Source organism: Elgaria multicarinata, chromosome 3, assembly GCF_023053635.1.
Source record: "Elgaria multicarinata webbii isolate HBS135686 ecotype San Diego chromosome 3, rElgMul1.1.pri, whole genome shotgun sequence".
NCBI classification, from domain to species: Eukaryota; Metazoa; Chordata; class Lepidosauria; order Squamata; family Anguidae; genus Elgaria; species Elgaria multicarinata.
This window is the reverse complement of record NC_086173.1, coordinates 110,885,476-111,029,654: the sequence shown is the minus strand read 5'-3', so window position 1 is coordinate 111,029,654 and position 144,179 is coordinate 110,885,476. Positions and strand designations below refer to the sequence as shown.

Sequence of the window (144,179 nt, the reverse complement as noted above, 5' to 3'; positions counted from 1 at the left end):
ATTGAAAGCTAAAAAATTATACAACTTTTTTTCTGTTCAAGTTAGAAACCTCATGTTTGGCACCATGACACCTCATGGGGATATACACACGCACGCCAAGTTTCAAAGCAATCCCATCATCCCCTGATTTTTGGGGAATTTTTGAAAATCGGGCACCCCACACACAACATCCCTGCGAGGTGGGCAGGGGAGGAGGGAGGGAAGGCAGGCAGGCATGCAGCTGGCATTTCTGGGGGCATAAGGAAGTGAGCCAAGGATAAGCCAGTAATGCATATAAAATGGAATAAATCAATCAATAAACAAAGGAGGGGTGGAATTAAAAGCAGCAGTGTTGCTCAATAAACAGCAAGAAGAATTTTTTTAAAAAGGCTATATCTGTCTTTTACCAGCAATAGGGGGACGTGCCCGGGGGAGGGGGAAGTAGCTGCCAGTTCAAGACACTGACAGCCACCAACAGCTCTGAGAAGAAGTAAAACGCTCACTTCGACTCATAACAGGCATTGCTCCACCACTGAAAAGTGACCATTCACTTCAACTCATGATAGGCATTGCTCCACCGTTTTACTCTCTTTGGAAGGCTCTAATGGCCTTCCAGTGCAGGAGAGAGTGGGGGCACGTCCACGATGAGATGCCCTAGGGGAGCTCATCCCCTTGCACCACATCGATTCAGTTGTTCACCAAGGTTAGGGTGGGGAGCAGTGCTGTGTTTCTATCTCTTATTCTTGGCTTAATATATGATTTCAGGTTGTGTTTGTGCATTTGGTGGGGCTACTGTGTTAAAAAACACGGGGAAAAGCCCGTTCAGATGAAGAAAGAGAAGTTTCCCAGAATCCCAAGTTACCTGTTTTGCCTATGCCCTCCTCCAACTTTGGGATCATCATGACCGGGAGTTGACTCTGCCCCTCAGCCCTTTGAAAAAGGTATTTTTCCCGCCGATTTTTAAAAAACTTCTAGCCCGCGACCCGTACGATGCAGAGAGGTGAGAGTGGTCTCAAAATGACCCCCATCCACGACTCTCTGTGCACAAGAATTTTCAGAATGATAGCTTAACCCCCCCCCAGTTATCCCCGATTCTTTCCCTCAATGCAATCCTATGGGCGAAAAGCCGAAAACGCCGTTTGAGCCGCGCGGTTGACCCGATTTTCACAAAAATATAGCCCGCGACCCGTACGATGCAGAAAGTTGAGAGTGGTCTCAAAATGACCCCCATCCACGACTCTCTGTGCACAAGAATTTTCAGAATGATAGCTTCAAAAACAACGTAGTTATGCGCGATTATTTGCCGCAATGCAATCCTATGGCGAAATGTTTTCAAGATGGCGACCGGAGCGCTCCGCCTGAACTCGGAGCTCCGAAAAATGTCCGCGGTCTGCTCCTACTCCGCCTCTGGGTAAGGCGGAGCAGGCCAATCCGCTACTGCTTCTACGCTCCTAATCGGAGCGGAGCACATCCCTAATAATAATAATAATAATAATAATAATAATATTGTGCCTTTAACTTATCATGTCACACTAGCATGAATACAGGAATCAAATAGGATTTCCTTCTTCAGTGGAACACACTTACTTAGGAGTAAGCACCATTTTGTTATAGGAAAGGATAATGTATTTTAATTAAAAATTTAAAATTATCTGCCACCTGGTACAGAGTTTTCCTATGGAAAATCTGGCTGGGACTGAAGTAGAGGGGCACTAATTTTACTGTACTTATTGTCTTTAAATATGGTTAAATATCCCACAGTTACCTTGTTATTCTATTTCTACAATTCATTTTCTCCTATCTTTTCTTCACCCTCTCTTTGTTTTCAGGCTGAATCCTATGCACATTTACCTCAGAGTAAGTTCTATTGATCTCAGTAGAGCTTACTTCTGAGTAGACATACTTAGGATTGTGCTGCAGCTCTGTTTTTATGGTGACACAAGATACACACATGCCATGTTTACCAAAAGAACACTTGAAAAAAGGGGGTTGGACACCCTGAAATAAGCAAGGGCAGATAGGAATTGTTTCAGCAAGCATTCTGGGAAAAGCTGCTGCTGAATCTTCTTTAGCCAGGAAGGACCTGGGGAATTGCAATTCTCTCTCCCTCCCCCTTTTCTTTTCTCTCCCAATCCTGTTGTAGTTCAGATTTTTTGGGGGTGGGAGCACACACACAAATACACAGCATCTCTCTCTCTCTCTCTCTCCAACCCCTGTCCCTCCAAGCCCCCCCTCTCTCTCCAACCCCCCTCCCCACAAGCCTCACAATAGCTGCTGGGCTGATTACGACAGGAGGGCAGCAGCTCAGAGGGGAGATGGCCCCAATCTGCAACTCCCGACGGGGGAAGGGAGCCTGGTGATACCTTGCAGCAGCACAAGCAGTCTAGCTCCCCACCCAGCCTGCCGGCTGACTGCTGTTCTTGGCAGCTGCTCTGCCACCCGCCGTCCTCCACATGCTCCTTCCTCTCCGCCACATGGCTGCTGCTCCCGCCTTGTGCAACAACTATCGAGAGAGGTCTGCCGGGGCAGCTTGTAGGAGGGAGCAGCTCTGGCCGAGGGAGCGAGAGAGTGGCAGTGGCTCCAGCAGGAAAAAAGCCCTGGGCCCTTCTAGGCAGGAGAAGAGTGGGCAGAGCAGCTGAATTCACCGTTGTTTCCTGCTCTGCTGCTGCCTGTGGGCGCTTCCCCCACCCCCTACTTCTGGTGGGGCCGCTGTGGCCGCTGTGGGCTTGAGATAGGAGGAGAGAGTGGCTGCATGAGTGAGAAAGTCCTTCCTGAGCAGGAGCAGTTGAATTTGCCGCTCTTTCCTGCTCGGTCCCTGGGTTTTAGGACCTTCTGGAGAGACCACCTCGAGCGCCCCCCTGCCACCCCTGTGCCTGTTAGCACCCCCTGCCGTCCCTTTGCCTCTTAATGCCCCCCTATGCAATCCCACCGTCCCCAAGGGGGCAATACCGCCCACTTTGGGAACCACTGGTTTATATTGTACTTTATGGTGTATACTGTGAGCACGCCAGAAAGCTTTGGCTATTGGGTGGTATAGAAATGCAATGAATAAATCAATAACTTTTCAGTACAACGTGACAATAGACAGACAGAAGCAATGGAGCAAATGATAATTTTAGCATTCCCCTTGAATTTAAAATGTAGATTGGCATGATTGCTATTGCTTAGGCAACAAATTGATCACACAGTTTCCATGCACCAAATACAGCTCTCTGGCAGCTCTCATACGAAGATGCCCGTTATCACAGATTTTGAGGGGCTATGGCTAATGCTCTGTGCACATCCCTAGTCTGAAGGCAAGTTTTGTTGCTGCATGCTTTTTAAACACAAAGCATACTCCATACAAAGGTTTGGATCCAACATTGCGCAAGTGGAAATCTGTTTGTATAACAGGACATCTGCTCCTGCACTCACCTTCTTCCTGTAGCTCCTTCCCTCCCACGCACCCCCACATCTGCTCTGGAGGGTCCCGTAACCCTTTGCATTTGGTCCATCAGCAGTTTCTGTCAGCAGTTCCCTCCCGACTTGGGAAGAGTTCAGTAAATGTGTTTTCTATTTGAACAATTAAATTCTGAGTTTTTACGCACTTCACATACCTTTATGTCCCCTCAAAGCTTTGCACGTATAGTCAACTGAAGGCCGCCCAGATGCCATTTTATGCTCCAGTTTAGAGCGGTGGAGATAGTACTTTTTCCAGGTCTGCATTCCTGGGATCACGGAGATATTGCAGAAGGCCCACTGTCTTAGACACATATTTCTATAAATACAACAGTGATACTATTAACTTGAAATTTAAATGGCTTTCTTCATAGTTGTTTCATGGAATGATTAGTTGGAAACTCTTAACAAGTATTCTCTGCAGTGATGAAAAACAGATCACTGAATAGTCTGGAGCTGGGTAAAAACTGATTTTTTTTAAAAAAAAAAAGTTTCTAAATGATTAGAAACTCACTAGCAGCCAAGAAATCAATTTTATACAGCACTTTAGAAAATAGATTTATTGGCTGCTAGTGAGTAAAATACAAATAGTACATGGTTTGTTGTTGGGTTGAAACTCTGGGTTGTTTCTTTCTCAACAACCCAGAGTTTTAGGTTTGCATGTTACACTAAACAACTCAGGTACTAGGTTATTTTCCCAGTTTATTTTCTAAACTGGATGCAAAGTGGACATGACAAGCAGGTCTCAGGCACTGTGATGGCCTCATGAGGACTAGAAGCAACCAGGTGTCTTCTGCCAAAACATTTCACATCTCCTGCTCAGATCATATAATGCCCATCTTTGAACTCAATGATTTCACATTCCCTTCCATATCTAGCCTTTAACTTTCACTCCTCTATCACCCTCCACTGCCCAAAGGTCTTTAGCTCTCTAAAATGATTCCACCCAGTCCCTCTTTGCATGAAAATGTCCTCCAGAATTTGAAGAGATTGAAATGTTTGAGTCCTTGATGGAGGTTTATAGAATTATGCATGGTGTGGAGAAAGTGGAAAGGGAGATATTTTTCTTCCTCTCATATAATACTAAAACTCGGGGTCATCCAATAAAGCTGAATGGCTAGAATAGACAGAAGGAAGTACTTCTTCACTTAGTGTAAGTTAAACTATGGATTTGCTACAAAATGTGATGTTGTCCACCAAAGTATGGGATTAGGAAAATTCATGGAGAATAAGGCTGGCTGTCACAACTTTTAGTTCTCATGAGACATGCTTCTGAATCACAGTTCTTGAGAGGCAACAGCAGAAGAGGGATATTTATCTTCATAATCTGATTGTGGGCTTCCCATGGTCATCCTGTTGGCCAGTGGGAAGAAGTACGCTGGATGCCAGCTCTTGTGTCTTCCTCATAAATGCAATAGCTTTCTCCTGCTCACATTCACCAGCAGCTGGTATTCAGAGCTGGGAGGAGGAGGAGGAGTTGCAAATAGGGATGTTGGAGAAATCTGAAATGGGTTCAAATGTCTTCAGATTTCTATGAATCCTACCTTCAAATTCCACACAGAATGGCATTTTCCGAATCATGCGGATTCCACAGAGTTGTGGACAGGAATTTTATTTTATTTAGACATACAAAATACAAATGTTGCTGAGAAATACGCTAATATATATACCATTTTAAAACAAGATTTTATACCCCTCTGATCTCTCTTCAGACTCTGCAGTGTAGCAATCTTTGTTTTGTACACTCTACTCATTGGTTGTAGGCTGAGCTAAGAAAAATATGTAAAAGGCTACATGCCAACAAAAGTAACTCACATCAGTCCCATGCTAACCTGGTTTCTTTCCCCACCCCAGATCTCTGCTGTTTGCCCCACTGTCAATTGTAAGATCTCCAGGACCACCAGGGATCTCCCAATATTTTGCTTATCAATCCCTGTAAAGTGTTGCATTTTGAGTAATAATCTTAAAAGAGATTAAAAAATAAAAGGCACACACCTCCAAAGAGAAGTGGTCTCCGCTGCTTCATTCCATGTCTAGAAGGGAGAAAGAATGACAGTTTTAGGAACATTTCCTCAGGATTCACTGGACTGAGGCATCCAGTACTTGAAAATCTGCAAGAATTCCCTATGCATGTTCACTTAGAAATAGGTCCTATTTGTATTCAATGGAGCTTACTCCCAGGTAAGTGTGCATAGGACTGTTCATTTAGACAAATATTGTTACTTCAAAGTACTTAGCACCATACCACCTTCCTCCAACCTGGTGTCCTCCAGATGTTTTGGACTTCAGCTCCCATCAGCTCTCCAGCCAGCATGGTCAATAGTTAGGAATGCTGGGCATTGTAGTCCCAAACATCTGGAGAGTACTATGTTGGGGGAGGTTGCTCTGTATTCTATGTTTTCACAAAAAAGGCCAGGACTCTAAGGGCTTCTCTGAATGAGTGATTTATAGAACACTTGTGATTGGCCACTCACAGAAGTTTCCGGGTCCATTACACAATGTCATCAGCAGGCAGGACGTCTCCAGTGCTATTCCCTGGAAAATCGTGTATTTGAATAAAACACAGAGATAATGTAGTATTATCTGGAAATTACAGGATCTTTCTGTCATTACAGGGTGCTGTCTCATTAAAACACAAAGGGGTCTTTCCAAGAAGAGAACAAATCACATGGTTGCACGTCAAGGATGAAAGCCAGGGTACGTGTGGGATTTTTTCTTTATGTAGAGAAGCTGTAAGGCTTCAGGTTTAAACAGCCATTTGACTAACATCAATTCAACTTGTAAAGCTTTTCTGGGCATGCAGATACAGTGATGGGCAAAGCCTGACCACTTCATTTTTCCTTCCATAGAATGGTAAAGGGGGAGGTGTTGCAAGCAACCTTTGAGTCCCACCAGCACCTGCACCAATGGAAGCTTCAAGGTGTTCTCAGGGTCGTTGGAGCAGCTGCTTTGGTATCCCTCCATGAGAATCGGTACATTGCCTATACTCAGTGGTGCAGCTAGGGCTGAAGTCCACGGCCCCATAGCCTGGGCTGGGGGTGCAAATAACCACCCAGAGAGTAGCAGGAAATGGGACAGCATTCCTCCTCTTCTTTAAAATATAATAAAATAATTATAGCCGGGGGGCACTTGGCCACACATGTACTTGGTTACAGATACTCATTTTTTTCTTTTTCACTTTTCACCAACAAAATGGGGCGTATTCCTAAGTAAATATGTCTAGCATCAGAACAAAAGAAGCAAATTCCATTTTGTTCCTGAAGTCATGGTACAGGATTTAAGTGTGTTTAAAATATGAAACTGTACATGCCCAAAATCTATCTGTCTGGTTTTTGTTTTTTTTCTACCAGGGTAAGCAGATTGTTCATTGCTTGTTTTGCTCTAGTATGTCAGTAATGTAGAAGCAGTTGTAAAGCGTGGTATGGCAGTGCTGGTGGCAGGGGCGGGAAGAGACAAAAGTAATTTTAATCGTGTGTATCCGGCATACACGTGGCCATTTAATCTCGCCCCTCTCCAAGCCCACACACTCCGTAAGACCATTAAGTTCAGGATCCAAAATGCCTTAGTGGCACCACTGCCGGTGCTGCAGAAATGCCCAAGGTGCGGCCGGCATGAAAACAAAAGTCAAATCATGACGTCATAGTCAGAGGAGTCTCCCGGAAGCGGGCTGTGTTTGCCCTTTCCTAGACCAACAAAGCAGGTCGCCCTCTTGTCAGTTTCATGGTCTCTATGGAAAAGGATGTCTAGGGTCCGCTCCCCCCTTCCCTCCCTCCCTCCCTCCCCTAGTGACGATTGTGCCGTGAAGTTCGACGGAGGCTCGTTTCGAAAATGAAAACACTCAGCTGTCCCCCTCCACAGCTCTTCCCCTTTTCGGCTTTATTGTAGTGGGCAACCTTTACGCCGGTATCTTTGTGAGCTCTGAGGACTTGTTCCTCCCGCAACCCCAAACGCCAGATTTTCTCATAAAAGAAAAGGGTCGATCTTATGCAACGATCAATTACAAAAGAGAGGGGGGGAGAGGGAGAGATGGCTAAATACCGTGGTTTTCAGGGGGTTAGAAAGCGACACAACGTTATACGGCAGTTCACCCCGAAGATCTTGCCAATGGCACGCGAGTTTTAGGTAAACATTCCGCCCTCGCGGCACGTTTGATAGATCTCGGGAGTTCGGGAATCGCTTTCTAGCCCCCGCTGTCCGAATGGAAGACACATAGGCGGACTGGGGGCTCTTGCAACCGGTGCTGGGTACCTTATTCACTTGGGCTGCTCTGAGCAGATCCGGTACCTCCAGGTAGGAGAAGAGGTGGATGATGCAGTCTAAGGTAAGCGACTCGGCGCTCATCTTCCCTCCAAGATCGCCCACTCCGCACAAGCAAAGTAGTGGGACTTTTCCTTTTCATCCCCGCCCTGCCCGGGTGCAGCGGCTGGAGCAGCACTTGCCGAAGGCGGGGCGAACGCGTCACGTTCCTTTGCCGTACAGCTGTCTGTCAGGAAGAACAAAGCGGGCGGGGCTAGCGAAACGCTACTCCACTCCTTGTCCCATTGGGCGGCGGGAGAAAAGCTGTTCGTGAGCATCACCAGTGGAGGCTGGTGGCTCTGATGTCAGTGGGGCGGTGAATCCGCCCAGAGTTTCAGGCAGAATTCTAAAAGAGCCATCCAAGGTGCTGAACCTATTTTGAGCATAGGATTCAGCACTTTGGAAAGCTCCTTTAGAATTCTGACTGAAACCCAGAACGGATTCACTGCCCCATGACATCGGAGCCTCCAGCCTTGACTGAGCATCATTTACCCTAACAGCACCACTAAAAGAGAATCGCCCCTCCGTATCTAATGAAACCTAAGCACCCCAATCAAATCCAAGGAACTTGCTGTGTAATAAGCTAGGAATGTTAGTTTTCATAAGGCCTCAATCCTATAAACAAGCTTAGTTTCAAAAATTCAATGGGGCTTAGTTCTGTTGACAAGCATAGGATTATGTTGGAAGGATGTAATATCCTATACATAGTTAACTGGATGCAAGTCCCATTGAATACAGGCTGCAGGGGAGCGATAGGATTGGATTGATCCCTCAAGTATGAGATTTACAGCCATGTCTGTAAGATCCCACTTGCTTGGGATCTTTGTAAGTAAGGAGAAACTGAGCCGAGGTCCTAGGAAATCTTCTCTACTGCAGACAGACAGCAAGAAGAGCAGCGGATATAAGCTGTTAGGATTTGTGATATTGTACTGAACATTACAGAGCAAGTTTATGCGTGTCTATTCAGAAGTAAGACCTAAGTAAGTGTACAGAGCAGCCTCCTCCAACTTTGGTGCCCTCCAGACGTTGGGAGTTGAAGGCCAAAACATCTGGAGGGCACCAGGTTGGGGAAGGCTGGTATATAGGATTGCAGTCTGAGGGTTAGAATTTTAGGATTAGTGTTTTTATATTGTACTTCTGCGTTTTTATTGTAAGCCACGTTGAGTATTTAAATAGAAAATCGGGCTATACATTGAATGAACCTTGGAGTAAAGATTCATAGGATCACGCTGCAAAGAAGGGCTATTCACCCACTTACAGGCGTCCACCTCCTCATACAAAAACAGCACGTTTTCCTTTTGTGCTTTCAAATAACTTTTTATATACTTAACACAGGATTTCATATTGGGACACACTAAAGCAGATGACATCGACCAGCCAAGTCTACAAATGTTGAGAGATGTCGAAGAAACTCAGTGGAGGCTGGTAGCTCCTATTTCAGTGAGGCAATATATCTACTCCGGGTTTCAGTCAGAACACTAAATGAGCTATCCAAAGTGCTGAACCCTTCCCCCAAAACGGGTTCAGCACCATGGATAGTTCCTTTAGTGCTCTGACTGAAACCAAGAGCGGATTCACTGCCCCACTGAAATAGGAGCCACCAGCCTCAGAATTCCTTCTAATGCAATAGCACAATAAGGAAAAGCTTGAGCTACGACCGTAAGCTTATTCGACAGCTCAAATCAATCAGACATAATTATTAGTCACAGTATTGTTTTTTCGCACTGAATTTTCAACATTCTGTCTGCGTTATAGGAGCATCATTGCACTTTATCATTCTTCGCGCACGCGTGATGTGGGCAAGAGTGACATTTTCTCCTTTGCCGCGCCCACGCTAGCCCTGGAGATCGTCGCAGCAGCAAAAACTTGTATTTCTAACCCTTTTAATGTTTATGCTCAAGATTCCTTGCAAACTCTTAGGCCGTCGCTCACACGTGCTGTATATCCGTAATGGGGGAGGGGGGAGAGTGAACGGCATCCATTGACTTTCTGCGCACCGCCTTAAAAATCAAAGGAGTCCTCACAACCCTATATATATTTTGAGAGGAGATCATGGTGTTTTCACACCCCGCTCATCCTTCCGTGGAATTGCGGGCTTGCTTTTGGAACAGGGGCCCTGATTAGAAGGGGGGAATATTAACCCTGCAAAGAAAAACGTGACACCCGTGCCCACTTTGTGGGGATAGAAGACACTGCAAAGACGCACAGCCTCTATTTTTCAGCTTTCCTTGTTCATGATGATTCCTTTGTGCTTCCACCGCTCTTTCGCCGCGCATGTGAGAGAACTTATGAACTGCAACCGGGAAACGGAAATACCGCTGTATAAGCATCGAGACTGCACCTTTCTGATTCGTCTTTCTGCCTCGACTTCGGAAAGTCATCAGTGCCTCTTCCGCCTCCTTTCTCCCGAGGCTTGTTAGAATAGGCCAACAAGCATTATGGGAGCTGTAGTTCTTGTCTGGGCAGTGTACGATCTAATATTTGTCTTATATTTTTAACTATTCTATTACACTTAGTCTTTTAACAGTATATGTAATCTACCCAGAGAACATTAGTTATTGGGCAGATTAGAAATAAATAACGGAGCAATCCTATGACTCCCAGAGAGCATCTGAGGGGCCATAGGATAGTTTGTGGAGTCCCTCATCTGAGATAAGAGACAGTGCTCTGACCACAGAAGGGGGAGTCAGAGAGCTGACCTCCTCCCCCTAACAGCTGGCACAGAAAGAATTGTGCTGGCTGGCTTCTGTGGTCGGGAACTCAACTTGGAGACAGAAAAGGAGTCGTTTTGGTGGGCGAGTAGGGAAGAAGGGTGGAGAGGCAACGATACGACAGGCGGAGGGAGGATTAAAGCAAATTTTCCAACTGCACAAATGCCCTGTCAGACACCCCACACACACACCCGCCCAAGCCAAACACATTATTTCTCTTTCATGACTGGACAGATTATCATCAACACTACTAGCACCTTAAACTTAAAGACAGATTGACAGGGCCATATGGATATCCAGGAAGGACGACAAGCCAAGAGAAGTACACCACTGATTGTCACCTATAGCCCCCAATTGAAACCACTGCAACGGAACGTAAGAATATAAGAAGTGCCATGCTGGATCAGAACAAGGGTCCATGTAGTCCAGCACTCTGTTCACACAGTGGCCAACCAGTGAACTCCAATCCATCATCAGCACAGACACTTTGCTCTCACAACCCTTGGGAGGCAGACCAGTCCTGGGCCTACAGACAACCTCCCAACCTGAAGCAGATGCTAACCAGCAATAGTAACCAGGACAGAGACACTGACAGAAGGACCAGACCATGCAATAGACCCAAGTGCCAACTCTCTCTCCCCCCCCCCCCCACATCTATTCAGGCAACACTATCACAGGATCCAGCAACATCAGTCACACCATCAAGGGCTCTTTCACCTGCATCCTTATATAATTTGTGTTACATGCCATCCCTGACTTTCTATTGTTAAGTTCTTAATTAACACATACACATAACACATGTCTTATTTTTTTCACCACTTCTTTCAACTGCACATTATCAGATTTCCAACTGCACATTTTTCCCAACTGCACATTTTGTGTCCAACTGCACACTACAAAAAATCCTCTGCGATATGAGCTATCCTGAGCCTCTGTAGCCTCCTTCACTCCCCCTCCGAAACATCTTTGCTAGACCAGCAAAAAAGCCAATCTAGGGGAAAATGTGAGGCGGGAGGATGGGGACGCAAGGCTTGCCTCTGCCATTCCTCCTGCCCTGCATAGGATGATCATAAGTCTCCGAGTTTGGGGGCTTACAATTGTCAGGGGTGCAATCGATAGGATTGCACCCTAAAATATGATTTCCCCCAAATGGCAAACATCTACTAGCTCTGGCTACAAATTATTATTATTATTATTATTATTATTATTATTATTAATTTATTTATATAGCACCATCAATGTACATGGTGCTGTACAGAGTAAAACAGTGAATAGCAAGATCCTGCCGCATAGGCTTACAATCTAATAAAATCATAGTAAAACAATAAGGAGGGGAAGAGAATGCCAACAGGTACAGGGTAGGGTAAGCAGGCACAGGGTAGGGTAAAACTAACAGTAGAAAGTAACAGTAGAAGTCTGCACAACATCAAGTTTTAAAAGCTTTAGGAAAAAGAAAAGTTTTTAGTTGAGCTTTAAAAGCTGCGGTTGAACTTGTAGTTCTCAAATGTTCTGGAAGAGCGTTCCAGGCGTAAGGGGCAGCAGACGAAAATGGACGAAGCCGAGCAAGGGAAGTAGAGGAAAGTAATCTTCTAAAGGTTCTTTCCTATGCAGTTTGAATTGGGAAGGTGGGAATGGTTTGGGACAACCTATCTGTCCTGTTACTTGACTCCTCCCAGCAAAGGCAGAAAGGAGATTGCTACGTTTGTTAATGAGGGTTGAGTGTAGTTGAAAAACATCCATTTCTCAAACAGTACACCTGATTGTTGGTGTGCTAGCTACCAACTAGAATGTGTGTTTCTAAGGTGTGTTTAATTTAGTTAATTCATGGCAAATGGAAATTACCAGGACAGTGGAGTTTATGGAGGACAAGTCAGAGGAAATTTGAGGGGAGGGTGGGAAAAGCTGACAACAATGTGGCAATGTCTACCTTTCAGGGTGGATGATCACTGTTGGGGTGGCCCCTTCCACAGTTTCCCCCTTTGCCCCACCTCAAAAATAGCCTTGTTTGTCAGTCTGAACAATTTGATCAAAGAACAGTTTTAATATGTTACCAAAGTTTTGTACCGGTTGATGAAGGCTATACCAATTGATAGATACAAGCCCACTTTCTAGAGAGTACATTTGATTGAATTTAGTGCAACTATCCTCTGAGTAAACATGCACAGAATTGCGCTGTGAAATTTGCAACTGCATTTGACTTAGTATTGGTCCAGCATTAAAACCTGTGCTATTTTTCCCCTCCCCTTTCTCTGGTGATCTGTGATAGAAACAAGAACTGATTCCTGGTCCATTGGTTTTTATTGCACTCAATATTGCCTTTAGTTTTTCTCTTTGTTAGCGTATGGTTCATCTGAAGTATATTTTTCATAGTCTTGAAGGTGTGCCTCAGTTTAGGGAGGGGACCGTCCGCCCCCTGCCCCGAAAGTTCTTGGCATCTCTGTGTAATGTTTCTTTAAAGAACTGTAAGTACCTTAGTGCTTATTGTGCATTTCTAAGCCAATGCTAGACAATAATAAATGAGGCAAATTACATGCCAGGATGTGTTAGTGATAACTGTTTTCCACTAGAGACAGAAACAGTGAAATTTTCCAGCACAGCAGCAGTACTATTTTCCCCTCTCCTCCCTCAAATGAGACAACAGTAAACTCTGCCTCGCACAGACAATCGACTGTACCCCTGAGAATATTCACTGATCTGATAACATCCTATTAGTAGCACTTGAAATGACCTAAAAGTTGAAGTGGGGTAGGTTGACCTAGGAGGTCTAACCTTTAACTTAATCTCTTCTTGTCTCTGTGTCCAAAAGGAAATCACATGTGTGGCATGAGCCTGACCCAGAAATTATTGCAGGGTGTAGGATATTTTGTGCAAATAAGGAAGGGCAGGGTCTGTAAGATGAATCACCAAAACAACCATTATCCTGAGGAAAAACCTTTGTGGGTGGATTTACGGTGATAAGTGCCCTTACAAGGTAACAGCATGATTTGTCAACTCCCCAGAATGGTTGGAAAGCCAAAATCCATGTGCTACTGTAGATATTGATGGGCGAGTATTTAAAACCTAGATGGGTCAAACAACGCTTCGGGAGCCCTCATAATTCATATAAAGTCATGAGGTGATTGCAGCTTGGAATGCTACACAGTAAGCTAAAAACGTGTTTCTGAAACTATTTTTAGGCCCTTCCAGAGAGTGAAAATAAATAAAGAGAGAAGCACTTGCTATAATGGCAGGAAATAAGCTATTACAGCTATTTAACTTTTGGCAAAACTTTTGGCATTTGAGAATTCCTGAATGTGCATGATGGTCTTAGATAAGGTGAAATCCCAAGGATGACTTCTCTCCCTTCTGCCTGCACTGAAAGCATGCGTAGGGGAGTCCTAGTTGTGAAGTAACTTAACAACTAATCACTTGGGTTGCATTTCAGTGCCTCAAAGCCAAAACTGACCTTCAAAGTAGAAACCATCAAGGAGCAGGATGAAGGCTCACAAACTATGTATTTATTGCTTGAATTTCCAAACTACCTAATAACCGAAGTTCTCTGGATGGTGTACAAATTAAAAACATAAAATACAAAGTAACAATAAAGCAAGGACCTGGTTTGCATTGCCAAACAAACCATAGGTTGTGAGTGAGTGAGCATGCTGGTTCCCACATGCTTGTCACTTCTGCTTTCCTAAATAACCCAGGAACATTGTTATCATTATGTACCAATACAGAAACTCTGGGTTATTTAAGGGTTAACCCAGTTAATCTGTGGTTTGTTGTTGGGTTAACTCTGGGTTAACTCCTAAACAACTCAAAGTTTCTGGGTTTGGATGTAAATGATAACGCAAGAATTCCTGGATTCTTTAGGAAAGCAGAAGCAATGAGCACACAGAAGCAATGAGCTTGCTTGCTGCCGTGCAGCCACAACTAACTACCAATTAAACAACCAATAGTTAGGTGTTCCATGTGAGCTGGGCCATAGACAAAATAAGCTGAATACAAACTGCAACAGAACCAGCTAAAACCAAAAATAAAAATAGCAACAGGGGTAAAACAGTGCAAAGACTTAAAAGCACTAAAAACAGATGCCTAAAGTGCCTGAGAAAATATCTTTGCCTGGTGCTGGAAAGATCATAATGTAGGTTCTAGGTGAGCCTCTCTAGAGAGAGCATTCACAAACAGGGTGACACCACTGAAAAGGCCCTCCCTCTTGTACTCACATTCCTTGCCTCATTTGGCAGGAGGGCTTCTTATAGCATACCAAAATATGAAGCGCTTTAGCCTCTTGGGGGTTTTGCTTTTAAGGAAAGCATAGGGTTTTAAATGGTCCATCCAAGCCAGCCATCTGCTTTAGCTTCTCTGATGAAACCAGAGGCACTGCAGCTGAAGCAGAGTTCTGTGAAAGGTAAGCACTTGCAGCCCCTTCTGGTTCCAGGGGGAGAATTGTCCCCAGGACTAATAGAAGTTTCCCACTCTTGCTTTAAATGCAAAGCACTTATGGGGTGCAGGTGTATTTCTAGCCTTTAGGTAATTCATTCCCAAGATGTGTGCTGGGCTCACTAGTGTGCCACAAGAGAATGCCATGAGAAATTAAATACAAATGGTACCCAGGAACTTATGTAGAAGAGTGTCCTCAGCATGATACCCTGTTTTGGCCTTGGCTCCTTTCAGTCAGTTTCCCTAACATCATAGAATCATAGAATAGTAGAGTTAGAAGAGGCCTCTAAGGTCATCAAGTCCAACCCCCTGCTCAATGCAGGAATCCACCTTAAAGCTTGCCAGCCAGATGGCTGTCCAGCTGCCTCTTGAATGCCTCTAGGGTGGGAGAGCCCACAACCTCCATAGGTCATTGGTGCCATTGTCATACTGCTCTAACAGTCAGGAAGTTTTTTCTGATGTCCAGCTGGAATCTGGCCTCCTGCAACTTGAGCCCATTATTCTGTGTCCTGCTCTCTGGGATGATCGAGAAGAGATCCTGGCCCTCCTCTGTGTGACAACCTTTCAAGTATTTGGAGAGTGCTATCATGTCTCTCCTCAGTCTTCTCTTCTCAAGGAGTTCTTTCAGTCTCTCCTCATAGGGCTTTGTTCACAGACCCTTGATCATCCTTGTTGCCCTCCTCTGAACTCCTTCCAGCTTGTCTGCATCCTTCTTGAAGTGTGGTGCCCAGAACTGGACTCAATACTCAAGATGAGACTTAACCAGTGCCGAATACAGCAGAACTAGGACCTTGCATGATTTGGAAGCTATACTTCTATTAATGCAGCTCAAAATAGCTTTTGCGTTTTTGTTTAGCCACATCACACTGTTGGCTCATATTCAGCTTGTGATCTACAACAATTCCAACAATTCCAAGATTCCTGGACATCAGGAAAAACTTCCTGACTGTTAGAGCAGTACGACAATGGAACCAGTTACCTAGGGAGATTGTGGGCTCTCCCACGCTAGAGGCATTCAAGAGGCATCTGGAGAACCATCTGTCAGGGATGCTTTAAGGTGGATTCCTGCACTGAGCAGGGGGTTGGACTTATAGGCCTCTTCCAACTCTACTATTCTATGTTTCTATGACTACAAGCCTCATCTGGAAGCATCCATAGTTTCCATCCTAGGCAGAAAGAAGTGTGTTGTATTCGTCCAAATTTTTGAGGGCAACACAGATAGTTTGAATGCTGATGGTAAACAATACACTGACAGTTTAGAACTGCATCAACCAACAGGTCAATCAGGGGGCTACCTAGATGCCTTGAAGGCCCTGTGGTCACTGCACATTGGTGATGCATTGGTTATACGATGCAGCAGCCGCCTCGCAACCTTCACAAGGCTTTCCAGCAATGCTGCGATTTTAAAAAGTCAGGGACTTATGTCGACTTTTTCGCTGGTGCGAAGAGAGTATGGTATTCGCTGTCTAACCTCACTCCAGCGTCACAATGGAGGCATCCCTGGGGAAATGGCAACCCCTGATTGGTTGCTGTCCTCTCAGGCAGAGAGCAGGAGGTGGGCCCGGTGAGCCAAATGGCTGCCAGAAAGTCCACATCCTCCCTCTGCATCCAGATTAGCCACTGCTATCCCATAGCAGAGAAAGTGCAGGCTTTCCCTAAACGTGGAGGCAACCCAGCACCATCAAGACACCCCCCAGATAAGTTTCACTGATTTAAGTTACCTGCTGTCAGAGCAGGTTTTCAGTGAATAAAAGCAAAGAGTCTTGTGGCCCTTTAAAGATGAAGGGTATTATTGTGGCCTAAAAATTTTATAGGACAGAACCCACTTTGTCAGATGCATGAAGCGGAAACCTCAGTTATAAGCACATTGCTACAGATGAAAAGGGTTGGGTGGGGATGATATTACAAGGTGAGGCCAAAAGGCCCAGCAGCACAAGAGTTAGGTGTGTCCTATGATTATGCAGAGCACAAACGCAAAGGAGGCCCAGTAAAAAGAGTAAAATATTCAACTGCAGTGTGTATGACCCAGCAGTTAATGAATAGGCAAAGCAAGATGAACAGTGTGCAAAACCACCAAACGAGGGAAAATTGCATCTGAACAGAACTTCAGCCAGACGTAGAGATTTAAGAAGCTTAAATCAAAACCATCATAATGAAAAGCCGCTTCAGCAACTATAAAGACTCGTTCAACCTTAGACTGGAACCCTGACAGACAGATGCCAATTGCTGGAGATATAGAACAGCATGAGCTAATCTCCTATCTCTTCTGGGACTGCGTGGGTATATCGTCTTTCTGGAAAGTAGTAAAAATAAGTATTAATTTGAATTAATAATACAAACTCTATTATATTTAACTTCACCAGGCTATTACGTGCCACATACCTCATTAGTCAATCCTCTTAGCCAAATACCTCATTAGGTGCCACATACCTCATTAGGACATCCTCTTAGCTAAATGTATCATACTGCAAAAGTGAAAAGGTACCGAAACCCCAGATATATCTTTTATTCTTTCTCCCTCCCTAACCTGCCTTCATTTTCTCCAAATACTTCCAGAATATTTCCAAATCAGTAGATGTGTTAGCTACAATTGTACATTTTAATATGTTACTTTAAAGACACAGGGTAGTATCCAGTGTCAGTCCAATGTAGAGTAGACCCATTGAAATGAATGGGGCTTAGGTTAGAGCTTCATTCCATGTACCCATTTCCCTCGAATTATCCCCATAGCATAAAGCTGTCGTTGCTGTTGTTGTTAGCTAAATCACACCCTGGGCAGCGGCGCTCCTAAGATCCTTTGCATACCAGGAAAAGGGTTTAAATGGGAGAAATGTAAAAAATCATTAAAAATCAACAGATGACCCAATCCGATTCAAATTTGGTATGCTTAAAGCCCTCCTTTATATCTATTACTGTGCTAATTCTGATATCTTTATCTTTAAAACTTATGCAGATGTAAGCATTTGTTTAATTTGTACTTTAAACACATCAAATCATCCTCCTGCGCCCCCAGTGGCTGCTCGGAGAACAACAAAAGATTCACTCCTAAAGGGGTAGTAAAATACATCGGTTCTTTTGGCTAAGAAGCACAATTAAAGCAGGATGCATGGGAGTGCTTCTGTGGCCGTTGCTAGACCAGGTTTTAGCCTGGTGCGAGGCCTGGGCTCATCCCTGTGTGTCCAGATGACGCACAGGAGATCCCGGGCTCAGGCAGGGGTCAAACCTCCCTGGCCCCGGGTAACCAGCACCGCTTGTGGCCCATGTAGACCGGTCCGCCACTTTTCCCGGCTACCGCAATTACTCACGAGTAGCCGGGAAAAGCGGTGGACAGCGCACAGTGCTGCACAGGAGTTCTGCGGCCATCAGGGCAGGGTGGGGAGATCGGGGGGGGGGGAATCGGAGCCATGGGGGATGGGGGGAACCAGAGATCGCGGGGGATGGGGGGGAATTGGAAATCGCAGGGGATGGAGGGGAACTGGAGAGTGCGGGGGGGGGGGAGGGAATCACGGCCAGGGTGGGAAAATCGGGGAAGGGGGGCGGGGAACCCTGTTTTTAATTTTTAAAAATCCCTACCTTAATTTTTAAAAATCCCTACCGGGTGCACTCCTGTGCACCCGGCCCCTTTAAGATATTAAACAAAATGGCCGACGTGATGGGGCTTTCCTTTACCCCGTAGCATCAGACATGTGGATAGGAGCGACAGCCCGCACTACTTCTAGCGCGGGCTGGCCCCTCCACATGCCCAGATTTTAAGGTAGGTCTAGGAAGGCCCACAGTCAAAGCAGATTATAAACTGGAAACTTCAGAGTCCTTTGCACACAATTCGCAGTGATTGCACAGTATAACGCTGGTGTGATGAAGCTATTAGTTTCATTCCCTTAAGTCTCACTCATTTCAATGGGTCTATTCTATCTAGGAATAAAACTGGACCCTATCCACAGAATTTAACAAGTCAGTGACCTGAAGAGAGGGGCAGAAGGGGTGGGTGGGAAGAGGGAATCATGGGAAATGGGGTCTAATTTATAAATGTCTTGTATCGCCAATTGTATAATTGGGAAGGAGGATGGGGAGTGGTACTCTTCTATTGTCAAAACCTCAGAAACTTTTTTTAAAAAAAACCAAACAAAATTAACGAAGACGACACTGGCTTTTTCCAGGGACCCAGCTACTCCCTGTCTTAGATTCAGCCGGGCAATACTGAGCTAGATGGACCAATGTTCTGACTCAGTACCAGGCAGCTTCTACAGTTGGCAGATGGCGAACAAATACAGTTGTGGTCCTTAGTAGTTGAAAAGTCAATTTTTTCCTGGAAAAGAAGAGCTTTATTCTCAACGGATTAGGAATGAAAGAGGCATGTCTTTTTCTATACAGCTTCCATTGTTGCTTCTCTCACGGCTACTCCCTGTCCCAAGAACGTGCTGCTTGAGGCTGCTGCCTCCCTCTGCCTAATGGTAGGGCCTATTAGGAGTGGTCTGGGGGAGGGGCTGGAACTATCAGGCTTGTATCTTTTTAAAATTAAAAGCTATATGTATTTTTTAAATTATTCTACTGTTTAAAGTTGTTTAAACACTTATTATTTTATGTAATACTCAACTCCTCCAGACCAGTGGAGGCTGGTGGCTCCAATGTCAGTGGGGCTGTGAATCCCCTCCGGGTTTCAATCAGAAGCAGACAGAACTCTAAAGGAGCTATCCAAGGTGTGAATGAAACTCAGAAGGGATTCATACCCCCACTGACATTGGAGCCACTGGCCTCCACTGGTCATGTGTGGGATTTTTTTCCAGAAGAACAGCAACACAGAGATGACCAATTCCAATGTAATATGTTTCACAACTATGCTTTCTTAGGAATTATTGGTATGGAAGAAGAGATACATTAGCAAAATCTCTCCACCAGTGCTGAAGTCAGAGGATCTTTGTGAACCGCCCAGAGAGCTCCGGCTATTGGGCGGTATAGAAATGTAATAAATAAATAAATAAATAAATAAATAAATAAATAAATAATCTTTGCCACTATTTTGCTCTTTGACAGTCTTGACACAAGACATCCAAAGATGAGACCTCTTCATGCTGATAACTAGTTAACCTTTTCCTGCTTTCTCTGAACTTGAACATTCTCTGAACCACAAGAGGGACATGTCAGTACATGGTCTTTTTTTTCTCAATATGGCATTAGGTTGACAGCGTTCGCAATGATAGGTGTGATGCCTTCCTTTCATTTACTCCTAAATTATTGTTTGGAAAGATGTCTTTTGCAAACAGATGCAAACTCACTGTCTACACAAGTAACACTTGGCATAAACAAAAATTAGCTTCATCGTTTTGTCCAGAATTTCATGCTTTGATGACTCAGCAAGACTTGCCCCTATTAAAGCAAGATGCTCATTTACCTCACATCACAGTGTAAGTATTCAATTATACAAAAATACACAGTGCTCCTTTTATACCAGACCCTCTGAGGCAAACTTATGTTGGTTGTATTTGTTGGGTGGTAGAACCATTACTGCATGAACATGCAGGTAACCTGGTACCATATGCATAACAATTTTGAAGAGGACATTTATATCAAAGATGGTGGATCTTTGACCTGTGTCAACTATGTTTTATGGATGAATCTCAGCATAGTGTGAAAATTCTCCTTTCAAGTAAATCTGCAATAATTGTGTGTGTGTGTGTGTGTGTACACACACTCAAATTCTTTATACTGTATTGTTTTAAATACATTACTTCTCTTCCCCTTCTTCCATGGTCTTGTGGCAATGTCCTTGCCATGTTTCCTATTACTGTTAACAGCTAAGCTGTTATTCTGGACTCCACCAAACAATTTGGTTGCAAAATTAGAATTTAGAATTGACAGCTTTTAAATGACGCCTTTATTTGCACCCTGACTAATCTATGGAAAATATCAAACACAGAGCAGCAAGGGAACTTGGAGAAGGAAGCAAGCAAGGATAATTAAGCTAACTAAAAATGACTTGGGACCGGCATGGAGTCAATAGGCACTTAGTTCATGACTCTGCTGAGAACTATTGAGTGCCCTTGGGTCTTAGTTTGGTTATGAAATGGAAAAACCAGTGAGCCTCAACTCAGCAACCTTCACAAAAATGTTGTCGCACTGCAAGACATGGTCATTCCATAAATCCAAGAGGACAGGCCACTAAGTTCCCCAGTGCACAGGCTATGCACACAAGGCAAAAGTTCTGTCCTGTACTTCTTGTGACAAGCAACTGCACTCCCATAGGTGAACTATCCACTGTGGTGGATAGAACTTCGATGCCACAATGGGCGTTTCAGAGATGTGTGTGTGTATGTCTACGTAGTGTATAAGGTGAAGCTTTCATCTGGGTACAGAGTGTTGTGAGGGTCCTATTCAGGTATTCTCTGTGTGGTTAACTTTAATGGGGGAGAAGAGAAAGCACTCTAGCCCCACTCCCCTGGTTGTCCCATTCATTGCCCTGTACCTGCGGAGGGCAACTTTGTGAAGAGGAAAGCCTCCTGTAGCCATGGAGGCTCATCACAAAACTGACATCACTGGAAAATCAGTGTTCTCAATCACATGAAGAGCCTCTACAGGTACAGGAAGCTGTGTTATGCCCTTCATAAGTAGAGGGCTATGAATATGATAATGGGAGTGGGGGGCAGGGTACTCTCTCTCCTCAAAGTTAACCACTTAGAGAACATAGGCATGCACAGCACATTTTGCCTATTCTCCCTGGCTGCCCCGTTTGCTTGGAATGCTCTTCCAGAGCAACTACATACCACGAGTTCCATTGTAGATTTTAAAACGCGTTTGAAAACTCATTTGTTTTCAATAGCTTTTGGTATTTTAGCTTGATTTACTGTTCTTATTACTATGATTATTCTCTTATTTCTGTATTGTGAACCCTTTCCCCCTTCATATGTTTTAATGTGATTTTAGATTGTAAGCCTCTAGGCAGGGTATCACGGTTTTATTTGTATATTTTGTACAGCACCAAGTACATTGTTGGTGCTATATAAATAATAATAATAATAATAATAATAATAATAATAATAATAATAATAATAATAATAATTTCATTAGGGTGTGCACCCAGAGATTTTTTTTTCAAATTTATTGAATACGCAATCATAAAGGACATTTCATTTATTAAACACTGTAGATATTGATGCCCTACGCCGCCTTCGGCTTGCCTGACCACTGGAGGACTGTTGCAGGGACAGGAGGATGAGATCTTTCTCAAGCCCCAGCATTGGTGGGACTTTGTGGTGACATTGGCCAGAAGAGGGGCTTATGAAGTGATATTAGCCTTTGGGGGCCCTCCTTTTGGTCTCTTTGAAGGATGCTCCCAGCAAAGCGATTCCTTTTTGCTCCTGCTGCCAAGAGCAATGGTATTTTCTGAGAGGCAGCAGTTCTTCAGAATGGTGGTGGGGCAGCCAGAAGACTGTTCCCACTGTGTATGGATCCCCCTCTAGATCCCCACTCAATGCCCCCCTCAATTTGGCACTTATTGCTTGAGACATTAGGGTGTGCCTGGACACACCCAGCACACCCCTTGTGCACACCTATGTTAGAGAATGCCTGACTAAGGCTCTATCTGAGCTTTCAGTGCAACAAGGTAGTGCAAGCAAAGAGGAAAGTTTGCTTGCATTGGTGGAGAACGAAGAATAGTTAGTGCTAGGATTGTAAGCAGGAGAACTCCATGTCCAGAGAACCCTGTGACAATCATAGGTCAAAGCAGCAGATAGTTTGGTTGTGCAGGACCCCAAAATTACAGCTTGGACCAGTGTTGTCAATCTTAGGGTTTCCTATGAAGAATACAAATGGAATAAAAGCTTCTGGGTTGCCCTTGTACTGTTTAACCAAGACAACCAAAGCTTGCTTCCTGGAATGAATAGAAGCCTTCTTAGACTCCTGGCTACTTAACTGAGTTAAAACAAACTGACTCAGCATTACAAAAGCCATGCTTTGGAGAGACAATAAGCTAAAGGTACTTAGAACAAAAGGAATACCAGGAACAGGACCCAGGTGATACATTGACCTGCTGACTTATCACAAGGTGAGGATGCTTCAGGTCTTGGCCATGTCCTGCTAGACTTTAATTTAATGGTACCCTTGTGATTGCCTAACTCAGGGGGAACTTGATACAAGTTAGGAAGGCATTTGCATTACTCCAAGTTTCCGGTTCTTGCTTACTGCAGTAGGGCAATGCCCCTTTAATTCAATTAAGGTGTTGTTGTTGTTTTGCTAGAACTCTGAGATCCACCAACTGGAGCCAGATGCTTAAGTCGTTCATTTAGATCTAAAGAATTCTGATCACAGGAACTGAATTGAGTTCATAGTCCATCTGTACAAAAATTCACTCCTGATCCTAAGCTGTTTTTACTTCAGCTGTATAATTTAGGTGGGGTGGGGTGGGTGGGTGGGTAGAGAGAGTCATTTTGTTGCTGCTATTATTAAATGATTGAGAGTCAGCAATCCTTGATATATTGCACATCACCCAGAGACCTATCAGTAGATCTAGATCTACCTTCTGCCCACCTCTGAAGTAGAGGACATTCAGCTCAATGAACTACACCTTAAGCAAAAGTCGGGCCCTGCATTAAGGATCCTCTTGTGCCCAGCAGCTTTCATGATCCTCTTGCTCATGTAGCCATTCTTAAAGCAACAATACATATTAGACCAGGTGCCTAAGAATAGAAAATCCAAACTGCATGTGTGCGTGTGAAGCCATCATGGCTGAACTTCTTAGTAGCAAGCAATCATCTTCCCTCTTTCATGACCTCTAGAGTTTGTCTTATCCACTCTTTGATTATTGACCCTTGACAGTGTTCCCTTTCCTTCTCTCTCTCCCCCCCAACACCACTAGGAGAGGTTAGACATCTGATCCAGTCTCTTCAGAGCCAAGTTACACAGTCAAGTTACATCTCCCAGTATGGCCATGTCAAAAAGCCTCAGCTTGTCCCATCCTTCTGTAAACATCTGGCCCTTTTAGAAATATGGGCTCTGGAAATCTTTCCCTGTCTCCCCAGTCCACTCTACAGCTATGGTGGCATTGCTTCCTTGGACTTCAGGCATACCTTATTCCCTCATATCTTCTCTTCATCCCCATGCAGTTTTGGAATGCCTGCTCTTTCACGTCAACTTTTCTGGCAGTGTCTCCACTGCAGCCTTCCTCAACCTGGTGTCATCCAGATGTGTTGAGCTATAACTTCCAGCATGGCCAATGTCCTTCTCATTTTGACCTCCCCAATGGACATTCCCATTTTGGCCAAGCACAGCTCTTCCTTGTTTAACTCGTAGCTGTGTGGTGGGAGTAGATATTTAAAATTCATGGTCCTTGTAAAGCATAATCATCACCTAGCTCAAAAATTCTCATTAAAACTCAATCTGAATACCAAAAAGAAAGCAATGTGAATATTGTTATATTTTCAGTGTTTTATAAGTGTGTGTGTGTGATCAAAGGAATAATGGTCAACATTCTGAAAGTCATCAGTTAAAATCAAAAGGAGAAAAAGGGATTATTTTGTCTTTATTTACATCCGTTTACTATTTTGCTTTCCGCAGGAAGCTGAACATTTTCATTAAAATTAAAACCACAACTGAAAAGATGTGATATGAAGTTCTGAATTGAGTTTTACTTACAGCAAAACTGAATCATTTTTTTTAAAAAAAAAAATTAAAATAAGAGATTGCAAAACCTGTCTGAACCTAAGTGGAAATGGACAAACAGATGTAAACACATTTTTCATATTTCACAGTTAATCCAGATACAGCAGTCAGTTGCAGTCCTGTACATACTTACCTGGAAGCTTCTGAACATTCATTGGGTTGCACTGTAAGTCGAAGAGTGCATTTCTTCAAGCCAAATCCGTGAGCAAACTTTAAAAGTGAAAGCCAACACTTTCATCCAGATTTCCTCCCTGGCTTTTGGTCAGCAAAGCTGCCTGCCTCTCTCCCCACTAGGGAGTAACCTAACTCCCCCAAGGCTCAGAGCCTATCACTAGGCTGAGCAGCATGCAATTAGCTTGGTGCTGGAAGGTACCTACCTGAGATGACTCTGAACTCTGGCTGGGAATAACATTTGAATCTTCAGGCTGCTGTCCAGCTAAAGGCCTTCCGTTCCAGTCTTGCGTGAGAACAAATAGAACTGCAGGGGCCCATCCAGTGAGGAATGTAAGAAATCCATAGAGAATGCCACACGGTGCATTCTCTAGAGGCTGAGTCTCAGGCCTTGAGATTCTGGACAGATACATTAAAGGATTGGTAAGATTTATTCTTCTATTTTACATTTCAAAAATCTCAAGCCAGCCCAGGATTCTTCTGAATGTTTGCTGTGTAGCACTCCATGATCCAGCTTCTCTGAGTTTGGGTTCTAGATATGGAATCCAGTATGGAGATGAAGTGGTGTTGATTACCTGTATTTATTTGTTTTTAGATGGAAAAAGAAGATAGTTCAAACACTCAGCAACTTCTGTGATAGCCTCTCAAAGCCTGCTATTGAAAAGACTTTCAGTGTTAAGGAGCTGTTTTGACAACAAAATAGAGCAGCCATGATTAGCTTGATAAAAGGGAGGCTATTTATGGTATGCATGTCTAGGATCTAGTTACAAAATGGGCTTTTAGCAACATTCTCTCTTGAATTCAAACTGTGAGAGGCCAACGTCCCTGAAACTTTTTTTTTCTTGGTTGGCTGATTAGTGTTATTTCTATTGCTTGAGTAACTCTTTATTCGTATGAAAAATGAGACATTAATAACCCTGACCAGAGCCAGCCATTGTATGAGGAGTCATTGTGTACATTTCCTTGCTTAGTGAAGCCAGTGGATTTGGAATCTTGACACTGAAAGCAAAACTGAATCTAGGCTAAAGCGGAGTGGCAGACTCCTTTCCAGATTTCGAGATGGACTTTACTGAGACTGGAGATCCACTGTTGCATCTACCAACATAACTCATCTTTCAGTCTGAGCATTTGTGGCTGACCCATCAGTGTATTAAACTGCTGCCCAGCCTCACCCAAAGGCAACCCTGATAGACAATTAACAATAGGGATTCAAATATGGAAAAACATGATAAATGGTTTTTGGGTGTAGCTTTGGCCTGCTATCTTTGTTCAGAAGAAAATTGTCATTGCTAAATAAAGAAATGGAAAGGCAGTTTCAGGGTAGCATCTGGTGAGAATGAATGTGTATCATATTGGTAAGAAACTGCTTGTGTCCATGCAGCAATTCTGCATTTCCAGAAATAAATAAATATTGTATGGGTCAAACAAGTGAAGTACACCAGCATTTAACATTGCTGGCTCTACACATTATTTCTTTCTGAGGTCTTGGGCAAAGTATCCTCACTAGTAACCAGATCTGTGAAGACTCGTGCCAGCAAATGCCGCACTGCAATAAATAGGTACAATCCAGCCAAAATGAAATCCTTTTAAATCCTAGCGGTCTTAATGGGCAAAGCAGGTGATTCCATTTCCTCCAGTGGGTCTTAAAAGTGTTTTACTTTAAATGGGAAGATGCCCAATGAAATGAGCCACAGCGGAAGAGTCTGGAGACTGCTAAAGCACTGCTTCTCCTTCCTCTTCAACCTCTACATGTTCTGATGTTCAGAGCCTGGAACGTGCCTACTTACAATTCATGCTTAGGTTTCCGGATATTAGGGCTTTGTGCCCCATTGACAGGGAAGCTCGCCAGCAGAAGTCCTCTTGAAATGAGGATGCGTTGCTGGACTGCTGGAGCTCCATAGTGGAGCACATGTTTTGCCTGTGGAAGGTCCCAGATTCAATCCCTGGTATCTCCAGCTAGGGCGAAGAAAGAACCATGCCTGAAAACCTGGAGAGTCACCAAATGGCCTAACTCTGTATAAGGGTGTTTCCAGTGAGGGTGCCATTTTGATTTTGTGCCGCAGGCAACAAAACATTTTGGGGTTGTGTTCAATGTTAGTCTTACTTTGAGAAGACCCACTGAAATGAATGACTAACTTAAGTCCTATTCCTTTTCAATGGGTCTACTCTAAGTAGGAATAACATTGGATACAACCCTTTGTCTCTTCCCAGTTCCCCCAGGGTCCTTTCCAACTTGTCAAGTCCTCCCAAAAGGACCCTGAGAAGTTGGAAGGGACCCTGGGGGGAACTGGGAAGAGACAAAAAGGGTTGTATCCAATGTTAGCCCCACTTAGAGGCCCAGAAGTGAACACAGCACCCCAAATTGGACTCCCCCCCCCAGTGCCAAATCACAAAACTATAGCTTTTTGGGTCTTGGAAACAACCCTTCAGTTGATTTAATTTATAGTTACTCCATTAACTTTCTGAGCTGCTACATCACCTTTTACTTCATTCTCTCTTCTTCTTTTTTCTCCCTCAGAAGTATGGCTGCCTAGCCTATTGTCACCTTATACAGCCTGTTCAGACGACAAGGTGGTTAAGCATTTTGAGCTAAACATTATGGCTTAGTGTGTCATGTGAATCAGGACTTAGCATATCATATGAACCATGGTGACTACAAAACTACAGTTTAAACATAATCTCTAACTATTTGCTGCAAAAGGGTTAGTGTGTTGTCTGAACAGGCCCATATTTAAGCATTTTGCCCATGTCTTAACTAGGCTGTTTCCCCATGGACCCCAAGTACTACTTTTCTGCTGCCTTCTGTGGAAGATGCAGGTTTCTTTTAAAGAGTAGGAGGGTTTTTTGGAGGGGGGGGGAGAGAAACCCACCAATAACAATAACTTGGAGTTTACTTTTCTATTCATCAGATAACCATGGTTTAGCTTTTTTTTTCTTTTTAAATGGACAGACTTCTAGGTGTTTAATTAGAGTAATGGAGATCACCACTATCTTTCTATGAATGCATTTTACTCAAAGGTCACTCCGACCATGAGTATTCCCTCCTTTTCCTGCCGAAGGTCTTTAATTCCGCTAGATGGCGCATTTACAAAAAGAAAACTAATCTTTCCTTCTAGGTGTCAGAACTTTTGGATGATCTCTGCCCTGCCTTTGCTACCTGGAGGTTTTTGTTTTGTTTTCTTTTAATTCCACCTGTGCTGTTGTTGATACCTTGGTAACGGGCAGCAGGCATGATGTTGCGTCCCACGCAGTCTCTCAAAAAATGTGTGTTTTGGGCTACATTTCAAAGAGCTGTCACCTAAAATGAATTTGTATTATTGTGGGGAGGGGATGAGAAGAGAATAAATAAATACTCCTCAGGCATCATTATTTCGACAACATTAACAAGAATATTTCTTAACGGAGGCGGGCCGGGGGCGCGCGTAGTGAATCGTCGTTGCCTCCGCCCAAACGAGGTCGCTCGGTCCTGCCAGGAGCGGCGGACCTGCCGTTTCATAAACCCGCGTATTGGAATGTCGATTGCTACAGTAGTAAACAGCTCATATTGCCCTCGAGGGATACAGAACCGTGCTGGGGCGTTTTGTCAGATGAGTGGAATTAAAAGTATTTGCAAATTGCTTTTCTACTCATAACTCTGTCAAACGTGCAAAGTTATATTTCGGATCACCTGTTTGTGCAGGACATATGAGACAACAGTCGCCCTTTGCTGTTTTCTTTTCTCCCCCCCCCCCCTTTCCCTCTCCCTCTCTCCCTCCCTCTCTCTTTCAATACCAAAGCCGCGCTGTTTCCAACGCCGACACAGCCCGGTTATTATTATCATTTGAGGAATCCTCCCTTCTGTGTGTGTGATAAGGGGGCATAATAATAACACCGTCACCACAGCAGTGTTAAGTCCTGCTGTGCGGATCATCACACAAAAGCCCGCCGCGACGACGCTGGCCGCAGGAGGACGCGCACACGCGAGGCGCGGGAGTGGGAGCAGGCGGGGGGGTGTTGCGGGCAGGAGGAGGAGAGAGGTGGCTGGGAGAGATCCGGCTCTGAGGCAAACTGACCCCAGGAGGCAGGGAATCAAGGCGGCCAATTCCTGCGCGGGGACTTGGCAAAGGCTGCGAAGCCCATTGCGGGCGGGGCGAAGAAGCAGGGTTAAGGAGAGTCAAGAGCAAATGAAATCAAGAGGAGGGAAGGGTGAAATGCGTGTCTCGAGGAGGCGCGCTCCTCCTTGATACCCTCCTTGCCCCGCACTTCCTCTGGACTGGGAAGGGGAGAGGCGGGAGGGGGGGGCTGTTGTCAAACACACCCACACCCAAACACAGCCCCATCGCCAACAACCATCCCTGCTGCTGTGATCCCTGATCTTCAGCAGTCTCCGGGGCTCTCGTGCCACAAAGAGATCCCCCCCCCCCCAAGCAGAACACCTGACTGCGAGTTGGGTGAGCGGTGAGATCCCTCCGCCCCTCTTTTGTCCTTAAAACACACACACACACACACACCACCCGACCCAAATCAATCAAAGAGAAGTGCGGGGCGGGGTGTGCGGCGGGGGGGGGGGAGGCGAGGCGAGCATCCAGGCAAAAGTGGCGAAGCAACAATGGTCTTTTTCTTCGGGGGCTGCTGTCTGGGAGTCTAGCCTCGCCGTCAATAGCGGCAGATAGGATCTAAATTGTCCTGAGCTCGAGGCTTTCGCTAGTGGTGCTGAACAAAACAGCAGATCTAGTTCCTAGGCAGCCTCTTTGCTGCGCTGCCGCTGATGATCGCCTCCCCCCAACCCCCCCCCGCGACCCCGCCTCTCCCCTCTGCTGCCCTTTAGCCGGGAAGATGCTGCAGCTAAGATGGGGGGGGGGGTGCTTCTCTCTGTGGGTTCGTTTGCTCCATACGACGCGGAAATCGGGGGAGCAACTCCAAAGATGGGTGCTGTCTGAGGGGGTGGGTGGGTAGGACCTCCAAAATCAAACCGGAGAAGCCCCCACTATCTTAGCTGCAGCTAAGGAAAGAGAGGCGCACCCGGGCCCTAAGGTCAAACCGTGGAAGACCGAGTCAGGTTGCTTAGAGGAGGGCGCGTAGGATGGCTGATGCGCGCGCTCTACGGGCGCAGGTAGAAGGTGTGTGTGTGTGCGCGCGCGCGCGCGAAGGCGCAGCCCCGGAAAGTTCTGCTCCTGGCCCTCCCTGACAGGACGCCAGAGAATCGACCAGCTTTTGGGACAATGTGCAAAAACAAAACAAAACGTCCGGCGGGAGTGGGGTGGGGTGAGCGAATACCCAGGCCAACCTTAGCTGGCAGAGAGGAAAAACAGGATAAAGGGAAGCGGACGGTCGGAATCAGGAGGCGATTCAAGCAGACGGTAGTCCCGAGAAGGCAGCGCCAGGGGTCAGGTCTGCCCATGTGGGTCTCCGCAAATCAAGCCTCCCGAGCTTAGCATGTGGACATGGAGCAGCAAGTGATCCTGCGCTTTGCGCTGCCATTCAAACAGCTGGAGCGTTGTCTCCTGTAAATCCTTCTTTTCAGCAGAACCACAGTGGCCAGAGGGGAGGGGGGACATTTACAACTGCGGGATTTCCCCCTCCTTTTTGTTAACAGGTGATCTCTCTCCGTGTGATTCTTTATTGTACCCCCAATACCCCCCTTTTTTCCCCTTCCCACCCCCACCCTGGCTAGACGACTCCCTCCTTTGGAGAACACGCCCAAGTAAACTGAAGAAGAGAGAAAAGAGGGAGCGAGAGGGAGAGAGATAGTAGCATTGAACCTGAGGGGGAAATGCTCCAGAGCTGAGGCTGCTGCTGCTGCTGCTGCTGCGCGCTGCGAGAGGGAGAGATTATTGGAGCTCAGAACATCCCCCCAGCGCGCTCTCAAGTGTTACGTGTGACAGGCATACAAATCCGGAATAGAGAGGGAGTGAAGCGAGACCCAGTGGAGGGCGATGGTGATTGTCTCTCGGGATTTACAAACACACACCGCTCGCTCCGGGTGGCTCCGATCGCAGGAGGGCTGGTCTTGTTTTGTCTGCGCTACTTTGACCTGGCGTTGCACTGTCTGAGGCACCGAGAAATTAACCAGTGTGAAAGAAGGAGAGGGGCGGGGGAGAAATATTATTCTTGGTATCATCATCATCATCGTCATCATCATCATCATCATCATCATCATCATCTTTTTAAAAGACATAATTTCGCATGTTGATCTGAAACCCCCACAATAAACGAGGAATATGAACAGGAAAACCAGGCGCTGGATATTCCACATCTTTCTGAGTCTAGGGATCGTCTATATCAAAATTGGGTAAGTCACCCCTCCCCTTAAAACGCAAACGCGCTCTGCCCAACCTGCCCAGACCTGTTAGGACTCAACTTGGGGAAGTCTGAAAGAGGTTATTTTCTTCTTCTTCTTTTCTTTAAAAGCCAGGGCAAGAATATGATTCTTTATGGCTGTGTTTCTCAATGAAAGTCGAAGTGTGTGTGGCTCTGGGGAAATGCGAAACGCCTTTTGCTGTGGCTATGCGAGAGGCATGACTAGAATGGCAAGCGGCTACGGGGGAGAATTATGCCACTTACGGGCTGGGTCTCCTGTCTGTACCCGATGAAATCAATTCGAGCTCGACTTTGTCGCGCCGGCCAAGGGACGCTTGAATGAGCTCAGGCGAGGTAGGCAGCGCGCTCCCTACTTCAGCCTTCTTTGAGGGAGACCGGCCTTTCGCGGGGTAATTTCTAAAGTCCTCCGTCTGTGGTTACCCGGGGGAGGATGTGGGAAGCACTCTGCACATGCTCGAAGGTGGCACTAGATATTCACACGTTCCAAGACTGAGTGCCGGGACCGAAAATAAATTCCAGCGCCGAGTTCATGAACTTCCCCCGCGTATTGGCCAGGGATATCCTGCGCTCTCAAAGATCTGAGCCGACGCGGCATTCACGTTGCACCTGTAGCCGGTCTCTCCGTGGGTCGTTCAGCTGCAACCCGGCCGCAGACTATTATAAAGAAGTAGCATTACCTTTGGGTTTTTCAGCATTTCTCTAGGCTTGTTGCATCGCCCTCGCAGCTCCTTCCTCGCCACCGGCAGGACAAACTGGGGGTAGCCGGGCGCCCACACATATACCACGCCGCTTATACCGCGCAAAAAGCGCGCGTTCTTCAGCACGTCTGCCTGAAAGCTGGTCCCATTCATTTCGGCGGGACTTCGTGCTCGGGTTGTTCACACGCTTCCGATTAGCTCATTCAAACGGCGCGCCGAAGGGATTGCATGAAAGGCACCAGGGAGATGAGGAGAACCAGCCTTGATCTGGCTTGTAAAACTCGGGCACTTCGCTAGTGTTTGGATCCTCGGGTAGAGAGTCGGCCCTGTCGGAAATTCCTGCGCCTGGGGTGCAGGTGAATGAGCCTTTGCTCACTTAGGGGTCATGCTAGACACCGCAGACTCCTGAACACGGCGAGCGCACGCACGTAAACTTGACCATATGAAGATGCTGCGAGGCGCATACAAAGAAGAGGGGGGAGGTTGTTTGTGTGTTTGTTTGTTTGTTTGTTTTAAGGGAGGGGTCCTAAGGCCCTATATACCACTGCCTGGCGAGACCAGCATGATCCTGAACCCACCCTTTTGTCTGTGGGTTATATCTAGTGCTATGTGTCCAGTATACCAACCCATTCATTTCAATGGGTCTACTCTAAGTAGGACTAACATGGGATGCCACCTGGTGACGAGTGCTGCGTCCTTGCCCCGATGTCACGCGTTGGCACCTCTTGTGTTTTTATTAGAGAGCGACACATACATAGCCCGGAGGAGGGAAGCGGGGCAGCCCAGCGGCCCCTTTCCTCGTCATTCTCCTCCTGTTCTTATCAGCACCAGGTTCCCCGCAGGGACTGCCGGGGCAGGCAGGCAGAGCAAGCAGCGCTGGGCTTGCCTTGGCCACGGGGCTGCTGTGCTGGCTGCGTAAAATGATGTTTTTGGTTCTGCCTGAGTATGTGCTGTAACCTGCCAGTTGACATTAGCAAACAGCGCCCGGGAGGGGGGTAGAGAGACGGAATGCTACGTGAACGCCTGAGAGAAAAGGGAGACGGCGGGCACGTTCTCTCTGGTTCAGCCCCCCCCCCCCCTTACCTAATACTAGTAGGGAGGGAGGGCAGGGCAGGGCAGGGCAAAGGTGGGGGGCGTGTGTTACCGCTCAAACTGCAAACCGTTTGGCTTGATGAACGGCTACCCTGCATAGACCAGTCTTCCCCAACCGGGTGCCCTCCAGATGTGCTGGACTACAATTCCCATCATACTTGCTGGGGGATGCTGGGAACTGTAGTCCCACACCTGTGTGGAGGGCACTAGGCTGAGGACAGGCAGGCTGGTAGAGGCTCTAGACTAAGCCACTGTCAAGCCTTGATGAACAGATCAGATGCTCAGCGGGCTTAAAAAGGTATCCGCGTGGACTTTGAAGTCAAACAAGCTGCCACTTCCTGCTCCTTCAGAAGCGCATTTAAGCGAAGGACTTTTTCGAGGGGGTCGATCCTGGCATAAGTGCGGCGGCGGCGCTCTTTCCTGGCTCGGTTTATTCATCCAATCAATGCCTCTCCCTTTTCCTTCCAGGGGTTTTTCCTCGGTCGTGGCTCTGGGAGCCAGCATCATCTGTAACAAGATCCCGGGCTTAGCTCCTAGACAGAGGGCGATCTGTCAGAGCAGACCCGATGCCATCATCGTCATCGGAGAAGGCTCTCAAATGGGAATCAACGAGTGTCAATTTCAGTTCCGCAATGGGCGGTGGAATTGCTCCGCCTTGGGAGAGAGGACGGTCTTTGGAAAAGAGCTGAAAGTGGGTATGTCACCTCCTTGATCTAAGCTGGTGCAAGGGGTTAGCATGAGAAGTCCACCCAAGAGTTACATAAGGAAGAGGGAATTTTGCAGATAGGCAAGGGATGTGCTGTGCTGAGGAGTGTTGGCTGCAGTGGAAGTCTAAGGCCCTGCTGCATGCTCACTTCTTCCTTCCTTTGGGAACATGGAAAGTCACAGGGGCCTGACCTTAAGAAGGAAATGGGTTGGCCTTCCCCAACCGAGTGCCCTCCAGATGTGTTTGGCTACAAATCCCAGCATCTCCAAGCCAGTTGTAGTTCAACACATCTGGAGGGTACCCAATTGGGGAAGGCTGATTACTCCAACCATTAGGCCTACTCTTGTTTTTTTGTTTTTGTTTTTTTTAAAAAAAAACACTAGTTGTTCTTTTTCTATATAGCACTCTAAGGCTGCAATCCTCAACATGCTTTGTAGGAAATCTCTCGCTGAAATTGGTGGGACTTCTGATTGAACTTGTTTAGGATTGGCCTACATTACAACAAGGCTGCAGTCAAATGCCCAGGGAATAATTCTCATGAATTTAATGTGCACATTAAGTAAACATGCTTAGGATAATGCCAATTGAGCATTTTAACACATAAAATATGCCTTGGAGCCTGTTTCACGGTTTTGTTCGATGTGTGAATTTGGTAGAGGTGGGATAGGGTTCCATTTAAGTAATCAATATAGTATCCAGTCAGTGTAGGGTTTACAGTCACATTACAGACCTATTTAAGGTGGTGGTAGGAAAAAAATGTAAGGCCCACGTGTGCAAACACCATAAATGGTTTGGATCCAGATTTATGCTGGATTAACTGCCCAGTCGGAAGTGAACTTCCCTGTCCCCTCCTTCACATAGCAACTTCTCCAACGCTCTGAAAATGCTAAAGAGACAGTCCGGATGAATGGGGTGAGATGTGCTGTGTTGAGTGGGAGAAAGGGGGATCCCCAAACACAGGAAGAGGGATTTTCTGTGAAGGAGCCCTTCCTATCATGAAAGGCAGATCCTGGATCCAACCCAATAAGTATGTTCTTGCACATGCCACTTAAAGGGACTCTCTGTCTTATGCACAATATATGTGAGCATGTGAAAATGGATGACATGTGGAAGAGAATCATTTAAAAATAAACAAATTCTTCCTTGTAGCCAAATGGAGGTTGCAAATGCAGAAGAAGAAACAACAACCCTGTTCACATGTGGAAATGTTTTAGAACTCTTGGTCATGTAAGGTGGATTAATTTTAAAACACTTTTTAATCAACTTCTGTATTAAGCCAATGTAAAGGTCACAGGAATAGTGTGCTAGCTTTTGAGATCTACAGATCACTTAATTACGTAAGATGTTACAAACAGCAGGTGGGTTGGAGGAGCAGGAGAGGAGGGAAAAAATGTTTGACAATGTTGAAGTTATAAAGTCTTGAGAAGTTGTGAGGGAGAAGGTTGCTGACATTCAAATTAGGTACTTCTGCTTGTGGTGATGGTTTCACAGCTATCCCTAGGACTGCTAGGAAGAAGAAACAAACAATGGCTGATTCCCCAGTTTGAAAACATAAAATCCAGCTGTTACTCAGAATTGTCTCCATCCACAGGTTCTTTGGTGGGTAGAAAATAGATGTAGAGAGAAACTAGACAGTTTTTATATTAACAATGCTGGAGAAAGTGTAGCTTTTGTACCAGATAATCATTTTGTTATAATCAGGATCAAGGTGTTTAAAGAGTGTTAAAATGACAGATTGAGGATCTCCAGATGTTGTTGGACTGCTGCTCCTATCATTCTTCACCACTGAACATTCTGGCAAGGGTTGATGGGAGATGCAGTCCAGCAACATATGGAGGGCCACACATTCCTCACTCCATTCTATGGCCTCGATTCCTAAACCAAGAGTAGGCAGCCTGGGTCCATCAATGGTCTGTAGAACCTTGGTGTGTTGGCATGTTCTATGTTGTGTGTGGTGGGGTTGTATTTCTGCAGTATCAAAAGCAGACTTGAGGTTTGATGCACCAGAGAGCATGAGAACTCTACTTTCAGATTAGGGCTTAGAATAAACAGGAAGAGAGCCACTGTGGTGTAGTGTTGGACTGGCACTCAGGCAAGCCGGGTTCTAGTTCCCACTTGGCTATGATGTTCACTGGGGCCACAGCTAGACCTAAGGTTTATCCTGGGATCATCCAGGGTTCACCCCTGCCTGAGCACTGGATCCCCTGTGTGTCACCTAGATGAACAGGTTTGACCCCTGGACAATCCAGGGATAAACCTTAGGTCTAGCTATGGCCTAGGTGGCTTTGGGCCAATCACTGTCTCTCAGACTTACCTATCTCACGGGGTTGGTGTGAGGATAAAATGGAAAGGATCATGTAAGCCACCTTGGATTCTTTGGAATAATACAGGTGGGATATAAATGTAATAATAAATAAAGATCTCAAATAAAGAAAAAAAGAACAGTTTGAGAACCACCATTGCATGGCATAAAAATCACAGAGCCACTAATAATAATAACAACCAATAATACCAATAACAACAACAACAACAACAACAACAACAACAACAACATTATTAATTAGTTATTTTATCAGTTTCTGACAATTATGGTGTTTTTACCCAGTGTTCAAGGCTATTATAGAAATTATACTGACTTTCACATAAAAATATATACTATACCACTATATGAAGGATTTCATTTTGAGCTCCTAGATATGACTTATCTGTGTTTCATTGTTTCATTGTTAAATAACTGAAAGTTGAACTTAAATGCCTCCCATAAAGTCAGTGGTCACCATCCAACACTGAATTAGATGCCCTTAAGCCCATTGGAATTATTAAGTGTGCATATCTCTGTGCTAGACTGTGGCCAATAACTTTTGAGCTGCATTTGAAATGCAGCTATTTTGTGTATGCTAGAGTATTTGCTCCAACTACTAGTAATTCTATACATGCTTACATGGGAGTAAGTCCTATTGAATTCAATGGAATTGTCTTCTGAGTAGACATGTATCAGATTGCAGTGTTACTTATCAAATGCAAAGGTAGATCTGTAAGGTCCCATTGAGGCCTTGGTGCTATTGTGTGTGAAGCAAAGTGGAATCAAAATAGCATTAATGTTTATAAACATTGTTAACATTTTTTCTTTTTCTTTTCTGCTAATATAAGAAAGCTCCCATAGGAGTACATCTAAGGTCACTTGTCAGCATCTGCCATGCAATGCACAAGGGTAATAGATAGCATGCTGTGCAATGATATTGATTCAGAGTCTCCATAACTATATGGGTTTGTTGACCAGGTTTGCACAATCAACACAGTCTACTGTGGCTTATTTAACCTACAACCCTAAAATAGCCTGTGAGTTCTGGTGATTTATTAACCAAGCCAACAACCCATACCTGCTGAGTTTGGATGACATGACAAGCTGCAGTCATGGCTTGAATATTCAAAATGGCTACCTGAATCTGCCACAGCCCACTGTGGTTTTAATAAGCCACGGAGGGCTGATTAATCATGTGAACTGGCCCATTAATTTTCTTAGAGATGGTAGAACCAGTGATTATTGAGCTTGCCAAAATTCTCCAAAATGCACTTCCCAGGTTATTTTGCCTTACTCTTGTTTTAGTTTTTGATCTATTTGAATGGGAAAAGTTTTTTCCCATTTGAATTGGAAAAGTGTATTTTTTTCAAATGGGAAAAAATTGTAATTTTTGTGTATTTTTTTACACTTTCTTTCATTGAGTAAAGTGTAAAATACACATTTTTGAAAAATGTGCATTTTCCCAACTCAGTCGCAACATTTCATGAAAATTTCTACTGCTCATGCTTGTGTTTTGCATTGTGAACATGACATCTCTGGGTGATGTGCAAATACAAATGAAATTCTCATACATCCCTATTTTCCTTATATAGTAATTAGCCATATCCCACTCAATTTAGCCTGTGAATTCATAATTGCTTCACTCTGAAATTCCACCATCCAATCTTTGCACCATGATTTGTAGCACCAAAGCAGCTCTTATATTTGTTGTTGTTTCTGAACATAATGAGACATGTTAAGGGCAGAGTTCCAGGCAAGTGAGTTGTATGGTACTTTTAATCCACAATCAAAACCGGTACGTATAATGGCCTGAATTCCACTTTCAGAGGTGGAATGCTTGTGTCTATGACTCCAGTCCTGAGGATTGTTGGAAGCATGCCAGTTAAAGTTCAAAGACTCTTTGGGAGAAGGAGCATTGACAGAGTCCTATAGTAGCCTAAGGGGCATGATGAGAAGACATCACTAAGAGACAGGTGTGCCCAAGGCACATCTGGGCAGGGCTCTTTGATTTGTCGGGAGTGGTTATCCAGACCCATTTAGTTTTAATCTGCCAGTACTTAGTTGTGAATCAAAGCCAGTAGATGGTCTGTCTAAATTATGGACTGAATACAGTCAAGAGCAATCTTGAACATAAGAAAAAAGAGAAAAGAATGCTTCTTGGTGGTTTTGCAAATTTAACTTAAGTAGATGGCAAGATGTTTGTTTGTTTTTTAAAAAACACCCTCAAAAAGTGAGATATTCAGAATTTCTACAAATAAGACACTATCATTCAAGCAACTCATTCAAGACTGGGGACACACAAAATATAAAGGAGGGTATCTTTGGGAAAGGAGTGGCATAGTTTTTGTGGAGTTAGTTTAGTCTAATCATGTTTTTAGTGAAAAATATTTTCAGAATTTTGGCGACAGAGACATGGGGCTACAGCATGGCTTTTGTAATGCTGGATCAGCTCGCTTTAACTCAGTCTAGTAGCCAGGAAGCAAGCTTTGGTTCCAGGAAGCAAGTTTTGATTGCGTTGGTTAAACCACAGCCCAAATGCAACCCCAAAACCTTTAATTTATATTGACAATGTTCAGACGACACGTTAAGCCATGGCAGTTAACCATTTTGAGCTAAACATTATGGCTTAGCATGTTGTGTGAACCATGTTTTAGTGTGTCATATGAACCATTTCTAACCATGCTGGCTACATAACCATGGTTTAAACATGCTCACTAGTCATTTGCTGCAAAACGTTTGGTGGATTAACCATGGCTTAGCATGTTGTCTGAACAGGCCCTTTGTATTCTTAGTAGAAAACTATAAAACTGACCACACTGGTCTTAGCTCAGCATGATTTGGGGGTGGAGGTCCAGCACAACCAGACTCTCTGCTGCATTGACCTAAGTCTCACAGGGTTTCACGTTCCTCCTGGCTCTAATCCTAGCACTAGCATCTATGAAAACCCCACATTTTCAGACCCAGAACTCTTTGCTTGCACTACCTTGTTGCACTGAAACCACAGATAGATCTGACTGCATTCTATACCTAGATAGAAGCTTCACCTTGTACACCCAGATAGACATCTACTGTGAAGTGCCCATTATATGCAGTTGCTTGTCATAAGGATTACAAGAGAGGACCTTGTGGCAATGCTTATTCCAGTGGCCTGCCCTCCTTGATCTAGCTTGACGGTGTCTTGCAGTGGACCAATGCCATTGTTAGGGTTGTTGGATTGAGGCTCAGTGTTCCCCCCCCCAATTCATAGCCATGCTACCCCAGGGTTTTTTAAATAGTGCTTAGAGGACTCATGACCTGAGTCTTTCTTGAATCCATGTTGGGTTGAAGTAGTTTAAAATTTAGCTAGATATCCTTTCTTCCCTAAATTTCTTTGCTTTCTCCATGTTTTCTTCAGATTAGTCAGGGTCCAAGGAAAGGTTTCATTTAATGTTCCCCATTTTGAATTCTAGTTTTGTAACCAAATTATTTGATATGGGTGCTCTTGATGTAGGTAGATGTTTGGTCTCCCCATCATCACCCATCCAAAAGACTTTCTCTTGGAAATGTATTGATAACTTGGTGCATCCCGTTATCAATAATACAACGGTGATTGCCCCATTTTGAGTTCATGATCAAAAACCTGTGCCCTCTGTGAGTTTCCAAATATCCCATGACCAAACAGGAAGTGAAGTCTTTTGTGTTTTCCTTACTCAGAAACAGGAGAAATAAACTCTTTAAATTCTTTGTCTTTTACCTTACAGTCCTACCCCTTTTGGCCCTTGTATGTCCCACCCTGAGCCACTGCAATTCAAAGTCCCCTGTCACAGTGTCACATTCTGCCTCCCAAGTTCTGCCTTGTCATTTCCCCAGTTCCCTCCCCAACTCATTATTTGGCCAACCACAACTCCCTGCCTCCATCTTTGTCGATCACTATCATTACTAGGGCTAGGGGCTTGAAACACTCACCAAACCTTCTCCTCTCTGTAAATATTGATGATACAATAAAGTTGTTTTATTTGTTTGCCGATGATTGGTGAAAATTTGAGGGAGAAAGAACAGTTTAAAGAGAAAAATCCCCAACAACCCACCCCTCTCCCTTTGTCAGAAGTGACTTTGAAAACATACACGCTAGTGACCATTTTGTAGTCACAATTCCTGAAGGGACCAGACACTTTTCACCTGAGACAGTGAGAGGCAGGATCCACACTACCACTTTAAAATGGTTTATAACAGTAGTGGTAACTGTTGGGACCCAAGGCACACTGTATATAAAGTTTTCAAAATGTTTTCAAAGTGTCATGTCCTGTTTGGCATAGATCTATTCTTCTTGTATTGGAGTTGGTGGGAAATTCCCCCCCCCCAAAGTTTCGTTTCATTTCATTTAGTCTTTATAATAATAAGCTGCTGCCGCCGCTGCTGCTGCTGACCAGGCATACTCAGTAGCACTTTGTCTATGTTCAGACAGCACCTTAGTCAATGGTGGGTTAATAGTCAACTCACAGTTGATTATTTTGCAGGTACTCCCCACTCAACAAGTTCCTACACAACTGTGGAGTGGTTGGGACTGGCATTGAGTGGACTAATAGTCAACTCGGCATTTGACTGACAGAGCCCCTGCCCTCCCTTGTCCCTCAGTCCTCCCAGTGCTATCCAATCAGCCTCTGTGAGGTGTACCGGCTGTAGCAGAGCTGCTGGTGCAGTTTTGGCCACTCTTGCCTGAGAACTCTGTAGCCAGCTGAAATAGTCCACTCAACACTGTAAAATAGTCCACTGAGCCCAACAGACAACTAGAGTGACCATATGGAAAGGAGGACGGGGCTCCTGCATCTTTAACAGTTGCATAGAAACGGGAATTTCAGCAGGTCTCATTTGTATGCATGCAGCACCTGGTGAAATTCCCTCTTCATCTCAACAGTTAAAGCTGCAGGTGCTCTGCCCTCAGTGACCAGATACAGAAGAAGGCAGGGTTCCTGAAGCTTTAACTATTGTGATGAAGAGGGAATTTCACCAGGTGCTACATGTTTACAAATGACACCTGCTGAAATTCCCTTTTCTATGCAACTGTTAAAGATGCAGGAGCCCTGTCCTCCTTTTCATATGGTCACCCTAGACAACATGCTAACAAATGGTTGTGCAGACAGTCAACTCTGCAGAGTGTTGGTTATCTCAGTTTTTTTTGGGGGGGGGGGAATAGTGAACCGTGGGGTGGTTTTTGCCTGACAGACAACACAATAACCAACTGTTGACCACTCCACTGATGGTTGACTACTTAAACCACTATTGGTTATTGTGTTGTCTGAACCCAGCCTATAGGTCTCTCATGACAGCTGATTTAGAATGTTGTATGGGGACACAAACCAGCCATTTACCTCACAGTGGCTGAGTTCGGACGACATGCTAATCAACGGTTGTTTCCCATTCTCCTCACACACTGATTTTCCAGCAGATTCAACCCCAACCAGCCTATTAAACAGCTCACCAAACACAACTCGGTAAGAGCTTGGAGGATTCCTTGAGTTCTCCAGAAGGGAGTAAAGTACAGTAATTAGAGCAACAATGCCGTATTAGCCTTGAATCATGGGGAGTGATAAAAGTGGGATAAGACCATTTCAGTCGCTTCCAGGAAATGCAGGAAGAAATTCAACTGGGAAAGATGGTAGTCATCATCATTTATTATACAGTCACAGACCCAATGAGAAACAGTGGCAGACATCATTAAGACAGTAAAAACACAATTGTTAAATCATGATGGTGGAGGCAGAGAAATTATTAAAACATACGTGTGATTAAAATATCGTAACATAGTTAAAACACCTGAGACAAAGAGGGAGAAAAAAGAAAAAAGGAAAACAACTTGAGGTAGAAGTTGCAATTATGTTGGGGAAATTGTCTTATGACAATTTCCCCAACATAATTGTACAGAGAAAAGGAACCTAGCCACTGCCTCTGTTGTTGATTTGTTCATCCCTGCCAGGAAGTATTCCAAATACTGCTCAGATGACCTTCCAGGGCATTTCCTCATGATAGGGCCAAGAAGTCTATTTTGTACCTCCCTGTGGAGGCTACATTAAAAAAATATATGCCCTAACAATTCCACTGCTTCATCACCACAGCCACACAAGCGATCCTCATATGGTGTGCCCTGAAAGTGCCCTACTAATATTACAGAAGGGAGGCAGTTGAATCTTGTCCTTGAAAAAATGTAGCAGTACTTGGGGATGGTCAAATAGTCCAAATATCTGGCATATCTAGGAAATTCAAAATTTAGACCAAGATGTAATGGAGAGCAGTATCTACATGCTTTTAACATAGCATATTGAAGATCTATATCCTTAATCCATTGTTCTACAATAGGTTTTGCCACAGGGTAATCTCGTGTATAGAGAAAATCCATAGATAAACCTAATAAGGACAGTTTGGCCATGAAGCGTTTGGACTATGAGCTTGTAAAAACATCCCTTTGCAGCAGATAAAGATAGCTTTGGGAAGATCAGCATATATAACCTTTAGCCAATATCGAAAGGCAAGGCACCAAGCTCTGCCTTCTATAGATGCAAGGCCAGCTTCCAAGCATAGATGGCACACACCTTGGCATTCCAAAGAGTGAGTACAGGAATTTTGAAAGGACGCTTTCAACAGTTTGATTAAATCCCTGAATCCAAATTGGAATAGCATACAACAGCTGGGCCAGAGTTTTAGCCTTAAATACTTGTATGGCTGCAGGAATAAATTGTGCTCCCTTAGTATAAAAAAATCGAAGTAGTGCCTTACTAATATTCTGGGCAGCCTGAACAGCAGACTGCCTGTGAGAAGCCCAGGAGAGTGTAGAAGAAAACATAATACTAAGATATCTAAATTTCTTGACTTGTTCAATGTGCTGTCCTTCTATTGACCACTTTTTTGTTGCTCTATTCCTGGAAAATACTATAATTTTTGTTTTATCGAAATTGACTGTCAGCAGATTGAATTTACAGTAAGACATAAAGGCTCGGAGTAAGTGTTTAAGGCCTACTTTGGACAGTGGCATTAGGACAGCGTCATCTGCATACAACAGTAACGAGACTTTGGTCCCTGCCAGTTTTGGTGTGTGAAAGTCAGCTGCTTAACATTTTCCTATCAAATCATTTAGATAAAGATTGAACAATGTAGGGGCTAAAATACAGTGCTGGAGAAACCCCTTGTTGGCTAAGATACGTTTTGTCAGATTGCCCTCCAAGCCACATCTTTTGTGAACCGCTCAGAGAGCTTCGGCTATTGGGTGGTATAAAAATGTAATAAATAAATAAATAAATAAATAAATAAATTACTTGGAGTGTGGTGCATTGATATAAGCATTTGATAAGATATAGCAATCTTTTATCTATAGTAGAGTGTTGTAGCTTGGCCCATAATCTTTCTCTTATTGTATCGAAGGCAGATTTAAGATATATAAAAGCAGCAAACAAGCCATTTCAGTGAGAATTCATATATTTCTCTGCCAGATGGTTTAGCACTAGACAATGATTGAGGGTTGATCTGCCCTTCCTGAAACCTGCTTGTTTGTTCCCCAGGATGTTTCCCTCCTCTATCCAAGTGGTGCGCCTTGAATTTAAGTAACTGGCATACAGCTTCCCCACAACTGACAGTAAACTTATGGGCCTATAGTTGGATGGTTCTTCTCTGTCACCTTTTTAAAATATTGGAATCATGAGAGCTTCCAACCATGCTGAAGGAAGCTGTCCAGAATTATGAATATGGGTGAAAAGATTAGCTAGGAGGGGTGCCCACCAGTCTATATTGGCCTTCAGGACTTCAGGGATAACTAAGTCTGTTGCTGGGGCCTTTCCTGGTTAGAGATGTTTAATTAGGGTTGTTATTTCAAGCAGAGAAACCAGGTCCCATTCTAGTAGATAGTTTGATTCCAGAGAAGCTAATTCCAGAGAAGCTAAGTTTTCCATTGAGTATTCCCTAGATTCCGTGAAAATTTGGGAGAAATGACTTTCCCATATATCCACTGGAATGTTACAGCTAATTGAGCCCAAGGCACCAGTGACCATTGACCAAAATAGTTTGGATTTATTATTTAATGAGGAATCTATCAAAGCCTTCCACCCATGTTGCACTGCTTGCTTCTTTTTTTGAGCTAGTAGTGACTTGTTGCAATTTTTCAACAGGTAGTATTCATGGGGTAAAACTGCATGATTTTCCTTTCTGTACTGGTGGTATACATTTCTCAGATTTTTTTGCTGCATGGCATTCCTTGTCAAACCACTCGGGAGGGCTCTTCCACGGGGCATTTCTTGGGCAAGATGTTTCCGACTTAGGGCAGGTTTCAGGATAGATACCAGTGTGGAGTAATTGTTTAAGACTGATGTAATTTCAGTGTCTCTTAAGATTGAGGATTTCACAGCGGAGTTTAAAATGCCAGTGATATTATTTACTGCTTCTGACCAGATACTCTCTTGTACCTGAAGGTTAGATCTGGGTCTCTGTACTAATGGTTGGGAGCAATGTGTACAGAAGCAGGTAGTAAAAGGGTGAGATTGAGATATAGATGGTCGCTTTCAATCCTATTTCCAACAGAAAAGTCCTTAATCATGTTGGCTAAACAATAAGGGATCAAGACATAATCTACAACACTACTACCATGCCCAGAGGCAAAAGTGTATTCTGCACAGTAATCAAAGACATGATTTCCATTCAAAATTATAAGGGCAAGGCGACCCACCAATTGTGTCAAGCATATACCACCATAATTAACTTTGGAATCTTTTGAACTTTTATTGTAGGTAAAAGCATACTTCTTGGTGTCAAGTGTCCCCCATAGACAAGATGAAAAAAGTGTGTTATTATTGGGGCTGATTCTAACATTAAAATCCCCCATTAAAATAAGGTGGGCTCTTGGAAGTTTTGATTCTAGGTCTACTATATAGCTCTCCAAGTTTTCCAAAGCCTTTTTTATACAGCTTCTTCTTGGAAGTGGAGGAATATACACATTTATAAGGAAGAAAGCCTTGGTTCTAAACTCTATTAGGCCAGCCACTGCAATTTTGCCAAAGGGTTGAGCCACTTGGTTGTTGCTTGAAGGGAGGTAGAAATCAGCAATGCCAAACCAGCCTTTAGCTTGCCCTTTCCTCTTCTGGGCTTGGCGAGGATATAATTTACTGCATATCCATTAAAACAAGATTTTTAGTAAGCCAAGTTTCCTGGAGTGCAATCACATCATATGACCTGAAGTAATTCAAAACATCAGGGTCTCTTTGCTCAGATGTCCAGCCAGCTATGTTCCATGTCAAAAAAATTAGCTGGTATTCATCCCTATCCAGTTGTTTGTATTTATGCCTAGATCTATTGTTAGCATATTGGGTAGATGTTTGAGGTAGGGGTTTGTATTGTTGCAAAATCTGTCAATCGAACTCTGTAATCTGATCCAATATCCTTGTTTTATCCACATAGATGGATCCATTTCCTTTCTGGTATTTCAAGAATTCCCTTTTAGGTGTTACTTTTTTTGTATCAAAAGAGGTTCATATTGGCCCAGATCTTCTTGGCTGAGCTGTCTTCTTTGGAGCCATTTTATGTTGGTCATTGAGTCCCTAGGAGGTACACTGGGATCATCTTCTTTGATGTGGGGATATTTTTGTCCTGGATTTTGTTTGGATGTGAGGGAGAATTGTTTTCCTCTCTCATCTCCTGCTCTGCTCTCATTTGATGATGAATTACTTCTATATCCTCTTCCTGAATAATTTTAGTTTTATCAGGAGCTCGCAAATGGATCAAAGTATCTCGCAAGGATGTTATTCTGTCAATTATTTCATCCTGTGCCTCATAAGGTAAGGCTGAGAAAGAATTTAAAAGTTTCTTGTCTTCTGAAGCAAAAAGGTCTCCATCGCTGTTTACTGAAGAGGGAGGTTCTTGCTTTGGACTATGTTGGATTGATTTACTATAGACATGAGTCTGTGGGTCCTCCAGGCTAATAAGATTGCCAGTACTAATGTCTTCTTGTTCTGCTCTTGTATCCTTATAGGATAGGGCAGTACCAGCAGTGTTCTTGAAAAATCTAGTCACCATCAGGCCCATATCCATAAATAAAGCCTTATTGCCATAGACTACTTTTGCAGACTGACAGGATGCAAATGTCACCACGGCACGTGTGTGCTGATAATCATAGAAGATATATTGTATGTTTGTTAAATCATCCATATTAAGAGTCCCTGGGATTACTTTTTCTGCTAGCTGTAGAAAGTGAACTTTATGTTGTGCCTGGGAGAGCAAGTTTAGGGAAATTTTAAAAAGCTAGCTTTTGGCGCTTTAGAACTAGTTCCCATTTATTACATGTTGATTTTAATCCAACTTAGATGGCTGTTTGATTCTTGCTCTTGATCACTGGGCAAGGGCTCCTGCTGAGGACGTGTTGCCATGGGTCTTGTATTACTTCTGCAGTAGCCTTGCTTTTTCAGGGTCACTTTGGGCTGTTGGTTTCACAAAACTATGCTGCTGTAGCTCGCATTTCTTACATTTCTGCCGGGAAGATTTTGATGAATCCAGCAATTTGAAGAGTTTGCTAAAATTCATTTTCTTATGTTGTTGGGTCACTTTTTCACTTTTCCTACCCGCTTTGATATTTTTACTCTTTTTTGTGGGCCCTTCCTTTGTTTGCTTTTCTTTTCTTTAATGGATTTTTTTTATGGGGCATGCTGTTTCTCTGGCCAGTGATTAGATATGACTGCTCTTGGTTGTCATTGCTTGTAGTAGGGCTGGCCAGCCTCATGACTCCCTTGCATATTTCAGCCATAGTGGTTAGCAGCCCATGGCATTCTGTCAGGAATTGCTTAATTAGCTCCAATTCCTTGGTTATTAAAACCATGTGGTTCTCAGTAGTCCCTGACAAAAAAACTTGTCCCATGTATTTATAACCGGGGAATAGACAGAATTTGTGTCCTCCGGGGACTCATCACCCTCTTGATCCCTTGGGTTAGTCTGTATATTTTGGGTCCTCTCAGGAGCTATTTCTTCTGGAATTTCAGCAAAAGAACTTCCCAGATTCAGATGAGGCAAATCAGGTCCACTCTGGGGCACAGGGGCTAGACCTGCTAAGCTTTCAGCTTGGGCAATTTCAATTGCTAAATTTGTTCCCCCTGCTTCAATTGGTGTTTCAAGTTTGTTCCATGAATGATCCAGTGTCCAGTCTAATACGTTGGTTAAGGAGCTAGCTCCTGCTGTCTAGGGATGTGCTCCGCTTCTAATCGGACTGGAGAAGCAGGAGCGGAGTGGGGGGCTTCGCCTGCCCTTAAGGCAGAGGTGAAGAGGATTGGGGGGCCGGCGGAGCATGGCGAAGAGGATCGAGGTGAAGGCGGATCCTTCGCCTCAATCCGGAGCTCCGCCGGAAAGGTAAGTGGGGTTTACCGGGCCCTGCCGCTGTCACTGTCACCCATGCGGCAACGGCGGCAGGGGCCGGTAACCCCCCTCCCCGCTTTCCTCTCCCTTACCTGCCTCCGTCCGCGGTCCGTCGGCGTCTTCAATTGAGCCCGCAGTTCCACCAGGAAGACTGGGCCACTTGCGGCCCAGACTTCCTGGTGGAACCGCAGGCTCAATTGAAGACGGCGACGGACCACGGACGGAGGCAGGTAAGGTCCCCCTCTCCCTTGGTCCTTTACCGGGCTCTGCTGCTGGGACTGCCTTGAGTCTTGGCGTGCATATGTATCCCTGGACAAGCTATCATGGTGGCGAGTTTGAGGTTTCTAAAGTGCAAATTGACGGAGCTATGGAAAGGGGTGTGAATGGGATGCCCGATATTCATAAATTCCCCAAAAATCAGGGGATGATGGGACTGCCTTGAGTCTTGGCGTGTGTGTGCACCCCTGGATAAGCTTTCATGGTGGTGAGTTTGAGATTTTTAACATGCAAATTGACGGAGCTATGGAAAGGAATGTGAATGGGGTGCCCGGTTTTCATAAATTCCCCAAAAATCAGGGGATGATGGGACTGTCTTGAGTCTCAGCATGCATATGTATCCCTGGACAAGCTATCATGGTGGTGAGTTTGAGATTTTTAACATGCAAATTGATGGAGCTATGGAAAGGGGTGTGAATGGGGTGCCCGATTTTCATAAATTCCCCCAAAATCAGGGGATGATGGGACTGCCTTGAGTCTTGGCATGCGTGTGCACCCCTGGATAAGCTTTCATGGTGGTGAGTTTGAGATTTTTAACGTGCAAATTGATGGAGCTATGGAAAGGGGTGTGAATGGGGTGCCCGGTTTTCATAAATTCCCCAAAAATCAGGGGATGATGGGATTGCCTTGAGTCTTGGCGTGCGTGTGTATACCTCCATGAGGTGTCATGGTGCTAAACTTGAGGTTTCTAACTTTAACAGAAAAAAAGTTGTATACTTTTTTAGCTTAATGCAAGCCTATGGGGGGGGGGAAACGGAGCTCCGATCCGGATCCGGAGCTCAGAGCAGAGTGGAGTGGACATAGGCGGAGCGGGGGCGGGGCGGAGCGGCCTGATCCGCAAATCACGGATCTGGAAGTGAAGCGGAGCGTGGGGTCTGTGCACACCCCTATTGCTGTCCCCCTTCTTTTGAGGGGAACAAGGGTGATATTTTTGTTTGCTTTTTCCTTTGGGGTAAGTCAAGCACTAAGGGTTAAAAAATTTCCAAAGTTTTACACTCCTGCCTTGTAAGCACCATACCCACAAAATATTTCACCAGCTCAGCTCAGTATCCGAGTAATTGTGGGGAAATACAAAGTTAAAATCTAGTTAAAACCTTTAAAAAGTAGAAACAAACTTTAAAATGGAAACACTTAAAAATCACCTAAAACCACTGAATGGTAAAATAGTGTCAGGATGCAAGACACAGTTTGAAAACGGCCCTTGTAGCCTCACCTTCACCTCCAGTAGTCAGCCCAAAGTTAAACCTTTCAACTACAGCAGGCACTGAGTGTCGAAAGTATTAAGGGAAGTATTCCTGTTATCCTCTGTGCAGGTTCAGAGTCTCCGGTGGTTCAGATTTTCTTGTAAGGCAGCAGTTTCTCTTTAATGGCTTTCCACCCACAGCTGAGAGCCCTTTGGCTCATGCCTCAAGCACCCTGCAGCCTTTAGTACCTGGAGGAAGAGGCAGGGCAAGAACAAACACTCTCAGGTTCTGCAGCGGCCCTCCAGCAGCCAAAGATGGTAGTCCCATCTCTGTGAGATGTTTGGGATGAGGCAGGTCAACATACACCTTCACTGATAGTTGTTGGGAAGACTCCTTGTGTTCTACGGATGGGAGTAAGGTACAGTGGTTAGAGAAATAATGCTGTGTTAGTCTTGAGTCATGGGGAGGGATAAAAGGGGGCAAAACTTTAGTTGCCTCCAGGAAATGCAGGCAGAAGTTCAATTGGGAAAGGCAGCAGTCCCATTTCTGCATGGGATAGTTAGGATGAGGCAGGCGGATGTCTGTCTGCATTGGTAGGAGCTGGGAGGGCTTCTTGAGTTATACTGAAGGGAGTAAAGCATGTCAGAGTTAGAAAGTTAGAATCATGCATGTTTCATTAAAAGAGAAACCCATTGTGTTGTGTGGGACTTACAAGTAAATTTAATTTTGGAATATTGGAACAGTAACAAGGAACTTGGTCAAATTTCCTTCATCAGGACTTTTTAATTTTATATCGCTTCGGGCAAAAGTGAAATCAGATGGTAACATCTAAGATGTATATAGACTGTTTCTTACTCATTTCTACTTTATAAAAATGTACGTAGGGAGGCAGTTAGGATCATCACACATTCAATTTTGCAGTTATATCTCTTCGGGCACACAAGGAAACTTCTTGCTTCAAACCCCTAGAAGTTGGGAAAAGGCTGTCAACAGCAAGCTATTTGTTGTCATGGCTATTTCTTGCTAACAGTGTTTCATTCAATTTTTTGTCTTCCCGCCATTCTCTGCCCTCCCTAGTTCCTGGTTGATGAAATGGGTATGTGTGTGTGTGTGGAGGGGGGGGGGAGAGTTAAAGAGGAAAGACAAGTCATTTTTCTCAAATGAAGCCCCACCATCAAAACTGTCCACAAAATCTTAAGAATGGTGCAGCCCCTGCGAGAGGGGAAATCAAGACAAATACAAACGAATCATTTAAAAAAAGTATTAGTCTATCTGTTGATATTGTGAGCTTTTCGATTTTTTTGGCATAAAAGTCCTGGCGTATTTCCCCCTGAATATGTACATCTTTGAATTGTATGCAATCTTCTCCCATTGATTAAAGTGTGTTTGTGTGCATTTTTCAAAAGCATGCATTTTTTCATGCATACTTTCAAATGTACATATGCTGCTGAATGCATTTCAGGGTCTACAAATCACATTGCAAGCCCGGAAATGTGTGGATTTTGACCCAGATTGCATCTGAGTCTGTATTCAGTCCAGAAGCTAGAGGCATTCAAGAGGCAGCTGGACTACCATCTGTCAGGGATGCTTTAGGGTGGATTCCTGCATTGAGCAGGGGGTTGGACTCGATGGCCTTGTAGGCCCCTTCCAACTCTGCTATTCTATGATTCTATGATCTAGGTATATCCTGATCAAAAACAAATGAATTTCTCATACATCCCTACCTTTGTTCAGAAGTGGTAGGTGTCATGCCCCTGCTGGGAGGCTACTCCTTGAAGGAAGAGTTAGAGGTTCAGTAACCACCTGCCACCAGCAATATCCAGCCTTTGCAAGAAGACTTGGAGGAGGCTGAACAGGCCCACTGCCTGGAAAGACAGGAACTTAGAAGGCGTGCTAGACTGAGCCAGAGGTCTCTTTGTGTGAAAAGGTCTTCTCACATGTAGGGGACTTTCTCAAAAGGAGGACCTTTTCAATTACTAACAGCTCATAGCTGAAGCTTGGGTGTGGCTCTGACAGCCTCTGCATAAAAACAGTAGCTTAAGGCTGAGAGAATGGCTTCAAACAAAATTGGCTAGACCTTCCTGTATCATCCAGCTTCTTTTGTCTCTGGACTGCTTCTTCCATGAGTACTTCCGGATGGGATTAGACCAACCAAGCAGGATATGACACTTTGAAAATGTTTTGAAAACAGCATATGGAGGGTGTCCTGGGCCCCAACAGTTGTCACTACTCTTACAAACAATTTTAAAGCAGTGGTGTAGATTAGGGCTGTGCTCCACTTCTCTTTGGTTCAGAGAAGCAGGAGTGAGGCGGCCTGATTCACCTCCGGAAAAGGTGGAGGTGTAGAGAGTCGGGGGGAGCTGCAGATCGAGGCGAAGAGGATCACCTCAATCTGGAGCTCTGCCTGCAAGTAAGTGGGGGGGGGGAGGGGGACTCATCTGGTGCCACTGGCACCACCATCCATGCGGCGGCAGTGGCACCAGGCAAGGGAGCAGGGAGGAGGGATGCTTACCTGCATCCATCGCGGGCTTCAATTGAGGCCCCGGTTGAAGCCAGAAGTGAAGGCCAAGGCCTCTTCCGGCTTCAACTGGGGCCTCAATTGAAGCCCGTGATGACAGACACAGGTAAGGGGGTGGTGAGTGGTGGCTTATCTTGCGCCGCCGTCGCTGCCGTTCATGTGGCGAAGCCGGATCTCACTCCACAGAGTGGAGCAGGACATGGGCAGAGCGGCGCGAAGAGGATCGGGCCCGATCCGGATTTTCTGGATCGGGCTACGAAGCAGATTGGGGGGGCGTGCACGGCCCTAGTGTAGATCCTGCCTCTGACTCTTTTTTGTTTGTTTTTTGCCTGTTCCTTCTCTGCTATGTTAACTTGGAGCCTTGTTGCCTGTGACATGGACTGTTGAGACTTTGCCATTTGTCTGATCCCTGTTTGTGCTGACCACCTTGGAACTCTTCAACTCTTGAACCTGGCTAAGCTCTGACTCTGGAAATATGACAGCAGGGCCCCAGGAACACAAAGGTTTAACTGCTTTTACATCTATCTATCTATCTCTAAGCGGCAGCCATGTTTTCCCCTCTGAATGTGCAAAGGTACAATTTGGGAACCCAAAGATGGTACCAACAAGCTTGACTGAGCTTCAAGATCTCCAAAGGTTTCTCAATCTACCAAAGAAATTCTCCACCTGAACCTCAAAAGTGACGAAGTTGGGAGCCTACTTTCACATGGCTGAGAACATAGGTGAGGAAGTGAAAGATGGGAGGTTCAGGCCTCCCATCCCACCCAATAGCTATTTGGCAGGCTATTAGGGAGCTAGGAAGCCAGCACCTAAGGTGGGCTCTGCTCTCACACACCTGTTTTCCAGCAGATTCCAGTCTCTCACCACCACATCACCAAACAGTTGTTTGGTGGGCTGGTGGGAGTGGGCATTTGTGACATGAGATCAACAAAGCACTCCTCTATATGTCTACTCAGGAGCAAGTCCCATTGAGTTCAGTAGGTCCATCTCCCAGGTGGGTAGGTATAGGATTGCAGCCTAAATGAAAAACAGGTTCAAGGAAGCTGTTTTGGAAAACAGTGATGCCTGAAGCACAGGCACAGGATATCCCTACTTGGAGGTAAAATGGAATGCCAAACGTAAAAATACTTTTACTATTTTATTGATAATGTTTTGTTTTATTTTATTGTTGTCCATATCAGTACTAAATGCAATTTTAAGTGCCATTGATTATGACAGGCTTTCTTTTCATTTACAGTGCAATCATATATGTCTACTCACATGTAACAGAGTACAATGGAGCATACTCCCAAGGTAGTGGGTATAGAATTTCAGTCCTGGTATATTATCAGAGAGAACATATGTTTTTGGGGCCCATTTATTAATTTGCAAATGTATTTGAACTCATAATCCTCACTTTGATTTTATATTAGACGCTGACATGGTGAAAAGTCCAGGCTGAGAGTAACTTAGTCGGCAACGGAATAATATCTGCAGTTCAATTCCTCTGTTAAATAAATCCATGAAATTCAATTCCATTTTAATCAATGGCACTTTAAAATGCATTTAATATTAGAAAGCACAACAATAAATTAAAGTATTAATTATTTTAGAGTTCCTTGGTGGATTACATCTGCTCTGTTACAATTCTTGAAAAGAGGATGCTCTAGGACAGCATTTCTCAGCCTGGTGCCTGGTCTATATGTTTGGGTCTATTGACCATGCTGGCTGGGCTGATGAGAATTGGTCCAAAACAGCTGGAGGGCACCAGGTTGTTGAAGTTAGAATGACATCACAGCTTCCTTCCTGGTTCAATAGCGTAGCCAAAAAGGAGGAAGTACGTTAACCCTCCCCCAATCAATGCTATTGTAGTATGTTATGGGGAACATAAAAATCATTTCCATCATTAATTTTTACAAATGAAAGTATTAGGTGCTGGTTCTGTCTTTGTTAACATAGGGCTGATCATACAAAAAAAGAGTCATCCATATTAGTCCCTGACACTATACATCTACTAAACAGAAAACCTACGCTCTGTATGGAGAACTAATTTTTGAGTCTGCATGGCTGTCTTGATTGGTATTCCAGTTTCATTAAGGTAGTCTATTTAAAGTGTTGCACCTGTTTAGGAGTTCCTTGGTGGACTGCAGATGTTCTAGCCTAATTCTGGAAAAGAGCCTTCTCCAACCTGGTGTCCTCCATGTGTGTTGGACTGCAATGTCCAGCCAGCATGGTCAGTCAGTGCAGGTGGTGCAATCCATCTGGCGGGCAGCAGGTTGGGGAAGGCTGCTTTAAGAAAAGAGAAGTAGGTGGCTTAAGTTGTTGGTTATCAGTTTTCCACATGGCCACAGTCACCTTTGCATATCATATTCTCCATCCTGCCCACGTGGTTTATTTACTTTGAGAGAATGAGAATTTCACTTAGGCTTTCTTCCTTCATGGAGGATGTAGCGTTACGAGTTTGTGAGCCTTAGCTCACAATTTCCTTGTTTTATGGTGCTTGGTTGAAAACTATATACTATAGCCTTAACTTCTTTTTGTAAACTGTAGTTTTTGTTGTTGTGTGTATGTACAAATGAATCACAGCAAATAATCTTAAACTACACTTCTTGACTGTCTCCAAGAGGATGACTTTACATTTTAGTAAATCCCCCTCCCGCATCTGACCTCTAACCCAGGCTGAATGGTGTCTGAAATGAAGACTGAAATGGTGACTTGATTGGAAGGGTTGCTCTGTGCTATTAGTTTGTCCAAGTACACATGTACAGAGGTGTGTGTGTGTGTGTATGTACACATTCACATGTGCACACTAATAACATTTGCATTTGTCACTCCTAAATTGTATACCTATAATGGGTTGGTTAATTATGAGCTTAATCATTCTGGCCTGTTCTCAATTATATTAATGGTAGAAAGAACCCTCTCATTGTCTGGTTCAAACTGAGAATATATTTTAAATGTCCCCAGGAAGAGAAGAGAGAAACCTGACCATGGATGTCAGTGGAGAAAGTAGCTGGAATGAGGCATATGCATGTCCATTCTGTCCCTCAAAGGAGACAAAATACAGGGAATAAAAGCAAATTTGGATCAGGTGGGGCACCACAAAACTGAGAACTGCTGAGAACTGAGCATGCTCACTAGGCATGGAATGCTGACTAACTGTTTGGGAGGAAAAAAGGAAAATGGAGGAAGGCTGAATAGAATATAGTGACTGTAACTCTGAACAGAAGGACTCCATACTGCAACACCTTGTTGCCAGGCCCCACTTATTCTTACCTATTCCCAATTTATTCAATTATCCCAGTGGTTTCAAGTGAAGTGCTTTTAAAAGAGGTAAATAGAGTATTCACATATCTTAGGGAGTTATGCTTATCTGTACAACATGCAGATATGCACATTACAATATATCAGTATTCACAGTCTAGTGAAGTGATGAGCAGTGCAAGCTAGGCATGTTTACTCAGATGTAAGTCTTACAGGTGTTCAGTGGGGCTCACTCCTGGGAAAGTGTAAATAGAATTCGAGCTTTCGACACATACAAGCAAGTGCACTTGCGTCCCTAAGTTTTCCCAGTCATTCCCTTTTCAATGGTTTTTGGTACTGAACTACCCCCAGGGTGAATTTCAAATGTGACATATTGGGCATTGAGGGTGGTTGCTAAAGAGAATGGCTGGCTGGGGAATTCCAGGTTCATATATGGATCTGGCAAGTTCATGCTTATGACTCAGAACAAGTTTGATTGGAAGCCCATGTAAATTGAGTGCAAATACTGTGATTTGATTGAAATTGAGGCCCGATCTATACCAAGCAGGATATGGCAGTTTGAAAATGTTTTGAAAAGGGTATATGAAGTGTGTCCTAGGCCCGAATAGTTGACAAAAGTGTTATAAACCATTATAAAGCAGTAGTGTAGATCCTGCCTGAGTCTGGGCAAAATGAAAATAAATCACTGGAGAGCTCCTCTGACCTGGAAGGAAGGAAACTAGAACAGTTTTGAGGAGATTTAGTTGTTTGAGGGAGGCTTTACTTTCCATGGTATACACACACACTTCTTTTGTCCCATTTTCACTTCTGACCAAACAGGTTTGGCGGGTGTTAGAAACAACACAAAAACTTGCAAAGCCTGTATAACAGAGGCAAACATGGGATGAGCGTGAACACCATGAGCAAGGGTTTATTTTACTTTTCTTTAAAATTTACCACCAATTATGTCTATCACCTGTCTGGTTGTTGAGCAGGATTTTGGACTACACTTGGCCATCCTGGTCATGGGGGTAGCAGAATCACAGTTCCCTGACTGCCTCCAGGGAGATCTTAACAGCACTCCTTTTCAGATTCAGACCTGACTGTTGCCAACATTCAGTGCCTGACCCTAAGATTGAATAATTGGATTGAGTGGCTGCACTTGTAGGCTGTTCGGAAGCTGAACTGTAACAGTCTCTGTCTGGTCAAGCTGACCTCCTGGCAGATGGAGTTAGAGTGGCCACAGGGGCAGAATTGGTTGCTGACAGGGATGTCAAAATTCAAGGAGTGCCTGTCATGATGGAAACAGAGGGTGAGTATGATATGTCACACAACTTCAGGCATGGCCAGCCCCTTTGCAAAATGTACCTTTAAGAGGCAGGGTGGTAAATTCCTTCTGTGGGGAAATGAAGCAAGGCAGAATATTAGCAAAAATCGCTGGGTAGTTTTGCATGTCTTTCAGATATGAAATGGAGCAGTGTACAGTCCAGGGGAATATACGTTTTGCATTGATCAATGGGCATGACCAATACATATTAATGGTGACAGCCAGATTTAATGTCCATAGTTAGGATGAGGTAAAAAGAAAGCCCATATATTATAAAAGGGTCAGGAAAACAAATGGTAGCAAATGAGTAACATGAGGATATCAGTATAAAGGATACAATCTATTGGGAATTTCTCTTGCAGAAGTCCCATTGAAATGAATGGGAGTTGCACATTAGCATGATCTCTTTTGCATCTCCCATTCATTTCCCCGGGACTTGGAAAGGAAAACATCCCTGTGGGGAAGAGTCCCAAATTCCTCTAATATGGTTAACAGTGAACCAAGGGTGGAAAGAAGGTAGTTCTCCAGATATTTTGGACTTCAACTCCCAGAAGCCTCTGCCAGGCTGGCCGATGGCAAGGAATGCTGGCTGAAACATCTGGAGGTCTACTTTCTGTCCACCACTGATTTATATTAAGACAAAGGTTTTTATTTTTTAAAAATAGTGCTTGTGTCATTTCTCCTACATGAACAAAACATTAGATAACTTTAGTATAGCATTAGTTTCACCAGTCCTGGCTGATGACACTAAGGTTACACAATGGATGTTCACTGCCACTATGATGTTCAGCTGATGTGCAGTGCCACTTAACTATGATTAAACGAAAAACTATGAACATTACCCATTTGTATAGATTGATTTTCTTTGTCTTGGAAAGCTACGGGAAACCAGCAGTTCACCACTCCCATTTTCAATAAAACCATTAAACCACAAATCCTACAAGCACAATGTTTGGTGTTTTCAATGTGATGCTGATATGCTCATACTGAGACTAGGGCCCTGCTAAAGATGACGTTATTGCAGTGCAATATTTTGCAGTGCAATTATTCTGTTACATGACTGCAACATTAGTGTGTTGGTATCCTAATCACATTGAAGGGTATTTTGCTCTTGGTTTGTGAGGATTCACCTACATAACCTGTATGCTGATAGATGAGGCGTGTGTATATCTTCAAGGGCAGGTCACCTTGAATTCTAATGATACATTACTCCTAAGCATATTTCCTTGAAAGTAAGTCCCATTGGTTTCAATGAACAGGTTCGAGAGAGAAAAGTGATGAATGTTTTCTCTTGCATAATACTGGAACAACCCAGGTTCTCCTGATGAAGTTGATTGGCAGAACTCTATATAACAAATGGAACCTGTAATGAGCCTGTTGCAGCATAGAGTGTTCTGGTTCCATGCTCACCTCCATGGCACTCCATTCTATTCCACCTCCAAACTGGTTTTCCATCCCCCTCAACAGTCAGGGAGCACTCCTTGGCCACTGAGCATGCTCAGTTCTCACTGGGCTTGCGCTGGGAGATGAAAGCTTAGGCTTTATTTTATAAATATTTATTTTGTACTTCTGCAAACCTTGGGGCTCTTCCAAGTCTGTGTAGGTGGTGCTGTTTTGGCTATATAAACAATGGCACTTGTGCCCAATCATTGGAAAAAGGTGGAGTGATTAAATTAAAGAGTTTAATTTAATTGTAACCCTAGCTTACAATGCTTTTTAAAAGTATTGGGTGAGTTCAGGGAGAACAGATCTCTTGAGAGCTTCTAGATGTAATATCTAAGTGCTATAACCATGTTTGGAAATTGTATCCCTCTGGGAAGCAGCAGGTGCCATCAACACACAATATACAACGGCCATCACTTTTGCATCCTGTCCATGCTTGTGAGCTTCAAGAAACATCCAGCTGCTTCCTTCTGGAATCAGAGCGCAAGGCGAAGTTAGTTTTCAGGACTAGTCTTGCCATGCAGAAGAGTGAAGCAATCTGCTTCAGGTAGCATCATGGGAGGTGACATAGATAAAGGCAGGAACATTTGACTGAATGGTGCAGCCAAACTTTTTAAAGTATTGGCCATAGAAGGGAGAGGAGACAGCATCTAGGCTTCAGAAAGCAAAATATCTTGCCACACCTTGGCTTGCCATATCAGGAAGTATCTGGCATTCCCAAGGTTTTGAGGCATTGGGTGCTCTACACGTCCACTCAGTCCTTGATAAGGGACTGATCCGGCATGCCGCTTTACCCCGATTTCACCCTGTGACAAATGGCCAGTGCTGAGCAGATGGTCAGGAAATGAAGGATGTATTAAAGTGGATTGTTGAGGGTAACTGGCACAGTCACCCTGCAAGTTTTTTCTTGATACAACATGTCACACCATATGCTGCAATCAGAAAGAGCTCTGCTGAGTTGTTAATGAACGGGCAGCTAACAACTCTGCTTGATCAGATGTACCCTGACCTGACTGAGGACTGATCAGTAGAGTCAGGAGGTGTTTCAGGGGAAGTCTGAAGACACCTCTTGTTTTTGTCCAGATGACTCTGTGTATGTCACAAGCTATGGCGCTGGTGCTATGTGATTCCTGCCATTGTGACTCAATCTACAGGTTGAGTCACTGGACCCAGACACCTAATGGCCATGTGTTTTGGAACATATGGATCAAATGAGAGCGCGATTGCCAGGTCCACCAAGTATCTCTGAAAGTACCAGGGATGTTCAATGGCAATATATGATCATCTATTGGCTGCTCCAGAACCCAAGCAAGGGCACTTGTGCTTAGGCCCTGACAGAGACCAGCAAGGCCCAGAACCCACTGAGGGGTTGGGTGCCTCTTCATAAATTCCAATGCACAATGGCTCTCAACCACATTACAGTTCACTTGCAGTATCTTCAGGACTATGTGACCTAGAAAGGAGTGTTGTAGTGTATTGGCCCTCCTGGCTTGCCATACAAGGGAGTGCCTCAGTCAGCTCTCAAGTTCTATGCTTTCAGTTTCTGTTCTGGGTTCCCTGCAGCATGGCTTATTATTAATAGGTTTTATTTATTAAAGCTGTTGGTGGTGGTTTTCTGTCTTCTGTGTGGTCTTCTATTGCTCTCCCTCTTATCTACAGTAATGTCCTTGAACTTCAAGATGTTTTTTAAACTGACCCCAAACCTAATTTAGTTGATGTACAGTAGCTATGGCCACAATGACATTGTTGCACTTTGACTGGCTTTAAATCAAAGTATTGTTGAACATGACTAGCTAAAAACGAAATCTATGTGTGTGTATATGACAATTTGGTTTACAGACTGAATCATCATCCAATGTCAAGTACAAAATCTCCACCGCTTTAATTTGCTCTTTAAAAATAATATATTTACCATTGTTTTGAAACTGATCATGAGAATGGTAATGGTTTTGTGGGAATACCAGCACACAGTAGGAACAATGTTTTGGATTTTCCACTGTTGTAAATGAATTTGTCACTTTAAAAAGTTACACTAACTTGGGGCATTGAAGGACCTAACCCAATAAGATAAAAGTAATTTTGATGATATCATAACTTGAAATTAATTTACACAATGAAATGCTTTCAGCAGGACACTATATGATAATCTCATTATATGGCCATGGGAAACTAATTTTATTAGACAGTTGACTTTGTCAAATGAGTCATTTATTAAGGAAAACATAATTGTGGTTGTCACTCACTGTGGCAGGACTATACATCACTTTGAGATGATTCACAAAGATTATTATCCATAAAAAGTCATTTGATGTGAGAATCTCAATCCCATATCAAAGGATACAAAATATAGGAGTCATTGTCTTCATGAATCCCAATACATGGGACATAAATGGACGTCCATAAGAAAAATGCTTGCTATCCACTTGAATGGGAACCATGAATCTTGACTGAAACTCAAAAAGGAGAAATGTGTTTTTCTTCAAGGTGCAATGGTGTTATTGGGATCAGCAATGTGCAGAACAGGTAAATGCCATCAGAGAGATAAATGCACTGACTAACAATATACAACTGCATACTTTCTGGGAATAGTGAACTATCCAGGTTGATTTCTGCAAGACATCTCTACAGAGGACCAACCACTGAATTGGCTACTGAAATCCACTATGTCCTGGATTTCGGGACCAGATCAGGAGGCTGCCTTTACAAAGACCAAATGGTTACAATGTCTCTGTCTTGTAGTTTTGTGATGTCGCTTAAGTCCACAGTAACAACCAGTTATGAAATTTTTAGTGTTACTACAACTGCTAAATTTAGGGTGGATTCCAATTTCAATGTACTCCAGAACTCTTATTGAAGCCAAAAAATTCTATGCAAATTTAAAAAACATTAAAAGACCTGAAAATTTGGATTTGCAAAACTTTTTATGGATACTGTGTAGCCTATCTTCTTTCAGACATCTCACAGATCATAAACCCTTTGATTGAAGGAAAATATTTAGACCATGTGTAATTACAATGCCAGCATCATCATCTAATAAGAATAATGAGTTCAGTACAGTAGCTGAGTATGTTACAGGAAAAAAGTTGGTCATAGTAGACAACTTGTCATGAATCCTCACAGCACAAATAGATGACACAAGTTAAAGGAGGATGTTAGGGGTTACATTCTGTCAGCCTGCAGAAAAAGTTGACATCAGATCTAAAGGCTACACATGGAGATCTGGAACTTCAAGGAGTCTTTCACTAGATCAGATCGGGATGGCCCAAATACCTTGGTAATACTTAAGAGATGACTAGAAAATAATTTGATGACTATGGGCAACTGAGTGAATTGGAAGGCCTAATAACAAAAGGGAACCATATTGTTATGCCACAATCTTTGGGGAAAGAAATCCTAGATCTTATCGACCATTGTCATCAAGGACTAACAAAATGCCAAGCAAGTAGGGTGGCCTAGTAGTGGACATGACATAAAGAATGTCCTGTGCCTACTGCAAAAGAAATAGGTGAATAAAGTGGAAGGAACCTTAAATCACTAGAAGATGATTTGTGTGAATCAAGAGGTCAACACAATTTGGTTGTTGTGGATTGCAAGTCTAGGTATATTGGGGTACTTCACTTATTTGACTAGTGGGCCCTATAAGTCAGCATTCCTAAACCTGGTGCCATCTAGAAGTTTTGGACTACAATTCCCATCATACCTGACCTTTAGCCATGATGATAGGGGCTCAAGTCCAAAACATCTGGTGAGCACTAGGATGGGGAAGGCTGATTTTATGGTCCCATAGATGACTGCGTAGGGTTTGAGCCAGCAAGTGAACTAGGCCTTAGAAACTGTAGGCCAAATTCTGCATGTAGAGGTTTTTTTCTTTTTTCCCCATTTTGGATCTGTCCTGAGAGTTGTAGAATGCACTGTATCCTTGTGCCACAGTTCGGGGTGGGGGAATGCCACCATGACAATGTGATATAAGAATGATTTGTTTGTAGTGTAGATATGCCCTTCTGGGGGAGGGATCTTCATTCTTTGTGAATACTCAAGTCCACAGCAGCCCTATTGACATAAGGACAACATAATCTTTCTTTGATATTGCATGCAAACCATTCATTTGGCCTTGTAATGGCATTATTGTGAAGGAACTTTCAAAGATATAAAGGGAAAATATACTCCCCCCACTCCCAATGGATGCTATTGATGGGTATTTTGGGTGAGCTTTTAACTGTCTTCTATTTGGGAACGTAACAGAATTAGAAAATTAACATTCAGTTTCATTATAGCTGGAATAGGTTTTATAATAACCATTTTGAATTACAAAGAGTAAGATATAAATCATCAAGGAAATCACATGTTGGTATCTAATTTGTAGACATGAAATAGGGTAATAAAATTAAAACATTTGAAGGGGAACAAGACACTCTTGGTAAATTCTTTTGTTTGAACCTGGTCATTCCATCTGCCACGATTTTCCATGGAATGGCATATAAGCTGTCTCTCAGGCCTATGATTTCCTATGTCCATCTTTTGGCAATACACATGACTACTGGGATGGATTCAGATAGTTTGTCTTGTCCATGGTGACTTTTTACAATTGGCTTTCATTGGAGATACATCCATGCAGGGCCCAGCCATGCAATGAAGTTAGACATGCTTTCATCTCCCTCACAGTCATATTATTGCTGTGTTCAAATTACTGGGACAGATGGATGGATGGGCAACAGCATCCCCTTAACTTTGTTTTGATTTGACATCCCCTCTAGCTCCTGTTTTGAAGAAAGCTATTAACAAGCCATGATTTTCTAATAGTGTCTTCAGATCAGGGAAAATCATGTTTCCTTACTGTTGCGTACCGTCTCTCTTGCTTCCTGCTTTCTTCCGCATTGGGAATGAGTTGAAATTACATAGGGAAAGAGACTAGAGACCACGTGGCCCATACAGGTCAATTGGAACAGCGCCCTCTAGTGGGCATTTTATAGCACAACTTTCCTGGACACGGCAGGAAATAGTCTTATTTTTAAAAAATCGGGTTTTCTGTGGTTTAATTTACAATACTAAAACTGAGAAACAGAGCAGGAAATGCACAGGAGGATCACTGCATCATCAAAATGTCCCACAAAGATCCGTGAGTGGCCAGTCCCATCTGTGTGCTAAAACACTTGTCTGAAAAAGCTCTAAATTTTGTAGGAGTCAGAGTGGGGGCATGCATTAAGGGCCCCCAAACTTTGCTCCTCATAATCTGAGCACTGTATTACTGGCAAGGACAAACAATACCACCAGGAATTAGTGGTTTAGGAAGAGTCATAGGAACATACGAGTGCTGGAAGCTGCCTTATACTAAGTCAGGTTTGTCTAGCCCTGCATCTTCGACACTGACTGGCAGCTTCTCTCTAGGTTTTCAGCCAAGATCTCCTAGCCCTAACTGAAGATACCGGGGACTGAATCTGAGATCTTCTGCGCACAAATCAGCTACAGATTCAACGCAATTGAATCTAGCACTGTGCCAAATTTATTTATTTATTTATTAAAAATCTATTTTTGTCCAGTTGTTGGAGGGAGGAGGGGCAAAAAGTACTTGCACTCCACTGCCTGCTGAGTGCCTAAAAGCTGAGCAAGAGCCTTTCTACATGAGGCTTTTATTGCGCACTTGACATTCCTCACTTAAGGTAGTTTGTGGGTTCTTTACATGATGTTGACTCTGTTCAGATGACACACTAAGCCATGGTGGTTAAGCATTTTGAGCTAAATATTATGGCATAGCGTGTCATGTGAACCATGACTTAGCATGTCGTGTGAACCATTCCTACCCATGATGGCTACATAACCCTGGTTTAAATATGTTCACTAACCATTTGCTACAAAAGAGTTAGTGGCCTAACCATGGCTTAGTGTGTTGTCTGAACAGTCCTGTTGTCATGATCCAGGGCCTCCTATACTTTACAACCTTTTTAGCATTTTTAAAATAAAATAAAATAAGGCAAGTCTAGTATTATTTGTGAATGGTGGGATAAAGCCTAGTGCATTTATGCAATTTTGCTATACCACATTGCCACCTAGTGCTTGTGTAATGGAACATAAAGAAAGGAATGGTTGAACAGCTGTTTAGTAGTTGAGATAACTCAGGAACTCATAGTGTGTTAATGGTTAAGTTATTACCAATAAATTCTTAGGTTTTGTAAAAAGAAGGGCTTCCGTGTTTGACTAAGTCCTGGTGCTGGTCACACATGCATGCACTGTATGGATTGATGGCCTGAAGTGGGGACCGCAGCAATGCATCCCCCCACATCTGTATGCCTGCCCGCCACCAGGTAGATTACTTCTCCTGGCACTGACATGCACACCCATGTCTTTCAGGAACCGTGTGGCTCCTGTGCGTTCGGCAAAGTATTGCGAGAGATCACAGAACTTCCTGGGCTTGTGCAGGCACCACATGGCTCCTGAAGGCAGAAAGACCTTTCAGGCAGCACGCTGGTGAGGCGGGCACGTGTGTCACACTAGGAAAAGTAAGCCAGCTGGCCAGCAGGTTTGGGAGGTACATGAACAAGGCAGGCACGAGGCGAGATGAGGTGAGGCAAGGTGGTAGGCATGCACGTGGCTGTTTCTTGGTTCTGCTGGCTGCTTGCACAGCTGGCTATGCAGTAGGCCAGCAGGACCAAGAAGCAGCTGACCTTTTGGATGGGAAGAGTGCCGCTCTTCCCATACTCTGCCACCTGTTGCACCCACTTCTTAATGCTTCACGGTAGGGCCAACCTTGGTCAACACATAATAATTAGCATAGTGGACAAACAACTGAGACTCAGTACAGAGGCTACTGTTGCTGAATCTGCTCTCCCTTTAGAAATAAATGTTCACAGGAATGACCTACTCTCATAGTGAGGGCCTAATCACTCAAGGCCTCCGGTCCTCTTCAATGAAAATTAACAAGCTGCAATTTTCCTGTTAATGGAAAAGAAAGGGGGAATCTCATATGAATTTGTTCTTCCTAAGTGATACTGTTTATGTAGTGACCAATTTCTCACAAGGACTTGAAACTTTTGCACTGGGATCAGTAAAGTACTGGCTTTTCAGGAAATGAATGCTATTTTTGTTTTGACTTCAGTAGGAGCCTACATATGCATATAAATAATTTGTGTTAGCATTTTGGAATGGAAAAAACATGGGCACAGAGGGTTGTGTGTGGGTGTTTTGGGGTGTGGGTGTGGCAGACAGAAAGACTTCTTGCAAAAGTTAGAAGCCAGGTTAAAAATCTGGCACTGAGTATCTAAAAACCAGCATGATGCTTTATGCCAAAGAGTCAATCTTTCTAGGCAGCGACTGTCATAGTCAGATAAAAACATTGCCTCAAGGTCACTTTTGCAGGAATTCTCATTTCATACCTGCCTTCAAATGTATCTTGTGAGTACATGTTTTGGAGAAACAAAAAGATTACATTACAGTACGTTAGAGGGGTTAGGATACTAGCACCAACTAAAGTTTTGCTTGTAGTTTTCTCTAAAAGAAAATGAAACTACGTAAAATATATTCTGACACAATGTCATAGAAAAGTTAAGTAGGGGAGCCATTTCCTTGAAATGTGAAATAATGGCTATGCGTAATAAAGTAATGATTTTGTGACTATACATGTTCAGGGAATGCAGAATGGATTTTTTTTTTTTAGGAGCTTAAGTATGTGGGGTACAAGACAGTACAACATTAGGAGCAATTAGAGGTCAATCCCGTGTGTATGTACTCAGAAGTAAGTCCCACATGTCATATAGGGCTTACTCCCTAAGTGCATGTAGGATTGTACGATGCAGTGAATAGTCTTAATCATGTGTAACTCTGTTCTGGGTTGTGGCCATTATTATTATTATTATTATTATTAATAATAATAATAATAAATAATAATAATAAATAATATGAATTATTATTGTTATTATTATTTATATAGCACCAACAATGTACTTGGTGCTCTACAGTATGTACAAATAAAACAGCAACAGTATCCTGCCCAGAGGCTTACAATCTAAAATCACATTAAAACTAGGGATGTGCTCAGCTTCTAATCGGACCGGAGAAGCAGGAGCGGAGCGGGGGGCTTTGCCTGCCCTTAAGGCGGAGGCGAAGAGGATTGGGGGGCCGGCGGAGAGTGGCGAAGATGATCGAGGTGAAGGCGGATCCTTTGCCTCAATCCGGAGCTCCGCTGGAAAGGTAAGTGGGGTTTACCGGGCCCTGCCGCTGTCGCTGTCGCCCATGCGGCGACGGCGGCAGGGCCTGGTAACCCCCCTCCCCGCCCTCCTCTCCCTTACCTGCCTCCGTCCGCGGTCTGTCAGCATCTTCAATTGAGCCCACGGTTCCACCAGGAAGCCTGGGCCGCTTGTGGCCCAGACTTCCTGGTGGGACCGCGGGCTCAATTGAAGACGGCGACGGACCACGGACGGAGGCAGGTAAGGTCCCCCTCTCCCTTGGTTCTTTACCGGGCTCTGCCGCTGGGACTGCCTTGAGTCTGGGCATGCGTATGTATCCCTGGACAAGCTATCATGGTGGCGAGTTTGAGGTTTCTAAAGTGCAAATTGATGGAGCTATGGAAAGGGGTGTGAATGGGGTGCCCGGTTTTCATAAATTCCCCCAAAATCAGGGGATGATGGGACTGCCTTGAGTCTGGGCGTGCGTGTGCACCCCTGGATAAGCTTTCATGGTGGCGAGTTTGAGATTTTTAACGTGCAAATTGACGGAGCTTTGGAAAGGGGTGTGAATGGGGTGCCCGGTTTTCATAAATTCCCCAAAAATCAGGGGATGATGGGATTGCCTTGAGTCTTGGCGTGCGTGTGTATACCTCCATGAGGTGTCATGTTGCCAAACGTGAGGTTTCTAACTTTAACCGAAAAAAAGTTGTATACTTTTTTAGCTTGATGCAAGCCTATTGGGGGGGGGGAAACGGAGCTCCGATCCGGATCCGGAGCTCCAAGCGGAGCGGAGTGGACATAGGCGGAGCGGGGGTGGGGCGGAGCGGCCCGATCCGCAAATCGCGGATCTGGAAGTGAAGCAGAGCAGGGGGTCCGTGCACACCCCTAATTAAAACATATGAGGGGGAAGGGTTACACAAAGACAGAATAAGGGAATAATTGAAGCATTGTGAACAATAAATCAGGCTAGGGTTCCAAAAGCTGTGAAAAAGAGATGAGTTTTCAAATGCTTTTTAAAATCTAAGATAGAACTCGTAGTTCGTAGATGTTCTGGGAGAGCGTTCCAAGCAAAAGGGGCTTTGGAATTGAACTTTCCATTTCCCCCCCTGATTTTGCCATATTGATCTTTCTGAAATGGGCAAAAATCTCATTCAGGTGCTGAGATTCATAAAGCTCGTAACGGTTGCATTGCTAACATTTTTAAAAGGCAGTATACTTCTTTCAGAGCTGTTTTTCACCTTGATTCCACAAAATGCAGAATAGACTCCCCCACCCCACCCCAAACATCTAATGACATTAGTGAAATGTGGTGGATATTCAGCACCTTGCAGGATCTGGCTACTTATCAGAGCAATGGTCATTTTATATAACTTTCAAGGCCACCATTTTTCATTACATGGGACTTTGTTTAATGGTCATGTTCATACTGGATGATGGAATATAGGAGGCGGCAGATGCAGATAATCAGGAAAAAGATGGGTTCTCATCTCCAATTTGCTGTCGATGAATTATGACTTCTATAGAGATGTGAAATAATGTAGCTCATGGCACATAATTGGCAAGCTCTGCTGTATTTTCCATCTTTATATTTTCACAACCAACATATAATTCAGCACATGTCTCCTCCGATAACTCCCTCCCTGACCTCTTGGCTTTAAATAGCAGAAAATACAACGTATGTTTTCCAGGGAGATAAATACAAATTTGTCTTTTTTATTTCCCAGAATACCTAATTTATGATATAGCTGGTTTGGTGGTGCAAAATATTTTCAAACTCCCCATGTCCACTACGATAGGAATTGTGCTACATAGCAACGACTCCCTTTCTGAATGGAGACCTGTGAGCAGAAGGTCCCGGTGAGGAGATTTACCAGCCAATCCAATGCACATTTACTCAGAAGTAAAACTCCAAATTCAATGGCACATATCCCAAGTCACATTGATGTCAGTGGGATTTATTTGAAAGTAAATATGGATTGAATCTGGCTGCATAGCTATTCCAACCTCACACTGGATTTTAGAACATTTCTGTAAATAGTTTAACCTACATCTATTTAAAACGCCAAAACCTTTCAAAGAAGAACTGCTTGCTTCCTAAATACTTTTGTTTTCATGCTAGCGAGATTTTGCATACTTTTCCAAGGAGTGTGTTGTGCTACCATGGAGCACAGTTTTAGTGTTACTTTTGAGGTAAACCTCACACACTTTTACTCTAGAATTTCCATTTTGTCCCAGAAGGATCAGTGCATGGAAGTGGGGTTGGATATTATGGATTAACAAATTGAGGCTCATCCAGACAAGGCAGAGGTGCTACTGGCCAGTAGGCAAGCTAATTCAGCTTTGGGAGGACAGCTGAAGGCTCCCACCGTCATTCTAGATATCTGCCATAGTGTTTCATCCCCACAAGCCCCACAGAAAATCAAGGGGCTCAGGCTGTAGTTAATGAGAGAGGGTGCTTAGGCACAATTGTGTCAGTCACCTGGGTCATCTCAACATTCTACAGATCAACTTGAGCTTCAACAGGTTTGACAGTCCTAGTGATTGAGAGAAAATCCCTCAAAATGTTCAGGAATCCTACTTGTTCCAGTAGTCTACAAGGGTAGACTGTATTAATAAAATGCCTTCAGAGGTTAGGAATCCCAGCTACTCTAAACCTTATCAGGTGGTGATCTGTCCATGGGAATGGAGTTCTTTTAGAGATCAGGTCTTCACCCAGATATGATGCCTGTAATCAGAGCCAGCCCTCCCATGAGGCATGGTAAATATACCCTGCCTGAGATGGTGGAATGGGAGGAGCAGTGAATTCCACATTCTCCCCTCCCTGCTCCCACTGGAGCGAGGTGGCACTACAGTGGATGCTTCAGAGAGCCCCACTGGCTGCTCTTCCACTATTGATTTTTGCAGCCACTAGAACTGGCACCATCTTTCCATGATTTGAGTTACACTCTTGGACTGCTGTAATGGCATGATTTTCTAAGTAATCCTCTAAACCCAATGCAACCCTTGTCCAGACCAATGGTGGACATCCCAACAATCCCTTCTTATAAGAATCAGTTTATCTGTAAGCTATTGGCCCTGTTCAGAAGACACCTTTAACCACGGTGAATAAGGCCTTCTGTCTTTTTCACCATGGTTAAAGCCATGGTTTAAGGTGTCTTCTGAACAGGGCCACTAATGGTTTTAACTCCACTTTCTGGGCTGTGTTCTTCAATGATTCTTTTCATTTTGCATTGTACAGATTCAAAGTAAGGGAAGTGGTTAATGTGAGAATTAGAATTCATTGAGTTATTTCAGATTGCTTTTCAAATAGCTATGTTAATAGTTTAATGTTGGGCTTGTTTTATGTAGATTTCTTTACTGAAGAGATTTCTGAAGGTTTGTGGAAGTGTCTTGAGAAAAAGGAGAATTATTATGGAAAATTTACAAAGTGAGGATTTGTTGCAATACCTCCAACTTTTGTAACCTGAAAACGTTCCTTCGAGTACAGCCTTGGGGCGTCTCTTGTTTTAGTTTTGTTGCTCTTCTCTAGATCTTTATGATGTTAAAGTATTTTATCTGCAAGCTGCCTTGGGCTTTCAGATAAAGTGGGATATAAAACTTTTAATAACAGGACGCACAACAACTGTGGTGAAATTGGCTATCGGTCTAAGGCAGGGTGGTCAATCAGAGAACAAGTTATTAGAAAAACGTTGCTTGTTTGGTATACAGTACAATGCAAAAGTGCAAAATAATAGTAACTGTAAGTTGCCTTTGGGACCCTGCTTAGGCCAAAAGGTGACTCATGAATTTACAAATAAATAAACTAATAAATAAAACTCATGCATTGTTGATTTTATAATAATAAACAGACACAGTAGATATTTAATTGGGTAAATATGTCAATATCTTTAACAGAAAATGAAATCCAATAACATCTACTCATAAGGAAGCTCCATTGAGTTGAATGAGTCTTACTCCAGGTAAATGTGTATAAGATTGCAGCCTGAGACTGCAATCTTATTTATTTAATTTCTGTACCACCCAATAGCTGAAGGTCTCTGGGCACTTCACAGAAATGATCTTTTTAAAAGCAGGCAGGGGCTGTAGGATTTTCTTACACACGTTGACTTATATTCATTGACTTGGGACTAATGTCACTGAATGCTACTGTGGAACAGGCTTCTGAGTCAATGTGCATAGGAAGAGATAGCGCTTCTTTTTATAAAAATAAAATCAGAGATTCTTACATTGTGTTACCACAATTTTGCATGGTGCTTGAAATTCTCTGGGTGACTTTGGGTCAGTCATTATCTTGCAGTATAACTTTAGCAGGATTGGACCCATACAATAAATTTACAAATTTGTTAAGAACAGAAGGACATAACATAAATGGCTGTCATTGCTTCTTGTGGCATCAAATTCAACCCTGCTGCAATCAGTGCCAATTTTTAAAGCTCAAATGCAGCATGGGGGGAATTTCCAGGAGTGTGTGTGTGTGTGTGTGTGTGTGTGTGTGAGAGAGAGAGAGAGAGAGAGAGAGAGAGAGAGAAGGAAGGAAAGTGTGTGTGAGTGGAGTTTGGGCAATCACGCTGAGGGCCCCATGCCAGCAGGGGGTGGCCCTGCCCACTTTGGGAGGCAGCCCCTCCCAGCATTCATGCCTAGAGCCAATTCAGCTCTTGGGCCAAAGGAAGATTTCCAACCTCTATGTTGCATTAATTATATGTAATATGAAGAACTACTTTCTATTGCCTGCCCTGAATCTACTGCTGTGCAATATTCCAAGTCTTAATTTCTTCCAGAGGATTTATAATCTGCCGAGGTATTCCTTTTAATGCCATTTGTATTGAGAATGGAACCATTTGATCCCAGTTCTCCAAAGTCTAAAATACCTTGGCATGGGCACACTTTACGGTCTTCTTTTTTATTTTTTATTGTGAATATCAACAAACAAAACAGAAAATACATCGTGAAAACAGTGTGTGTGTGTGTGGGGGGGAACCCATACATTGTGTATATAGAATTATCATCACCATTGTATGAACCATTAAAAAAAAGGGGGGAGAGAGTTATTCAAAGGTTTCAAGAAAAGCAAACCAAATATCTATATATTTATCCACTTGCAAGTTGCGTCTATATAACACTCATTTAAAATTTGATAATGTTATTAGGTCCTTGATCCATTGCATTATAGGAGATGCGAATTTGTCATTTCAGTGTGATAGTATAAGTCTTTTGGCTGTCATAATGGCTCTGAAGATCCATCTGCGCTGACCATGTGTTAACTTCCAAGAAGCCAATAGGTAATTTAGGAGGAAATGTACATTATTACATATTATAGATTGTTTCGGTACAAAGTTCATCCTTATTATAACCTCCTCCCAAAAGGGGGCAACTACTGGGCATTGCCAAAACGTATGAGTTAAAGAAGCATTAGATGCATTACATCTCCAACAGTTATGCAAGTTAGACAAACCCATATTGAAAAGGTGTTGTGGAGTCCAATAGACCGAAAACAGGTGTTTTTTTTTTTTTTTGCTGAATAAGATGTAACCTAAGATCCATAGAAGCTTCAGATACAAATGCTAGAGCAACCATCCATTGGTTAGGCAAGATAGGGCACTCCAATTTTCTATTCCAATCTAGTCTTAGAGCAGATCTACACCAAACAAGATATGACACTTTGGAAATGTTTTGAAAACTGTATATAGAGTGTGGCCTGGGCCCCAACAGTTGTCACTACTGTTATAAACTGTTTTAAAGCAGTAGTGTAGATCCTGCCTCAAACTACGGGTATCATATTTACTTGCTGCTATTAAACACACACACACACACACACACACACACACACACACACACACACACGTTGTGGATCTACGTGCCAGTTCAGCTGTTGAAAGTGTTTCTAACAATGCTGGAGGCTCTGGAGCTGTAAAAGCAGCTGGGCCAAACCTAGATTCCAGCAAGTGTTGCAACTGCAAGTATTGCCATTGAGTTGTAGCAGGTAAATTATATTTAACACACAAATCTGAAAAGGACAAAAACTCATCAACTGAGCCTATTAATTGATCCAAGGTAAAATCAACTTCTCTGTCCATGTCCTCCACAGAAATGTTTTCTTTCCAATATTTAAATCTGACTTTCCCCATATAGTCAATTTAGCATGAGAGAATGGATCAAACTGTAATTGACGTGATATTATATGCCTTGTCTCTCTAGCAGCCAAAACTGTAGGAGGGGAGGGTTACATACTCTGACATAACAAGAACTGAGTGCTGTCAATTTGGGAAGAGGTTCTTATCATAAGGCTTCCAGAACTGACCATGGTGGCATTTCTGAGGAAGCAGAAGATGACCAGAACTTAATCCAAGACAATAAGTAAGCCCAAGGGTACAAAGCTAGGTCTGGAAAACCAAATTCACCTTCTTTAATTGGAAGCAGCATCCATTTCAGAGATATTCGAGGTGGAGAAGATCCCCAGAAAAAATTATGAAACAAAGCATTAAATTATTGAAAATATCTGCCAGGTATAAGTAAAGGAATCCCACGCATAACATAAAGAATTCAAGGTATAAGATTCATCTTGAGTGTGTTCATTTTACCCCACAAGCTCAACTTTAACGGTGCTCATCTATCTATATCTTGTGTAATCTCATTAATCAATTTATTTAAATTTATTTTGATCAGTTGCATCTTGGAATAAGTATTCCCAGATAGGTAATGTAATCGAGGCACCACCAAAATTGTCCATTATCCAACACACTAGGAAATATACTATCTCCAATCGGCATCAACTCTGACCAATTAATTGAGTAGCTGGAAAGATCACCAAAGATGTTAATCAATTTCATCAAAGCAGGAATAGATGCCTGGAGTTTAGAAATAAACAATAAAAGACAATCAGCATAAAGACATCCTTATCTAGTACCTCGCTCAAGCATGAAAAATGCTGACAACCAACCATTGGTCATAACTCTTGTTCTTGGGGTCAAATATAGAATTCTAACTCATTTCAAAAATTCTATTGGAAAGCCAAAATGACTCAATGTAACAACCATAAACTTCCAATATATTTTGTCAAAGGCCTTCTCAGCATCAAAAGAAACAATGGCCACCTGATCCGTTCTTTCTCTATTTAAAGCCATCTCCTTGCAATTTCTCTTGTTAGTCAGATGGGGCTTCTTAATGGTGCCTTTGGTTGCCAGGCATAAGCAGAGAGGATTGGTGAAGAAGTGTATTCCTGGTGGTGATTTCTCACTCTGAAACTCCTTTAACTCTGGAGATCCATTACAGTACGAGCTTGAGTATTTTCAGTACGCGTTTTGGCAACACAAATTAAACAAAGATTGTTTTAGCAAGTTTATTTTAAAAAATACTGCTAAACAAAGACTGTTTTAGTAGGCTTATTTTAAAAAATACTGCTTAATAAAATTTCATATCTATTATAAATGGACTATTTATTTATTTATTACATTTTTATACCGCCCAATAGCTGAAGCTCTCTGGGTGATTCATTCATGCGAGGAATAAATGCATACTAAATAGTGTTGTGCGGAACCTTGCCCTCCTATTTTTTGTTTTCCCCCCCTCCTCTCTCCCTGCATTTTTTTCTGCCTCTTCCACAGGGAGAGGGAGAATTTTGAAGAATTTTCTCCTTGGGGAGGGTGGGTTTCCACATAACTTTTAATCTGTTGAAGGTGGCTGAGGGCTTCCTGCAGAGAGGCATTCAGGAACTCCCACTGGACTGCAAGCCTCTTTGCAAAGAGTCCTGAGCTGCTGCAAGCAAGAACAGTTCACCCCTCCGAAAACTGTAAAAGCCCCATTTGTTCCTGCTTGCAGCAGCATGAGACTTTTTACACAGAGGCAGTTCTTCCTGAATGACTGTGAGAGAGTCCCAGGTAACGTGTTCTCATGGCAGTTTAGGAAGAGCTGCTGGGCTGAGGTAGCCTCTCTGTGAAGAGTCTCATGCTACTACAAGTTCAGGGGGCATTAAAAAAAAAAAACTAAAAACAAACAACAACAAAATAGAAAACGCTGAAGGCACCCCGTACACTTAAAAAGGTAAGTGGAAATAGCATCCCCCTCCCCAGGGAGAAAAATATTCAAAACTCTCACCTCCACAGCCTCTTTTGCTGGTTTTCATTTTGACCCCATTTCCTTCTAACTGCCCAAAATAGAAGAATTGCACTAAATAAGCACTAAGTAAGATTAGCAATAATTAATAAAATGGTAATTTAACAATCCTTTGCAGTTCTTCCTGTAATTATTTTCTTTCTCCTTCTTCTATGGCTGGCAATGGACCTTGAGCACACACTGTGGTCTGGATCATGGTTATTTCAGAGCAAAACAATTTTTCAAGGGTAAAATTAAATCTGTTGGATACAAGTCTTAAAATAACCCAATAAGTAAGCCGAATTGTAAGTACCTATGCCAGACTTTTTTCTACTTCATTTACATTCTAAAGAACAAATACAGTCATGCTTTAGATCATTAGTCATCAGTGAAAACCACAGTGTTTTTAGATTTAATGAGGCAAGAGGATGATGTTTCATCAATATGGTATCAAAGCTTTTTATAACTCTCAGGTGGTAAATTGTGCTGCATCCCTGCCTTTTCACTGTCCTTCCCTCTGTCCTTCAATTTTCACCCCACCCAAAAAAAGAAAAGAAAAGAAAAGAGGAGGAAGACGGCTTATGGTTCCATCTGTGTTAATAGAGCACTGTTTAATAGAGCAATGTTTAAAGGCAATCCCAGTTGGCAACAGAGCGATGGCATGCTCATTTGTACACGTTGTTTGAACTGTAGTATATGATAGGCAGGGTGTGCCATAGAAGGAGTTTAGTCAAAACAAAACAAAACACACCTCTGGTTTCCCATGGCATGGATCATATATTATACTCTACTGCTGGATTATGAATGTGAGGGCGCTACACAGAAACGTACGGCAGAGCACCTTTACCTGACATGTGCTATCCACAGGCCTACACACAAAGGCTTTCCCTTTTTATGCTCGTTCCACATCTGAAAAGCTGATCTGCTGCAGAGCATATGTTCATTTTGTTCTCCATGTGGCAAGACATTGGTACCTTATGGCTACTCCACCGTGTGACTAGATCAGGGTGGCTTTGATACAGTGCCATTGCCTAGGCATGGTTGGCTGGGGAGAGTCCATATGGACCAAAGCCTATGCATGTGGCTGGCTGGGGAAAGTTCCAACTCCCAAGCAGTAAAAAGTACTACAGAACAGTGGAGGCACCAATTTCAGTGTGGCTGTGAATCCATTCTGAGTTTCAGTCAGAACCAACCAGAACTATAAAGGAGCTATCCATGCTGCTGAAGCCTATCCCAAAAAATGGTTCAACACCTTGGATAGCACATTGGATTCACAGCCCCTGTGCCATTACAGCAACTAGCCTCTGCTACTACAGAGATGTATGCCGAAGTGGCAAAGGCTTACTCTACATGTACCACAAGCTTCCCAACTTGGTGCCCTCCAAATGTGTTTGACTACAACCCCCATAATCCCCAGGCAGCATGGCCAGCGACTGGAGTTTAAGTCCAGCACATATGGAGGGCACCAGGTTGGGGAAGGTTGGTGTAGTATCATCATAACAAATTCCTGTCCAGCATCTGGGGAAGAATGCAGGCCACGTGGGAGATCTAGGATAGGGCTGTGCACCACCACCCTGAACCACTTTGGGGCCCGATCCAGACCTTCCAGAGTGGTTAGGGTCGATCCGACGCTCCCCTAATCCGTTCCGGAACCAGATCTGGAGCGAGATCCAGAAGCCCGGATCGAGGTTCACCCCCCATTTTGCCCCCATTTTCCACTTACTTGCCTCCGTGGTGGACGGCAGAGGCAGGTAAGTGGGGAAGGGGGGACAAAATGGGGGCCGAATAGGTCCCCTTCCCCCCTTACCTGGCTTTGCCGTCCACTGGATGGACAGCGGCGATGGCACCAGGTAAGCCCCCCCTTCCCCCCACTTACCTAACGCCGTCGCACAGACAGTGGTGGCTCTGGAGCCAGGTAAGCTCCCCTGCCCCCACTTACCTGCATCTGTAGTGGTCCGGGCGGTGCTTCAACTGTGGCCCAGGCCTCAAGGTGGAAACAGGCCTGGGCTGCAGTTGAAGCTCCTGCCCGGAACCGCGATGGACGCAGGTAAGCCCCCTCCCCCCACTTACCTGCATCTGGAGCTTCGGAACGGTCTGAATCGCTCCAGACCATTCCGAACCGCTCTGCGCCGATCCGGACCTCCCCTGATCCACTTTGGAACTGAGCTTCAGAGGTCTGGATCGGCCCGCTCCACTTTGGATTTGGGGATCTGAAACGGAGTGGACCACAGCCCTAATCTAGGATGCAATCCTATGCACGTTTAGACAGAAAAAGGGAATGCTGGGAGTTGTAGGACTTTTTTCTATTTAAACATGCATAGGATTGCACCCTTAATTATTTATTGAAAGTGTTTAAAATGAGAGAGAGAGAGAGAGAGAGAGAGGCACAGAGAGATTGAGATCTCAAGGCAAAGATATGTGCATTGATACAATGATGGAAACAAATGAAAACCCTTCGTTAGGATTCTGGAAGATGAGTGATCAGAAGAATAGTGAATTATAACATTCACACAGGTCACAAACTAATGGATTTAAAAAAAAAAAAACCCACATACACCCCCTATAAAGCCTTGCAAGCTGAAACTTTAACTGAAGCATTCAAATCCCAGATTTATAACATAGAGTTTCCTCTGGCATACATCACACACAACTGCTGGATTAAAGAATGTGAGGGTCCTAAACTGAATCATACTGGAGGGCACATTTCTCTAACTGACGTGAGGTAGCCATAAATACTCTTGCACAAAGGCAGGCAGCTTTCCCTTTTCATGCTAATTTAAGCTGAATTGCAGGTATAAAAGCAAGACCCTGGAGCTAGAATTCCAGGTAGCCAAGCCCAGATTGTTGGGGTCAAGAGTGGAGTTGGAGTCCTGAGTTGGGAGGGAATGGAGTCAAGAGGGCATGTGGAAGGGTCGACTGAGGATAGCAGATCAGACCTCTCATCAGGAGATATTGGGTGAGAGGAGTGATCAGTCATGTCCATTGTAGGTGTGCTCAGAAATTAGTTCCACTGTCTTCAGTGAAGCTGCCTCCAAAGATGGTTACTGGAACCAACAAGGAGTGCAGTGTACATGATGGACTCATGTTCTAAAATGACAGAATCATAGTAATCATAGTTACTGTGACAGAATTGTAGCAACATAGTCACAGAATCATAAGGAAATACTGGATATAAATGAGAGTCAGCTATGTGAAAGAAGGAATTGATAAGCCATTTAATGATTAGGTATGTCTACTCATACTGAAGGCTTGGGGCAGTATTGAATACGACTACTATGCCTCTGCTCATTCTGTTGCACCCACTGGACCACCAACCGGTGCAATGGAAAGTGCTTATTAGAGCAACCCTGGAAACAAGCTCTAAAGCTCTCTGTTTCAGTATGGGACAGTCAGTGGAACTTCCTTGCATGAACTTCTCTGACTTCCCAGTTCTGAAAAGAAGTGTTTTTAAGTTCATTTCCAGTTGCTTTAGAAGCCAGCAGCTTTCTGTTGCGCTCGCGGTGCATCCTGATGGAGCATAGGCAGAATTGGATAGTGCCGTTGGTACACCCAGATGCCACATCTTCAGAAATAAAAGTCTATGGCATCTCACGAAATTTCAGAAAGCTCTTGAAATGTATCTATCTTTCCTTTGAAATGGGTCTGTCTGTCTATCGATTATTATTCAATGTACACAAAAGTATATTCATTAAACAAAAAACGTACAGTTTACAAAACATTAAGGCTCAACAGTTTTCAACCAAGCACCAAAACACAGAGAAATTGGGAGGTAAGGCTCACAAGCCTTATTTTATTTATTTATTTATTTATTTATTTATTTATTTATTTATTACACTTATATACCACTCCCATAGCCAGGACTTTCTGGGCGGTTCACAGAAATTAACGCTACATCCTTAACACTACATCCTCCCTAAGAGGCAGAAAGTGCCAGTGAAATTCTCATTCTCCCAAAGCAGATAAACCATGAGGACAGGCTGGAGAATATGATATGCAGAGGTGACTGTGGGGTTGTGGAAAACCGATGATGAACAACTTAGGGCCACCTACTTCTTTTTTTGTTTAGAGCAGCCCTTCCCCAACCTGGTGCCCTCCAATGGTGTTGGACTACAACTCCCATCATTGCAAGTCAGTATGTCCCATTGTCAGGAATGCTGGGACTTTTTCATCACAGCCCCCAGGAAAGCCAGGAATTACTCTGGGTAGAAATTAAAGATAAAGAGATGAAACTTAGCACCATGGTAGCTGTTAAGTAGGGTTATAGCCATGCTAAGTTTGAAACAGATCCGTTCATGCCTTGAGTTTTAGGAATTTTTTAAAGTTGAAGGGATGAACAGATCTGATGGTTAAAATGGGCTGTTTATTCCAACTTTAAAAGTCCCATTGTCTTCAGTGGGCCTTACTTCCAAGTAAGTATGCTGAGGGTCTTATGTCTACCCAGAGTAAGTCCTGGCTTTCCTGGGGGCTGTATGAATGAATGAAGCTTTATTGAATAAGTCTTCCGACCATTTCAAAAATCAAAAATTTTAGAAAAGGAGGGGCAGGGGCACTGGGAAGGCAATAGGGCTGTGTGCTAGGGAAAGAAAGCTAGAGGAGGAAAAAGCCTGGAGGCATGAAATGAAAGGAAGAAGGCCAGAAAAATAAGGGGTAAAGAAGAGAACTGCACATAGCTAGGCTTTTCCCAGGTGAGGCAGGCTTTTATTTTAAAACATTCTTCAGTAACTATATCACACTATAATATACTTGTCATGTATTAATCTGGTTTAATTGTTTAAATAGGATTGCAAAGAATTTGTCCCTAAAATTAATCTAAATGCTATTCTATATTGGACAATTGCTGCCCGACACCTGATACTATTTGACAACCAAATATATTTGTTTAACTTTTCAGTGTTTGGTTTGATAGGTGCCATTGGGTATTTAACAGCAAATATTACTGGTGGTGAATTGTAGGATTTCGGAATCATTTCATTGGACAAAATCTATCTGGTCATACATTCTGTCATTTGCCAGTGTGCTCAGAAAGTATCAATAGGTGTCATTCTTGAAACTGTTCCTGACACTACCAATAGAGCTCCCATCACTTCATTTTCATCTGTCTGCAAAAGTTTAGTTCCTGCATAGCTGAAATTATTCTATAGTTCAATAACAAATCTTGTAGAGGGAAGAGATCTGTATAGAGACAATGCTGATATATAACAGTTTTGCTCTAGAACCAAATATTTTGGATGACAAGGTTGCAATAAACTATGGTCACATCCAAGAGCACATTATATCCCAGGGTGTCATGCCCCCATTGGAATCCTCCTCTGAGGACGAAGAGTTAGACGCCCAAACAGAGGGTGATGCCTAGTACCTGCCAGGGTGTGCACAGCAACAGAGGTCTGATCCCATGGAGGAGCTTGCTGAGGTCGTAGAAACTCGGAAAGAGGGGGACTCTGCCTCAGGGGAGGAGTGTGAGCACCCCCAAGAACCAAGGAGTGATGGTGCCAGAGGAGGCAGGCCTAACTCAGTAGGGCGACCCTATGGAAAGGAGGACAGGGCTCCTGTATCTTTAACAGTGGTACAGAAAAGGGAATTTCAGCAGGTGTCATTTGTATGCATACAGCACCTGGTGAAATTCCCTCTTTATCACAACAGTTCAAGCTGCAGGAGCCCTGCCCTCTTTTGTATCTGGTTACTCTAGCAGGGCTCCTGCAGCTTGAACTGTTGTGATGAAGAGGGAATTTCACCAAGTGCTGCATGCATACAAATGACACCTGCTGGAATTCCCTTTTCTATACAATTGTTAAAGATTTAGGAGCCCTGTCCTTTTCATATGGTCACCCTACCCAATAGGAGTGCAGTATTATTATTTTTTAACAGGGCAGGGACTCATAATTAGAGGAGAAGGTAGTCTTATCTTTTGTGGTGGGATGTGGAAAGAACAGGATCTAATAAATAGAACTTGCCAAATAACACATTTTGATATTTTTCTTTGATACTATGACTATATCAATGTCATAGCCCATTTAAGTAGTAAGTTCTTCACCCTCTACTAAATCATAATCCGCAAAGTCTCTGAGACATCCTGCTGAGATGAAATATGCCAATTAAAAAAAATACATTTAGAACTGTTTCACTTAGTTTAATTTAAATTGTACTTAAATTATGCTTAAGATAAAAAACAAAACAAAAACCTCCTTGGAAAATTTAATGTTACTAAGATATTTATGAATTTCAAAAACACAAGATCCCTATGTCTTCATGCAGTGATATAAATGATAAAAACTAAACATTAAAAAGGATAGTATACAATTCTATTAATACATATCCTGCAGCTAAGTGGCCATGAAGGTACCTATTAACTGATTTTGTTGATGTCATCCTTGAATCCATTATGCTACTAGCTATTTGTGGCATATGATAAGGAAGTAGATATTTTCAGTAAGGAACCACTAAGAGGCAGGCATTAATATATAGATCACTTGTGGGGAAAAGGTTCTACTTAGAATAAAGTGCCTGAGGCTGGAATCCTATACACCCTTACCTGGTAGTAAGTCCCATTGAACTCAGTGAGGTTTATTTCTGAGAAGACGTGTACAGGATTGCATTGCACTGTGAAGATGATCAGTTTGTTATTCCTTATAAACAGAAATTTTAAAAATGTGCGTGTTCCACAAAATATCAGATGAAGATACCAGGGCTTTGGAAGTCTATAGTGAAGTCACTATAAACATTTACTTCTCTAATATGAGAGTAGGGATGTCAGAGAAATCTGCAATGGATTCAAATGACTTGTAATGGTCTCAAGTTACAGGAAGCCAGATTCCCGGCTGGACATCAGAAAAAATTTCCTGACTGTTAGAGCAGTATGACAATGGAACCAATTACCTAGAGAGGTTGTGGCCTCTCCCACACTAGACGCATTCAAGAGGCAGCTGGACAGCCATCTGTCTGGGATGCTTTAAAGTGGATTCTTGTATTGAGCAGGGGGTTGGACTTGATGGCCTTATAGACCCCTTCAAACTCTTCTATTCTATGATTTTGTGACTTGGATTCCATGGGGTTGCAGACCGGTTTTACTTTTTTTTTGGAGGGGGGGTAATTTGTGCAATTTCATTCATTTGCAAATGCACACTTCCACTAGTGTTTGCAGTAGTGTATGTGTGTTTGCAAATAAATGAAATTCTTGTAAAAAAGAAAAAAGAAGGCTATTAAGTTAATGAGTGGATGATAGAACAAAAGACGCCTGACAATTTGCGGAATAGATGGAACACATTTAACAGGATCCCTACATCCCTAGGGCAGAGCTTGAAAACAATGTGTTAATTTCAAGTGGTGACATTCTCTCCCCCCCCACCTCCCAGTTTGTCTTTTACCCCCAATTATACCAAACTATGTTTGGTCCTTCATGTTAAGAAAGAACATAAGAAGAACCTATCTGGATCACACCAAAAGCGATCTAGTCCAGCATTCTGTTCCCCCAGTGGTTAACCTGTGGGAAGCCCATAAGTAGGACATGAAGTTAGGCAATGAAGAACTTATGGGGCACCTGCCCCACATGCTTGCTGAGCCCTGTTCTGGGAGCTGGCCCGGCCGAGTACTCAGCAATGCACACTTTCCGGGGCCTCTGGAAAGAGTGATTTCCTTCCTTCCCCCCGCCCTGCGCCAATCATGGCCTTAAAGGACCTGTGCCCCCCCCTTGTCCTTTGCCCAGCGTTGGGGCGAAAACCCACCTTGTGCATCTGTCAGGACCAGGGAAGACCAGATGCAGGGGCATCTGCTGCCTTTGCGGGCCCAAGCGGATTTTTGCTCCAACGCTACATGAAGTCAATAACATCCTCTCACTTGTAATCCCCACCAAATTACATTCAAAAGCATGTTGCCTCTGATACTGGAAATAATAGGTAGCCATCATGACTAGTACCTTATCTTCCATGAATTTCTCAAATCCCCTTTTAAATACATCTGAGGTCCAAACTATGTAAACTTAAATATGTAGCATGCAGTTACGCCATTGCTTTTTTTCTTACTCCAAAGTACTGATCTGAATTAAGTCCCTATGTGGGTAGGGGAGAGCTTTAACCATAGGCCCTCTGCTGTGGTCCCAATCAGAATATCCCTTACCCGTGCCTGCAGTTTGCATACAAAAAGCCCCTAGTTTCTTCACTAGGAGCATTTGTACTACACAATCCAGAATGGGCCCATATAAATTGGATTGGGCCCTTCCAGTCTGGCTTGGAACTACAGTAGGGGACAAAGTGTTAAAGCTCCCTATTTATCCTTTAGTGTTTCAATCCAGATAAGGTCCCCCAGTGCTTACCTTGATTAACAAAAACACACGCACACTGACAGGGCGGCATGCTGTGTATTGAAGGTAATGTGTAGTTTGTGTCTATGTTGGTGGCCATCATCAACTCTTGTGGTAGTGAATTCCATAGTTTAACTATATGGTCTGTCGTGAATCTCTTACCACCCAGTTTTATGGAATGATCCCTGGGTCAAGTATTATGAGGGGTGGGTGGGGAGAAGAACTGCTCTCTATCTTCTTTCCGCCCATCATGAATAATTGTATATACTTCTGTCACGTTTCCCTTTACTCACCATTTTTCTAAACTAAAAAAAACCCAGTCCTTGTATTCTTTCCTCACAGGGGAGTTGCTCCAGTCCCAGGATAATTTTGGTTGTCCCTTTTCATAACTGTTCCAGCTCTACAATGGGCTCCTTCACATGAGTGAAATAAGGTATGCTTGTGACAGGCCACTTGCAGATCCTTTTGACAACTGCGGCAACCTCCTACACGTGTCCCGTGCCTTCCCCTGGTAATTCTGTTTTTTAAAAACAGCAACCACAACCTGTGATATTCCTATTCTACTGAACTATCTCGGGATTTCCTACCATGTACATGGGAAATTACATTATAAATCACACACTAGAGGGCGCTGTCCCATTCAGGGCTATAAGCAGGAAGAGGAGAGAAAGTTTTCAATTAGAGACCACGTGGTCATGCCTCTCCACCCATGTAATGCAGCCCCATTATGATTGCGCAAGAGAAGCAGGAAGCAAAGGAAATGCAATTTCTTAATCCAAGAAGCCCCTTGTCCTTTCTGATACTGGTTTGCAATAATTTCCCAAGTAGGAGCCGTGTTAGTCTGTTGCATCAAAAACAACAAAGAGTCTTGTGGCATCTTAAAGATGAACACTTTTATTTCAGCATAAGCTTGATGCATGAAGTGTTAATCTCAAATTGTCAGATTTATATTCACAACATGCTGCAATGTGTGTATGGCAGGGGAGAAGGAGATGTAAACTGTATTGTTGGAGGGAACCTTCTCTAGGTGACTTTGCCTAATGAGGTAAGGCAGGTAGTCAATAATGAGAGGGACTTTTCAGTGGTGGCAACCTAGCTGTGGAATTACTCTTCAGTGGTGACACCAGAGAGGCTCGCCTGGTGCCTGTGTTGTGGTCCTTTCAGGCCCAGGTGAAGTACTTCTACTTTTCCCAGTTTTTTTTAGCCCTTCAGTTAAAAAAATTGTGTTAGTGCATTTTGAGATCTGCGTTCTGCTGTTGGCTTTTATCCTGGGTTTTACTTTGGTTTTACTCAGTTTTACATCTAAGGGGTTGTGCCAAAAGCCTTACAGAAAAGGTGGCTTTTGAAGAGGGATTGGAATTATTATTATTATTATTATTATTATTATTATTATTATTATTTCTCTACTGGCCAATAATCAAAGCTCTCTGGGCAGTTGACAATTGTGAACCACAAATACAAGATAATTAAAACATAGTACAAAATCTTTAACATACAGAATTTAAAAACAATTTAAACAAGTAAGATCAGAGGCATCACACATTTATTCTGGGAGGCAGTTCCAAGCATATGGGGCAACAAACGGGAAAGGCCACAATCGTTTCAGGGAGCAGGAGACCTTTGGACTACTTAGGGCTGTGGAGTTGGATGAGCAAAGATCGTAGAAAAGAATGTGTCAAAGTGTAAGAGCAGAGACATAAGGCTGGGAGGCAAGACCATGGAAGGCTTTGAAGGTAAGCATGAGTCGCTTGTGTTGGAGTGGGCAGGGAGCCAGTGTAGGGATTTAAGGTGGCGTGTTTTGCAGTCAGAGTGATGAGAGAGGTGAGTAATTTTGGCAGCAGAGTGCCAGAGAGAAGTGTGCGGCATGTGGCTCAATGGTAAAGCTTTGCCTGCAGAAGGTCCAAGGTTCAATCTCCAGGTAGGGCTGGAAAAAATTCTGTTTGAAACATTAGAGTGTTGACTATGCTGAGCTAGATAGATCAATGGTCTGACTCAGTACAAGGCAGCTTCCTACTTTCCTAAGGTGATCTAAATGGCAAAATAAATAAAGGTCAGCTTCCTTTTACTGGTTTAGTATCTGTACTTTTTAGACATCAAGAGGTAACCACACTTATCTGCGGTTAAGTAGCAGGAATGGGCCAGAAAATTCTAAATATTTTATCAAAACACAAATTGCGCAAAGATGGTGTGTGTGTGTTTGTAGTGACTGGGAAATGTATATGTGGGTATCCACACGCATATTTCAGGGGTGGGGGATTTGCATATTGGTGTGTGGTTGTAATTCACATGCATGCACATGCTGCTACAACACAGCTGGGTATTTTCCTTGTGTGTCTGCACAGGCTTTGTTGCTTAGAGTCATGTTCCATGACTTTTAGAAGCCTATGCAGAGTGGCAGAAAATCTTGGTTATTTGACAGCTCTAATGCAGAAGAGATTTCTAGTCAAGTTTCACACAAGAGGCATCATGAACTCCAACTAAACCTTATTTGGAGAGCGAGCTTTTTGAAAATATATAAAGGAACTAAGAACAAGAGGGAGAAAACACATGAACAAACAGAAAACAGCAGTCTTAAGAATGTAAAGGGCATGTTTATTTATTTATTGGTGGGGTAGATAGGCGGGATAACTTGCTCAAGTCACACTTCACTCCTAGGCTCTGTTCTGCAGACAACACACAATAGACTCAAGTACCTTCTCAACAAAGTTCCTCACTATTACAATATAGAGAAAACACTAACTTCTGAGGAGCTGCATGGCACAAGCTACATTCACACACAACCATACATCCCAACACCTCCCTCTAGACTTTAATAAATTCCTCTGCCGCTACAATCAACTTCACAACCACTCCCCCCACATTTCCCTAAAACAACCAACGTATCAGGAAAATGGATAATAATGCTGGGTTACATTGCAAAGTTGTCAACACCCTACCCACCCACTCACCCCCGTAAAATGAGAATGACAACACTGGGCTACTTTGCAGGGCTGGCACATCCCACAGCCTCTCAGCCACCATCCTGACTCCTGTAATGTAGATGAACTTTATCGGCATGCATTGTCAGGGCATTTTTTTTAAAAAAAAATGTTTACAAACTCAGAAAAATTATTAATAAGGCCTGAGTTAGAAAGATCATAAATGGTTCTCTTTGCTCTTTCCCTTTCTTTTTGGGTCCAGTCTGAACTACAGTAAACTCTTGGATTTCTGAATTGATTTTTTTGAGGCAATGATCACTTCCCATTAGGGAAGACACTTCCACTCCCAAAGGCTTTAAAATGAGCCAGGAAGTTCCCCTTCCCAGACAGTGGGTGTGTCAATTGTAGCTATGACTACATTTATTGGCTAAAAACCCTGAAAGGTGGGGATTTGGGGATTATGGCTCATCTGGAGAGGTGAACTAACCTTCTCCCATTTGCCTCTTCCTGCAGACGCTCATGTATGTATGGTGAAGGCAGATATGACTCATCCATGTCAAATGTTGTCTGGAACAGATGGAGATGGCATATAGGTATACAGTACTGAGGACATATATAATATAGATGGATCCAATGAAAACGTAGATGTCAGAAGAACTTACACAATTAGAATGGAAAATTCAGAACACCATATTTTAGGAACATTCTCTTCCAATGAAAATATTTAGGATCTAATAGACAAAGTCTGAGAGAGAGAGAGAGAGAGAGAGAGAGAGAGAGAGAGAGAGAGTTGGAAATTATGTTCATAATCACAAAATACTTGTCATCTTATAGTAGTATCTAAATTAAGTGCATATTTGCTGAAATATGGGTTTCTGGGCCTAGCAGGTCCAATGCCTCACTCTGAGGGATCCTTTGTCAGATCAAGGCATTATGGGTGAAGTGGAGATTGCCTGTGCTGCTTGTTGCAGCTGCCTATGCTGACATTGCAGTGGCACAGGCAGTCTCCACAGGTACCTTGCCCACAATGGTTCACTCTGAGGACCCCTCAGAGTGAGGTCTTGATGGATGATATTGCCCATGCTGTTGGTGCACTTACGTGACAGCAAAACAACATCATCAACATCATCATCATCAACAACAACAAGGCAGAGGGGGGAAAAGGCTGCTGCTGCAGGGGGTCTTCCTGCCTCAGGTGATACAACAGCTTGTGCTAGCCCATGTGTGTGTGTGTGTGTATGTGTGCATGCATGTATTACAGGGAAATAAAGTTTGCACAAACAGACTCTAGTACTATCAACCAACAAAAAATTGAGATCGTATGCAAACTTGTTTGTTTTGTATTGATTAGGGAGAAGGTCCTGCAATGGACTAGAAGGCTATTTCACTTAACCAGTTATACATATATACATGCATATGGAAAACTTGGACAAGAGATGATGCTTTCAGGGAGGCACTTGGACCTCCTCTAACAACTGCACACACCTTCTGACGAATACCTGCTTCACAATTTGGGGAAAATATATAAATGAGAGGTCTGCCTTGAATGATTTGGCCAGTTATTCTAAACCAGTATGTGAACTGCAGGCTGAGTCACCACTGAAAATCCTGACCATGTGCTCTCTCCATTCTCTCTCCCAGCTTTCCTTTCTCTACGCCCTCTGCCCTTTCCTCCTTTGCTTCATTTCCTTTGCCCTCCCTTTTCTCGGTTCCTGCTTTGTCTGTCTGTCTTAGGCCCTTCGGCTTCCTCTTCTCCTCTTCCGAAGAAGCTCAACCAAAGGCAGCCCAAGGAACTTCTGCATGCCATGCTCTTCTGTGATGTTACTGATTGACATTAGCCAGCCCTGGCCGGAGCCTTCATAATCATAATCACCACTACCACCACCACCATGGGAATCTCTTATTACTGTACAGATAGAATGCACAGAGAACAGGCCATCTTACAAATGCCCCTTATTATTTGAGCTTTAGTTTGGATAACTTTTTGTAAAAATAATCCATACTCAAACTTTGTCTTAGATCTGGCCCAGCACACATTTGTGCGGCAGAGACTTTTGTGGCACTGACTTTCATGGCATTCGCAGCAATTAGCTAGCAAATGGCAGAAGGGTCAAAGGTCAATGTTCCCTCTAGATTTTTGTGGGACGGACGACATCGCCATGACCAATGTTAAGCCATCATGATGACCATTTCCTGCCTACGCATAGCACAACATTGATTTCCGTGGCTATGGGTTGGCCTGATCTGAAACTGTGTTTTCAAAAATGTGGAAATAAAGGTTGCAGTCTGATAGAACAGCCCTGCCTGCATCCTTAAGCACTGACTAATTAACTTTTGTTTTGGTAACATTACATTTATGGACACTGTAAAATGCGCTGCCTTTACAATAGCATGCGTATTGATTCTTTCGAGAGTGCCTGCACATCAACAAAACACCGGTACTTGGAAATGTCGAGAAATGCTTATGCCTGCATATTTACAGCATGTCTAATAATAACCTTGCAGCACTTCTACTGCATGGACTTGCACAGGATCCTACCCCCCTTTCCCTTTCTTCCGAATGATCTCTCCTTTACTGAGCAGTGTCTCCTAATTTCAGGTAGCAGAGAAGCAGCATTCACCTATGCCATCATTGCTGCGGGAGTAGCGCACGCAATCACTGCCGCCTGCACCCAGGGCAACCTCAGCGACTGCGGCTGTGACAAGGAAAAACAGGGACAGTACCACAAAGACGAAGGATGGAAATGGGGAGGCTGCTCTGCAGACATCCGATACGGAATAGGATTCGCCAAAGTGTTTGTGGATGCAAGGGAGATTAAGCAGAATGCAAGGACGCTCATGAATTTGCACAACAACGAGGCAGGGCGAAAGGTAGGCAGTTTTGCTCACCTCTTCATGTGACCATCCCATGTCTGCATGGGCAACATGTATGTGCATATGCTTCGAAGGTAATGCGTTATTTTATCACCCACATTTAAGTACCACCTTATTTGCTAACAAGCCATCAAGGTGATGCAGGACAATTTGAAACAATAAAGCTGTAGCACAATAATCATCATGATCATGATCATCATCATGATCATCATCATCATCGTTACAAAGAGTAAACATTTTTTAAAAAAGTAACTCCATAATTTAGAAAGCTTAATAAAGAGCTATGCCTTTACACCCTTTCTGAAAACCAAGAGAGCACAGGGCGGGGTGGGGGTGGGGAGTTGTATTTCTTAAGGGAACGGCACAGGAGAAAGCCCTGTGGGCCCAACCAACCATCCTCTGCACGTAATGGTACCCTCAAGAGGGCCTCTCCTGGAGATCCAAATAACCAGGCAGGCTCATAATGAGACAGGTGGTCCCTTAGACAGCCAGGCCCTAAGCCATTTTTGATTGTGCAGTTGGGTTTTAAATGTCAAAGCCAACACCTTGAATTGTCAACACTTTCAATTTAACCTGAAAAGTACAGATGTAACATGGTCCCAATACTTTCCATTTCATAAGTATGCACATTTGCACATCACGGGACTGTTGTTCTGTCAAACATTTGCCCCAGATTAGTATTTTACAGTATTAAATCAGGAAGTGAAAGCAAACAGAGAATAATCACATTGTGATTTAAGGTTCAAAATGTCCTGCTTTATGTGTAGCACAATGACATGATTTTCTTTTAATTCACATTCACCTCCTCACTGTTCATTTGAAAAGAATGGATTTTCTCTAAGCAAGGACAATCTTTCCTTGCTATTTAAAGGGTGACCAGCCTGGAAACATGTTAACGGAGGGCAAATATATGGTGGGTGTTGTAATTCTAGATTGCATGGCAGCTCCCACCTTGTGGCAGCTTCTTGAACTGGTCTTTACAACACAGGTATGCTGTGGTTGTCATCTGCTCAGTTGATTCCTGTTCTGCTTTCGTAATATTTGAACACAGGACATCATCTATAATGCATTCATTACACGGTTACTTTCTATCCTAGTATTGCTCAGCCTCTCAGGGGTGGGGTGGGTGGTGAGAGGCAGCTCTGTTGCAGAAAATTATGGCCCCATTAGTCATTCCTCTACTGAAACATTACCAGACTTTTGTCACCAACATACATAATGAATGGGAGCCAAACTCCCATTCATCACTTCAGTATTTCTTTGTCTCAAGATCAAAAGTTTCTGGTAGGTAACCTTTCTCTAAATAAGTCTCAAACTTTGTTAGCCATTGCAATACCATTTGCTTGCAAGAATGATTTCCCCCACCATAAGCAAATAAAAATATCACTTTAGCATGATAGGACTGAAAAGTTTTTTGGTAGAGATATTCCTCAGGAACTGCAAGCTTTAGGATAAGTTGAAGTTTAAACAGAATAGTTCACTTTTGTCACCTGACCAGAGCCAGCCCTACCAATAGAGTGAAGTGACCACCTCAGACAGCAGTTGGCTGTGGACAATAGTGGTAGCATCCGAATTGTTCACATGAGCACTCTGGTGGTTCCCTTCCTTTAGAGGATGGAGTCTTGTATGCCACACAACCAGTTCGGGGGCCTTAAACTAGCGTGCTGCCTCAGGTGTGAAGGACGACACCATCCCATTGTCAGTGTTGAGGTAATATTCCGCTGTCAGTCCAGTCAGCTTCTGTACATGGACTGTGAATGGGGGGGCATCTTGTCCTTCACCTTAGAGGACAAAATGTCTTGGGCAGGCAATGCACACAACCACCCAGTTGGAAGCAGGTGACTTTAAAAAACAAACAAAGAGCCAGTGTTTTGAGCATCTTCCTGAGCTATGTTGCAGCTTACAAGATATTTCAGTAAACAATTATATTGATGATAGATATTGCGGTTTACCAGATTCTGAACATAGTTTTGATACATTTTGGGAAGCTAAAATATTGGTCAGGAAAATCTGTGGCTTCTTTGCACCTTCATGGAGAGTATTATGATATATTTTTTCTGGCTTCATCTGAGAAGGATTCAAAACTGAATAGAGGAGGCTAGAAATGGAAGTAGCTTAAGATACTCATACCTCTAATGTGGTAACATGGAATTAGAGCCTGCTGACCCAACTTCCAAAAGCAAAACTTCAAACCAAAACACATGAGCCCTCATCAAAAGGCCCTCATCAATTACTTCTGTTGTGAGTTGTCATGGAAGATAAGGCTATCAGTGGCTACTGGTCATGATGGCTATATATTTCCTCCAGTACCAGAGGCTGAATGCCTCTGAAAACCAGTTTCTGGGGAATGTCAGGGGGAGGGTGCTATTGCACTCATGTCCTGTGTGTTGGCTCCCCACAGGTTGGTCTCCATGGGAACCAAAAATGGGATTAAATAAGCCTTTCGTCTGATCCACCATGGTTCTTCTTATATTTTGTATGCGTTTAACAGAAATGTTTGAGACTTTTTTTGCATTTCATTTTCACCTGACCGCCCTGTTAAAATTTCTCTGTCTCTGCATCCATGTGCATATATAGCTGCCAACTGAGGATAACCCTTCACGTTTCTGATGGGGCAGAATCTAGACCATGAAAGCTTATGCCGTAATACATTTGTTAGGCCTCAAGGTACTGCAGGTCTCTTTGTTGGTTTTGCTGCAAAAAACTTAACACAGCTACCCTTCTGGAAACAATAGAACAGTTCTTGCTGGTGAAGTGTACAGATAGAAATATTCAGATTTTATTTTAGCAGTCCAAATATTTTGGTCTGACCTTTGTATGCAGAGATGATCTCTTCAATAGCTGGATCCAAAACCAAAATATTAATGTATTTTGAGCTTCTTTTGTGGCTTGGTTTTGAAGGTAGTTTTAATAATTGCTATCTTTCTCCCAAACATTGGATCAGAAACTTGACTTTAGGCTCTTTGAAGTGGGAAGACTTATCAGAGTCTGTCTATATCGTCCTTTAATCTGAAGGGCCATGTCTGTTACATCAATTAAACATAATTGAAGCCAGTAATTAGACCATAATATGTAATGTTCTATCCATTTGTGATACCTGGGTGAGTTCTTTCCCATTTGGCAAGAAAAGAATGCTTAAAAGGTTGTGTGAAGCTTATTTCAAGTTTGGATTGTCTTACCTAATAAAGCTTTGAGATTTAAGAACATAAGAAGAACCATGTTGTATCAGACCAAGGGTCCATCTAGTCCAGCACTCTGTTCACACAGTGGCCAACCAACTGTCAACCAGGGAACCACAAGCAGGACATGTGCAACAGTACCTTCCTGCTCATGTTCCACAACAACTGGTGTGTCTGGGTTTTTGCCTCTGATATTGGAGGTAGCACATTGCGATCAGGTCTAATAGCCATTGATAGTCTTCTCCTCCAGGAATTTTTCCAACCCCCTTTTAAAACCATCCAAATTGGTGGCCATCACTACATCTTGTGGTAGTGAATTCCATAGTTTCACACAAGTGCTGTGTGAAGATGTACTTCCTTTTCTTCAGCCCTGAAGGGTATGTGCACAGGACTTTGAACTTTGCATAAAAGTAATATTTTTTTCTATTGGATTTCTGAAATATATATGCAAAATGTCACGATCAGTTTCACTGCAGATATAACTGAATTGGGTGATTAGAGGGCTCAGTCAGGGCCGGTGCTACCACAGAGGCCACTCAGGCAGCCGCCTAGAGCGCCAAGCTAAGAGGGGTGCTGGGTGCCGCAGCACTCACGTGCGTTGTTGGCTGTGAGCTGGGCTGGGCCGGCCCGAGGATTCAGTTGGGCCTGGGTGGGCGAGATGGCGCCCCGTGCCCGCCCAGCCAAAGCGAAGCCAGGGATGCTGGGTGGGGTGGGGGGAAAAGCTCCACGTTCAGACTTCCACCCAGAAGCCATGCTCCTAGAGCCACTCTAGCTGCCTGGAAGCCACCCTTCCAGGCAGCTAGAGTCAGGAGGCTGCCGGCGCCAGAAGAAGAAAAAGCACGTGGTGAGCTTAACCATGGCCCAAGCCAGCCTCTGCCTTATTCCCAAGGAAAGGGCACTGGGTCGCCTCACCTCTCTCCTCAAACAGTCCGCTATGTCCAGGCAGGCGGGCAAGCGAGACTCCCTCCCCCTTCCCCCAGGAAAGCTAGGGACTTGTGGACTCCTCGCAAGGCAAACTCTCCTGCTTCCTGATCCTGCACACGTGGCTCAACGGGACTTGCGTCCGAGAAAGCATTGCACTGGGAGGCACGAGTGCGGCCCAATCCGCCTATGCCTCCTTACTCGGAAGCCTTATTCCCCTGAGTAAATTTGCGGAGGGGATTGGGACGCCAGGCTGCATATCGGGTTGCTTTTTCACGGAAGTAAGTCCCGGTGAATTCCAGACAGCTCGGTCCCAAATCGAAGTGAGCCATTCCCAGCTCTCCACTCGGTGCACACGTTTGGACTTCTGCGCAATTGGGGGGGGGGGAGGTGCAAGTAGCTTGCCTTGCCTAGGGCGCACCGTGGTGCCAGACAAGCACCAGAACTCACCGTGGTGCCAGACAAGCACCAGGGCCGGTGCTTGTCTGGCACCGGCCCTGGGCTCAGTCATAATCTTACCCTGGATCTACACTACTGCTTTAAAGCGCTTTAACTGCTTTAAAGCGCTATAAAACTGTTATAAATGAAAAGCTCTTAATTTAACTGATGGAGAGGTACTCAAAAATGTCTTGGCTGTTCCATTACTGGTGGGACCAGGAAGTGCAAGTATTTTATGCTTCCTGTTCCCTTCATTATGGTGCCATCTGAATTTTAATGTTTTCATCATCCTACCCTTCTCCCAGTTATGTATAAGCTGACATTGCATGCATCTTTCAGGTTGGGGGCATGCAAAAACTCAATTTTGGATGAGATGGAGATTCATGGTGACAGAAGAGCTACATACTTCTGTTTTGCACCACTCTTTCCTCACATCAATGTCATAACTACAGCTGCAAATGTAGTTGGAATTTAAATTGATTCTCAAAGGCCTTGTGTAGTGTATATTTCATATTTCATTGTGTCCCAGTAGCTAATCTAAACCATTTTCAGCCCAAAAGTTGGGGTTGAAGATATAAAAGAAAAAATTATCAAATGCAGCCATATACATTCAGAATATAAAATAGTATCCTCTTTAGCACACATCCCCTGCTAGAATCATATACTTGAAGAGCAAACTATATGAACTTTAGCATGGAATGTTTTCCCCTCATGTCTTCAGCTTACCATTTTAGAATTAATGGGACACAGTTTCAATAATATCTGTATAATAGTGGTTCCAGTAGCCATGTGAGAATTCTATTATGCACATTTAGTGCTCCATATGCACAGGTGCTTTTCTGTGAGCTAGGGAATGTAACATTGGTAATGTGGACACCAATAGATTTAGGGCATGTCTACACTAGTGCTTATCCCAGGGATCATCCTGGGATCATCCCTGTGCATCTAGATGATGCACAGGGCATCCTGGAAGTAGGGAGGGATGATCCCTCCATTTCCAAGGGATATTGGCAGGCCCTTTTAGTCTGATTTTTCCTGCAGTCCCAGCTTCTTCCCTCCTCCCTGTGAGTAGTGGGGGTCAGCAGAGGGAAGGAGCTGGGCTGGGGGGGAATCCAGGGCCATTGGTGGGGGGGAGTGGGGTCAGGGCTTTTTAATTATTATTTTTTCCTTTTTTCTGGAGCACAAGTGTGCTCCAACTCCTCTTCTTAAAAAATATATATGGCGGGCACGATGTCCTGCTTCCTCCCTGGACGTCACGCACCACGTGTGAACCCAGGGGGAGGATCTCACGATCAGCATATCAAAAGATCCTCCCCTTTCCCTACCCTGGTGTAGACATGCCCTTAGAGTCAAAGTCATGTGTAACAAGAGTATCCTTATGACGATGCTGCTCTGTCATCTTTGAACATGTTGCAAGGCTACCCATTCTTATGAAATACTGTTCACAGGATCCATGCTAAAGACATCTTACAGATGCAAAACAATATGATAGAATTGGTTTAAGACACTTCGTAGACATCCAACACTAATAACCTGAGCATGAAAACTTTCACTCTATTGGGGGTATTATCAGGAAGGATAGTGTGTGTGTGTGCTGTCTTTGGCTATCTGCCACTTCCCCAGCAGGCATAGAAGTTGTTTTGATGTGGAGATATTTTACATGCCTGCCCAATGTAGAACTGTTGCCAATCTATTGGTTTTGTCATCTAGCACAAGACTGGATGATAGTACTGAAGATGTACAGACAGGCAGAAATATTAATGAATGTGTTGAACACAGTGCTTATTTTTGTTCTTGAAGCATATCCTCACAAAATTTTTACATTTGTGAGGGGGCACTTTAGATGTAGAATTTAATTCATATATATTAAAACCCTTCAGCATAAAGATACTCAGGCATTTCTTATAAGGCTATATCCTATAACATCCTCCAAATTCCTAATTCTTTTACAAAGTGTTTGAGCTAAGATGCACGGAAAACTGATTTCTATATCAACATTTTAAAACTGCTATTTTGAAACTTTGATATCTGTCTGACTCTAGAACTCCAGTTTCACGAGAAGCAATTTCATAAATGGTGATAACTATGTGATTTCCACTAAAGTGCAAAGCATACTTTACTAGTTTGAATGTAATAGCAATCTATGATTTCCATTAAAGATGGAGTAACTAGTTAAGTGTAATGAGAGGAGGGTCTATGAGGGGAGAAGTAGGGAGGGTGATATGAATGCAAAACTTATTCCCATAGCACTATTGTTATATGGAAAAATACAGTTGGGCAGAATCTGATTTTTATATTGTTCTTATTGCTTGTTATACTGTATGCATGGCTTCTTTTCTATTGAGAATTGGGTTGTTGTGCATTTCTCATGGAAAGATGTGGTACAAAAGTAATGTACTAACAAACAAAATAACTGGCTGAAACAAAGTTTAGAATACCCAGTGAGTAGCTGGATGCTGTGATTCTGGAATATTAGTATATATTATTCAAACTAACAAGATTTAAATTATCTATATGCACAGAATCCTTCTTCTGCCCTTCAATCATAACAACAACTTTGCTGAACATCCAAACACATCATCCTGTATAGAACATATTAAAGAATAGGCCTGGCTCTTTGGATGGCTCCCTGATTTCATTACCCTGAGCACTGTAGTCAAGGGAGGGGCGTCATTTTGGGCCTTGATATTATTACCTACAATGAGTCTGTTGAGCAGTGTGCCCCTTTTGAGGTTTTTAGATTGTTTGACACTATGCCCCCTTTGACGTACTACTGAACAATAAGGCTTCAATATGCTCTTCCCTTTCCTGGACACTGCCACGTGGGGCCCTATTTTGTGGACAGGCACTCTGGTTACTATGGCGATGGAACAACATGGGGTGAACCAGTTCCATTGCAAAACTCTGCCAAATAGGGCTCATCTACACCAAGCAGGATATTCTACTATGGAAGCGGTATGAAAGTGGTATATAAAAGGCAGGAGCCACACTGCTGCTTTATAGCGGCATTGAAGTGCACTGCAGGATCTACACTACTGCTTTATAGTGGTACTGAAGTGCACTAACAACAGTTGGGGCCCATGACACATCTACACCAAACAGGATATAGCTCTCTGAAAGTGGTATAAAAGCGGTATATGGTAAGTGTCAGTGGGCCCCAACAGTTGTCAGTGCGTTTCAGTACCACTATAAAGCAGTAGTGTGACTCCTGCCTTTTATATACTGCTTTCATACTGCTTTCATAGTGGAATATCCTGCTTGATGTAGATGAGCCCATAGTCAGGGGTTGGCATTTGGCAAATTCAACTTTTAAAATGAGCCCCTGTGGGCACAGCACAGGAAGTCTGTCATTCATTGGCCATATGAAGAGAAAATAGAACGCATTTAAAGAAAAAGTATAATAAAGAGCCAAGACTTTTCAAGGAACAATATTTTGATTCTGAGTGGAAATAAATTATTGAATTGTGTTCTCTCTCTCTCTTTCCTGCTTTCCCTTTTGTGACATTGAAATTCACTGAATGGCATTTTTGCATCAGCATTACATCATATTAAACATAACGCCACGTTATGAGTCATTGTTATAAATCATGACACAGTCTGCCTTAGAAGGCTCCTGCAACCAAGGGCATATCAAGGTGGCTTTTTATTTGATGTGTCTCTTCACAGAGGGACATAGGTGTGCTGATTTAAGTAATCCCATCATGTTCTGTATTGGGAGTACTTTGCTTTTCCTTCAGCACTTCAATTGAAATTCTAGGTATAAAGCAGTTCAGAGCAAACATAACAAAAGAACAATGTCTTGTGTAGCTATCAGAGATGAGGTAATAACTTACAAATTGAATACATTGGAATAGAAACTGATTCTAATGGAGATGGAAAATATGATATCAATGAAATACTTGGAGCTTCCAAACTACCACGTGGTGATGAGAATTATTTAATATAGGAAGTTGCATTATACTGAGTTAGACCATGCTGCAAACAGTTTAGTTAATCTAATCTATACTGACTGCAGTGGCTGTCCAGCGTTTGAGCTAATTCCCTAGCCCTATCTGGAGATGCCAGGGATTGAACCTGGGATCTTTTGCATGCAAAGCAGGTGCTGTATCATTGAGCTATAGTCACTCTCATATTCCTTCTGGCTAATTTTTTTTTTGCTAGTGAAGAATTGAATCCAAGGAGTAAGATGTATAACCTCACAAACTTCTAGGAGCAATCCTTCTTTCATCAGATCCATCCAAGCTAATATCTAGCTACTGACTTCAACTACAACTTGAACAGGTTTTGTACAGCAGATTACCCTACTCTGGTCTAGAAATATGTGGGTCAAGGGTTCCTAAACAACTAAGCCACACCATTTTTAAGAGTAGCAGTAGAACAAATCAATGCGACGAGGAAAAGGAGGCTGAAGAGCAAGCTAAAGATTAGATAAATGGCCGGAGTTTACAAATGGAGCGACGGCTGCTTGTGCATTTACAAGTTCCACTCCTGGAACTTTACTGGAGTACTGATGGTCATGTTACTTCTACCAGAAGTAGGGATGTATGAATGTTTAGATGTATGCACTTGGAGAAATTGCGCCTTTGTGCAAATCCCCCCAAAAGTTAAAAAAAGAAAAGAAAGCTGGTCCACAAGCCTGCAGAATCTGCACGATTCAGGAAAAGGTGAGGAATCTGCAGGTCGGATTCATCGCAATCCAAACTCATTTAAAGTGGTTTCTCTCATTTGAATCTGTTCAAACTCAGAGCAAAGGTTGTGGGTATTAATTAATTAATTAATTTTATCCTCCTGGGTTTCTTTTTCAAATCATGCTTCTAACTTCCAGGGCAAACTGCTTGGGGTCTATCATTTTAAGAATAGGAAACAATTGATCTCCTAAGGAGTGGCTACGCAAACAAGAAATGCCAGCAAGTGGCCTCTATGCTGGAATGCATTTGTGCAGATGGCACCACAAGGGGGTGGGTGGGGGCTGGGGGAGTTCTTTTTCTACATGTGCCAGCCTTAGTCTGGCCTTTAAGTCAGGGAGCTTTGAACAGAGAAAATCTGATGTACAAATATGGTAACCAAAAATATGTGCTATTGCATTCAGCTATCTCAAGTCATGCCAGCAAAACAAAAGCTCTAAATGCCCTCACGTGTCTGGAACTTTTGAAAATTGCCATAGACTCCAGGAAGTCTAGAAGAACATCCTACCATTGAATAATTAAAAACTGACTGAGGCTTCTCTGATACCTCTGGAATCAAGTGATATTATGGTATCAGCAGCAAAGCCACCTAGGCCTTGAAGCTCAGGTGTTAATCATGCTATTTAAACTGTTTTCGGAGTTTGCTGTTGTTTGATTAACATTGCTGATCTTTGCTTTAAAGCCTTCGAGTGTTTGGCCATCATCCAATGGAGCTATATGCATGTGTGCGGGAGGAGAACTGCTTATGTAGCCAGAGGTCTGTTTGAAGTCCCTCATGCAGCCACTTAGATTGCGGAAAGGACCGGCCAAATGTCAACGATGCTCTTGCTTATGTGTGTGCAGTTATTCCCCAGATGCACATATAGCTTTGTGGCCTTCATCTCGCTACATAAAAATGGAATTAGGATGCCTTTACAGTTTAGCAGTTGCAACTGGAATTTCAACGGAGGAATCACAGCAATTTAAGTTACCGGAATGTTTGCACTTGCTCCCGATCCTGTTTAAGATTGCAGCCTTGGGAAGTCATCCTTATAACCATTTGTTTGCCTGACTTTAACAGCATCTAACCAATTTATTACATCGGCTTTCTGTCCTGATTGGTCAGAAAATTGCTTTTGATCAACTTACTGGCTCTTATTTCACTCTTAGTGGGCATGGGGAAGTAGAAGTAGCCCAGCCTTCACTTTATGCACTATCCTGTTTGCTTGGCTGGGTAGCAATGTGTGAGACTTCAAAGGCATCTAGAAGAATTGGTATAGGTGGAAGAAGATGTCTGCCAATATAAATGATCAGAGAATGGCTATTCTGCCATGCCCGGCCTGGCCTGGGCGTGGGGAAGCATTTGTTGGTGGGTGGGTGGGATGAACGAGATGTGCCTTCCTTGGTAGGCACATCCAGGCCTCGAGGTGGGGAGGGGGTGTAGAGGCTTTAAAAGGAGGCTCACCCTCTCCCACCTCTTCTTTCGCGACGCGGCTCCCTCCCTCCCTCCCTGTAGGCAGTGTGGGCTTGCTGGTTGCCTTTACGGGGCCAAGTAGGAATTTTTTATTCATATACTGAATTGTACATGAGTTTTTTGCCTACTTCACACTGTAAGACAGTTTGGGAGTATTAATAGGTTAATCTGCTTTAATTTGGTCACATTTATTTGGCGCTAGGTACAGGCATCCAGAGGGATTCCGAATTGGTGAGCATTCACGGGCGCTGTTCAAGGTGACTGGTAAGTCCAAGGCTCCCAGCTTTGAGCCCAGCGGCCTAGCTAGGGAGATAAGACTTACCTTTGGGGCCAGCTCTACTCATCCACTCTGAACTGGGCAGTCTGAGTTGGGGGTGACAAAGGAAGGCTCCCCTACCCCACAAGGGGAGGCCCGTGTGAAGACGATTGGTGCAGTGCCTGTCCACGGGCCATGAATGTCTCACCCGACCTGAGGGGCCTGTAAGCAGGCCATACTGGATGCCCGATAGGTTTTCAATCCCCTTTGCAGATCACTAAATAAATACGTGGCCCTGTTTAAACCCAGCTATTGTTGTCTGTCTCATTATTTATCCACCTACACTCCACAAGTAGCTGTTGACTGTAAAAACAGCTCAGAAACAAATCAAGTTTAATGAACAACTAGTCAGAAGATCGCCTTGAGGACTTGAATGTTGGTTTTGGAAAACAAAGAGACTAATCTTTTCCTATTAAATGTTAAATACTGAACTTCCACTTCTAATTTGTACTGTATATGTAAAAGGAATATTTTATTTTATTTATTTATTACATTTATATCCCGCCTTTCTTCCTCTTGCAAAGAACCAAGGTGGCATACACAGTCATCCTCTCTGTTTTATCCTCACAACAACCCTGTGAGGTAGGTTAGGCTGATAGTCAGTGACTGGTCCAAAGTCATCAAGTGAGCTTCCATGGCTGAATGGGGACTAGAAACCAGGTCTCCCAAGTCCCAGGCTGTTTCTACACCTGCTTTTTCCCAGGGATCATCTCAGGATCATCGCTGTGCATGCAAATGACACACAGGGGATCCCAGGAGCAGGCAGGGACGATCCCTCCATTTTCCTGGGATAATCCTTAGGTGTAGAAAGGGCCACAGTCTAGCACTCTGATGACTACATCACACTACACTACATTAATCTACAATTAAGGTAATAAGTAACCTTGTCCATATAATAAAATATCCCTTCTCTTGCTCTTTATTATTTGACTTGTCAAATTGACACAAATATATATATATATATTGCAACAATTCACCACACACACACACACACACACATATATGGTGAATTGTTGCAGTGGGTTGTATCCAATGATGTCCATTTTTTGTGAACCGCCCAGAGAGCTTCGGCTATTGGGCAGTATAAAAATGTAATAAATATAAATAAATAAATAAAATCTGCCAGCAGAATGTACACCACTGGTGGAATGCAGCTCTCCATGCACCCCCAAATCTGCTCTGGAGGATTGGGGGATGTTCCAGAGCAGATTTGGGTGGTTCTGGGGGTGGGTGTACAGGGGGACAGGAGGAAGGGGAAATCCCAATAGATGAATGGAAGTCGGCTCACATGACAATGAATGGACCCCTGTGGGCCCCATTCTAGCTGGAAGCATTGGGACTTAAGTTAATCATAGCTAACTTTAGCTGCATCAAAAGCATCCTGAAAACCTGAGAGGCAGAAAAGGATGACCAATTCTAACAAAACATTTTATCAATCTCATCTGTGGGGAAAGGGTCATAAGCAAAGTACGTCAACACCAAGAATTTTGCCAGGAATTGTTATTCTGATGTGTAACATTGCCCATACACCTGAGTTTTCTGTGTTGCCCCTAAATTGCACAGGGTAGGTACAGATGGCTGCACGTCTTTCTAATTGAAAAACAGGTTGGGATCTCCTTATTAAGCCAGGTAGGGGAAGACAATAAGATTACATAACCCCAAATTGGCAAAAGTGGCTGTTCTCGGTCAGCTGTAGTTCATAACCAGGCCTTTAAATATGTGCTTGTAGTTTAGGAACAAAGTGAGGTATGTCTGCCCGTGGCCTTAGCTAGACCTAAGGTTTATCCCGGGATCGTCCTGGGGTCATCCCTGTTCATGTAAATGACGCACAGGATATCCCGGTAGCAGGCAGGGACGACCCTGGGATGATCCCTGGATAAACCTTAGGTCTAGCTAAGGCCTTGGTGTCATGAGCTCAAGCTTCAATTAAGCCTTAGATAGCCACACTTGATCCAGTCCAGACATTCATATGATGTGTCAAGAAAAAGCAGAAGCCGAATTCTAATATTATATGAGCAGCACTGAAAGTCATGTTGATGGTCATAGGAAAGATACTCAGCCTATGCTCCCCCATCTGGAATAACGGACACAATATTGCACTTGCTTTCCAGCGTAAGTTGCAACTAGGTAACGCATGTGAACTGGCAAGTGCTATGGAAATGATGTTGCTGCTGCTGTTATTAACATTATAATCATTATTTTAATTTTATTCTGAAGGAGCATTTCAACTTAGCCAAGCCCTGGTTTCTTAAATATAGCTATAGGAGCTGCATGAAGCTATTGCAGACTCTTTTTAAACTACTCTTTATTAGGGGTGTGCACGGACCCCCCGCTCCGCTTCACTTGCAGATCCGCCATTTTCCGGATCGGGCCGCTCCGCCCCGCCCCCGCTCCGCCCACTTCCGCTCCGCTCCGCCCGGAGCTCCGGATCCGGATCCGGAGCTCCGTTTCCCCCCCCCCATAGGCTTGCATTGAAAGCTAAAAAATTATACAACTTTTTTTCTGTTCAAGTTAGAAACCTCATGTTTGGCACCATGACACCTCATGGGGATATACACACGCATGCCAAGTTTCAAAGCAATCCCATCATCCCCTGATTTTTGGCGAATTTTTGAAAATCGGATACCCCACACACAACATCCCTGCGAGGTGGGCAGGGGAGGAGGGAGGGAAGGCAGGCAGGCATGCAGCTGGCATTTCTGGGGGCATAAGGAAGTGAGCCAAGGATAAGCCAGTAATGCATATAAAATGGAATAAATCAATCAATAAACAAAGGAGGGGTGGAATTAAAAGCAGCAGTGTTGCTCAATAAACAGCAAGAAGAATTTTTTTAAAAAGGCTATATCTGTCTTTTACCAGCAATAGGGGGACGTGCCCGGGGGAGGGGGAAGTAGCTGCCAGTTCAAGACACTGACAGCCACCAACAGCTCTGAGAAGAAGTAAAACGCTCACTTCGACTCATAACAGGCATTGCTCCACCACTGAAAAGTGACCATTCACTTCAACTCATGATAGGCATTGCTCCACCGTTTTACTCTCTTTGGAAGGCTCTAATGGCCTTCCAGTGCAGGAGAGAGTGGGGGCACGTCCACGATGAGATGCCCTAGGGGAGCTCATCCCCTTGCACCACATCGATTCAGTTGTTCACCAAGGTTAGGGTGGGGAGCAGTGCTGTGTTTCTATCTCTTATTCTTGGCTTAGTATATGATTTCAGGTTGTGTTTGTGCATTTGGTGGGGCTACTGTGTTAAAAAACACGGGGAAAAGCCCGTTCAGATGAAGAAAGAGAAGTTTCCCAGAATCCCAAGTTACCTGTTTTGCCTATGCCCTCCTCCAACTTTGGGATCATCATGACCGGGAGCTGACTCTGCCCCTCAGCCCTTTGAAAAAGGTATTTTTCCCGCCGATTTTTTAAAAACTTCTAGCCTGCGACCAGTACGATGCAGAAAGTTGAGAGTGGTCTCAAAATGACCCCCATCCACGACTCTCTGTGCACAAGAATTTTCAGAATGATAGCTTAAACCCCCCCCCCAGTTATCCCTGATTCTTTCCCTCAATGCAATCCTATGGGTGAAAAGCCGAAAACGCAGTTTGAGCCGTGCGGTTGACCCGATTTTCACAAAAACATAGCACGCGACCCAGACAACGCAGAGAGGTGAGAGTGGTCTCAAAATGACCCCCATCCACGACTCTCTGTGCACAAGAATTTTCAGAATGATAGCTTTAAAAACAACGTAGTTATGCGCGATTATTTGCCGCAATGCAATCCTATGGCGAAATGTTTTCAAGATGGCGACCGGAGCGCTCCGCCTGAACTCGGAGCTCCGAAAAATGGGCGCTTCTCTTCGCCTTGCTTCTAGGGGGTCCGCGGTCCACTCCTACTCCGCCTCTGGGTAAGGCGGAGCAGGCCAATCCGCTACTGCTTCTACGCTCCTAATCGGAGCGGAGCACATCCCTACTCTTTATTCTTAAAAAGAACAAAGATCTTGTGGCAACATAAAGACTAACAAATTTATGATGGCTTAAGTTCTTATGGACTGCAGTACACTTCATCAGATAGCTGAGGTGCTATCTTAAGTACCATGTGTACATATATGCACATATGGTTGGGTGGTGGTCATTGTAAATAAGAATTGAAATGCAGGAAGTACAGAAAGTGATAATTATCTTATTAACAGTGGCCATTCACACATTCACAATTGCTGGGTGCTAACAGGCATTGGTTAACCGATTCATGCATGTATGTGATTATTATTATTTTAAAAATACCTTGTCTCTATTCAAGCCACAGGAGATAGAGTTGAACCTCTTGATGAATTTTAGCTCAGCTGTTTTGAATTTGCCTTTGAGGTTCCTTTGTTCAATACTAGCCAGTTTGAGGTCAATCACAGGGTGTTTTGGGAGATGAAAGTGCTTCTCACCCCTGTTTTTTTAATATCACCATTTCTGATATCAGATAATGTGTTTGCATGAAGACTGGCCTGTTTGTCCTATGTAGAATATAGTAATTCATTGCTGGCAAATGATGGTATATGGCCATTTCTACACCTGCCTTTTTTCCAGGGATCATCCCGGGATCATCCCTGTGTATCCAAATGACACACAGGGGATCCCAGGAGCAGGCAGGGATGATCCCTCAATTTTCCTGGGATTAGAAAGGGCCTAAATCGCATTGGAAGAGGAGCAGGTATATGAACCCTGCTCATGTCAGGGGTGACATTATTAGGTCTTGAAATAGAATTGCCAGAGTGCACATGGGGACAGAATTGGCATCTGGGTCTGCTTTATCATTAAAAAATTAGCAAATGTTCTTTTAAAAGATAGGAAATAAAAGATATCATCGATAAATACCCAAATAGGGTTAATTCCAACATTATGTTAGCAGAAATCCATCAGCAGAGTGATCCCATTGAATTAACTCCATATGCATACAGACATATTGAGAAATACAAAGAAAGTAGATCAGGAAGATTAGAATATTTTAATTAATTAAGAAAATTAAGTATGTGGACAGACATTATCATGAACAGCAATGTATATACTTCACTTCTCTTTGAATCTATCTGTATGTTATGTTTCCTAAACTGTTCAATGGTATGTTAATTTTGTTAAAAAGGCTACTGTCCAAACACATCAATACCATCTGAAATAGGAGTTCTTACTGAGCAGCATGGGTCACTTACTTGAGATTAATAGATTTGTGACTTGTTGCAGGTCTTTTTCTAAATAGCTAAAGTTTCTTCCTAAAGGGAAAGTATTAATGGGCAATTCCATAATGTGTAATATCTGCACCCAGAGTATGATATTGCCAACATTTATCTTCTTGGAGATTTGCTCTAGACTGGTTGAAATCAAGTACCAACAAAATTGAATGTTATAAACATTTTCTTTGATATACAAGACTGAAGGAGAGGCACTCTGTATATGTTTAGGGCAGTGGTTCCCAATTAGCTAAGTACTGTGGACCCCTTGTTTTTCAAATGCCAAGCCATGGACCCCCTACTTTTGAAAATTTTGTTATCTCTATGGTAGTTACCTGTGCGAAGCAATTTTTTGGAGAAAGTAAGGAGTAGCCCCTAATAAGCAAAGGATTTTAGGTATACTAAAAAACAGACCATAAAATTTGTGATATTTGTGATATTACCACACAAAAATGACAATGATTTAGTTAGGAATATAAAGACGACTTTAATTTTACTAACGTCTACTTTACAATTGAACAAATTATGACATGTCTAGCAGCTACTAAACCTAAATGTGATGGGAGAAATCATGCCTCTTTTTGTCCCGAACAATCCCTTCCACATCCGGTTCAATATTTCCTACTTTTAATCTCAAATCTGGATCAACATCGAGCCGATTTCTATGCTTGTTCTTCATATAACAAAATGTCAAAAATGTTTGTTCACAAAGATATGTGGAACAAAAGGGAACTTGATGTTTCAAAGCTTTTTCACCTAACTTCTTATAATCAGGAAAAACCTCTCCCAGAATTGGTCCAGTCTATATTCTTTGAAAAATGATTTCAATGAACCATCACAAGTGCATCTTGCTCTTCCGCAGATAGAGTTGTTAGTTGTACATCACCACATTCAAAAGGATTCCTTATCCATGAGTTTTCAGGATTAGGTACAGGGAAGAAAGCTCTGAAGCTAGTTGCTAAATCACACAGGCGCTTTTGTGCATGACGTCACCATCGAAGCAAACAGAGTGCGGGAGACAGCGTATTTTCTTTTATTAAAATGCAGACCTTGCAGAGCTAATAGGTGAATGGTACCACGGACCTCCTGGGTGGGTTACGCAGACCCCCAATTGGGAACCACTGGTTTAGGTTATTAATCATGATTATAGATCCCATAGCGTCCTATTTCTGCAGTGCTTTCAGTGATGCCCTCTACTCCTTCCTTTTCATATTTATCTCAGAGTAAGTCCTATTTAACTCAGAGGGACTTACTTCTGAGTAAACAAATGTATGATTCTGCTGTAACTCTGTTTTTAAGGTGACACAAGACACAGAACCTTCCTAGGATAAAGGGGAAAGAGGAGAACAGTCAGGGAAGGAGGACACAGAGCTAAGGAACACCTCTCAAGAATAAAGCAATGGTGTGTGTGTGTGTTTGTGTGTGTGTGTGTGTGTGTGTGAGAGAGAGAAGGGGATCTGTGTGGGGAATGGAAAAAATGGGGGATCACCAGTCAGACTTCCTGGGAGGACCAGGAGCACATTCCTGGCTCCTACCGGGGTGCTGCTGCTTTGCATCAAACTTGCACTTTGCAATCCCCTCCCTACGCCCGTTTCTTTACCTGGGAGTAAATACAGTGTGGAGTCTCTGGGGTGCACCTTCAGCTCCTTCTCTGGCAGGTTTGTGAGGCTCCTGGTGATGAGGGAGGTAAGAGAAGGGGCAGCAGAGAGGGAAAGGGCAGCAGCGCTTCTCTCTTCATTGGCCCCAATGCATGTGAGGAACATCAGGCAGGCAATGGTGGAGGCTAGATTGCAGGCAGGTCCTGTAGTACAGCCGAGACCAGGCTCAGCTGTATGTCCCTCCTGGAGATCCTGGCAGGTGTATTGGGATGGGCGGCCCCATCCAGCTGCTGCTGCTGGAGGTGCAGGTGGCAGCGTGGCTGTGCAGCTGGAGAGTTGGGATATGTGTGGTGGGGGAGCAGCAGCAGCTGGCCACTGCCTAGTAACATGAAGGGGCGTGGTGCATCTGGCAGATGTGGTATGCCCGGCAGACGTGGTTTGCCTGGCCCGAGCTGCTGCTTCCTGGCTTTCTCGCTCTTGTGTCTTGCAAGACTTCTGTGATGAGGTCATCCTGGAAGTCTCGCAAGATGGTGGACGTCCGGGAGAGGTGGGGAAGCCACCAAGTGAGTGGCAGCTTCCCTGTCTCTCCTGGAAGTCTCCCGACAAGGGTAACTTCTGGGAATGATGCGTCTTCCTAGCCCTGCATCCTGCGGTCTCCTGAGCTGGCTCAGGAGGCAGCAGGTTGGAGTGCTAGGCAGACTCTTCGCTTTGTGGCTTCTGGGAGAGGTGGGGAAGCCAGCAATCGAGCAGTGCCTTTTCTGCATCTCCTGGAAGCCTTGCGAGACTTCTGGGATAGGGTGTCTGACATCTCACGAGATTTCAGACACCTTATCCTGGAAGTCTCACGAGACACAAGATTTCTGGTGCTGCTAGGACTTTGGGATTTTTCCTGGACATTTTTTTTTTAAAAAAAATATTAACACCCCCCCCCCCCCAGGACATCATAGGAGGGGGCAAAAACCCAGACAAATTCAGGGAAAACCAGGTATACGGTCACCCTATCATACAGGCTTCTGTTGCACAAGCAAAACTTTTCCTTCCAGATCACTCATATGGCATGCCTGTGGCAGGCCTTCTGGCTTGCCTCTTAGAGTGCTTTCAGATGGAAGGATCCTATTGCTACCAATCAGAAGACATTGTGTAGCAATTCTGTCTTTTTTCACTTAACGGATTTTCTGTGGTAAGGAAAAAGATGGAAGAAGTGAAGGGAAAATACGAAAGGGTTACACGTGGAAGACCTCCTCATGTGGAGACCAATAAAATTCCATGAATAAAGCAGGGGTGGTGGTGTGATAAAAGCCTCATCTGAAAGCATCCTTAAAGAAAAAGAACATCCCTATGGGCCCCCTCCATTTAGCTTCTCTACTTACTGGGATTTCTTCCCACTCAGCTTCACAATGTTTAGCTTTCCTGCTTGTCCACAGCACACAATTCTACCCATTGTTAGGGACTGCATGGGGTTTATTTACCTCTCTTTTCTCACAGAGGCGGCACTGTTCTTGAATCTTCTATTGTTAATTTTTTCATCCTGAGCAGTTAGAATATTTGTGAATATTCCAGGAAGTCCAGCCAATGGATTGCAGGAGTGACACTGTGGTCAGGCAAGTTGCCTTTATATAAGATTTGCTGACTCATGGCATTGCAGTTATTTATGGGGTAGCTGCAGGAGTTTCTTGAAAAAAATAAGTACAATTAAAGAGTCATTTCAAATGTCTGTTTTGTGTAGCAGAGATTTTAAGGTCTCTGATGCTTTAATGTTCTGTAGATTCAATTGTCTACATGAAATGCCATGAGTTGGAATCAGAGTGTCCCTTCCATGAGTGGAAAAGCTTCTTCTGTTCATAGAAGGGACTGAGATCCAGTGGAGGCTCCTGCTGAAAGAAGGGCAAGTATTATTATTTTTGTTGCCAATTTCTCCTTCTCCCTGCAGCCTTTGGGCCACCTCCCGTACTGTTCCATAAGGTCCTCCCATCCCTCCAGAGCAGCTTTTCAGGAAGCACAGAATGCAGTGGGAAGGAGGAATTGGCAAAATCCACCTCCCTCCCCTTTCTTCCTCCAGCAGGAGTGTCCCATGAACAGAGTTCTACTCGCAGAACTAAGGATCCAAGCCAATATGTCTGCAATGTGTTGATGATAAGAGTCCTAATTTAACTTATATGTTAACAGCAACATGATATAAGTCGATGTTTTGTTGATACTTGCTGTAGGAAATGACAGCTCCTAAAAAATATTTTTCCAAATCTATTTCCTTAGGGGAAATGTAATGCCACAGCTTGTATCTGAGAGAAAGAAAATAACTAGTTCTTAAGAGTGTAAAACTGCTTATTTTATAAAAAATGACATGTCTTGAATGGTGATCAGAAAAAGTGCTATGCATTGTGCTAGAGCATAGCATATCAGGTTTTGGGGATGCATCTATACAAATAACAAAAAAAAAATCAAAATTGTTGGCACAGCTTTGTTTCAGTATATTTTCTTAATAGGAAAACATCTTCAATGGGTGTGAAATATGCTTGCTCCTAGGGGCTAATATCCACAAAAGAATCTCAGCCTTCTCCAGTCTAGATTCTACCCGACGTGCTGGACTTCAATTCTCATCATTTGCTGGGGATAATGGGAGTTGTAGTCCAACACATCTTGAGAGCACCAGGCTGGGGGAGGCTGCATCAGAGATAACACTGAGAATGTTCAGATGCAACAAAAAACTGTGATTTGGTACTATATGAATGAGCAGATAACAAGCCATGGTCTTATGTAATTTCTTCTCTCCTCCCTTTCTTTTCTCCACCCTCCTCTCTTCGCACATGGTGAATCCATCTCCACTTCCTAGTCTGGAAAAAAACATTGTAGGTCATTCCTTCTGAACCATCAAATGGGGTGGGGGTTACACTTGCCCTGAAAACTACGGTTGGAAACCTGGCTCAACCCTCTGTGTGCAATGCTGGTTTGTAGGGGCTTACCTCAAATCAGCGCTGCTTCCAGATGGGGCATGTACTCTGGAATAACCATGGTTTGTTCATTATTTAATGGGGCTACTGATAGCCTCCCAAGAAAAAAAATGTTTGGCTCCCCACCACCACCAGATTAACAAAATGGGTGGAACTGCCAGAGCTGCTTTCTGAAAAGGGGTAACAGATGCAGATGTGTATGCTTTGACAGCTATCTGGAAAGTCACAAAAGCACTCAGGGCTCTCAGTATTGCTGCTTAATGAGTAGCAAGGTGTTATCTTGTTTGCAATTTAGGATGCAGGAGGAGAGATTGACTTTTGCACAAGGGTGGGCAGTCTGTGGTGCTAGGGCTGCATGCCTAAGTCCATGCAGCCCTTTGGCAAATGATGAACTTGGACATCTGGCAAGTCTGCTCAGTGGGAAGGATGAAGCAAAGAGGTAGAGTTTCCCAACAGTTTACTCCTGAGAGAATGCAGTACTTGATCAGAAAAGGAGACATTGACTGCTTTAGCACATCCAAGGCCATGTCTATATGATGCTTCTTCTTGGCCTCCTGATTCCCCCCAAACTCAAAAGCATCACTGCTGCAAAGCAGAATTGAAAGAGTTACACTGCAGGAGAGGAGCGCAGATGTGCTGCTACAGGCTTTCAAAGGTGCACAGAGTTACCATTATTATTATTTTCCAATTTCCCATTCGTGCCATCTGACAATGGCACTGTGATACTTCCCAGGCTGGATAAAATTGCAGCACCATTGTCAGACGGAAGGAATGGGAAACTGCAAAAACCTTTTTTTTAATGGTAACTCTGCGCAACTTTGAAAGCCTGTAGCAGTGCATCTGCGCTACTACAGTTCATTCGTTTTATGTTATATATAGTAACTGCCCTTATTTTTGTTCCCCGACTTTTACATCACCCTGGTGGCTGTTACGGGGCTTGTTGAGCCTGCCCACTGCCCTGCATTTCCACACCTAGACTGCACTGGGATCCATCCCTAGGTATGCCCACTTTCTTAACCCGAACCAAAGCCATCACTGACAGATGAAGGAACAACATGGCGTCATTGGAGCAATTGAAAAAGTCATGATACAACAACACTGAAAAAGCCCTGCTTCCTACAACAGTATGATGATGATCAATGTTATCTGCACACATTGTCAGGGTAATTTTTTTTTAAAAAAATTTATAAACTCAGAGAAAATACTAACAAGATCTGAGTTAGAAAGATCACGAACTCCTGTCTTTGCTCTTACCTTTTGTTTTTTGGTAGAGGCATTACTGCCTAAACTCAGCTAAACTAAACTCCTGGTTTTCTAAATTGTTTTTTATGAGGCTGCAATGACTTCCTAACAGAGAAGACCCCAAAAGACTTAGGCCACAGCTAGACCTAAGGTTTATCCTGGGATCATCCAGGGTTCACCCCTGCCTGAGCACTGGATCCCCTGTGTGTCACCTAGGTGAACAGGTTTGACCCCTGGACGATCCAGGGATAAACCTTAGGTCTAGCTATGGCCTCAGAATCATAGAATAGTAGAGTTGGAAGGGGCCTATAAGGCCATCGAGTCCAACCCCCTGAAGGGCGAACACACCCATATGGATGTGTTAACCGTTGCTGTGACTTCATTGATTAGGTAAAAAAACTAAAAGGTGGGAGCAGGGTAATTTCTCACAAATTGAATGGGCAGAATAGTGGCTGCAGATTTTTCCTTATATCTTGGGTTCTACAAGTGCTAGAGAAATGAAGCTCCATCACATCTTGGAAGAAACGGTGGTTAATGCTGGCTACCATCGCTTCTCCATGGACACTCAGTTACTTCCTGTTTTCAAACAGGAAGTAAACAAGGTGCACAAGGGCGGTTCAGTCCCACATTGTGAACATGCTGCTTCTCCTACACACAGCAGGAGAGAGCAGCAACTTTGGTTTAAAAAATATGTTGTAGTTTTTCTGGTTTTTCTTGTGGTGCAAGGAAGACCAGAAGGGCCAGAAGGTGTGCGAGAGGAAGACAACATCATGTGAGTTACCTCCAAGGAATCCGTGAGTGCCCAGTAACAAGTGTGCAATAAAGTGCTCGTCAGATGGATCTCTCTCTCTCTCTCTCTCTCTCTCTCTCTCTCTCTCTCTCTCTCTCTCTCTCTCTCTCTCATGAAAGCTGGGAATCTGGTGATTATGGCTCATCAGAGGGGGGCAGCTGCAACCCTTGCCTGCAGATGCCCAAGTACATAAATATAATTGATTAGAATGGATGAAGATTGTAAACAACATAATATTTGAAAAACAGGCGTAAATTAGGATCCCCTTCTTTGTCGGTTCTCACATGTCTGGTTGCATCTCCTTCTTCTTCTTCTTCTTCTTCTTCTTCCTATTATTATTATTATTATTATTATTATTATTATTATTATTATTATTATTATTATTTCTATGCCACTCCATAGCCAGAACTCTCTGGGCAGTATACAAAAGATTAATCTATACAATACAGTATAATTTTCCCCAGTTGTTTATGCCAATTAGTGGGCAGGGGTGGGTGGAGAGAGAGAGAGACTTTCAGGCAGATCAACAAGTACTGTCCCATCAGTTCTTTTCAGGGGCTTAGAGAAAATGTGGGCAAGGTTAAAAAGAGTGACTTTGTCAGCATTTAGAATAGTTGACACCATTTGCTTTTCAAGCTGTAGATTTAGCAGTTTAGTATGTACTTGTGTAGGTTGGGGGTGGACATGCAATTTGCAGAAAAAAAATCTCGCTATGGTTACATGCTGGAACACTTTGAACTGCAGGGGTTTTTTTTTACCTGTGGCAGACTAGTCACGCTATTCAGATTCTGTTGGGACTACAGAGACAGCAACAATAGTGAGCGTGCATTGGATTTGAGCCAAAACGCATCTTGATATAGCTCTGTTAACTATGAATCCTTGAATTTGGTTAGCTTTTGAGACCTGCTTGACATTCCTGCTCAGTCATGAAACTCGCTGTGTTTGCAATTTGAAACACTTACTCAGGAGTAAATCCCTTTGAACACAATAACTTTTTCTTCTAAGTAAACATGCATAGGACTATGCTGTCGGTGTCTGTGCCTCTCAGACTAGCCTGTGTCAGAGAGTGTAATAAAGAATTTTGTCCATTGAAAAATATTGTAGGAAAGCTATGATAACAATAATAATGGTTGCATTTGCAGAAGTTTGCCCGATTGCTAAATATGAAGGGGACTTGCGTGTAAAGGACTGAACAATGTATGTTCAGTCCTTTACACCTAAACTCTGTCATACCATTAAGAGAGAAAAAAGGAAGAGGAATGTTTTCTTCATAGCTTCAAAGTTGGAGGGGCTGATTAAAAAGGGAGGAGGTCCGAGAATAAGAAGCACATGGTTTGGAAACAATTAGAGTGAGCTTTGGGAACACACAGGCCTTAGCTAGACCTAAGGATTATCCCAGGCAAGTGGAGGGGTTGTCTCTGCCTGCTCCCGGGATCCCCTGCGTGTAATTTGGATGCACAGAAATGATCCCGGGACAATCCCAGGATATAGGCCTGGTCTAGCCATGGCCACAGCAGTTATAGGCACAAGAAGCTGCCTCCTGCTTGGTCAGATGAATTGCCTGCCTTCCTTGAGTTGGATCCAGATTTTAGCAGAATCAACTGTGCTGGCTGAAGTGGACTTCCTCGCTCCTTGCTTCACCCAGCAGCCCCTCCTTCCCCTGAAAATGCTACACAGGAAGTCAGGAGACACTGGCCTGCTCAAGTGGGTGAACTGTGGTGCGTGAGGGAGAGGGAATACCATCTGTAAGACCCCTTCCTCTCCTTGAAAGCAGGTTCAGGATCCAACCCTTTGACTGGTGCTAGCTCTCCAGGGTCTCAAGCAAGACTCCTTCCCAGCCTCACTTAGCTGAGATCTTTTAACCGGAAATCCCTTGATGCCAAATATGTACCTGCTACTAAGCTATATAAAAGACAGATTAATTGCAGTATACTTTAATATGAACAAAAACTGGGCACAGTTGCTGGTGCCCAGCCCCGATTTAGAAAAGAAAGGTCCCAAAGCTGGTTCCAGCTGGCAGCAAGATACATGGCAGAGAACAGCAAGCTCAACACATGTCAGGAGGCCTTTCAGCTGTTGATCCATTGCTGCCGCTTACTCAGCTCTTTCCAATGGAGCGGCTGATTCTCTCTATGGCCACTGTTTGTCCATGGGCTGATCTGGAACTTGGGGCACTTCGTATAAAAGCAAAGAAGTGTAGAATGCAAAACCACTGTGCAAGGTCCGCATTGAGGGTAATTCATATCTCCCTAAATGGAGGTTTTAAAAAGAGTGGACGCCAGGTTGTTGCTGTGTTGTCTCCTGTTTGGTTTTGCTGGGACTGCAAAAGGTTATAACACAGCAAGGCATCACTTACAAGATTCTCCTGCAGTTAATTTAACTGACACCACAGACAAGCAAAGTCTTCGTGATTGCAACGGCAGCAACAAAGCATTCTTACCCCAGTTCAAAGTCTTGGGTACATCATGGTGCTCCTGACCATGTAGGTTTCTCACTTTATTTCATTAGGTGGCATATTATTCATTCAGACCTGGCCCATTCTGTTCTATTGATATGGTCCACAACTTTGCCTTGCTACATTGCTCTCTTCTCACCAGTTCTCGGCAAGACAGCTGTGCCCTGGCAAACTGCTTGGACCTTTCAGAAGGTGCCTGGTTGTGACAGAACTGTACATTTGCCAGATCTGCACCAAGCAAGATATGACACTTTGGAAACTGGATATGGAAGGTGTCCTGGGCCCCAACAATTCTCACTGCTGTTATAAACCGTTTTAAAGCAGTAGTGTGTTCCCAAACATGCCCAAGGGTTGCTGTGGCTCTTCTGGGAATGAGGGCATACCTCAGCCTATACTAGAAAGCAACATTGAAGCAGTCTCTAGTCCATGAAATCTTATGCCATAATTCATTTGTTAAGGTTGGATCCATATTTCAGGTGGATCAACCTGAATGGAAGTAGATTTCTCTGCTCCTTCCTTCCCATGGCACCTTTACTACCCCCCTGAAAATGCTACACAGAGAGTCAGGAGATCCTGCTGAATGAGGAGAGCTGTGTTGTGTGGGTTTGGGGGGTGATCCCCTGAAATCGGACAGGGAAATCTTCCTTGGGCAGAACCCTTCCTGTTACAGAAGGCAGATTCTGGATCCAACCTTTCATCTTTCAACGAGGCGCAAAGTTGTTTTTGTACATATCATCTTCCCTGTACCTGTAACAGATCCCTAGATTAGGGTAATTGGTTTATAAGCTGGAAAGTTGTTTCCAAAAGGTGGATCAAATTTTCAGATAGGTTTGAGGACATTTCAGTAGGGTAGAAAAATAAATGAATGTTAGAATGATTCCTTTGAAATACTCTTAGTTCAGCAAATTGCTTTTTATTATTTATTTATTTAAATATGGCATTTGTATACCACTGGATATAATAAACTCTCTCAGCGATTCACAATATTAAAATACAATATTATAAACACAACATTAAAACACAGCAGTAAGCTAAAGCATTAAAACAGTTCCAATTACAATAAAAAGCAAGGAAGAGTAAAATGGATTGGCATAATTAATTTACTTACAGCCTGGGTGAACAAGTGTTGTTTTCCGGAGGCATTTAAAAGCTGTAACATTTTCTGCCTCCTGAACTACACGAGGGAGGTTTTTCCCTTGTGGGTGCCGCTACAGAGAAGGCCTGCCGTCTGGGTACTTCATGGTGATATGCCATTCATTTCAGAATGGTCAGCAAGGCCTCCTCCGATGATCATAGAGGTCACCTGTATGTGTGTGTGTGTGTGTGTGTGTGTGTGTGTATATATATATATATATATATATATATATATATATATATATAAATCATGGAAGGCAGTCTGCTAGGCATACTGGTCCCAAGTTATTTAGGGCTTTTTATATGACAATAACATAACTTCGTATGTGTCTTGATAGGTAATAGGTAGCCAACATGCATTTTTGTAGCTGAACTACATATGTCATAATGGTAAAAACAAACAAACATATCAACAAAAGGGCTAATGCTGTGGTCTCAGAATACTAGATTCCATAAACATCAATGCATATTTCAAGTCTGTACTGGATTTTTAAACAACAGCAAAACCCCTATTTATTCTTTAACATCATGATTGACCCCAGTCACACAGATAATCTGAAAACAGAGTTTAGTACAGTTAAACTGGATGACAAATTCTTAAATGGTTTAAGTACACCACCCTCTCTTTCTTCCTCTTCTGTTTTTAATGTGACACCTTCTCTTCCTTTCCATCTAGATCCTTGAAGAGAACATGAAGTTGGAATGCAAATGCCACGGGGTGTCAGGATCGTGTACTACTAAAACCTGCTGGACAACTCTTCCGAAATTCAGGGAGCTGGGCTACATCCTTAAGGACAAATACAATGAAGCCGTTCAGGTTGAACCAGTGAGGGCGAGTCGTAATAAGCGTCCAACATTTCTTAAGATAAAGAAACCACTCTCCTACCGCAAACCCATGGATACAGATTTAGTGTACATAGAAAAATCACCAAACTACTGTGAAGAGGACCCTGTCACTGGCAGTGTGGGAACGCAGGGCCGAATGTGCAACAAAACAGCCCAGCAGACCAACGGCTGCGACCTGATGTGTTGTGGACGAGGTTATAATACTCACCAATATTCAAGAGTGTGGCAATGCAACTGTAAATTTCATTGGTGCTGTTATGTTAAATGTAATACCTGCAGTGAACGAACAGAAGTGTACACCTGTAAATGAAAGGGTGGCTTGGGAGGGGGAACCAACGGCCCTGGAATAAACACATGTTTTTTGCACATAAGCTCAGTGTACCTACACAAGACTGTAGCAAATGCCAGCCCTGTTTCAAAAAGAGAAGCCAGCAAATGGATCCCATCTTTCCCTCTGATCATATCTGTGGTTATGTGGATTTACCTATCACAGACTTAGAGGGATAGCCCAAAATCAAAACAAAACCCTACAACAGAATTTTTTAAAAAGGAATGAAACAAACAAGTTCACCTAATATAGAAAAAAAAAATAAGTGGGGGAAATGTTCTTAAGTAATCTGGGCCTTCAAAACGTAATTTATTGATTGCCTTAAGGGAAAACACACACACACACACACACACACACACGTCAAGACCTTGGTGATGGGCTCTTTGGAACTGGATCAGAGAGACTGAACTACACAAGCCACCATGCATAAAGAGAGGGCTGGGGAAACAAACAATACTTTAACATGGTCTTTGCACAGGATGGGGTGACAATGCGCCAGTGTGAATTTCAACTAAAAGAGTGTGGATTATGCAGATGTAGGGATTTCTACACTTGTGAAAAGCTTCTGCTGGTCATTCTTGTCTTTTCCAATTTTCAGACAATACGCTCCTGCAAGTAGAATCGTTGATGTTTTCCATAGAAACACTGGTTTATCTGCCTTTTTGTTGTGCTGCAGATTTAGCACAGGGATTGGGACATCTGGGCATAATAATAATAATAGCAATATTTAACAATTTATCCAGATAAAACTAATATTAATTTATTTAATTAAAAAGAACTCTACCAACCTTTTTGGAACCATTCTGCAATGAAAGTAGATGGCCTGCTTTTTTGTGGAATAATTTTGTAGATATGGAAAGGGGGGAACCCTTGAGCTGTATATATTATTGTTTACTCAGATATTTCTACTAGTTGGAATTGCAGGATATTTTCCTGCAATTATAGATACTAAGTACAAAAGCAGGCATCTTTTATAATTATTATTTTTTGGCTGTTTGCTGCTAGTTGTCTGGAATCTCAAGCTGTCATTCATCTCCACATAGTTACCAGTTCATAACCTTTCAAGTTTTTTTTTTTTAAAAAGGAGCATTACAAAAATCCAGTTGGGAATAATGCATCACATATAAATGCAAAACTCCAGACAAGTTTCCATGTTTGGAAAATGAACCATAGGTAAAAAGAGTATATTTTGTAAGAGACTATTTTTATATGAATATTTTATTTATACTATATCTGCTTGTATAATTCTATAACCTGTACTTTTTCTCAAAACAGGCACACAATTTGTAATTCTTAAGGCTATTTAACAGATAAAGACAGATTGCTTTGTTGACACGAAAGTAGCAACCTGGGTACATTCAGTCGCTACTGGTAGATGTACAAAATACAGAATGAATTTTCTCTCCGGATGTATGTACAAAGTGGCGCTTTTCCTGCAGTTCAATTTGCAGAATATGCAGAACAAGAACAGGGTATGTAGCATCAGTTTTGTCACATAGCTTGAATTCATGGTTGGAATTAACTGGATGCTCCTTTATCCCATTCAGAAAAAAAAATCTGAATTAGCTTCCCAGATGCGTCAGTCATTAAACTGTGGCGTTATGACTAGCAAATGTGCTGTGTGCGCTGTCAGTTAAACCTCTATATTGTGCTACTGTCAAATTTGATTTTATCAGTGCAAGACTGTAGACTATGACTGTAAAAACTAGCATGACACGCATAGTCTGATTCTCATAGATAAGACACAAAGCTTACGGGTTTTGTCCAACTAGTTTTTGGCATTTGCCTTACTCTTCCCCTCCCCAAAAGTTCTTAGCTCAAAAGATCAAGTCATATTTAGACAAGCTTTCAATTATCCATCCCCCCTTCCTTCTTTTGTGATGTTCAATTCCTACACTTTGGCATTTCCTTTCTTATCCCTAAGATTTTCTCCTGCAATTATGTTCAATTAAATACCAAGCTTTTGTGGAATCATTGTGATCATTCTGCCAGGATCGTTTAGGATTTGATCCCCAAGTTTATAATTCATTAGCATTTCTCCCTATCTTACACCCTGATGCCAAGATGAAATTAATGGGACTTATTTCCACCTTATAACCACAATCCAGAGAGAACCTGTTCACCATGGATAACAGCTACATCCCTTCACCAACAGCTTGTGCAAGAAACGTGCACAAGGGAATATAAAAAGCGTTCAGAGAATCTGTGCTATAGGTGTAAGCTGTTTCACATTGCTATATGAAGGTTGATCTTTCAAAATCATGGACATTCAGACATGGAAGAGCAGAAACATTTTTTTTTTGTCTTGTACATGTAGCAGTCTGGATTGTGGGGATCCAAAGAGCTCCATGTTTAGGGCACTTGTGTGTGCACGTGGAGGAATTGCTGGTTTCCTTTTCTGGCTGCAGCTCCTCATGGCACATCTAATACTTCCCTGGTAGGCCCCTTAATTTTCAAGAGCATCTTTTCTGGAGAGAGGAGCTGTGATGAAAAGGATTCCCCATGCTGCTCTTTAGATCCTGGTCTATTCATTGGAAATCCAGGTCCTGGCTGTTAGTGACATAGATATGAATTGTTATGATGTACCTCAAGGGATGGAACAGGCTTCCCCAACTGGGTGCCCTCTAGATGTTGTTGACTCTAGCTCCCATCATCCCTGACCATTAGTCATACTGGCTAAGGCCAATGGGGCTTGCAGTCCTGAACGTCTGGAGGGCACCTGGTTGGAGAAGGCTGGGGTAGAGTACATATCTTTAAAAAAGTACATCTATTTATCAGGCATTTAAATACATGAGTGTCCTAAAGCTCTCAACCACACAAAGTTCCATTAAAATCAGTGGGGTTCGTGCCTAACACAGGAGTGACAGTGGACAAGTTGGGAGGTCATAAAGGTCATAGCAAAAATGCATAGGTGTCCAGTAGCTTCTCCTCTTTAGAAGCTCTTAGCAATATGAATGGGACTTATGTGGGATTGAAAATAAACACAAAGACAAGTGTATTATTTGCAAGTTAGTATGAACCAAAGTCCCAGTGGTTTCAGTATACTCTCCATTATAACGACTATGAGGGGAAATGAATGTGGGGAAACACAACTTAATTTTGATACAATTTAAAATGACCTGAACCACATAGGCATGAATCCACATGGTGCACCATGTACATCAATGCAGGACTCACAGGTTTTAATGTATTTGTGGCAACCAAACCAGTCAAGTAATTCATTGATTGGTCCTTGACATGACCATCTGGGGTGGAAGAACAGAAGAGATCCACATTAGAGACAAAATGTGTAGGGGCTTGGGAAAGAAATTATGGGCTATGGGCAGGGCTGCAATATCCACAAAGGGACAAAGCTGTTGACTTTTTACTCTGAGGAAAACAGATGTTCCCCAGATGCAGCTCCTCTCATTACAGTGTTGCAGTGGCGGAGAAAGCAGCACCTCCTGAATAGTGCAGTCTCTCAGAGCCTTTAATGGACAAAAAGACTGTCCTTTTTGGAATATACTTATCAGATAAGGCCTGCAGGCTGTACAGACATTCAACAGATTCAGCCTTCCCATCATGAAGATAGAAGGTTGGATTGGGTCCATAAGGACACACTTTACCTATACCTATTATTTACTACATTTTCCATAGTATTTGAAATGGAGTCCACAAAGCACTTGTGGAGGAGCACCTTACGGGTTAGGAGATGTCCGATGAATTGACAAGTTTCCAGCTTATAGCTCATCCACAAACTATCATTTGAGGTCTATATAACTCTTAGGCTTTTTAACTTGCTGTATTAATAAAAACCAATGCTCCATTATTATTTTTTACTGAAAATTAGATGCATTTCATGAATTGCCATTAGGGAAACTTCTACGGTGAAATGCACAACACATGGGTCTAATAATACAGACATTTGCTTAACTGCTGTGCATCGATTATCGTGGACCTTATGTAATGGACTTCACAGAGGAGACACCTCCATTCAGAGCTTTGCTGTTGTTCAAGGATTACGGATAGTCCCACCTGAGTGTTATGTTTGCGGTATGTTTTTACTCTACAAAAGCATCCTGTAAAATTGCTGTTTTCTGTATATCTTGACATGTTGTTGATACGCGCAGTGTACAACTAGCACAATAACTCCCAAAGGTCTGGTTTCCTGAAATAGTTTTTATTTACAATAATAAAGAAGTGGATGTACAAATAAAAACCATTTTTAGAACCTTCGTAGTAAACCAGGGAAAACTGAGTAGCTTGCTACGTAAATATTGCAGTGATGTACATTTTGAAATACGTTTTAACTTCAGCAGTACTTAAAGTCTAGCTCTTATATTGTGTGCCTGCACTTACCATGCTTTTGACCATCACCTCTCTTGCTTGGGAGAGCCTGGAAAACTGTTTTATGGGGAGCAGCCCTTTTAAGTTAGGCAGTAAGGAAGACGTAGTCAGGTTACTCTTCCTATAAAACCAATCTGATTGGACAACTAGGAATTAGGGATTAATTACCCATTCTAAATCTGCCTGAATGGCATGAAGAATAAACAGGAGGAAGATATACTTCTATGGTTTTCTGGATTCTTTCCTTATCCCAATCACTCTGGGCTTCCCTCATTAAGATCAACTAGGGTGACCATATGAAAAGGAGGACAGGGCTCCTGTATCTTTAACAGTTGTACTGAAAAGGGAATTTCAGCAGGTGTCATTTGTATATATGGAGAACCTGGTGAAATTCCCTCTTCATCACCACAGCTAAAGCTGCAGGTGCCCTGCCCTCTTTTGTATCTGGTCACTCTAGTATAGCTCCTGCAGGTTTAACTACTGTGATGAAGAGGGAATTTCACCAGGTTCTCCATATATACAAATGACATCTGCTGAAATTTCCTTTTCTATGCAACTGTTAAAGATACAGGAGCCCTGTCCTCCTTTTCATATGGTTACCCTACCAAAATAAGAGAAGCATCGATAATAGTAAACAGGGTGAAGAGAATTCAGAAGAAAGCAAATTGAAAGAGCCAATCCTAAAGATACATGTGGCTGCAAAGGCACATGGAGTGGCCTCCACCAGCATAGTCAGCAGTTGTTTTCTATTCGATGTGAACTTGTCTTGCTGCCATGATGCCAGTTGCGGTAAGCACATTAAGGTTATTGCTAACCATCAAGGCCCATGATCTAGAGGGCCACAGATGCTGCGATGAAGATTTGGCCCTTGGCCCTGAAATTCACATGTCGCAGAGAAAGCTGCTTGCCTGCTGCTGTCCTTATGAGGAGCTCTGTTATGGACCACATCAGCCCCAGCCAGCGTGGCCAATGGTAAGGGATCATAGGCATTGTAGTTCAAAGTATCTGGAGGGCTCCAGGTTGCCTCTCACTGTCTAAGATGAGATTTGTGTAGAACCAGTGTGTGAAAATATATAAACTACTGTACTAAATATATTTAGCCGTGTGTGAAAATATATAAACTACTGTATTTTCTGGCGTATAAGACTACTTTTTAACCCAGGAAAATCTTCTCAATAGTTGGGGGTAATCTTATACGCCCAGTATAAATGACTTTTTAACCCAGGAAAATCTTCTCAAAAGTTGGGGGTCGTCTTATACGCCGGAAAATACGGTAGTTTCTCAGAATTGGAGCAAGGCAATTTCCACATGAGCAGCAGCCGCGGACTGCGCGCAGGGAATTTTGAGCAGTCAGCTGTACAATTCAGCACGCCAGTGACGCAGTGGATGTGTGAACCAAGGGTTGCTTCCCAAAATCTTCTATATTGTTGGAGAGGATGTTGAGGCTGAACTCTTAATCGGCACATGATCCCACTGTTATGCCTAATATCTTCTGCAACATTGCAAAGATCCAGGGGTGCATCTCTTGGATCATGTGATGACAGTCCTACATGTGAGCAAATAGTCCATTCTCTTCAAAGTTGGTGGGACTTTACATACACAGGGCTGCCTCAGTTCACCAATGTGAATGTAAAGGTCCTTACATTTGCAGGCAGTACACATTTGCACTTTGCATAGATGAGCAGACTCACCCAAGAAACAGTTGAGTTAAGGGGCAGGTGTAGAGGGTTGCACCAACATAGATGTCTCCCCAGTGGTTGAAATGCATATGGGTGTCATAGCTGGAACAACTCCACCTGTCTTCCTCTGTGGTGCATGATGCTATTTTATTTCTTCTAGGGATTAATGGGGGTGAGTTCAAACTGGTGGGTGAGTTCCTTCAGTTTGAAAGTCCTTATTCTTATATGAGGTGAGCCCAAACCCTTCCAAATCTGGGCCTAGGTTCATACTGGTTCATTCTGGGATTTACTCATCCCTCCCTTTCCTGCTGCCTTCTCTCTTCCCAGATCTCTCAAACTTACCTAATGGTAGAGCATTGTAGCCATAGTGCCAGCAAGGTCTTTCTTTCCTCCCACCTCTCTGGGGATCTCTGCTTGCCACCCTCCCGCCCTTTCCCCTGTGCCTAGAATGTGGCAACTCAACTGCAATATCCCATGTGCAAGGACTCCTGGGAAATATAGTAGTCCTGGCATTCTGCATCCAATGTATAGACTCAAGAGCTCTGGACATTATATTTCCCAAGGCTCTTTGTGCCCTGGGCATCGCTGTCTAGGTAACAGAAAGCAAGAGGGATGCAGAGACCTCCAGATAGAGGGACACCTTTTCACTGCTGCTGCTCCTGCCCTTGACAGGTATGACTGGGAGAAGACAAGGGAAAGGGACGGTAGGGGAGGGCCTAGCAATTCATGGGGTGATTGTTGGGGTGGAAGGAACTTCCACAATGCCAGTTTGTAAAAAGAGAGGGACAAAGAGAGAAGCAGAAGTGAAGCAGAAGCAGAAGATAGATGTGAGCCATGGAGAGTTTGCCCATCATACTAGATGGTAGCTATAACTGGCACAACTGCACCAAGTCACATTGCTGTGCTAAGGTAATGACTGATAGCAACAATGGCAAAGATGCCAGAGCTTGTGAGAGGAACACAGTTATTTGCTTGTACACCGACCCAGTAACTAGGCCATTTGTGTTATTTGGAGAACTGAACTAATTTCATTGTCATAAAAAATGGCAGAAAAACATCCACAAAAAATTGTAAGACTACCCTCCCAAAGAAATGTTTTTTTTAAAGAAGTGAAATATGAAAAGTAAAAGCTGTCAGTCAGAAAGATGCCTTCCATTTGAAGAAAGGTCCACAAATAACAAGGATCCAGCTATGATCTTTCAGATTTTCTTTACTATGTTTGCACGAAATTAACAGAGACATGTCTTTCAGCAAGGATAATTAAAACAAACTTTTCAAACTGCACTCTTAATTGAACCATCTGGTTTTCCAAGGTTGGGACATACCAAGCAAGAAAGTAAATGCGTATATATTGTAGGATCAACTAAAATATTTGAAAAACTGTGGCTACATTCAGTTCAAATATCCTGTTTCTAATTTTGATTTTAGAAATAAAGATGCTTCTGTTTGTTGACATGTATTTAGAGGGAAAATGCTGTATTTTAGATAACATTTTTCATTTTAATCAACAGGAATGATGGTGCTGGATACAAACTGTGCTTGGGGATTCCCCCAATATTTTGTAAGTGCTACTAAAATATGCAATTCTAGCTTTCCTTCTTCCAGTTCAATCACCACTCATATCCCCATACGTAGATTTACAATCCATTGTATTCAAGAACCACTGGATTATACAATTGATTGAAATGGGTTGGAACCAGGATTTGCCTTTCACATTTTTACACACACACACACACACACACACACACACCTAGAGTTGTAGTTTTCCATGCCAGTGCCAGCCATAGCTGGGAAAACCTGTTGTGAATCTTTCCATGCAAGTAGAAGAAGTGTGTGAAAACTCACTTTATCCACATAATCAAAGAGAGAGTCTGGAGATAACAACATCACATTAAAGCAAACTACCATGAATTAGGAATGGCGAGTGCACAATAAAAATCTCATCTAGAAAAACCCTTTGTTGCTCTTCTCTGAAGTCATTCCAATTTATCTGAATCCTTCTTAAAATGCAGTGTCCAGAACTGGACACAGTTTTTGAGGTGAGTCATTACTTCTCATGATTTTGAAACTACACTTTATCGATGCAACCCAAAATTGCATTTGTATTTTTTGCAGCCACATTGCACTGCTGACTCATATTCAGTTTGGGGTTGACTAAACTCCAAGATCCTTTTCACACATACTATTGCCAGTCCAGGTATTCCCCATCTTATACCTGTGCATTTGATTTCTTTCTCTTAAATTAAGAACTTTGGATTTGTCTCTGTCAAATTTCATTCTCTTATTTTCTGCCTAATTTTCTTACATATCAAGATCATTTTGAATTTTGTTTCTAAGGCATTAGCTATCCTACCCAGTATTACGTCATCTAAAAAATTGATAAGCATTCCTCCAAGTCATTAATAAATATGTTGAAAAATACAGGACCCACTCAGCAGCACCCTTCTTGATACCTCCCTCCAGTTAGATGAACCATTGATGAGCACTTTTTGAGTATGGTTTTCCGGGCAGCTGTAGATCCATCTAGTAGTAGCACCATCCAGCCTTTGTCAAATGCTTTGCTGCAATCAAATAAAAATGAGATCAGATTAGTCTGGCAGGGCACGTACTTGACAAATCCATGCTGGCTTCTAATGATCACTGCATTAGTGTCAAGGTGCCTACAGATTGAGCGCTTTATAATCTGCTCTAGAATCTTCTCAGGAATTGATGGCAGACTGACTGGTCTCTAATTCCCCAGGTCTTTCCACTCGTTTCGAAGATAGGAACAACATTTGTTCCCCTCCAGTCATCTGGTACTTGAGACATTCTCCAGGATTTCTCAATGATAATAGATAGAAGTTCCAAGAGTCTATCTGCTAGCTCCTTCAATTCATCTGGACCTGGGGATCTGGACTCATTTAAGCTGCTTAAATATTTCCTGACCATCTGTCAACCTGAAGCAACACTTCTACCTCTTCAGCCTGTATGTCTCATATGCTAGATAACTCAATAAATAAGTGAGTATAGGATTGCAGCCTAATAGAAATAGAACCCCATCCCCCGAATAATAATAAAAGGAAAGTAAAAAACAAGCAAAACATCACAATAAAACACCAGCTTAACACAACAGATATATTATTTATTTATTTATTTATTACATTTTTATACTGCCCAGTAGCCGAAACTCTCTGGGCGTTTCACAAAAATTAAAATCATGAAGAGCATAAAAACAACCAACGATCTAAAAACACAAATACAAAATACAACAAAAAAAGCACAACCAGGATAAAACCACACAGCAAAAATTGATATAGGTTAAAATATGGAATTAAAACAGCAAAGTTTAAATTTAAGTTAATAAGTCACTAACAGAGCAACCCAAGGAAACTGAAACCTTACCCTTGATACACCAAGGCTACTAATCCTGCTGTTGAATAAATAGTATCCAGCCAGCAACTGTAAGTTCTGCATTACACTTGCACAACTCATTGTGCTACCAGTTGCAAATTACCCTTGTGCAACTCACTGTTCAACCAGTTGTGCATTATGTTTGTACAACTCATTGTGCGAAAAGTTGCGCAAACAAGTGTAATGCATACTTGTTGTGCAAGTTGTGCAAGTGTAATGCACCACCACTTGCACAATAGAAAAATTCTCTGGAGCTTGCATTAATGACACTCTTGGATACTGCCCTTGGATTTGAACATGTGGTTACTTGACTCGGCTGAACGAAGCTTTTTAATTTTGCAGTATGTGAAGCTAAAAGTAATATACATATCAACTTTCAAAGCCAGTTATGAAAATTCATTTAGCAGTATTTTAAAAACCCACACTATTAGGAGCAGAGATAATCTGAAAAATGTATGCACTTAAGGCATAATAGGAGTATGGAGATTCTACACTGTACTCCTTCTGCTGACCACAGATTTTCTAGCAAGCATTTATATGCAGCACATGCCAACATGTAGCTCACAGTATTTCACCCAGTACTTGGATTTTATCAAACATTATGAACCTCTTGGCACAGAGTCAGCCTAAAGAACTCTCTCTCTCTCTCAATTTTCACAAGAGAAAGATCCCTAATTGGCTACTAAGAAATGCTTTTCCTCAGTGTAAAATATGGCATTCCTTTGCTATAAGTGAATACAATATCAGTGCAGTGGGGTGGGGGGAGGAAAACATTAATGGTTTGCAGCAAATTAGCCTCAGTGTAACTAAGGCATTTTTTTGTTTGTTACAAGTGAAGGTGGTGGTGAGGAGGGGGGGGGATGTTTTCTAGAAAAGTTGCCAAAGCCACATGGCCTGCCAATTCTCTCACCCTTATCATTCCAGAGACAATTCTTTTATACCAGAAAGTTTATGCCTGGTGATGAAACTTTCAGCTCGGAGAAAACAGGAGTTTCTGTACACTTTGTACTCCTGGAAGTGGCCCAAGGTAAAATGTTGGAAGGCAATAACTAACCACTGTAGTATACCATCAGCAAACTATTCAGTGGCACCTTACTGAAGAATCCATTGGGCATTGCTAACTGCAACACCCATAGCCAACCATTTAGTTTTTCTAGAAGGGAGACCAATGTATCACCTTCCTTCCCTTATACTACTAGAACCAACATGTCTATTGGGGCAAAGAGTAACCAGGGATGAGCTAAGATCATGTGGGACAAAGTTTATATATTCATTGTTAAAATGAAGAGCAAGAGGAAGGAAGGAAGGAAGGAAGGAAGGAAGGAAGGAAGGAAGGAAGGAAGGAAGGAAGGAAGAGTGTAAATAAAACACAAGTTGATTCTGTGAGCATCCTATTTCATCTGAAAATTAGGTCTGTCATTTGAATAAGAAATTTTAGTAGGTTAATCAGCTAAAGTTCATACAATTAATGATTAAGTAATAGACTAAATTTGAATAAATTTGCATGTGAATACACTGGTAACAAAAGGATTTACTTCTGAGTAGACTATGCTGTTGAGCACTTGACTTCACTGGATACTTCAACCCATTGACTGAGCTGGGATGAACACACCTAAAGTTTTCTGACCGATCCATTTTATTTTACTATCAAGAATTGGTGTTACATAAATGGAGAATGGAGCAGAAAGTCAAACGAAGTGGTTTGCCAGGTGATGCCTCAAAACTAGCAAACAACAGCTTAAGGTACACTGCTTCTATTTCAATTTCTTATCAGAATATCACACACACACACACACACACTTGCAAGGAACTTGTGGTGCTTCACCGACAAAACTATTTGAGAAGCGATTTCGAATTTATCTCTGTGCAGAGAGTGCTCTGTGGAAGTATTAAAGAAATTTTGGTATAATACTGTCTGCCACAGAAAAGGAATGGCAGTTGGGAGCAATTCAGTCAGGGTGATTAGCTATGCCCACTCTAAGGAAAAGTGCCCAGGCTCTCAGAAAAAGAATGGCCAAATAGATGGCTGCTTCTTCTCCTTCTGCTGTCTGTGTTAAAGTTAGAAAGGCAATTTATCTAACTTTTTCACTGCCTTCATAGAAAGCATGGGTACCAGTCAAATGATTTCAGTGCTTGCCCATGTCTAATTGCATGTTTAATGAACTGAATTCAGATGCAATGCTGAAGAGGAAAACTTCTTAAAATGTATATTGTGTTGGGTGTGAGCCCAGACCCGTTTGGATGGAAGTACCAAATCAATCAAAGCCTAAAGGAAGCTGGCAGAGAATCAGTACCTTTGCCTCCCCCATGGGAAAGCCATGGGCAGCGGACTGATGCATTCCTAACCTGAGTCACATAACACCAATTTATTTCATAACGAGAAGAGCAAAGGTGATGCACTGCCCCTAATTGATGGCTGTGGCACCAACGTTGTCATTTTGATGACTTGTTTGGGCAGGAGGAGTGACAGTATCTGGGTGATAGATTGTCCTCTCTTTATCCGGCCACAATGACATCTCCTTTATTCACAGATCAGCCACCAGTTGCTACAACAACGCCAGGGTGCTGCCGAGAATGTTGTCGAACCGCTGAGAGAATCTTGGCTTCCCATTAGCAAAATGTTAACTATGCATCACCAAAGAGCCTTTGGTTTTGTTGTCCAAAAAAAAAAAGAAAAAAGAAAAAAAAGGAGTCAATGCTGGGCAATAAGTAAGAATGTCAAAAAAAAAAAAAGAGGGGGGGAAAGAAAAAAAGAATTTACATTCAAAAAGTAAAAGAGAGGAGGGTTAACCCATGATATCACCATGATTTAAACACACACACACACACACACACACACACGATACCCCCCACCCTAGAATCCATTAGCAAGGTCAGAAGAGAAGAGAAAAGATAGAAGGGGATTAAAACAGAAAGAACAAATAGACCTTCCAGTGAGCCTCTGGAGGCCATGGCCACACTGCCCTCCATTTTCACTGGGAACTTGTTTTTGCACTTTTTTGCTAATGTCTCCACTCCGCCTTCCACAATTAACAATTTTCACATTTGTAACTTGACAAAGGCCATGTGGGCAATGTCATGCGTTCGCCATAGGATAAATCTTGCCTTTTGCTCATAGGAAGGACAGGCAGAAATTCCAGAAAACCTGCTGCCTTCCAAACAACAATCAATTACAAGGAAGTACCAAGTCTGAAAGTATTAGTGTAAATTCAGGGCTGGTTCATACCATTTCTTTTTGCGGGGTGGAGGGGCATATCAGGGACTGTACTGAACATATTGCAATTTTGCACAGTGGTGAAGAATCATTTGTCTTCCTTATCCAAAATGCTGCATTTGTGTGCTGCTGCCCCAGTGACCAAGGCATGTGATAAAATCATTCAGGTGGATTTCATAGAGTCTAAGTGAGTTGCGTGGTACAGAACAGCACCAAGAAATTCACAGCACTGGACTTTCCTTTGATTTCTGTTCTGCAGCAGCTCTATACCAAAGAGGCAAGCTGCTTTTAACAATAAACAGCAACTTGTCTCATCCAAAGTGGGAGCTGTTATAGCCATCATCTCCATCACCATCTAAGAAATCTTAGAGTACTGACGTATGGATTTTGTTAAATTGACAAAATCAAGGTATTTTTAGGGATGTATGATAGGGTGACCCTATGAAAAGGAGGACAGGGCTCCTGTATCTTTAACAGTTGCATAGAAAAGGGAATTTCAGCAGGTGTCATTTGTATATATGGAGAACCTGGTGAAATTCCCTCTTCATCACAACAGTTAAATGTGCAGGAGCTATACTAGAGTGACCAGATTTAAAAGAGGGCAGGACTCCTGCAGCTTTAACTGTAGTGATGAAGATGAAATTTCACCAGGTTCCCCATATATACAAATGACACCTGCTGAAATTTCCTTTTCGTACAACTGTTAAGGATACAGGAGCCTTGTCCTCCTTTTCATATGGTCACCCTAATGTATGAAAATGTCCTGCCACTTGTGCAAGTGCACATCATCATTAATGTGCATTAGTACAAGTATGGATTTGCGCAAATGCACTCCTCAAGAAAAGAAAATGATCTACAAATCCTCATAATTCGCATGACTAAAAGAAAAGCAAAATTCATAGAAATCTGAACTCCTTTGAATCTATTACAGATTTCCTTGACACCCCTGTTGAAATCAACGAGATGTAAGTTAGTCCTCTAAGTAGGACTAAATCAGGATCCAACCCATTGCTTTTTTGGATCATGAAATACATCTCGCAGGGATTGTGAAAAGTGGCTTCGCTAGGTTTTTTTTTTTTTTTTAAACCCAACACCCAAGCATATTAGGTACACCCCTAAGTGTGATATTGTAGAGCTTCCACATGCAACTACTTCTTTTTTCTGAGATGGTCTCTACTTCTGCCATTATTGTCCATGCATAATATTGAAGTATTCATTGCAATGTTATAATCCAATTCATTATTGTTTTCTTATCACCAACAAACACATGCCTAGGGCCAAACTAGATGTGATGTTAAATGCATCTTTGCATTTAACTTGCACATTTAAAAAATGCACTAGTAAGTCTTGGAATTTCAGCAGTTGGGGAAGGGGACTATAACCTTGACAAAAATCACTCCTTTGAAGTTATTTGGTGTCAATGAGGGATTTCTGCTCAATGTGGAACCATACAAAGGAATGGTTAGTGGAGAAATGGGTAAACTCCACCTCCCTTCTTGCAGTGATCCCAATAGTGATTAATCCCCTCTTAGAAAAAGGCCATAAAAACCATTGTTGTTCTTATTTTTAGTTTTAAAATGAAGACTTCTGTTGAGATTGTTTATCACTAGATAATTTCACAATCATTTGTACACATTTGTGTTTCCCCTACTGTTACATGGGTCATCAGTGCATGATTTAGACACAGGGCTGGGTCCAATGGACCACATGATCCATCCAGTGGAGTCTGGTGGCTCCAATGTCACTGTGGAGTTGAATGCTCTCTGGGTTTCAGTCAGAACCAGAACCAATCAGAACTCTAAGGGATGTATCCAAAGTGCTGAACCTATTTTGGGGATGTGGTTCAGCACCTTCAATAGCACCTTCAGAGTTCTGACTATTTCTGACTGAAACCCACAGCTGATTCATTGCCCTACTGACATCAGAGACACCAGCCTCCACTGGATTTACCCCTCGTGGCCTCAAGAAGCCACCTGTAATGGTTGGGAATCTCAAGATTGGAATGCAATGTGTTAGGAGGTAGAAGCAGGTTGGTGTAAGCCTATGAGTCCTATGTGTGAGCTGGGCTGTATCCAATGCTTGACCTACTTAGAGCAGATCCATTGAAATGCATGGAACTTAAATTAAACTAGCACTGAATACAGCCCATTGGATACAACCCACTGATTTTTCATTTTGGTCATTTGTAATATATAACCAATATATAGATCTACCAAATATGAAAATAGAAACATCACCTCTGGTTAATGGGGCAAGCATTCTAATTTTCCAAAATAATATTCTCTGTTTTACTAATCATTATGCAAATGTAGGGATGGATCCAGAATTTTTACCCTGCTGGTGAGAGTGGCCCTGAGCAGAGTCCCGCTCAGAATGCTTTCATTGGTGAAAAGGGGTGTGGTGTGGTGTGGTGTGGTGTGGTGTGTGTGTGTGTGTGGGGGGGTGATTTTAGCTCATCTCCACCACTCCCGCAGTCAAGGGAGCTCTGCAAATTATAGGTATGGTAAGTGGAATAGGATGGATTTGAATGCATTTTAAAAATAAAGAGTAGACGGTGGAGTAAGAATTTCAATAGCCTCTCAACTTGAGAGGCCACAAACACTTTCAAGGGATAGGGAGGAGGTTCTAGAGATGGTAGAATCTCCTGATGCCTTTCTAGAAGATGGATTCCTATGGAAACATATTTGTTTTCATTATCTGCTTGTTGACCACCATCAACATGGATTTCATTTCTTGTTTTTTGTATGAATGGAAGGTGTCAATTACAATGAATAGAGTACTCTGTAGTTTGCCATTTTAAACTAATTATATACTTGGTGTGTTATTTCCTGAAAATGTGTGTATTACCTTACCAACAAGCCATGGATAACATCTTAATCTGCCAGTAACAGGATTAGTTTTGACAGTTATATTTACAAACATAAATTTTATTACCTATTTTTTTCCAGTACCTGTGTACACCTGGATTGAGGCAGTGGTTAATGATTTATGTTGGACATAGATGATGGCTGGTTTTGTTGGAGCTATGCCATAAGTTAGTGTCTGCTACTATGCCCTGGTCGGTCAAGACAACACATCAGTCAAGTGAACCACTTAAGTATATTACTAAGCACTTAAACTTACTTTCCCCACCTAATATGTAATTACTTCCTTGAGTCAACATTCCATTACATCACCAGTTCTGATGTTTCTTTGTGAGGAATTAATATTGACTGGTTTCAAATCGCAACTCTAATGTATTATCAGTCTCAAATTCTAGCATAAGGGGCATACCAGTATTTTTAACAGAGGCTTAAAAAATGAAACAACTCCAGACCATATCACCTTAAAAGCATACAATTCAACTTGATGGACAATAATCACCCATGGTTTGTTGTTGGTTTAAACTCTGGGTTGTTTAACCCCCTAAACAACCGGAAGTGTTGGGTTCGCATATCATGATAACAATGCAACAACTGGACATTTCATAGCTGTTTACAAAGATGGATGTAAAGCAGAAGTGATGAGTGTGCAGGAAGCAGCGCACTCACTCAGTCCCACTTAGCTATGATAATTTATGGGCTAAACAACACAGAAATTGTTATTACATGTGAACCAGGCCTCTTTGTATGTGTACTTAACATTCTATGTGTACTTAACATAGACCCAGTGTGCTACAATAAATGACAGTAAGAAGATTACAAGTTAGAAAAGCCTTGTTAAACTGATTAGCTCTCTTGAGTACTTTTCAGAAGTTCTAGTTACTTGTGCTTCTCAATGAACCAGACACAGATCTTCGAGGCACACTTGCTTGCACCTGGAGTTCTCCCTGAAAGTAATAGATTCTATGACCTTTAGTTACCAACAATACAAACTTAGGATACAATCTTATGTACATTCTGATAGGAAAAAAGTCTTACAACTATAACTGGTCAGGAGGGCAGGGCTCCTGCAGCTTTAAATGTTGTGATGAAGAGGGAATTTCACCAGGTGCTGCATGCATACAAATTACACCTGCTGAAATTCCCTTACAACTGTTGAAGATACAGGAGCCCTGTCCTCCTTTCCGTATAGTCACCCTACATGTAAAGGAAAACACCTGATCTACAATCCAGAGAAATGGAAGAACTTGGATTTAAGTTGATACCATTTTATTGATTTCAATTATTATTATTATTATTAGAGGAAACACAAGCACTTTTACTCATAAAGGCTATAACACATTGTTCTCCAACTTGATGTCCTTGGACTTCAACTCCCATCAGCCACATCTATTTTGGCCAATGGTCAGGAATCCTGGGAGTTGTCATCAAAAACATCTGGAGGACACCACATTATGGAAGGTTACCTTAAGTGTTTATGCATCCATACATAAGAATGAAAATAGTCACAAGAGGGATCTACAACAAAATGTTGAAGTGCCTACCTAGCCCATAAGTGTTGGAAACAAAGCCTTATGAGGAGAGACTGAAAGAACTGGGCATGTTTAGCATTGAGAAGATTGAGGGGAGACATGATAGTACTCTTCAAGTACTTGAAAGGTTGTCACACAGAGGAGGGCCAGGATCTCTTCTCGATCCTCCCAGAGTGCAGGACACAGAATAATGGGCTCAAGTTACAGGAAGTCAGATTCTGGCTGGACATCAGGAAAAACTTCCTGACTGTTAGAGCAGTATGACAATGGAACTAATGATCTAGGGAGATTGTGGGCTCTCCCACCCTAAAGGCATTCAAGAGGCATCTGGACAACCATCTGTTAGGGATGCTTTAAGGTGGATTCCTGCATTGAGCAGGGGGTTGGACTCGATGGCCTTATAGGCCCCTTCCAACTCTACTATTCTATGATTCTATGACTCTATAGTATAAACTATCAGCGTTTGAGGTGGCCCTTTTCTCACTTCCAGTTTGCTCTACCCCATTCCCACCGCAACCATCAAAGTTCTGTACCTCCTAGAAGCTCACATGTCCTTGTCAGAATTTTTGAAGAGTTTAAAAAACATTATTTTTCTTTTAATTTACAACTGTACATGCTTCAGTGTATCTAGTGAATCCCTTGAGTATAAAGAAACATACCTAATGGCCCCATTTCACTTCCATTCCTGCTGGAAGGAATGATTAGTGATTAGGCAAACCAGGGGAGGGAAGTTCCCCCCCCCCATGAACATACTTTTTCTGTATGAAAATCACCCTCTCCCCATTGGTTATTGATCAGAGAAAGGCTTGAAAGAGAGAGAAAGTGCTCACCTGCAGTGTTGGGCAAACGTATAGGGGGAAGAGTGGACATGCCTGCATTTCCTCAGTTGATATGTTCTCTCTACTCTCCCTCCCCAGAGTGAGATAATGAGAGAGTTTTGCTCCCTTAGTGATGCTGCCATGTAACCAAAATCTGATTGGCTACATGGTGTTGTGACATCATTACCTTCTCAATATGGCTGGGATCATCATGCTGTCAGCAAGAAGAGGCTCAACAATAAAATGCAGGAACTCAATGAGAGGGAACAGCCACACGCAAGCACACAAAAAAGGTACATTTGGAGGCACAAACTGTAGCCCCAGAATGCGCTTTTTGCCTCCCAAAATTTCATAGGGGAAAATTTGGTGCCACGTCAATCCCTGTTGAGGCCATTGATGATACATTTCCCTAGCAAAATTCTGCCCTGGCTGCTAAAACAATAATAACCAGACAAACCTCATCATATTTATTGGTCCAAAATGAGACAGCCACATTTTAATGACATTGACCGTCACCAAAACCTCAACATGCAGACTATCACATCTTCACGATTTAATTACTGAACAGGAAGTGGGCTTTATTGTCATCTTTATGTTGGCAGGGATAAATGTTGCTGCCTGAATCATTGCCACCGATGACGTGGCAGCTGATTGCATTCGGTGTGAAGATCCACGCATTTACCAACAAAATAAAAATGAGGTCAGATTTTGAAAGGTTGCTTGGCAATGTAATGGATGTGAATGTTAAACGCCCATCCGCTTGATCTGAATGGGAAGATAAATTCATAGCAATTAGATGAGCTGTTCTTAGCCTTCTAGGGCCATGCTGAGATGCCTTTTTAAAGCCAGGGCAGCATCAAGAACTCAATAATTCTTTCCCCAATTGCTTTCAGACATGACTTGCACAAGGATCCAACCCCCTAATGAGCAACACTATGAGGTTCATCCTACATACACTTTTGTTCTGGTTTACCCTCAAATTATCCAGTTTCGGTTTTAAAATGCTTATATAGTGGTTATATAGCATATGAAAACTTGTAAACTTACACTTCTGCTGTGGCACGTTGTGGAGATCCATTGAGGTTCACTCACAAATGTTGTTATCCCCACACCCTCAGATCTACTTTGTACCTACTCCTACCCTTTATTGGTTATTTGTAGTGGGGACAACTCCCGCTCTGACCAAAGGGATTGGGATTTTCTTCTCTTGTTACTTAACACCAAAGTAGAACGTTATGTAAGACTGCAGTCAACTCTTTTGCATGCTTACTTAGTAAATAAATCCCACTGAGTTCAATGGAATGCGTTTCCAAATTAGAGCCCCTTGGATTGCAGTCTTAATTTTTGCAACTTTAAAAAGGGGAAAAAAAGGGTGGCTGGGGTTGGGGAGTGAAGCTTGGCTGCTTCATCGTCGCTTGAAGCTTAACATGGCAAAGACTGAATTGCTTGTTTTTCCTCCTAAACCTTCTCCTCATCTCTCATTCTCTCTTACTGTCAATGATGTTACGCTTACTCCGGTCAAGGAAGCTCGTAGCCTTGGCTTTATCTTCGACTCCTCGCTCTCCTTTATTCCTCATATTGAGGCAGTAGCTAAATCTTGTCGATTTTTCCTGTATAATATTGCCAGGATTCGATCATTTTTGTCTGTCTCTTCTGCCAAGACGCTTGTTCATGCACTGGTTATTTCACGGTTGGACTACTGCAACCTTCTTCTCTCTGGCCTTCCTTCTTCTCACATCAGCCCGTTGGTTTCTGTTCACCACTCTGCCGCAAAGATCATCTTCTTAGCACGCCGCTCCGACCATGTTACTCCGCTTCTGAAATCTCTTCATTGGCTTCCAATTCACTTCAGAATCCAATATAAACTTCTCCTGTTAACCTTCAAAGCTTTTCACGGTCTAGCTCCTTCCTATCTCTCCTCTCTCATCTCACACTATTGCCCCGCTCGTGCTCTTCGCTCCTCTGATGCCATGTTTCTCGCCTGCCCAAGGGCCTCTACTTCCCTTGCTCGGCTTCGTCCATTTTCGTCTGCTGCCCTTACGCCTGGAACGCTCTTCCAGAACATTTGAGAACTACAAGTTCAACCACAGCTTTTAAAGCTCAACTAAAAACTTTTCTTTTTCCTAAAGCTTTTAAAACTTGATGTTGTGCAGACTTCTACTGTTACTTTCTACTGTTAGTTTTTCCCTACCCTGTGCCTGCTTACCCTTCCCTGTACCTGTTGGCATTCTCTTCCCCTCCTTATTGTTTTACTATGATTTTATTAGATTGTAAGCCTATGCGGCAGAGTCTTGCTATTTACTGTTTTACTCTGTACAGCACCATGTACATTGATGGTGCTATATAAATAAATAATAATAATAATAATAATAATAAGTGAAGTGAGGTAGGAAGTGGCCATCTCAACTCCCAGTGTATGGAGGAGGAGACTTCAAACGCAGTGCCAAGACCTCCAATGACAGAGAAATTGAGAGGGAAATCACAGTTAGTGAGAGGATTAAGCCATCCTTTCCCGGGAGCAGGCAGGGACGACCCCTCCATTTGCCTGGGATAATCCTTAGGTCTAGCTAAGGCCTGAGTTTCATGGTTGAACAGGGATTTAGATCCAGGTCTCCCTCAACTAAGTCCAACACTTTAACCACTAGACCACACTTTCTGTCCAATGATATTTAGCATAATTTTGACAGGTTGTTGAATATGTTTCCAAAGGCAGATCGAGGATTTTCATGGCAGGTCGGAGATGCTGAATATATTCCCAAAGGCAGATACTTGTGTTTGTGCATGAAATAAAATTTGTGCAAAAGTTTTGGCCAAGCCATTGTCTCTAGCCATGCTTTAAGGCTAAGTAAACATTTAAAACAACAACACTTAAATTGAATTACAGGGGAAAGGGGAGAAATATGGGTGCCTTTAATGACATCCACAAACCGCTCTCCCAAGTTTTAGCCAACTCATGCTCACCATAGTCTTGTAAAATAGTAGCTAAAAGTGGCTGTCACAAGAACTAGTTTGCCCTCTAGCTCTCCTGCCATTCAACCAGTGCTTGGAATAAGACCACAGAGATCTGTTTGTACATAAACACATGAACATCTCTATAAGTATTCCTCTTCCTCTTTTGAATAATTACCATTTAACAACGTATGGATTAATTAGTAATCATAGGGGTGTGCAGAGTGGGTCTGCTTTGCTCCGAAATTCAGAGCAGAGCTCCAATGACCAGGGTGTCCACTCTTATTTTTGGAGTGGCTCCCTTGCTCCACCCCATTGGACTATCATTCGGAGAACTGCTCCATTTTTGGATAACCACTCTATTACAGCCAATAGAAATTAACCAAAATGCTTACAGTGCTGTCATTTCAAAAGACTGTAGAAAACAACACAGGACACACAGAGGATTATTTCTCTTTTTCCGGTATTTTTAAAGATTTCTCAGTGGGGTGGGGTAGTAGACTTTAAACACACACACACAGAGCAGGCATTAGTGGTGTGGGGTGAAATGTAGGGTAAAAACTTGCGGATACTTGCGGATACCTTTGGAACTCTGAACAACCTTCACTCTGCATCGTGGCTATCCAACTGTTTCAAAACTGGCCTATACCTGCTCTGCAAGATCGGAGCTCTGACGGACCCTCGGATTTGTGGAGCGGAGTGCACCCCCCTAGTAATCAATCACCTTTTACAATTTATTTCATTTCTAAAATTATATATGAGTTGCTTTTCAACCCCAAAAGGGCCCCGAGGCAGCTTACAATTTAACATTTTAAAGAAACTTATTAATTTCAAAACATCACACATAGCAAAGAGAAGACAAACAGTCTTTTAAAAACAAAGTTTGGAATCATTCAAAAGCCATTGGGAACAAACAGGTTTTATCAGCCTGTCTAAAACTAAACAAACAAGGGGCCAGTCTGACTTCCTTAGGGAAAGCATTCCATGGACCTCCACAGAGAAGGCCCTGCCCCATATTCCCACCAACTTAGCTTTTCCTCGTGGTGGGCCATAATGTATAAGGCTTGCATAATATGGCCCGGGACATGAACCATGCCAAATTTCTCTTGAACAGCTCCCACTTGAGGAAATAGGAGTTGCCCTAAAACATAGCTGTCCACTCTTTCCTTCATTTTTACAAATTTATTTTAGCCCATTTGACAAATCACTTTGGAACTGTGCTTAAGCTTTTTGGCCATGAAATCATGGAAGCCTATTATATTGATATGAATAAACTACTAGATTCAGCCTGGATGGGTTGTGCTTCCTGGGAGGAACCAGGAAGTAGTTAAGAGCAACACCCACCGCTTCTGGCCTGAGGAGAGAGAAGCTACGCCCTGAGAGAGCTGTGTCGAAAAACCTTTGTTTAAATAAATCTGAAAACTTTGTTTAGAAAGCAAAGTGCCTTTGATTCTATAAGGCATGATCCACTAACCATGAAACACCTATGGTGGGTGCAGCATATAGATGTAAGTGCAGACTCTCTGAACTCTTAGGATAGATCAGGGTGTATGTATTATGCAATCTACGTGTGTGTGTGTGTGTGTGTGTGTGTGTGAATAAAGTGAACTCAATTCTCCAAGTTTGGATCCTTAGGCAGTGAAAACACATATTAGATTGTAAGCCTATGCGGCAGGGTCTTGCTATTTACTGTTTTACTCTGTACAGCACCATGTACATTGATGGTGCTATATAAATAAATAATAATAATAATAATAATAATAATAATAAGAGGGAATCGGAAGAAGAAACAATATCAGTTGCACTTTGGCACCTCTCATTCAGAAGATCTGGAATTTTTGCATAGTAAAGCTGCTAGATTCATTTGCTTAAATAACACCATGAATTAATTGTAAAGCCTTGTAGAAAACGAGTATCACCATGTAACACAATTTCATCAAAGCAGGAGTTTAGAAATAAACAATAAAAGATAATCAGCATAAAGAATAATAAAAAATTCTAGGTCAGCATGTACAAACCCGTGAATACTACTATTCTGTCTAATTGCACAAGCCAGGGTTCCAAACATAGATCAAATATCAATGGGGAAAGCAGACGTCCTTGTCTAGTACCTCGCTCAAGCATGATAAATGCCGACAACCAACCATTGGTCATAACTCTTGCTCTTAGAGACAAATACAGAATTCTAACCCACTTCAAAAATTCTATTGGAAAGCCAAAATAACTCAGGCCTCAGCTAGACCTAGCGGTCTAGCGGGATGGAGGGGTGAAAATCCCGTGACATTTTTATCGTGAGATCTCCCCCTCTGTTCACACATGGCATGCGACAATCGCAGAGGGGGAGGCGTCATGCCTGCCATTTTGTTTGTTTTTAAAGAGACAGGAGCACACAAGTGCTCATGCGCAGAAGGTAAGTACTTAAAAAAATAAATAAATCCCCGCTCACCCCACCCCACCCCCAATTGGCGCAGAGCTCCTCAGGAGCTCTGCACCCTGTGTGTGGGTCCTGGCTCCTCACAAGGAACCGTGAGGAGCCAGGACAAACCGTGATGCCTGGCCACACTTTTCACGGTCTCGGGCTCAGCCCAAGACTGCAAAAAAAACCAAAAAAAACAACAACAACAACAACACCCAGGCCTAAAGTGGAGGGAGAAATCCCGGGGCAAGGGAGGGATTATTCCTCCCTGATCCTGGGATCCCATGTGTGACATATGGACACACAGGAACGATACCGTGGATCATCCTGGGATAAAACCCCATCTAGCTAAGGCCTCAGTGTAGCAAGCATAAACTTCCAATGTATTTTGTCGAAGGCCTTCTCAGCATCTAAAGATACAATGGACACCTGATCCTTTCTTTCTCTATTTAAAGCTATCAAATCCACAACTAAAATTATCGCCCCCCCCCCCTGTCTGTTTTTAATAAATCCCACTTGATCTGGACCAACCAGTGTTGTAATAGCCTGTTGCAATCTATAAGCTAAAATTGTCATTAATATTTTAGTATCAATGTTTATTAGTAAAATTGGTCGATAATTACCACAGTTAGTGTGGTCCTCGCCAGGCTTAGGGATGACTGTAATATAAGCATCATTTAATGATGAGGAAAGCAAACCCGTATCAAATATATATTTGTAAAGTTGATAAAGTTTTGAAGCTAGGAAAGTGGAAAAAGCACCTGTTGTGCTGTTCTGTGTCTTTTTTTGAATGCAGCATAAGCAATGATTTGGTCCCGGATAAAGGCTTTACGGCCTCTCATTCCATGGCACAAGAACTCACAGTACCCTTATTGATATCAAAATATTCAGTCAATTCAGCAGTAATCTGAGATTTGAACCTTTCATAATTTAAAACAGGAACATTAAAATGCCGAAGTCCAGTACGTCTTGGCAAATCTGAGAGCTGTAGCTCCAAACATACTGGGGCATGATCTGAAATTACCAGTGTGTCAATCCTGCAAACCTTTTTATGCTGCAATAAAGAAGTAGAAACCAAAAAGTAATCTAACTGAAAACAGTTATGATGTACTGGTGAAATGAAAGTATGCTCTCTGTCATCAAGATGCAGCAGTTTCCAAACATCAATCAAACCTAAATCACTCATATAGGACTGAAGCATTTGTCTCACCACTGTTTGGGTTCTAGGGGTGGGTGTATTTCTAGCCAAAAGAGGATCGAGAAATTCTCTTTTTACATGCTGATCTCAGTGTGTGAAACACACTTAATCTCTTAATTTCTCTCACACAGAGAAAGAGAGAGACAGAAGCTGAAGAGTAACCAGATTTAATTTTTCCCTGTTCTCAGAAAGTTGCTTTGGTGATTTATTATTGTTGTTGTTGTTGTTGTTGTTGTTTTTTCTATACCTCCCAATAGCTGAATTAAAGGAGAGGCAGAAAGAGAAAGGTGCAGAGTAACACTGGCATAGAGACATGGCTCTTCACGATTCCAGAAGTCGCATAATATTTTCAAAGAGCAGAGGATGTAGAGCTGGTAGCAACATGCACTCGTTAATGGAATTTTTGAGGCCACACCTGTCCACCAGCTTTAACCAAGATTGACTGAAACCAGTTTTCCTCCTCCTCCTCCTCCAGCTTCTGATAGAGACTCTTAACTTTCAAGGTCTTCATCCTTCAGAACAGATCAACCCCAAAGTATTCTAATATCCAAGGAAGCAACCTGTGTGCTTCCTGGATGAAGTCTATCCTGCTCCTACCCAATCATGTGGCTTGCTCACTTGGAGGGCTGTCAAGACGGACTGCTATCACACCCACAGTGTTTAAAAAGGTAAATGTTAGAATTGGCACATAATAATCATTTTGTAGATAAAGAAAATGAGGAGTAGAGCAGTTAGACCTGTTGAACAATTACACTTTTGTATAATTAGGCAGACTTCTGTAACTGATTCACTTACCAGCTAAATGATTAAAACATGATATATGCTATTATGGGTTTTCTATCAGGGTGGGTTGCCTTGAAACAATACCTGGCCAGCCAATTAGATTTGACAACAAAGCACTGTTGATAGCTATAATATTCAGGTGATGGGTCTCTATGGTAACTAAGATGGCTCAAGAAGGCTAGGTGATGTTTGGAGAAGATGACTTATCTGAATTTCCTCCTTTTGGACCGGGGGAGGAGGTAAGGAGGCAAAGAACAGTAGATTGAAGTCTTGCAAAAGCTACAGAGACACAGAGAGATGAGTTCTGGATTTTGTGATCAGGGCTGCGTCTTGACAACATTGCCTTTCCCGCACATTCCCTCGAAACCTTGTGGAATCACAGCTGCAGGGTGGGAATGCTAAATATCGATTGCAGGAGGAAGCGTGGGCTTTCTGCCCAAAAACGCCACAGTGCCAACGGCCATTTGACTCATTTACCCTGCCCCCTGCCCTCTGCCCTGCCTTCCCAGCTCACTGAGACCTACCCTGGGTCGGGAATGCCCCCAACTTCAACCCAAAGCGAGGTCACCACCAGCAGATAGTGGGAAGAAGGTGATAACCTCGCAGAGGAAGACCAGCAGTGACAGGTAGCGAACAACATTGGTACAATCCACCACCTGAGTCAAAAGGCTCCCCTTGGCTCAAGGCAGGCTCAGGCTTGTGAGAGTTTACAGTGATGCCGGCTGTCTACATAGACACCTGATGTGGGAGAAATAGATAAAATAGGGAATCCCTTGGAGTGATTCAGCTGCACCTTCATCTATGTTCAACCTCTTTATTTGAAAATATTACAAAAATCCTCCAGTGACCCAAAGGAAACTAAACCCAGATAAATGTTGTGCTCCTGGAAGTTCTCACTTTTTAGAGAAGTAGAATGTGTGCAACAAACTCAAAGCAAACTCAATTCCCTGAGTGCCAGCTTAGCCTTACATATGTAGATAAGCTGGCATCAGCTCCCACAAGTCAGAAGTATGAGCAAGCTTGGCGGAACACCAAGGTTTGCAGCACCATACAAAATCTTCAGGGGAAAAACACCCTTTTGGGTGCCATCTAGCTGGCTGGGGCATGCTGGGAGCTGCAAGTTTCTTTTTTTCTGTCTAAATATGGATAGAATTGTGCCCTGAATGCTGACTGACTGATGGCAGTAGGGTGTGTGTGTGTGTGTGTGTGTGTGTGTGTGTGTGTGTGTGTGTATTAAAACTGAGTGGCTGGAAACCTGAATGGGAACACTCTACACTGCAACCTTTTGTGGGAAATCCCACATGGACTATCACAAAATGCAATCCCATACTGAAGGGAGTTCTTTCCACAGCCTTTGACATAAAAAAAATGGCCAAGTCATCTCTAACAGTGTAATCCCATACATGTCTACTCAGAAATAAATTTCCTTCAGTGTAGTGGGGTACATACCCCCTGGTAAGTGGACAGCGGATGGCAGACTTGTGGTTCCTGTCATGGAGAGGCCAAGGCCCAGAAATGTAATCATACAATCACCATAAAGAAAACTATTGGAGAGAGAAATCCTGTGTTCCCAAGACATCATCTGGGGCACATAGGATATTCCAGTTTCCTGGCTCTGAGCTCAGAGGCAGGAAACCACACCCCTCCCCCACCCCTTTTCAGACAGTTGCTCCTGCCAGGAGCTCATAGGGGATGAAAGGGGGGTATTTCCGGAGGAGAGGAAACTGAGGATGTGGGACTATGAGGTCTCCCCAGCCGTCCCTAGCCTCCTTCCTGAAGCCTCTCTGAAGCTTCCTCTGGATGAGCGAAATTCTTTATCTAGCTAAAATGCAGAGTGGGAGGTGCAATGTTCAGAGACATATGGGTATGCAGGGCTCATCCCATAGGACTGTGCCCTTAAGGCCATAAAACCAGCATTCCAGGAAACACAATGATCTCTGCTCTACAATTTAAGTCTGCGGTGGGGAAAAAATGATCCTGTCCACCCATTCAGCCATATCGACCAACTGAGGATGGAATCTCAGTTTCCATCAGGTCCAAGAGTGGGAGACTTTGGTAAGCTTACCATGACCCATTCTGGAAGTCTGTTACTAATCTGTAATTAACACTGCTATCCTCTGAACGTTTACTCAGAAGTAGTCCCACTACTTCTGAATAAAAAATAAAATAATATAATAATGTTCAGTGGAACTTGGGCCTTTGCTAGACCTACCGTGAAATCCAGGCATGAGGAGGGATGATCTCGCATTGTAAATAACATGAGATCCTGCCCTCGTCTTGACGTCAGGCGAGACGACTCTAGTAGAGAGTCATCGCGCCTGCCATTTTTTTCTTTTTCCAAGGGGCAGCAGTGCAGGAGCACTGCTGCGACAAAAGGTAGGTTGTTGTTTTTTTAAGAAAAACTTCCCTGATCCCCCCCTGGCCCCGATCTCTCCCCCCCGTCCCCAATCTCTCCCCCTGGCCCCAATCTCTCCCCCTGGCCCCGATCTCTCCCCCCTGGCCCCGATCTCTCTCCCCACCCTGGTCCCGATGGGCGCAGTGCTCCTGGGGAGCGCTGTGCCCCGTGCGTGGCGTCTCCTGGCTCCTCACGAGTAATTGTTGAAGCTGGGAGAAGCCGCAAAACAGCCCCAAGACCGCGGAAACTACCAAGCTACAAGTGGAGCCCATTACCCCGGGGCAAGGGAGAGTTGAACCCTGCCTGAGCCCGGGATCCCCTGTGTGTCATCTGGATGCACAGGGACGATTCCAGGTATCAGCCCGGGCTAACCCATCATCTAGCTAAGGCCTTGCTCTCTATTAAATGTGTTTAAGTTTGCACCTCAACCCATCATGATTTAACCCATCAGTTTAACAATGAATTTCAGCATTTATCCTATTTTATTTCAAGTGATTAAGAAGGAAGTTTTAAAAACACAGAAAACAGGAAATATACAATAAGTCTGAAATAACTTCTTCCATTTTATATTACCATTTATATTATATTACAGTGTATTAATACTATATGGTCTAGCACACACTTTGGAGGACCACCAGGAGAAGCATCTATGATCATATCACAGCCTTTCTTATTGATAAGAGATGCTCTTGGTTAGTATTAGGGGTCATGATGAAACATTGGGGAAAATGCTGTTTCATTACCTTGAAAAAAAATGATCATCAACATCATCATCATCTTAATTATTTAATTTCTATACTGCTCCATAGTAGGATCTCTCAGGGCGGTTTACAATTGTTTGCATCAAGTAATTTCTTGATAGTTGAATGAAGCACCAAGTCAATTGATCAGTACCAAATTAGGATTTTTCTAGAAATTTGCAAGAAGCTATTTAAAACAACAACAAAAACATGGCAAAATTCTGGGTCACCCATGCAATCAGCAAACAAGTGGAAAATAATATTAAGATTTAAGATGAATAGAGTGTTATGATTGGCTGATGAGCATTCACAACACTTGAACTCCCGGCCTTCAGTACACTGTGAATCAACAGAAGTCTCGAATGTTGCAATAATTTACTGCCAGATGTGGAAATGCGGATGTGCTAATATATGCAGCAGGATTTGAAGGAAAATAAAAAGGGAAAGAAATTCACCCAGACAAATATTGAGTGCATCCTGTCCTAGTGTCCCATTGCACCTGGCAACTCTGCAAACTAAAGCAAACAAATGTGGGATCTAAGTTCATATTTCTGGAGCAAAGAAAATAAGGCAATTTCCCTCATCTCCCATTCTAAGTTTGCATTATTGTACTTTCCCAGGGATATTCCCTTTTAGTTGTTACTATCCTTTGCAGCCATTTGTTTAGACAGCTTGCAAAGCAATGCTATTTTTGCATTCAAAATGTGGCATATAAATGCATCTTGTGTCTATTGTTCCAGTATACAAAAGTTGAATAACATGAGATATATTCCCTAAAAGTAGTGTGTGGCTCTACAAGTTCACAATAACTTCCATGTCATTAAAATATTTTAGCAAAATGTTTACTTTAGTGTTTTCTTAAAATATTTCTAGGTGTTTGGCTTGTCATTCTATAGCTACAAAGTCATACGATAGCATCCTGACC

General features: G+C 43.0%; 2 protein-coding genes across 2 annotated transcripts in view; one reads left to right on the top strand and one right to left on the bottom strand.

Annotated features, from left to right (window-relative positions):
* FBXW12 (F-box and WD repeat domain containing 12) overlaps positions 1–7,843 on the bottom strand; it is a 19,734-nt gene extending 11,891 nt beyond the window's left edge. The window contains exons 1-3 of the mRNA XM_063121256.1: positions 7,666–7,843; positions 5,413–5,450; positions 3,576–3,736 (exon numbers count right to left, since the gene is read on the bottom strand). Coding sequence (XP_062977326.1) covers positions 3,576–3,736; positions 5,413–5,450; positions 7,666–7,758 — 292 coding nt within the window. The 5' untranslated portion in view covers positions 7,759–7,843. The remainder of the gene's footprint in view (positions 1–3,575; positions 3,737–5,412; positions 5,451–7,665) is intronic.
* Positions 7,844–30,801: 22,958 nt separating this feature from the next.
* On the top strand, positions 30,802–115,168 carry WNT7A (Wnt family member 7A). Its single transcript, XM_063121255.1, has 4 exons — positions 30,802–30,939; positions 33,227–33,453; positions 87,146–87,417; positions 114,456–115,168. The coding sequence occupies exons 1-4, from the start codon at positions 30,869–30,871 to the stop codon at positions 114,933–114,935; spliced, it is 1,050 nt and encodes a 349-aa protein (XP_062977325.1). The 5' UTR covers positions 30,802–30,868; the 3' UTR covers positions 114,936–115,168.
* The last annotated feature ends 29,011 nt before the right edge of the window (positions 115,169–144,179 follow it).

Coding starts and splice junctions, on each gene's coding strand:
- WNT7A (XM_063121255.1), top strand. CDS start 30,869: ATGAACAGGAAAACCAGGCGCTGGATATTCCACATCTTTCTGAGTCTA. Junction 30,940..33,226: donor ATCGTCTATATCAAAATTGG/GTAAGTCACCCC, acceptor TTTTCCTTCCAG/GGGTTTTTCCTCGGTCGTGG. Junction 33,454..87,145: donor TGGAAAAGAGCTGAAAGTGG/GTATGTCACCTC, acceptor TCCTAATTTCAG/GTAGCAGAGAAGCAGCATTC.